This window comes from Rhinoraja longicauda, chromosome 15 (assembly GCF_053455715.1).
Source record: "Rhinoraja longicauda isolate Sanriku21f chromosome 15, sRhiLon1.1, whole genome shotgun sequence".
NCBI classification, from domain to species: domain Eukaryota; kingdom Metazoa; phylum Chordata; class Chondrichthyes; order Rajiformes; family Arhynchobatidae; genus Rhinoraja; species Rhinoraja longicauda.
The window spans coordinates 23,770,785-23,914,963 of record NC_135967.1 but is presented as its reverse complement, the minus strand read 5'-3'; the positions used below and the strand labels follow the sequence as shown (position 1 = coordinate 23,914,963).

Below are 144,179 nucleotides of genomic sequence, written 5' to 3'. Positions count from 1 at the left end.
TGTTAAATACATTTAAGATAGAGACAGATTTGAAAGATTGAGGAACAGATGGTTATGGGGAACTGGCACAGAAAAGGAGTTAAGGCCAGTAGAGATCAGTCATGGTCAAATTGAATGGTGGAGTAGGCTTGGTGGCCTACTCCTGCTCCTATATTTTTTAGTTCTCTTGTTGCTTTTATCTATGGCTCCATTAGATGAATTGTTATACAGGGAGGAAATCAGCATTTGAGCCTCTGTCTGGCTGCAATAAAAAGAATAAATGGGAAAAAAGAGAACCTAAATGTGAACAAGGGCCAGTGAATTATAAGCCTGAACCTAAAGGAATTGGAAACTGAATAGCTGGGAACCACTTTCTTTTACACCTAAAAGTAGTCTGAAGTGAAATATTGTCAAACATAGTTTTAGTAGTAAAGCATCCAAACTTAAACAGCATTTGTTTTTTGCTTTCATGCTTAAAATATTGCAATTGAGCTTACATGCATAGGTATTTGGGAAGGGAGATTCAATTGTCATACATTTCTGTTCTCAATTACTTTCAAGATTCCATCACTTTGTTATAAAGACATAAGGAATAGGAGTAGAATTAGGCCATTCAGCCCATCAAGTCTACTCCACCATTTAATTATGCCTGATTTATCTCTCCCTCCTAACCCCATTCTCCTGCCTTCTCCCCATAACCTCTGATGCCTATACTAATCAAGAATCTTGATAATGTTCTGGATCTCTGCATCCAAAAAAAGTATTTTAATTCTTGCCATTTTTAATAAGTTGTTCCATTTTAGGAATTTTCTGATTTTCAGTAGTTCATGGCTGTTCATGTGGTTATCAACCAAAGATTGGTTCGTTTAGTATTTCAATATTGTCCATACCTGCTTTCCTGTAGAGTATACACTGGAATTTAGAAGGATGAGGGGGGATCTTATTGAAACATATAAGATAATTAGGGGATTGGACACTAGAGGCAGGAAACATGTTCCCAATGTTGGGGGAGTCCAGAACAAGGGGCCACAGTTTAAGAATAAGGGGTAGGCCATTTAGAATGGAGATGAGGAAGAACTTTTTCAGTCAGAGAGTGGTGAAGGTGTGGAATTCTCTGCCTCAGAAGGCAGTGGAGGCCAGTTCGTTGGATGCTTTCAAGAGAGAGCTGGATAAAGCTCTTAGGGATAGCGGAGTGAGGGGGTCTGGGGAGAAGGCAGGAACGGGGTACTGATTGAGAGTGATCAGCCATGATCGCATTGAATGGCGGTGCTGGCTCGAAGGGCCGAATGGCCTACTCCTGCACCTATTGTGTATTGTCTATAGTATAGTTGTTGTGTTGTGTTTTGGCGGATGTGATTCTTGTACTTAGTACTAAATGTTCATTGACCTTTCTGAATGCACACATGGACTGATACCTTTCTTAATTATAGTGTGCATATAAGTTGGAGTCACAGTTGATACAGCAATAAGAATATAATTCAAGTCCTGGCATGAGAAGTCACAAACTTCCATTCAACTATTCCTCTCATATTTTATGTCACTGTCCATGAGCTGAAAATGTATCATTCATTGATAGTTGACTACCTACTGCAGCCTCAGGGTTTCAAGGTCAGTTTGTTGTCAAATGTACCAATTAAGGTACAGTGAAATTTAAGTTACCATACAGCCATACTAAGTGAAAAGCAACAAGACACACAGCCACACAAAATAAAAGTTAACATAACCATCCACCACAGCGGCTCCCCATATTCCTCACAGTGATGGAAGGTAATAAAGTCCAATCTTTTCCCTCTTTATTCTCCTGCGGTTGGGGCTGTCGAACCATCCGCAGTCGGGGCGATCAAAGCTGCCGCAGCCTGTGATCTGAAGCCCTCGTGTCGGGGTGATCGAAACTCCCGCATTGGGACGGTTGAAACAAACCAAGGAACACCAAAACATACTCTTTAACACGTACTTAAAGTAACAAAGCAGAAGAAAGGACGGACAGACTGTTGGCAAGGCAGCCACTGCTGGCACCACCCTCCTTGTAAGTAAGTGAAGAATGGTTGCACCAAATGATCAAATTCTTTGCAGGTGATCTACATTGAGTAATTGTCTTGTAAAGTGTAGATTATTAAGATAGCAATAAACCACATTTAAAAAATATAAGATGAGAACAAATTAATTGTTGATTACATGGTAGAAGCATAAAAGTTTCCTATCTAAATAAATATGAATGGACAATTTCAATAAATGCTCTCTTGATTGTCAGTTTAAAGCACTTTCCAGCTACAGTAGAAAAAGGCTTTGAAAAAAACTGGGTTAGATGGCTTTGGCTGCGGATACTCCACTGACGCTGTCTACAGGTGAGCACTTATGACCTGTACTAACCTGACTCAGATGTAGGGCTCGTGCTGACCTGACCATCCCTAGCCGAGAATCCTTCCTCATGGTGAGATAGCCCACAAGGCAGTAGATCCTGGGGCCTTGCATGTAGAGAAACCTGACTTATTTCAACAGCTCATTTTCGACAGCTCACAATTAAAGACAGTGAAAAACTCTTAAAATGTACTTGACTTATTGAAATAATTAAAAAAATTATTAAGGTAATGCATTAAAAGTAGCCCTGATAAAGTGTCTGCAGTTACATTTTATTTGGATACTGTACTCAGTGGCATTGTCAGGTTGCTCTTGTTTTGCATTGTCAATGTTATAGACAATAGACAATCGGTGCAGGAGTAGGCCACTTGGCCCTACGAGCCAGCACCGTCATTCACCGTGATCATATCATTGGAGGAATAGCTGATTTTGATCCTGAGGTGAACAGCGTAGATTGTGATCAGAAACTACTCTGAATGGTTTTTCCAACAATAATTAATGAAAAGCTGAAACCCCAAATAAAATCACGAGTGCCTCATTACTTATTTGATTGTAGTCTATCATATTTCATCTGCCTGCTTGATGTTTAAGCAATAGCTTCACATGACCACTTCATGTGATATGACTAACAACTGTCTTAACTCTTGAAATAGAAACAACACAAACAGGTTTTAGCACAAGACAGTAAGACTAGTGGGAGAACTTGGAAGAGGGAGGGGATAGAGATGGAAAGCAAGGGCTATCTGTAGTTGGAGAAGTCAATGTTCATACCGCTGGGGTGTAACTACCCAAGCGAAATATGAGGTGCTTCTATCTTTGTCCCGCCCCCTCCCCTGACATCAGTCTGAAGAAGGGTCTCAACCCGAAACGTCCCACATTCCTTCTCTACCGAGATGCTGGCTGACCCGCTAATTTACTCCAGCATTTTGTGTCTACCTTTGATTTAAATCTGCAATTTTATTCTTACAGGTTTTAGCACATGATTGATGTAACAAAGCACTAATAACAGTTCACTATTCAGTCTTGTACAAATCACACACATGTTCTCAGACTCCCTACACTGCCATGGCTCATCTCTCTTTGGTAGTTGATGAAGTGGAGTTAAAACAGTTGGAAAGATAGATAGAGCCATCACATAGTATTGGTGATACTAGTGAATATAACAGTGAAACTAGCAGGAAACCTAGAGTGGGCAAGGGACGGAGAGAGTGGAAATGCAATGTTCACTTTAAAATAGAGAAATCAATATTCATACCCCCGAGTTCTAAGCTGCCCAAGCAAAATATGAGTCAGAGGGTGGTATCAGATTGTTTTTCAGAGGTCCATGAACAGCAGTGTACCACAGGGATCCAAGCCAGGTTCCCTTTTGTTTGTCATCCATATTTTACAATTTCCATCAGAATGTAGGTGGCATAGCTTCTAACTTTGTCGATTGCACCAAAACCAGTGGTGCAGTGGACAGTGATGAAGGTTATCTAAGATTACAGCAGGATCTAGATCAACTGGGAGGGTGGTCATATGTTCAGTTTGAAAGGGGAAAGATTTAAAGAGGAACTCTGGGGTAGGTTTTTCACCCAAAGGTGGGTACATGGAATGAGTAATTTGTGGAAATGATAGAGGCGGGTACTATTACAATGTTTAAAAGATGTTTCAACAGGTACATGGATAGGAAGGGGTTAATAGACAATAGACAATAGGTGTAGGAGTGGGCCATTCGGCCCTTTGAGCCAACACCACCAGTCAATGTGATCATGGCTGATCATTCTCAATCAGTACCCCATTCCTGTCTTCTCCCCAAACCCTCTGACTCCACTATCCTTAAGAGCTCTATCTAGCTCTCTCTTGAATGCATTCAGAGAATTGCCTCCACTGCCTTCTGAGGCAGTGAATTCCACAGATTTACAACTCTCTGACTGAAAAAGTTTTTCCTCATCTCCATTCTAAATGGCCTACCCCTTATTCTTAAACTGTGGCCCCTGGTTCTGGACTCCCCCAACATTGGGAACATGTTTCTTTCCTCTAACGTGTCCAACTCCTTAATAATCTTATATGTTTCGATAAGATCCCCTTTCATCCTTCTAAATTCCAGTGTATACAAGCCTAGTCGCTCCAGTCTTGCAACATACGACAGTCCCGCCATTCCGGGAATTAACCTAATAAACCTACCTGCACACCCTCAGTAGCAAGAATATCCTTCCTCAAATTTGGAGACCAAAACTGCACACAGTACTCCAGGTGCGGTCTCAATAGGGCCCTGTACAACTGCAGAAGGACCTCTTTGCTCCTATACTCAACTCCTCTTGTTATGAAGGCCAACATTCCATTGGCTTTCTTCACTGCCTGCTGTACCTGCATGCTTCCTTTCAGTGACTGATGCACTAGGACATCCAGATCTCGTTGTACGTCCCCTCTTCCTAACTTGACACCATTCAGATAATAATCTGCCTTCCTATTCTTACCACCAAAGTGGATAACCTCACACTTATCCACATTAAACTGCATCTGCCATGCATCCGCCCACTCACACAACCTGTCCAAGTCATCCTGCAACCTCACAGCATCTTCCTCACAGTTCACACTGCCACCCAGCTTTGTATCATCTGCAAATTTGCTAATGGTACTTTTAATCCCTTCATCCAAGTCATTAAGGTTAGTGGCATAAGAACCAAGCACAGGGAAATGGGAATAGCTGAGGTAAGTACCCTGGTTGGCATGGACAGGTTGGGCTGAAGAACCTGTTGCTGTGCTGTATAATGCTATGACTATGTTTTACATTTTGCAGCTACTGTCTTTCTTTGAAGTCTACAGTTCAGGTTTGCTGTGATTGATTGTGAGCTTCCCAGACTCACAGGTTCCTCCATAGCTTTTAATGATTGTAATTCTTCACCATTTCATCTTCATCTCCATTGCAATGTAAGTGTGCCCACTGAATTTGTAACCTCTACTAAAGCTCATTTGGGAGCATTGAGACTTAAACCCAAACACAAAGAGTCTACAGTTCATTCGAGGATTCTGCAGATAGTCTGAATCACGGCTCTGAAATGTCCTAATGCTGCAAAAATGGTCCTTATTTCAAGATTCTATTTAGCTTTCATTTGAACATAGAACATGAACAAGTATAGCACAAGAACAGGCCCTTCAACCAACAATGTCAGTGCCAAATATAATGCCAGGATCATTTAATCTCATCTGCCTACACATGATCCATATCTTTTCATTCCCTGCATATCTTCTTTAAAAATTCATACTCAACATAAAATTACTGCTGAGAAGTCCAGCATTTATTCTGCATCCTCAATTGCCTTCAGTGCAGGTGCTAATGAGCTGCTTTCTTAAAGCTCTGCAGTGTGTGCAAATACTTTTAATGATGGGAGGGGTATTATAGGACTTTGAGCAAGCATAATGAAGAGACAAGATAGACACAAAATGCTAGAGTAACTCAGTGGATCAGGCAGCATCTCTGGAGAAAAGGAATAGGTGACGTATTGGGTCGAGACCCTTCTTCTGACTGATATTTGTACTGAAGAACAGTATTTGTTCTTCTGCAATTGGTCATGCTCCCTTTTGTAGGAGTTGGTCATTGCCTGAAACCTACATGATGTGAATGTTAATTGCTACTTATAAAGCCTCTTGAGCTTATGGAGGAGAGAAGTCATTGAAGTAGCTGGAGATCATGGAGGCTCACATATATTGCCGAAGATGTCCTGCAATGGTGTGCTGGGAGCGAGATGCATGGACTCCAAATACAATAGTCAACTTCCTTTTGGCAGTCTCCTGTTGAGAGTTTGCCCTTTTAGGTTGAGATGAGGAAGAAATTCTTAGAAATAAAGAAACATAGAAAATAGGTGCAGGAGGAGGCCATTTAACCCTTCAGGCCAGCATCGCCATTCATTGTGATCATGGTTGATCATCCACAATCAGTAACCTGTGCCTGCCTTCTCCCCGTATCCCTTGATTCCACTAGCCCCTAGAGCTCCATCGAACTCGCTTTTAAATTCATCCAGTGAATTGGCACCACTGCCTTCTGTGGCAGAGAATTCCACAAATTCACAACTCTCTGGGTGAAAAAGTTTTTTTCTCAACTCAGTTTTAAATGGCCTCCCCTTTATTCTTAGACTGTTAAGAGTCCTGGTTCTGACCTCCCCCAACATTGGGAACATTTTTCCTGCATCTAGCTTGTCCAGTCCTTTCATAATGTTATATGTCTCTATAAGATCTCCTCTCATCCTTCTAAACTCCAGTGAATACAAGCCCAGTCTTTCCAATCTTGAATACAAGCCCAATATTTCCAATCTTCTCGCAGATTATTATGGGTCTTTTGAATATTTTACCTTGTAGAGTTGTGATTGTTGAGTCAGTGAGTATATTCATGATTGACATAGAGAGATCTTTTGGTCTGTAAGGGAATCAAGGTTATGAAGATTGTCATGACTCTGAATGAACTCCACGAGGCTGAAGCTGCAGATGTAAAAGCACGACAGCAAGCATTCTGAAGAACCTAACTCTCTGGAAACATTCTGCAGTACACTGTGGTTTTATACTTTTTAAATGCAAAAATAGTTAGAGGGTGGTGAATCTGTGGAGTTTATTGCCACAGGTGGCTCTGGAGGCCAGGTCAATGAATATGTTTGAGGCGTAGACGAACAGATTCTTGAACCATCAACCATCGAGAAAGTGCTCGTCGGGAAGGTTTTGGCACATCTAGACTAGACTAAATGAGAAACAGCTTGGAATTAACATGCTCTCAGATCACATCCTTAGGGAACCATCCATGCTATTCCAGGATATGTCTTGTCCTGCCTGCCTTCACACCAGAGGTGATATTAAGAAGAAAACAGGGTAGATGGGGCCATTCTTGACTCAATCTCCACAAAATCTCACTGCAACAATTCAAACATAAACAAGAAAACTCCTGCTGATTTCCACTGATTGCCTCCCAGCTAATGAATCAGTGGGTTTTTTTTCATTGATCTTTGCTTGAAAGAAGCTTTATGAAATCAGAATGGACTCAGAATGTATCTGCATGGTGATCTCCAATATTCATAATTGGTAATGACAGAGTTAAAGTTGTCAGACATAGCTGGTTGATAATCTAGCTGTCTGTAACAGGTTTGATAGAATTGATTACCTTCTAGTAAATCCGGCACTTTTAGAACTTTAGCAGGACAGGGCAAGCAGATTTTCCAGTCAATTGGCTTTTACATCTGTGTACACCCACCCAAACATATTTCACAATTTTTATATATTGCATGGAGGTATAATAAATGTTACCCTCTCCTCCACAGCTGCAGAAACCCTCATCCACGCCTTCATCACCTCCCATCTGGACTACTGCAACAGCCTCCTCTATGGCGCACCCTCAAAAATCATCAGTAAACTTCAATACATTCAAAACTCCGCTGCCCGTCTACTCACCCACACCCCGATCCGTGACCATATCACCCCCGTCCTTTATAAACTCCACTGGCTCCCCATCCCCCAGAGAATCCAGTACAAAATCCTCCTCATAACCTACAAAGCCCTCCATAACCTGGCCCCATCCTACCTGACCGACCTCCTCCACAGGCACACTCCCACCTGCACCCTCCGCTCTGCTGCTGCCAATCTCCTATCCCCCCACATCCGGACCAAACTCAGATCCTGGGGGGACAGGGCTTTCTCCATCGCTGCTCCCACCCTATGGAACTCACTACCTCAAACCGTCAGAGACTCCTCCACACTCACCACATTCAAAACATCGCTGAAGTCTCACCTGTTCAGTACTGCCTTCAACCACTGAAGGTCACCTCACCTTCTGTCTCCTTTCTCTGTTTGTTTATTTATTTACTTATTTATCTATTTATTAATTTCCCTATGTTCTCTAAATCTCTGTAAAGCGTCTTTGAGTATATGAAAAGCGCTATATAAATAAAATACATTATTATTATTATTATTATTACAGTGTCCAGGTGAAGTTAAAGGAAGCAGGAAATATACAAGTTTTATTCTGGCCACACACTTCTCTTGCACACTGAATTCCTAACTAAAATGCGAGCCAAATGCTGAACTAATAATATTTCTGAACAATCAAAGTCATTGTATTTAAAGTACCTTTACCAAAAATAGTTTTAATTTCAGATTTGTTTCTTTAATTGGCTTAGTTGCCATTCTGGTGTGATTTAAATTATGATTATTATTCAAAGTCTTTGGATCATTAATCCAGAAACATAACCTATTGTGCCTCTCTGTGGTGGCTTCTTTGTCATGATTATCATTTAATGTGTTCTTATCTTTCACAAAATTAATTTTGCTGAGGTGACATAAGTAAATACTTTGAAGGATTAACATTAAACGGTGTTGCATTTTGCTTCTTTTGTGCCATTAGCATACAATTGCTTAAGTGAAAAAAAATCTTATTAGTTCTGATGTCCCACGGAGCTTTAAAGTGAATGAAGTATGTTTAGAATTCATTCATTGCTGTAATGTAAGAAAGGTGACAGCCAATTTGCAAATTGGAAATGTTCCACTTGCAGCAAGGTGGTAATGACAACATTTTACAAATCTCCAGTCTTTTAGAGAACTTTTCCTATTCTTCACAATTTTGCACTTCATTTAAAATTCACTCCAGATCATGTAGCCCAGCTCAATGGGCGAAAAACCCCTTAAACTTAAATTCACAACTTTCTGTGTTACGTGTATAAGCCCTATAGAAAGTAACATATTTTATTTAAAGAAAAATACTTGTTGGGTTTCTCTTTCGGAGATAATTCTGCTTTAAATCTTTAAACTTATTGTGGTGAAATCACTGGACATTGATGATTTATGTGCAGCCTTTGTTCCTTGGTAGTGCACAGGCTGGTAAAACTGTAATCAGCCTGGGCTACAAGCCAAACCGTGTCCCGGCACTTTTGAGAATTAAATCATTTTTACATCAAGAAAATAAACCGTTACTTCCAAAAAATTATTTTCCCAAGGAAAAATCTTGTTACATTTTTGTTACATTTTGTTTCAAGCTTCAAATAACTTGGATATAAAAACAATCTTTGAAGTACAGAGAAATGTGTTAGTGAAAGTTTGAACTCTGCAATATCTGAGGACATAACTTATGAAAAGGTTTACAATCACTAATGTGCTGACATAAACAGGTGATCATGTCGAGCTGATGATTTTATCGCTGTTGCCAAAAGAAAATGACATGGAATCTGAAACAAAAGTGCCAAGTTCCTGGCCCAAATCATCATCTGCTCATTCACCTCCACAGGTCATAAGGTCATAAGTGATCGGAGTAGAATTAGGCCTTTCGCCCCATCAAATCTACTCTGCCATTCAATCATGGCTGATCTATCTCTTCCTCCTAACCCCATTCTCCTGCCTTTTTCCCATAACCTCTGACACCTGGACTAATCAAGAATCTATCTATATCTACCTTAAAAATATCCACTGATATTCACTGATGCTGCCTGGCCTGATGAGTTCCTCCAGTAGTTTGTTTTTTTAACCCAAGATTCGAGCAGCTACCTTCCTATGTCTATCAGGTTCTTGAAACTACCTGCACAACCCTAATTCTACCTCACCAACAGAACTCAATGGTCCATCTCTTGCACTACCATGGGATTATTTTTCTTCAATTATGTGTTTGTATGAATGTCTTGTTTGATGAGGGTGGTGGGAGCCTGAAACATTTTGCCAGGGTTGTGGTGGAGGCAGATATGATAGTGGCATTGAAGAGAATTTTATATAGGCACAAAGAAGTGCAGGGAATAGTGGAATATGGATTATCTTCAGGCAGATAAGATCAGTTCAACATTGTGGGCCAAAGGGCCCATTCCTGTGCTGTATTGTTCTACGTTCTGTGTTCCTTTTAGAAATGTTATGTGTAATTTATGTATAATTTGTTTATGTGTGTCTGTCTGAATCTATGCGCCTTTGATGCTGGGTAGTGAGAGTTTTAGGTGGGTGGGGGGAGGGGAGAAGCGGGGAGGGATATACTATAATTCAGTTTAATACACATTTATTTAAAATGTAAACCAAAGTTAAAACATCTCAAAAGCATTTATATAAAAAAACTATTTAAAAATTTAATCAATTAATTAATTAGAAAAATATATAAAATATTTAACACCGATCCTGGTGCTTTGCAGCTATTCTTTTAGATTTAAGTGAATCATGATGTTGTTCTTGTACTAGATTAACCTGGCAGAGCTTCTCACATGGATTGTCAGTTTAATGGCTGAGAAATTACTGCATTTTCAATCTCTGCCTCTGGGTTCATTGGTTGAGTTCATTTGGAAAAAGGCTGGTGAGGAGCAGCCAAAATGTTCACAACCTACCTACTGGGCCACTCACTGGAAGAAATCCCAAACTCTGTAGAACTTATCAAAATGCCATTTGTTCTGCACTGAACTGCCAGAATTTCCCAACAAAAAATAAATCTCAGGCCATAATCTATCCTGTCATTATGGAAGACATGAGCTTTAGGAAGAAATATTTAAAACCAAGGCTGTGAAGCAATAATGCTGGGGTGGGAGCTGCTTTCCGTCCTCATCGTCCACCCTGGGTAGTTCTACAGAACTGGCAACATTTGCAGCAAAGCTTCAACCACGGTACTCGGAAGCACCAATTGCCACTTTTGATTGTTGTAGTTGACATACGAAAGAAGAAAGAAGAAGCAATAATGCTTCAATTAACATCACTTCAAAAGATTTTCCGATCATTTGTTGGTGTATTGGAATCTTAAACCTGCAAATTATGTACAACATTTGGCTACATTTCCCTGGCTGTAAATATAGTCAATCTCCGATGGTCTGGATCCAGTTACACAGAAATCATGATTCTTCAGCATTTGGCTCACCAGAAACTCGCTTCCACTTACTTGACCCCAGTTCTGTTCTCCCCTCCAGTCACTGGGGCACTGGTTCTGCCAAGAACAAAGAGGGCCTTGTGGGGGGGGAGGGGGGGGGTGAGGGGCAATTGGGGTGTGGGGGTCAGAGAGATGTAGGAGGGAATATATTGAACAATTTTGGACATTGTCGATGCCCTATGCCTCTTTGCATACTTGTGTACACTTGGCAAAACAAAGAATTTCATTGTACCATGTACACATGACCATAAAGTATTAATCGATCAATCCTGCATTCTGTTCTGCTCATAGATAGACACAAAATGCTGGGGTAACTCAGTGGGACAGGCAGCATCTCTGGAGAGAAGAAATGGGTGATGTTTCGGGTCGAGACCCTTCTTCAGACCCTATTTTGCTCGCCCAGATGCTGATTCCACACTCATTTTCACACACAGGGCTCTCTGTTCTCACACTCACTTTCACACACAGGGCTCTCTGTTCCACACTCACTTTCACTCAGCAGAGCCTCCGTTCCCAAACTCCCCTTAAACTCGGGTGTTTATGATTGCCATGCTCCCTTGGAACACACTGGTGTCTTATTTTTCACACTCCATTTAAACTTAATGGGTTCACTGGAAAAGATATAAGTCTACTATGTAACATCTACAAAAAAAGTGAATTAAAAGTGAGTATTAATAGAATAACATCTGGTAGTCTAGAAAGTCTGCTGGTGTGGCACTACCAACGCCTCAAATGCCAGATTAACAGAGTTTTACAGTATGGGAAATTGTTACATAAAATATTTATTCTTCTGATATAATCGTTTATAGAGAGCTTGATTATGTTTTGTTGTTTTGTTGTTTTGAAATGTTTAACAGAATTATTTACTTGTGAATTAGACTGACTGTTGTGCTTGCTAATGTCACCATTTCAAGTCCCGACAACGAGCTCAGCCTGATACCACATCCTCTCCTTCAGAATGAACTTTAAAAGTTAATCACATTTTTTTGCATTGCTTGCCTCTATCACTATCTGCGCCCATCATGTCCTACCTGTTTCTAGACATGATCTCTCCAGAACTCTTCGGCAATCCTCCACCACCTAACCTAATTCGACATTCTGCACTTTGTCCCACATCGGGTGATGTATACTCATACTGACATACAATACATTCAACTCTTCCCTACCATCATAATCTTCACTCATTTGGTCCAAACCTTTGCTCATTCACTCATTCCTTATCAGCGATTGTGTTTTCAGCAAAACAGTTTTCACTCTTTCCAAATCACTCCTGAAACCCCTGCACTCTTAGGATACAATAATTTTACCAAACTATTTTTATAATGCTGCTTCTTTTCCTCCTTTTAGGCCAACATTAATTTTCCTACGCTCAGAAGCATGCCGTACATTACATAGATTCAGTAAATATTGGCGATCGCCAACATGTAGAGTTTCCATTGAGTCCTCTAGAATTAGGTTGGATGACTCATGATAAAGGTGGACATTGGCAGGTGAGAAGACGAGCTCCATCATAAAAAAGTAGCTATTAATATTCTGTTATTTGTCATTGGCATTCAATTTTGCAGTGAAAATGTCAAAAGAAGATAATGCTAATAGGAAAGCATAAATGAATAAGATTTAAAACAAAAAATCCTGGACTTTGTTGAAATATTAACGGAACTGTGCCAGATCAACGCAATTCTGAAAATGGTATATATGTTATCATATTACACCAATCACTCTCTTTCTACTCATTTCAAAGAATTTTACAACCAATGATATATTTATGACATATAGATTGTCCCATAAATGGTACTCATTTTGTAGATAACCTGCTCCCACTTGTAATGAAGGGATAACGGCTAGATAATTTGTTTTAAAATCATTTTGAAGGATAAATATTAGGCAAGAAAGTAGGCTCACAGCTCTTCTTTTTCCTTGTCTTTACTACCATTGGATCACGTACATCTACTTGATATAGCAAAGAAGAACTGGATTACTGCTTCATCTGAACGACAACATCTCTGACACAGCAGCACATACTCAGTACTGGAATGTCATCACAGGATTTCTTTGCAGTGGGATATGAACCTTCAGCTAACTGAGTCATGGGGAAAAGTATTGTTATCCTAATGAAAGGTTTACGTGATATATATTTCAAAGTCAAAGCAACATCCAAACCAACAATACTCAATAAATCATTTTTGGCAGTGAATATGGATGTTGGAGAAATGAAGTATACTTAGATTTTCCAAAAAAATTAACAGCAGGAAAATAATACATATATATATACATATATATATACATATATATACATATATATACATATATATATATATATATATATATATATGCGCAATATATGCATACAATTATGTCTCTTTGAGTAGACTCCACTGAGAATTTTCTTAATAAATATGATAAATAATCATGGCATGTGTTGGTGTCATTTTTAATATTTTTTAAATCATCTGTATAGATTTAACATAATGTGAACCATTTTAATTCCCCTTCCCATTCCCATACTGACCATATTGTCCTGGACCTAAGACAGACACAAAAAGCTGGAGTAACTCAGCGGGACAAGCAGCATCTTTGTTGAGAAGGAATGGGTGAAGTTTCGGGTCGAGACCCTTTCTCAGACTGGTTAGGGATAAGGGAAGCGAGAGATATAGACGGTGATGTGGAGAGAAAAAAGAACAATGAATGACAGGTGTGCAAAAAAGTAACAATGATAAAGGAAACGGGCCATTATAAGCTGTTTGTAGGGTGAAAATGAGAAGCTAGTGTGACTTGGTGGGGGAGGGATAAAGAGAAAGGGAATGCTGGGGCTACCTGAAGTGAGAGAAATCAATATTCATACCACTGGGCTGTAAACTGCCCAAGTAAAATATGAGATGCTGTTCCTCCAATTTGCGTTTAGCCTCACTCTGACAATTGAGGAGTTCGAGAACAGAAAGGTCTGTGTAGGAATGGGAAGGAGAATTAAAGTGTCCAGCAACCGGGAGATCAGTTTGGTTCACGTGGGCTGAACGAAGGTGTTCCGTGAAATAATCGCCCAGTCTGCGTTTGGTCTCGCCGATGTATAAGAGTCTACATCTTGAACAACGGATACAATAGATGAGGTTGCAGGATGTGTAAGTGAACCTCTGCCTAACCTGAAAGGACTGTCAGGGTCCCTGGACAGAGTCGAGGGAGGAAGTATAGCGACAGGTGTTGCATCTTCTGTGGTTGCTGGGGAAGTTACCTGGGGAGGGGATGGTTTGGGTGGGGTGGGATGAGTTAACCAGGGAGTTGCAGAGGGAATGGTCTCTGCAGAGGGCAGAAAGAGGTGGAGATGGGAAAATGTGGGCTAGTGGTGCGATCCCGTTGGAGGTAGCGGAAATTTCGGAGGATTATGGTTTGTATGAGATGGCTGACGGGGTGGAAGGCAAGGACTAGGGGGACTCTGTTTCTGTTGTGACGAGGGGGAGGGGGAGCAAGGGCGGAGCTGCGGGGTACCAAGGGGACACGAGTGAGAGCCTCATCTATGATGGGAGAGGGGAACCCCCATTCCATAAAGAATGAGGGCATCTCTGATGTTCCAGTATGGAACACCTCATCTTGGGCGCAGATGCGGTGTAGACGGAGGAGTGGGAGTAGGGGATAGAGTCTTTGCAGGGAGCAGGGTGGGAAGAAGTGTAGTCAAGATAGTTGTGAGAGTCAGTGGGTTTGTAATAGACGTCAGTCAATAGCCTATTTCTTGTGAAGGAGACTGAGATCAAGAAAGGGGAGGGAGGTGTTGGAGATGGTCCAAGTAAATTTGAGTGCAGGATGAAAATTGGTGGTGAAGTTGATGAAGTCCATGAGTTCTGCATGGGTGTCCAGGACCTCCTTCATTGCAGAGTGAAGTCACATGGAAAATTGAGGAACACCACCTCATATTCCACTTGGGTAGCTGACAACACATCAGATTGAGCATTGAATTTCCCAATTTTAGGTAATTAACAAACAAGCACTCCTCATCCTTTGGACCCTCACTTTTTCTCTTTCTCTCTTTCCTGTGCCCTACCCAGATGTGCACCCATATCTCCTTTTCCCTTTCCCTCGGCCTGTCCATGTTCTCCGGAGATGCTGCCTGACCCTCTGCGTTACTCCAGCACTTTGTGTCTTTTTTTAATCAATTTATGAAAACAGAGAGAGGTATTTGTATTTGTTCTTTTCAATATTTTTCCTAAGAATGTAACATAGCTACCTAATGAGCAAGCTTATTCATTGCCTTTTTGGTATATGCTTCAGATCATTTTTGCACTTCATGTTTTGACAGCCGATTATATAATGGTGCTTCTAAAGGTTTAATGCCATTGATAAATTGCATGCCCCAAATTTTGTGCCATGCTGAAAATTCAAATCGATAAAAGTCAAAACAAATGTGTGAAAATAAACATTGATTTACTTGTTCAAATTCTTCAAAAATGATAGATCGAATCCTGCCAAGCCTAGGTATATATCAGTAAATAATAAGAGAACAGTACTGGAAAGGATGAATCTGCCATTCATGCCTGGCCCACAGTTCAGTGCCACCGGGTGGCGCCACCAGCACTGGCTGCCTCGCCAACAGTCTGTCTGTCCTTTCCACTGTTTTGGTTATTTTAACTTTGTGTTAAAGTATGTTTTAGTGTTTCTTGGTTTGTTTTATGTGGGGGGTGGGGAGGGGGGAGAATTGGGGGAAACTTTTTTTCAATCTCCTATCTCGATGGATATGCCATTTTTCTCCGTATCGTATCTCCATCCCCACTGTGCCCTAACATCGTGGAGTGGTGCGGCCTTTCCTGGAGACCGGCCCGGCGCTTCAAACCGCGGTTGCGGCGTGGACTTTAAGATCGTGGCACTTGCGGTCCTTTGCCGAAGATCGACCGTGGAGAGCTCCAACCGCGGGGCCTGTGAACTTTAGCATCGTGAAGCCCGTGGTCTCTGGTAAGAAGAGGCCGACTCAGAAGCTCCAATGCCGTGGAGAGTGTTTCAATACGTCCCCATGCCGGAGTTTCGGTCACCCCGACGCGAGAGCCTCGAACATCGCACTGTCGGCAGCAGCGACTGCAGATGGTTCAACAGCTCCAACCGCGGGTGAAGAAAGAAAGATGATTGAACTTTATTACCTTCCATCACAGTCAGGAATGTGGAATCCGCTGTGGTGGATGTTTATGTTAAATTTTATTTTATGTGGCTGTGTGTCTTGTTGCGATTTAGTTAGTATGGCTGTATGGTAACTCAAATTTCACTGTACCTTAATTGGTACATGTGACAATAAATTGAATCTTGAATCTTGACAGATGATCTAACTAGGTCTATTTTCCAGAATTATTCTATGTCCATTGATTAGTATCCAAAAACCTTCTATTTTCAATCTGAGTATTCTCTCTGATTGAGTATTCACAGCTCCCGTAGACAGAGAATTGCACAGATGTACATTCCTTTGATCCTTTATTCTGAGACCCTATTTCCCTACCTCTTTGCCAGGCAAAAAGTGTTCCCACAACTCTCCTGTCAAACATCAGAATTTTATGTATTCTGCTGAGCTTTTGTCTCATTCTTTCAAATTCATGCCATTATACGCATGATGATTTAACATTATAGAACATATCTACCACACACCAGACACGTTGAATTGGAAAGAAAACAAAACATAACCTGTAGAAATTGAAATTAATGCATTTGATAGGCACTCCAGGTATTTTCAATCTGTAAACGTCCTAGTAATTCAACACTTTGGAATATTTTAATTAAACATTCTTTGTCCTGCAGACAAATAAATTGTTAGTTTCTTGCACAGCACCATTACCTAGTAAAGACACTGGTTCCTCAATCTAAAAAAAGCACTGATTTGTCACCTGCTGATTTCCCGGCTGTTATGTGATTAAATGACAATTCTCTGCCAATTTGTCTAGACATTAATTAGCCAATGTCACAGAGGGGTTTTGCCGGCGATATCTGACAAGTTAAGCTGAAGTTATAAGGTAATTTTACTCAAAACTAGCCTCAAACTATAACTTGTGTGAACAGAGAATAGTTTATCAAATCTAGCATGTTACACTTTCCACAGGGTCTTGCTTGTACTGAAGTATGCTAGAGTAAGTATATGGTTGTTATGATGTTATGTTGTTTTTGCCTGCATAGAAAGACAATATGAATACAGAAACACTATTATTTTGCTCTTCAATTGCCTGCATTGTCTAAAGCAGGATATTTTGTGACCAGCCAGTCATCAAGTTACAAATAATGTACTCTATATGTACACTCAGTGGTTGCACTCCAAACCAGTGTTGATTACATCGTCAGTGGATGTGACTTACAATAAATATCCTTCCTCTGCTGATAATCAAGATACAAGGAGAGACACTGGTCAATGTGGATCATTTCCAAATCTTGGGAACCACCTCGCGGTAGGGGAAATAAAATCAACAACACAATCTCCAAACCACCTTCAGCTGCCTGAAGAGGAAGACCAAGACTGTGGGTGACGAAATTTCGTCCAAAAAACTTGTTTTTTGGATGACAAATAAAGATATCTTGAATCTTGAATCTTGAAGACCTTAACATTGACATCAAGCTCCTGGTCTCTTGATCAGTAGTGATCCCCACTGGTCTTTATGTTTCTGAAACATGGATACCTTACTTTTGATAACCCAAATCATGAGAAGAACCACTCAAGATATTACCATAAAATATTTCAAATCCATCTGTAGGATAAGTGAATGTCTGTATCCTCCCCCAGGCCAACATTCCCAGCAATGTCTGTGCTCAACCTGCTTCAGTGGATGATGGGAGGCCTCTTAGGTGACACCAAATGTTGGCAGCAAACACTCTCTACTGAACTCCATAAAGCCAAACAATTTTCAGGAGGCTAGACTTCAAGGATGTCCTCATAACTACCTATAAAGAAATTTCACTTGCTTACCTACTCAATGAATCAGAGTCATGCACTCAATCAGGCCCTTCGGCCCAAACCATCTATATCGACCAAAATGTCCCACCTAACATAGTCTCATTTACTCATGTTTGCCCAAATCCTTTCAACATTTCCTATCCGTGTACTTGTCCAAATGTCTTAAATGTTGTTAGTGTACATATCACAATTACTTCATTTGGCAGGTCTTTCTATGTTACCACTATCCTCTGTGTGTCAACATTGCCCCTCAGGTTCTTGTTAAATGTTGCCTCTCTCACCTTACACCTATGTCCTCTGGTTCTTGATTCCTCTCCCCTGGATAAAAGATTCTGTGAATTTACTATCTATTCCCATCATGATTTTATACACATTTATAAAATCACTCCTCAACCTCCTATGCTCCTTAAAACAAGACGGCGCCTAAAAAGTGGCAATTCGTGTTCTGACTCAGTGTGGTCTACTATCTTATACTCAGTGGGGTGCCGCAAGGCTCGGTGCTGGGGCCCAGTTATTTATAATATATATTAACGATTTAGACGAGGGAATTAAATGTGACATCTCTAAGTTTGCGGATGACATAAAGCTGGGTGGCAGTGTGAGCTGCGATGAGGATGCTATGAGGCTGCAGGGTGACTTGGATAGGTTGGGTGAGTGGGCAGGTGCATGGCAGATGCAGTATAATGTGGATAAATGTGAGGTTACCCACTTTGGTGGCAAGAACAGGAAGGCAGATTATTATCTGAATGGTGTCAGATTAGGAAAAGGGGAGGTACAATGAGACCTGGGTGTGCTTGTATATCAGTCATTGAAAGTAAGCATGCTGGTACAGCAGGCAGTGAAGAAAGCTAATGGCATGCTGGCCTTCATTGTTAGAGGATTTGAGTTTAGGAGCAATGAGGTCCTACAGGGTCCTGGTGAGACCGCACCTGGAGTATTGTGTGCAATTTTGGTCTCCTAATTTGAGGAACAGTATATAACAGTATAACAGAGCTTTATTTGTCATTCGGTACCGAAGTACCGAACGAAACTACATAGCAGTCATAGAAAAAAAGAACACAAGACACATAACCCCAACACAAACGTCCATCACAGTGACTCCAAACACCCCCTCACTGTGATGGAGGCAACAAAACTTCCACTCTCTTCCCCACGCCCACGGACAGACAGCTTGTCCCCGACCAACCCGCACAGTCCCCGCAAGGGGATGGAAGTCCCCCCGGCCGAATCGCACCGGGCGCTGAAACGTCCCGTGGCCGAGCCGGGCGATGAAAGGCCCCGCGACCAAGCCTTGCGCAGCTAAGTCCCGTGGTCGAGCCGCACCAGCGATGTAAAGTCCCGCAGCCGAGCCGCACCGGGCGATGTAAAGTCCCGTGGTCGAGCCGCACCAGCGATGTAAAGTCCCGCAGCCGAGCCGCACCGGGCGATGTTAAGTCCCGCAGCCGAGCCGCACCGGGCGATGTAAAGTCCCGTGGTCGAGCCGCACCAGCGATGTAAAGTCCCGCAGCCGAGCCGCACCGGGAGATGCCAAGTCCCGCAGCCGAGCCGCACCAGCGATGAAAAGTCCCGTGGGCGAGCCGCACCAGCGATGTAAAGTCCCGCAGCCGAGCCGCACCAGCGATGAAAAGTCCCGCGGCCGAGCTGCACCGGGCACTGTTAAGTCCAGCGGCCAAGCCGCACTTTATTGCTATTGAGAGAGTGCAGCGCAGGTTCACCAGGTTAATTCCAGGGATGGCAGGACTGACATAGGATGAAAGAATGGGTTGACTGGGCTTGTATTCACTGGAAATTAGAAGGATGAGAGGGAGTCTTATAGAAACATACAAAATTCTTAAAGGATTGGACAGGCTAGATGCAGGAAAAATGATCCTGATGTTGGGGGAGTCCGGAACCAGGGGTCACAGTTTAAGAATAAGGGGTAGGCCATTGAGGACTGAGATGAGGAAAAAACTTCTTCACCCAGAGAGTTGTGAATCTGTGGAATTCTCTGCCACAGAAGGTAGTGGAGCCCAATTCACTGGATGTTTTCAAGAGAGAGTTAGATTTAGCTCTTCGGACTAAAGGAATCAAGGGATAGGGGGCAAAGCAGAAACGGGGTACTGATTTCAGATGATCAGCCATGATCATATTGAATGGCGGTGCTGGCTTGGAGGGCCGAATGGCTTACTCCTGCACCTATTTTTCTATGTTTCTATGTTTCTATGGTTCTATGTATGATTGCACCTGGTGTACAGTGCAATTGTCACTGAACTGTATGCAAAAAATAATTTCATTGCACTTAGGTACACATGACAATAAAGTACCATTAAAGCATTGGAACCATTAGAATAAAGTCCTACCCTGCCCAACCTCTCCCTCTAGCTCAGAGCCTCATGTTCTGTCAGTATCCTTATAAATCATTGCTACATTCTTTTCAGCTCAATGTCAACTTTCCTATAGCATAGTGTCCAAAACTGGACATAATACTCCAAGTGTGGTTTTACCGTTGTCTTGTTTAAATGTAACATCACATCCCAACTTCTATACTCAGTACCCTGACTGATGAAGGCCAATGTACCAAAAACCTTCTTTATCGCCCTATCTACTTGTGACACCACATTCAAGGAACTATATATTTTTACTCCTAGATCCCGCTGTTCTACAAATACTCCCTAGGGCCCTACTCATGGGAACCCTTCTCCATGAAGGTTCCGTGAAGGCACTGAGAACTTTGTCTTCACCACAAGACATGTGGAGATCACATGAAAGAAGTGAAAGTAACATGCAAGAACCCAAATCCAACTTACTCACCTGCCTTGCCAAGACAAACACATCCTTCCTGAGACACTGTCTATGGATCCTGCACAGATCTCATCAAATATCACAGAACTTGCAGAATGGGGCGGAAGCAAGGAATGGCCGAGTAAAGTTTAAAAGAAAATGGTCTAGAAACTGATCATTGTATTTGATTATTTCTTCAGTGCTCACATGCATACAGATATATTTGCTAGAAAATATTTTAGAGAGGCCTTTGGCACTAGTCCTTTGATAAAATAAATCTGCTAACAGCAAATCAGCAAAAAACAAGGAGTGAACTGTCCGTCTGACAAATTGACAAGTATATTTTCTCCCACCAATACACTCAAAACAATTATTAATCACTGTTATTTTTCACTGAAATATTAATCTCATTTTTCTACATTATATCTGATTACATCCTGAAAGTACACATTGGCAAAGGCATTGGCAATGAAGCCCTGCAAAATATCCTGAGGTTGTGTATTATATTATATATATATATATATATATATATATATATAATATATTACACAACCCATATATATTCACACACACACGTACGTTCAGGTAGGTAAACCTAATCAGATAGGTTTAACCAAACCTACACTATCTGCATAAACCGACATAAACCTAGACCTGTAGGAAAATAACTGCAGATGCTGGTACATTTCGAGACCCGAAACATCATCCATTCCCTCTCTCCCAGATGCTGCCTGACTTGCTGAGTTAAACCTTGACCTGTGTAAACCTATGTAAACCGAAACATTTAGTTTTAACCTAACCTGTGCTGCACACACACACACATGAAGCCCTTTATTTGTATATATATATATATTTATATATATATACACACACACACACATATACACACATGTATATATATAATTACATTATATATATATATGTGTGTGTATAAGTGTATATATATATATGTATGTATTTATGCAATACATTGTTTTAGTGTACAAGTAGTGAGGAGCATAATCTCATAGTATTTTGCATTTAATTAAATAATAATATTACAAAGCTATGAATCAAATAATAATTGCTATTGTAATTATCCAATCTGATTCATGTTCTCGTGGTTTAAGTACTGACTTCACAGGCAGTACATGAGTTGTGTTGCCAGTCATCTGCCATAAGCTTTGGAGAAGTTATTTGGTCATCACAGTCCCTCACCATCTGCTGTTGAATGTGCAATTAAATGTTGAAGAAAGGAGGGAACTTAAAAGATGTAACTAAAACTGCCAGAAATTAAACAGAAAGAATGGATGCAGCCAAAGATTTAGTTTTTGATTTAAAAAATCAAGCACAATGTAACTTGATTTTATTTGTGAGCCTGACAAAGGCACTACCTTCTTTAGCTTGCTTCTGCATTTTAAAACTGATAGTGAGATTCCCGGAACAGATTTTGTATTAGCATAATGCAGGGCATAGTTCATGTATCTTCTGTGTAACATAATGACTGATTTTGCTGCATGTCATCACTAACAGAGACTTTGTCCAATAAGTAATACCAGAGGTGCAAATAATACCTGAATAATGAGAGCCTGTAACCTGAGAACTTGTCATTTACTGATGATGTAAATATTACATTCTTTGAAATGGGTTAATATTCTGAAGAACAAACTTCAGAATGGAGCTAGATAGACAAAACCTCAACCAAAACCTGGAAGGATTAGTAACAGCCAAAAAGTAATATGTCAAGCAGCAACAGCAAAAAATGTAATATGTTAAGTAGTATGTAAAATACAGAAACACGAGGAACTGCAGATGCTGGAATCCTGAGCAAAATACAGTGCTGGAGTAATTCAATGGGTATGGCAGCGTCCATGGAGGGTATGGATAGGCAACATTTTAGGTTGGAGTCCTCCTTCAGAATATGAAGAAGTGTTTTCTTGGCTGTAGCATGAATGTGAACCAGGACAAATTATTGGTGATTTTTACATCTGCAAACTTGTAAATGGAGTCAGAGCAGAATTTGGCCACACTGTTGTGAGTGTACATGGAGTATTGTAAGGGGCTGAAAGCTGCCTTGTAGAGCACTGATTCATAGAGTCAATAGAGTCATAGAGTTAAACAGCGTGGAAACAGGCCCTTCAGCCCAACTTGCCCATACCAAACACTGGTGTTGCAAATGATAGTGCAGTATGTGCTGTCTTCTCTCCTTAGTGATTGTGGTCCACGGGTCAGAAAGTCAAAGATCCAGTTGCTGAGACTAAAGAGGAGTATAGCTATGTGTGTTATTATGGATTTGAAGGAGTTATAGCCATAAATAGGAGTCTGATATGGATATCATTGTTATTTAGATGTTCCAAGGATAAATGTAGGGCCAGAAAAGATTGTGTTTGCCATGAACCTATTGTGACAGTAAACAAATTGCAGTGGATCTTGACTATCTGGGAGTCGTAGCACTCATGATCTAGTATTTATTGCAGAATTAATGCAAATAAATCACTTGGTAGCATCATTTTACAAAATGTATCAAGCTGCTGAGGTTAAGACGGTGGTACATGCAATATTTCCAAATAGACCCTGCACAATGAAAGTTATATGAAGTAGAGGGAAAACTTCATATTTACACCATTTGGGCTACAAAACCCATTGTGACATTTTGAACGTTGACATCTTTCTAGTGCAATTATTTTCATTGTACCTTTGAGTGATATTGTTTATTACAAATTCTAAGTCATTTTATGCTGTTAACTGCTTGGTAATTGGTAGAACTTCTGTGAATACATTTCCTGGTGCAACTATCAGCTTCAATCATTTACTACTTGGTTGACTCTAAACTCAAGGCCCATGAACCCAGTTCCCTGGTTTGCAATGCATGAATTTCCATTTTAAGATAACTGGTTGGAAATTCATACGCAGCATACAAGCCTCTCTGATGGGCAATGTTCGCAGTGAGCAGCATGAGTTGGAACAATCTCTACATTCTGCCTAATCACAGCAGCATCGAGCACTCCTTACCTTGCAATCATCTCTGTGCAGTCACTTCAGCATTATTATGAATAACAAAAGTCAGCTGTAAAAAAATTGGCAATCATCGTTCTATATGTAGAAAAACAGGTATAATGATAGAACTAATATTAAAACGTGTTTTTGGATTGTTGCATTCCAATTAGCTATTTTATAGGTGATTTTCGGGTTTCTATTAAGCATATGGTGGGTGCAGTGGAGGTATAAGATGAATAAAGGAAATACAATTATGGTATATTAACCTCAGAAATACAGATACCTAAAAAAATGTAATTTTCAGCCATTTTAATCTTGCAGCCGAGTATATATTAATGTCATGTAGTAATTCATGCAGTGCAAGTTAAATAAAGTGTTCAGATTAATCCATTTCTCCATTTTCCTCCTTATTAATATGGTAACATATACTTTTAGTTATATTAATTGTTATAATAATTTCTAAGCACAGTGTGTAATGAAGGTGCAATAAAATTGGTTTGAGCCACTTTACATTTGTGATCCATTCAGAAATAAATCAAATCCTCATTCTACCCTTCAATTTAATCTCTTTTTATGCATATACTAATTAAAAATATATTAAATTGAAAGCAAGAGAAGAACTAAAATTAAATGAAACTATATGACTACTGTGATAAATTAATTGTCATAGTCTGCAGTGAGACTGGAGTCAGCAATTATAGGCAAATTGCTGTTGTGTAGATTGGGGAATTTAACAAAACAGCTGTAATTACATAAAATACGATGCTTGATAATTACCTTTATGCTTATACTTAATATTAATTAGTCTTGTGAATCTTAATTAATTTACTTTAAAACAATAGTGCTCATTAGAAGTGGAAGAGCTGAAAATCTAGCATGCAATCAGTAAAAACACCTTTGTCTCTAAACACTCTTGATGCAAGGATATAAACAGGACTGCTATTCTATCAAGAGATTTGTAAAATAACATTTCCCCGTGGCCACATTTAATTGCCCTTCAATTAAGCATTGACTGTAGAAGAGCTGTGTAGTTCAAACTGAGGATTTTCTTTGAAATTTTTGTCTTTTGTGTATTAGTTGGAGATACATTTTGAAGCTAAAGTGCCGCTTTACCAAAAAAGACACCTAGTGTTGGAGTCACTCAGCAGGGCCAGCAGCATCTCTGGAGAACATGGATAGGCAATGTTTCAGAATAGTGGTGTCTTTAATCTACCTAATAAAGATGCTCTCGTTTATTTGGTCTTTTCAGCTAATAGTTTATGATAGCTAGAAAATATCACTGACCTACTTTTCATAATTATTCTCATGTTAATCGGCCACAGAAAACGTTTCTGAGAGCTTTTCTAGGTTTCTCAGACTGCAATACTGAGTGCATTTTTTTCAGTAAATTGCATATCTATTTAACAATCAGGCTTTTTATGCAATTATCATCTCCTTTCACACATCTTACACCAAATAATTGGCACATTATTCATTAGTGTCACTAGATGGCTCTAGTTTGCTGTTAGAAATCCCCCTCCCCCCTTTCACAAAAGGAAATATTGTCAGAGATCTTGAATTATTTTGCTGAAAAACCTAGTTCAACTATTTAGTCTTCTTAAGCATAATTCTACTGAGTTTACAAACTGCAAATGAACTGCTCTCACTGGAAAACTTAACATTTCAAGTATTCTGACCAAGTTTCATTAATCCCAGACATTCATTAATCCCAGAGAAGGGTAGCATTGTTCAAAAGAGTTAATCGCCTGAGTGAGCAGTCATTTTAAGGAGCATCTCATGAATGAAGATAATCTCCTGCCATCCAATCTTCAAAGACAGCTGCCTATTGTAATGTTAAATAAAATTAGTTTTTTTTTTAACTTAGAAGGGATTTTGCCACTTTACAATATCAATAATTTGAGTTAAGACAATTAGATGGTTGAATTGCCCAGCTCACTGCATAGTTTTGCATGTCACACTACATTTAAAATATTGCAGAACAATTTAAACATCATGTACCAACTGAACTTCATTGCATTGATAGTTTGCATTCATTGTTAAGCAGATGATGTAATTGTCATTGATTGAACTTCAAGGATGGGCTAAATGTTGTAGATCAGCTTGTCAAGACACAGTTCAGGGATGCATTTACATCTCCAATTTAAATGTAGCTCTATTTCCCAAATGTAGATTTCTCAAACCTGCAAAATTCTGTACATGTCTATCGCTATTAATTTTGGTTTCTCTACAGTCGATATCTGAAACAATGAAAGCAATAGGTGGGGGTCCACATTTCCAGTGAATTTTCAGGTGGCTGAGACACACCAAGCTGAGAGGTACACATGTGCAGTCTAGATGAGAGAAGATTATTATGAGAGAAGGAATGGGTGACGTTTCAGGTCGAGACCCTTCTTCAATCTGAAGAACTGAAGAAGAGTCTCAACCTGAAACATTACCCATTCCTTCTATCCAGAGATGCTGCCTGGCCCGCTGAGTTACTCCAGCTTTTTGTGTCTATCTTCGGTTTAAACCAGCATCTGCAGTTCCTTCCTACAAAGATTATTATCACAGTTCGGGGATTGTAAGTGACAGACAAGGTCACAGATTTTATTTTATGATAGAAGGTGGAGGAGGAATTGGTTGCTCCCAATGCTTACAATGCTTCAAATAAAATAAAGCAGATATCTGAGTCATAACTGGCCTTATACTACATTGTGCCTTCCAGTTCATGTTCTGAAAATAAATGATAACGCATATGAAAACAGAAGCTCGATCATGGTGCAAAGACCACACGATAAGAGGAATAAAATTCAACTTCAGTGATTGCGCATAATGTGTGGAAATTATTTGACAGGTTGTTCAGAACAGCCAATTCACCACAGTCTACTTTGAGCATTCACAAGTTGAATTTCATCCCTGAGGCAATTATTAATGATTCCTAGGTCATACTATAATTGACGGTAGAGGTATATTGTGAGCCATACAACAGCCATATACTTTTGATACCGAACCCCTGGAGACCATCTAGAGCATATCCATTAATTTGTAACTGTCACTGTGCTAAAGTTAGTCATTAATGTATCTTAAGTTTGCAACCAAAAAAGCCAATTGGGAATGGGGAGACCAAAAAAAATGAAATTTCTGTGTTCTGTTCATCCTATATCAGGAATTTAACAGAAGACTACTTATAGATGCAAACACCTAAATACACTAATCTAAACTAAACTAAATACACCTGTTATTAAACATGTTCTATTTAAATAACGGTTTATGTAAAAAAAAAAGAAGAGTATAAATTTGGACTTGTTGGGTGAAGCAGACTGTTGTGAGAAACTTCAATGCCACCTTGGATTAAATTTGATTAAAAGCCTGAGACTGAAGCCAGATGTTCAAATTTGTACCGAATAATGTGAGGCTGACTGTGAAACTTGTTGACTTGAACACATTTTATAAACATCTCGACCACTTTGTAAGGCATAAAAATAGTTCTGCTCAGTGTGTGATGCAAATGAACAAGCTGAGCATGCTAGCAACTGAAGCTAAGCTAAAAATAATAAAAAGCTCTTGAATTCATTCATCTGAGCAAACAAATGGCATGTCAAAATCCTCTTTAGCATTCCTGAAGCTCGATACGTTTTCTATCAGAAGGGACTTCCACAGGAGTCTGTTTCCTTTTAATCACACTTTTCTGAAGGGCCTCAGGCACCAATAATTCAGAAACCAGGGCAGATTCGCAGCAGCTTTCGTTTCAAGTGCGGATGGTATGGACATTTCATGTCAATTGATATTGTTGATTTCAACATGTGGACCCACGACAGAAATGGGAGTGATCATGACCCACCCATCAGATAAAGTGAATGGTATGATCCTCGACATTTAAGGCATTTAATTATCTTCCCAGTGTTATATTCAATCTAGATTCCCCCATAGGTCCTCAAATAGAAGAGGCTCTTGAACATAAATGTCTTATTATCTTCTTCTGACAGGCGTATCTAAAGGGGCTGTTCGCAAGTTGCAGCTCGTCCAAAACGCCACTGCTAGAGTCTTAACAAAAGCGAAAAAATTTGAACACATTACAGCAATTCTCAGATCTCCACACTGGCTACCAGTCAGTCAAAGAATCGAATTCAAAGTACTCCTAATTGTCTACAAATCATTAAATGGTCTTGGACCAAAATACACATCAGACCTTCTCTCACCTTACATTCCAGCTAGACCCCTTAGGTCAGCTGGGACCAGTTTATTAAACACTCCAAGAGTAAGAACAAAACACGGTGAAGCAGCTTTTAGTCACTCTGCTTCGTGCATCTGGAATAAACTCCCCGAAGGCTCAAACTCTAAATATATTCAAAACTAGGCTTAAAACCTTCATGTTCTGCAGTGTCTATGACTAGCACTTTGATTCTTGCTACTCTCTTACTTTTGGTCTATTCTTATTACTTTTTATATTTTATTACTTTTTGTCTAATTTTATTACTCTATCGTTTGCTCGTGCGTCAGGCGACGTTAGCTTGTTGTTAGCTTCTGTCGTCGTCCAACATGTTGACAGAATTGGTCGCCCGAAGCGTCACAGAGTGCATCGTGCCGTCTTTTCCAGCGGATCGCCACGAGGAGGCTTCTGTCATGATCCCCCATTACTTTATTAATCTTACTGATAACTTTTATTTATTTATCTTATTACTCTTATTATTTGTATTTTCCTACCTTTTCTCCTTGTTCTGTATTTTTATGCTCTGTGTAAAGCACTTTGAATTGCCATTGCTGTATGAAATGTGCTATATAAATAAACTTGCCTTGCCTTGCCTTGCCTTGCCTTATTACCACCGGGTGGCGTCGTCAGCGATGGCAGCCTTGCCAATGGTCTGTCTTTTCGTCTTTTCGTCTTTTTTGTTATTTTTAGTGTGTTTTAAAAGTTTGTGTTAATGTTCTCTAGTTTGTTTTATGTAGGGGGCGAGGGTCGGGGGAAACTTTATTTCATCTCTTACCTTGCTGGAGATGTAATTGTTTTCCGGATCGTATCTCCGGTCGCTCTGCAGCCTAACATCATGGAACTGGTGGCTTTGCTCATGACTGACTTTGAGCCCCACTGCGTGGCCGTCGACTTACCATCAGAACCTGCGATCCCTTGCCTGGGATCAATGCTCCAACCGAGGCCTGAGGATTTCAACATCGAGGAGCTCGCAGTCTCGGGGAGAGACTGATGTCGGGAAGTTTCAAAGTCGCAGGAAGTTAAACCAGCCCCAACCCGGGGTCCAATCGCCCAGCACGGGGAAGCTGAGATTCCCCCCCGATGCAGGAGCTTGATCGCCCCGACACGGAGGGCTCGATCGCCGGCTACGAGAGCCAAGATCATCCTGTCAACAAAAGGCTCGAGGACCCCGATCTCGGGAGGGCAAAGAAGGGAAAAGATTGAACTTTCTTTTCACCTTCCATCACAGTGAGGAATGTGGAGGAGTCACTGTGGTGGATGTTTATGTTAAAGTGTATTTTGTGTGTTTTGGTGCTTTTTATTGTTATGACTGTATGGCAAGTCAACTTCCTCGTATTTTGCAAAACATACTTGGCTAATAAAGTATGATTGTAATGCGATTCTGATGATCAGTAAGACTTGTTCTTCCTGCCAATGCTCATGCAGTTTCTGAGGCACATATGCTTGCTTAAATGTTGCACCAATGAGATTAGCCTTGACGTCACTGTTACACATTTGACAGTCTCCATGAACCAAGGACAATCACGGTAAGCTTCTCTTTGTAGGATTTGCAAAAACCTCAAGCATAGCATGAAATAAAGATACACCACTCAATGGAATTTCTGAAGAAGGGTCCCAACCTGTTACCTATGCATGTCGTCCAGAGATGCTGCCTGGTGCATTGAGTTACCCCAGCATTTTTTTTTGATAGTGAGTCTGAAATAAGATCCAGACCCAAAATGTTGCCTATCCATGTCCTCTGGAGATGCTCCCTGAACCATTCCAGCACTTTGTGTTTCTTTTGGTAAATCAGCATCTGTTGCTCCTCGTGTCTCCAGTGGAATTTCTGGCTAAGCAGAATTCGAAGTGTTATTGTACATTATGTCATCGAGTATTTGGGACAGGCTCAAACCCACAGAGGCAACACTACTATTATTGAGGCCAAGCTAACAATTTAGATCAGAAGTCAATTTCGGAATTATGGAATCATATAAGTGTATAGCACAGAAATGTCGGGACAGAAAATTTTGGCGAACAAAATCTATACTAGCAGTATGTATATTTGCCCAAAGCTTCTGTACGAAAGTGGGGAAAGGAACAAATTAAATACTGTCCGAAGGATGGAGAGCACACATCGAGAATTGAAGACCAGTAATCCTTCATTTGATAACCTTCTCCACCACTGTGGTCCAAGTATGCTTGGTTGTCATACATTTTATTTTTAATTGCCAACCAACTGAGATTAAATACAGAATGAGTGAGGATCACACTAAAAGTCTGGGCTTTGCAGTCAAGCATGTTAGGATCAAATTATTCACTGAAGGAGTTAAATTGCAGTCCAAACTGCAGTGATTTTAAGATTAAACCTGCAGGAGATTTATATTAGGTGTATTCTATATTCTATGAATCTGAAACAATGTCAGGTAAGAAAATAAGGTGATTAGATGCAAATTTTACTCTGGAAGTAAGTGGAAAGGAATAACTCCCTACTTTTCACGGTAAGAAAGGCGCTGTGAAATGGGAAGCCGATGAACAAAAATAAGGACAACAGGGGATATTGTTCCCCTCTCTGCAGAGGGTTCACAGAGGATTGCAATCAGAGAAATATGCAAGGATGCAAGCAGTGACACTGTAAGGTCATCCTATTCAGAATGGCAAAAAACTAATATACATTTCTAAACATAATGGAAAAGTATTGACATTGAAGACAAGCTGAATGATATGATTTGCATCTATTTCTATACAAACAGTCCCTGTAGCTAACATAACAGGTTTGAGAAGAGTTTTTGATGAATGCTGCTCCAGGAACCTAGCGTGTATGGCAACTCCCTGCTGTGACACTTCCACCACAACACATCCTGCTCCCCCTGCACTGCTATCTCCCGCCACCTTTTTCACACTTTCTATTAATACCATTGGAAACCAAGGATTTGCAACTCTTCCCTAAAGTACGGATAATCAAACAGTAATTGTATACTCATGTATAACTGCTGTCATATGTGAGAGACAGCAAAGGAAATAGTTTGACCTACATTTTTGAAAATATCATTACCATGAATTTAAAAGTAAAGGATTTGATTGCATCCTGTTTCTTTTTAATAATTAATCAAGAAAATCTTGTATTCTAAGAGTTCAGTATAAACTATTATTTGCACTGACAATGTATGCCTACCATTACCTGTACATTACCTATTTCATACAAATGCTTTTTAAACAGCATTTGGTGCTAAAGTTATTTCTGCTTTATTAAGTGATGGTTCATAATTCCATTTTAAATTTACCTAGAAACCAGTGTGATAATTTATTCTGCTTTTGATTGAAGTATCTTTTCAGACAATCAAAAGCAGTTAAACAGTAAGAGTCTTTGTCTTCACCTCCACTTATACACTAATGAATACAATCTTTTTTTTTGCAGAGCGTTTATTTTTCCAATCATCCTGCAAAATTTTCCACTCCTTATCTAAATTAGAGATACTAGGAAATGTCCTCAAAACTATACATTGAAACAGTCCTGCTGAGAAATGCAACAAAAGGGATTGATCATTTCCATCTTCGCAACTGTGTCTTGGGCATAAATTGATGGGTTCAGACCGACATTCATATTTAAATTGCAATTGGTACGACAATAAATAGACATCTGCCAAAATATAAGCACCAACTTATTTTCTCTCCATTATTTTTGTCATTTCACTAATTTGGACATGTTTAAATAGCCTCCACGATATAGGAATTCCATGTTCCTTCAGACTTTCCATATTTCTAACGGTATATCCAAAGCAACTTCTGCACACTGTTCAGTAATTTCTCATGCTCCATTTTATTGTTAGAATGATTCTTCTTGTTTTCCTTAATCACTTCTTCATTCATGAACAATGTCTCAGGTTTGTCTTTAATCATTACAGTCATAAAATTTGAGTTTGAACATTATAGCAAGGCAACAGGCTCACCATGCCCATGCTGATCGCCTAAAACTTTTGCAGCCTAACCAGAGTTTTATAAAGTTGCACCTGTTTTTGTATAATATGCACTGGCAAAACAACAAGTATTTTTTAATGAATTCTTTTCATCACATTTTTTAATGAATTCTTTTCATCACATGCTGCCACCTTCAAGGATCCGTGGACTTGTACACCAAAATTATTGTACACCAAAGTTCCTCAGCACCCCGAGAGCATGAACTTTCAATGTACATGTTCATCCTATTAGTCCTTCCAATACACCTCAGTCCTCATAAATCAGTGTTCAATTCTTTCTGCCATTGCTCTGCCCATCTTATGAGCTTTCTCACTTTATCCTCACTTTTAACACAGCACCAATATTCATGACATCTGTGAATTTATACTTAGACCACCAACATTCTTATCAAACATCATTGACATTTGTAAGGAATGGCAAGGCTACTGTGATACACCAGTCAACAATTTCTAAAAACACTCTGCCAATCTTGCTCATTTGCAATTCTTAATTTCTCATTTGTTCCTCTTTTGTCATGAACCTTCAGTAAAAGTTTTCCTTTGCAATGGCTTTGACATTAGCAGTCCTTTTTGCTCTCTTCCTCTTCACTTTGAATGCTTCAAGCCAAATATTCAATTTTTCAGTGTTTTTTACAGGAGCGGGGGATTTAAAAAATGGTCAGGACCAGCCTACAACAGATACCTTCAAGGTCAGCAGAGGAGCGGCAGGTGAAGGAGTGACTGTGGGGATTGGCTGAGCTGGTAATCTCTCTAACTTTTTCAGTGTTTTTTTGTAGGAGCGGGGGATTTAAAAACCAGCTGGGACCAGCCTACAACACATACCTTCAAGGTCGGCAAAGGAGCGGCAGGTGAAGGAGTGAGTGCTGGCATTGGCTGAGCAATTAAATGAGCAAATTGTTAAGTTAGCTAATTAGTCAATTAGTCAATTTAACAGCTAATATAAGGAAAGCTTGCTCCATGGGAGTGGCCTTGTAGAGAAAAGTGCCTTGTAGAGAAAAGTGCCTTGTAGAGAAAAGTGCCTTGTAGAGAAAAGTGCCTTGTAGAGAAAAGTGCCTTGTAGAGAAAAGTGCCTTGTAGAGAAAAGTGCCTTGTAGAGAAAAGTGCCTTGGAGAGAAAAGTGCCTTGGAGAGAAAAGTGCCTTGGAGAGAAAAGTGCCTTGGAGAGAAAAGTGCCTTGGAGAGAAAAGTGCCTTGGAGAGAAAAGTGCCTTGGAGAGAAAAGTGCCTTGGAGAGAAAAGTGCCTTGGAGAGAAAAGTGCCTTGGAGAGAAAAGTGCCTTGGAGAGAAAAGTGCCTTGGAGAGAAAAGTGCCTTGGAGAGAAAAGTGCCTTGGAGAGAAAAGTGCCTTGGAGAGAAAAGTGCCTTGGAGAGAAAAGTGCCTTGGAGAGAAAAGTGCCTTGGAGAGAAAAGTGCCTTGGAGAGAAAAGTGCAAGTCTTTGGTGAGGAGGCTGAGGGAGGAGACTACGCCAAAAGTTGGAGGTGAGACGCTGTAAGGAAATGACAGTTAAGCTGCGTCAGTGAGATGTTTGCAGGATGTGGGAGGTCAGGGACACTGCTGGTGCCTCTGGCTGCTACAAATGTGGAAAATGTGTGCAGGTTCAGCTCCTGAAGGACCGTGTTGGGGACCTGGAAAGGCAACTGGATGACTTCAGGATCATCCGAGAAAACGAGATGTTCCTGGACAAGACCTACACTGAGATTGTTACACCGAAGGTACCGGAAGAGAGAAGGTGGGTGACGGTGAGGAAGGAAAGGAAGCTTGGAATACAAGAGACCCTGGGGGTTGTACCTCTTGAAAACAGGTTCACCAGCTTGGAAGCTGTCCGGACAGGACACTGCTACTCTGAGCAGTGGACGTCTGCGAGGCAAAATGTGGCGCTGAGGCTAAGCCGAAGAGACCGACGTCAGGCAGAGCCCATGGTAGTAGGGGACACCATCATGAGAGGTACAGACAGGGGTTTCTGTGGCAACAGGTAAGGATTCAAAGAAGGTGTGTTGCCTCCCTGGTGCCAGGGTCCAGGATGTCATGGACCGAGTTCAGACCATCCTCAAGGGTGAAGGTGAGCAGCTGGAAGTGGTAATGCATGTCGGCACAAACATCGTTGGGAAGAAGAGGAAAGATATTCTGCAGCATGACTTTAGAGATCTCAGAAGAAGGCTGAAAAGCAGGACCTCCAGGGTGGTTATCTCCAGTTTGCTTCCAGTTCCTCGTGCTGGTGAGTGCAGGAACAGGGAGATTGGGGATCTGAATGTGTGGCTGAGGAGGTGGGGCAGGGATTTAGATTCTTAGACCACTGGGCTCTGTTTTGGGGTAAGGATGAATTGTATAAAAGGGATGGGTTGCACCTCAACAGGCAGGGGACCAGCATTCTGGCAGGCAGGTTTGTCACTGCTACACGGGTGGTTTTAAACTAAATAGTGGGGGGGTTTGTCAAATAGGATAGACAACGATGGAGTTAAAGGGAAAGAGAGTATTGGAAAAGTTAAGAAAGACCCCAGAATTAATGGGACAGAAAGCTCACGAAGGTGATAGGAGAGTATGGCCAAGTGCAATAGGAATCGATGTGAAAGGTGAGATGAGTAATGGATTAAAAGTATTATAAATGAATGCACGGAGTGTAAGAAGTAAACTGTATGAGCTGGAGGCGCAGTTAGAGATTGGTAGATATGACATTGTCAGGATTACAGAGACGTGGCTGCAGGAGGATCGGGGCTGGGAGCTGAATATTCAGGGTCATACGTCCTATAGAAAGGACAGGCAGGTAGGCAGAAGAGGTGGGTAGCTCTGTTGGCGAGGGATGAAATTCAGTCCCTTGCAAAGGGTGTCATAGGGACTGACAAGGTAGTCACTGTGGATAGAGTTGAGGAATTGTAAACGTAAGAAGACACTAATGGGAGTTGTGTAAAGGCCCCCAAAACAGTAGCCTGGATATAGGGTGCAAGTTGCAGCAGGAGTTAAAACTGGCATGTAACAAAGATAATGCCATTGTAGTTATGGGTGATTTCAATATGCAGGTAGACTGGGAAAATCAGGCTGGTTCTGGACCCCAAGAAAGGGAGTTTGTAGAGTGCCTCTGAGATGGATTCTTAGAGCAGCGTGTACTGGAGCCTATCAGAAAAAAGACAATTCTGGATTTAGTGTTGTCCAATGAACCAGATTTAATAAGGGAACTCGAGGTAAAGGAGGTAGTGACCAAATATGATTAGTTTAAATCTGAAATTTGAGAGGGAGAAGGTTAAATCAGAAGTGTCAGTGTTGCAGTTGAACAAAGGCGACTATGAAGGCATGAGGGAGGAGCTGGCTAAGGTTGACTGGAAAAGGAATGATGGTGGAACAGCAATGGCAGGAATTTCCTGGCATTATCCGGAAGATGCAGGATCATTTCATTCCAAAGAGAAAGAAAGATTCTAAGGGGAGTAAGAGGCAACCATGGCTGACAAGGGAAGTTAGGGATGGAATAATACTAAAAGAAAAAATGTATAACATAGCAAAGAGTACCGGGAAGCCAGAGGATTGGAAACTTTTGAAAGATAACAGAAGGTAACAAAAAGGGCAATACGGGCTGAAAAGATGAAGTACGACGGGAAGCTGGCCAAGAATATAAAGAAGGACAGTAAAAGCTTCTTTAAGTATGTAAAGAGAAAAATACGAGTGAAGACAAATGTGCGTCTCTTGAAGGCAGAAAAGGGTGAAATTATTAAGGGTAACAAGGAAATGGCAGAAGCTTTGAACAGGTACGTCGGATCTGTCTTCACTAAGGAAGCCACAAACAATCTCTTAGATGTACTAGAGGACAGGATCTAGGGAGACAGAGAAACTTAAAGAAATTTGCATTAGGCGAGAAATAGTATTGGGTAGACTGATGGGACTGAAAGCTGATAAATCCCCAGGGCCTGATGGTCTGCATCCCAGGGTACTCAAGAAATCATGGACGTATTGGTGATCATTTCCCAATGTTCAATAGATTCAGGATCAGTTCCTGTGAATTGGAGGGTAGCTAATGTTATCCCACTTTTCAAGAAAGGAGCGAGAGAGAAAACAAGGAATTATAGACCAGTTAGCCTGACATCGGTGGTGGGGAAGATGCTGGAGTCAATTATTAAAGAGGTAAGAACGGCACATTTGGAAAGCAGTAAAAGGATTTGTCGAAGTCAGCATGGATTTATGAAGGGGAAATCCTGCTTGACTAATCTTCTGGAGTTTTTTGAGGATGTGACAAGTAAAATGGATGAAGGAGAGCCAGTGGATGTAGTGTATCTAGACTTTCAGAAAGCTTTTGTTAAGGTCCCACACGGGAGATTGGTGAACAAAATTAGAGCACATGGTATTGGTGGTACGGTATTGACATGGATAGAGAATTGGTTGACAGACAGGAAACAAAGAGTAATAAATGGGTCCTTTTCAGAATGGCAGGCAGTAGAGAGTGGAGTGCCGCAAGACTCGGTGCTGGGGCCGCACCTATTTAAAATATATATTAATGATTTGGATGATGGAATTAGAAGTAACACTAGCAAGTTTGCGGATGACACAAAGCTTGGTGGCAGTGTGAACTGCGAAGAGGATGTTAGGAGGTTGCATGATGACTTGAACAGATTGAGTGAGTGGGCAGATGTATGGCAGATGCAGTATAATTCAGATAAATGTGAGGTTATCCACTGGCGGCAAAAATAAGGAGGCAGGAGTCAATTATTAAAGAGGTAAGAATGGCACATTTGATTATTATCTCAATGGTGTCAGATTAGGTAAAGAGGAAGTGCAACGAGACCTTGGTGTCCTTGTACACCAGTCTCTGGAAGTAAGTGTGCAGGTACAGCAGGCAGTGAAGAAAACTAATGGCATGTTGGCCTTCATAACGAGAGGATTTGAGTACAGGAGCAAAGAGGTCCTTCTGCAGTTATATAGGGCCCTGGTGAGACCACATCTGGAGTATTGTGTGCAGTTTTGGTCTAATTTGGGGAAGGACATCCTTGCTAGTGAGGCAGTGCACCGTGGGTTCACAAGGTTAATCCATGGGATGGCGGGACTGTCATATGAGGAAAGATTGGAAAGACTGGGCTTGTATTCACTGGAGTTTTGAAGGTTGAGAGGAGATCTTATAGAGACGTATAAAATTATAAAAGGACTGGTTAGATGCAGGAAAAATGTTCCCAATGTTGCGGAAGTCCAGAGCCAGGGGCCACATTCTAAGAATAAAGGGCGGGGCATTTAAAACTGTGGTTAGAAGAAACCTTTTCTCCCAGAGAGTTGTGAATTTGTGGAATTCTCTGCCACAGAGGGCAGTGGAGGCCATTCACTGGATGAATTTAAAAGGGAGTTATATAGAGCTCTAGGGACTAGTGGAATTGAGGGATATGGGGAGAAGGCAGGCAGAGGTTACTGATTGTGGATGATCAGCCATGATCACAATGAATGGCGGTGCTAGCTCAAAGGGCCAAATGGCCGCCTCCTGCACCTATTTAATATTTCTGTCTCTTTAAATTTTTTCCCTGGATCCATTTGTTTCACCAACATATTGGCTTCTTGATGAGTATCCTGCCAGAAGACAAATATCCTTTCTATTTTTCTGAAAGTCATCCACACGTATGGATTCAGGTGAGACTGTTACCTACTGATCCACAAAAGTCAGAATTGGGCTCTGATCATTGGCAAGAAGCAGATATATACTCATTTCCTACATATCATTGATGCTTCCCAGTGTCTGCTCTGACCATCAAAGTCACACGAACAACCTCATGAATTGAATTTCAAAAGGTGATGATATGGGAATAGGGTTGCTGATTATCAATAGCATTATTAACCACATCAATCTGAAAATACTGAACAGGTCAGATTAAGAATTAGGTGCAATTAAAGAAGTAAAGCACTGAACGGAATATTTTTCCAGTGTTCTCTACGAACTAGCTGACATACTCAGCAATAGGTTTGACTTATATCCAAATTATTAGCTGCTTGAAGTCTCATCTGATATTGCAGTGTTATATTTTATCAGATTGATTAACAAATGTTACAATTGAGGCCTGATCTTTGCCCTGAGTGAGCCAATACAAATATGTAAAATCCTAATGTTAGTTGTTGAGCCTTAACGTATCAATTGGATAGAAGCTATATATAAGACTAAACTAGAGTGCACAAAGAATCAATTTGTCATTCCAATGTTATGGACAAAGGTGAAATTTATTACATATGCCAGCAGGTTTTTTCTTTTTACTGGAGAACAGGGACAAATATATTTTAATTAAAATATTTAAGTTTGAAATAATGTGAATTGGACAGAATTCAAGCGAAACTGAGAAGGCATAATCTCTAACCTTTCTTTTAAAGAGGCTTTTTGTCACTGATTTTTACACATGCCATAAGAACAAATGTGTTCAATCAGAAACACTGTCACTGCACAGTTCTTCCATTAGCATATGCTAAAAGCAATATATATATAGTGTCAGAGTTACTTTCACAACCCCCCATCTCACGCAACAGCCAAAATGGACAAAACCGCAGGTTCCAATATCACTGGCATTTTACTTGTGTGTAGGATGACATTATATATATATGATTTCATAGTTGCCACATTCCTTGCCTTATATACCACTCTCACGTTCTTATTAGTTGAAATAAGCATGAAAAACATTGACCACAAATGTGAGATAATAGTGCATATTAAACTTGTACTGGAGCCTACCAGGGAGAAGGCAATTCTGGATTTAGTGTTGTGTAATGATCCTGATCTGATAAGGGGACTAGAGGTAAAAGAGCCATTAGGAGGCAGTGATCACAACATGATAAGTTTTACTCTGCAAATGGAAAGGCAGAAGGGAAAATCGGAAGTGTCGGTATTACAGTATAGCAAAGGGGATTACAGAGGCATGAGGCGGGAGCTGGCCAAAATTGATTGGAAGGAGGCCCTAGCAGGGAAGACGGTAGAACAGCAATGGCAGGTATTCCTGGGAATAATGCAGAGGTTGCAGGATCAATTTATTCCAAAGAGGTGGAAAGACTCTAAGGGGAGTAAGAGACACCTGTGGCTGACAAGGGAAGTCAGGGACAGCATAAAAATTAAGGAGAGGAAGTATAACATAGCAAAGAAGAGTGGGAAGACAGAGGATTGGGACTCTTTTAAAGAGCAACAAAAGTTAACTAAAAAGGCAATACGAGGAGAAAAGATGAGGTACGAGGGTAAACTAGCCAATAATATAAAGGAGGATAGCAAAAGTTTTTTTAGGTACGTGAAGAGGAAAAAAATAGTCAAGGCAAATGTGGGTCCCTTGAAGACAGAAGCAGGGGAATTTATTATGGGGAACAAAGAAATGGCAGACGAGTTAAACCGTTACTTTGGATCTGTCTTCACTGAGGAAGATACACACAATCTCCCAAATGTTCTAGGGGCTGGAGAACCTAGGGTGATGGAGGAACTGAAGGAAATCCACATTAGGCAGGAAATGGTTTTGGGTAGACTGATGGGACTGAAGGCTGATAAATCCCCAGGGCCTGATGGTCTGCATCCCAGAGTACTTAAGGAGGTGGCTCTAGAAATAGTGGAAGCATTGGAGATCATTTTTCAATGTTCTATAGATTCAGGATCAGTTCCTGTGGATTGGAGATAGCAAATGTTATCCCACTTTTTAAGAAAGGAGGGAGAGAGAAAACGGGTAATTATAGACCAGTTAGTCTGACATCAGTGGTGGGGAAAATGCTGGAGTCAATTATAAAAGACGAAATTGCTGAGCATTTGGATAGCAGTAACGGGATCGTTCCGAGTCAGCATGGATTTACGAAGGGGAAATCATGCTTGACAAATCTACTGGAATTTTTTGAGGATGTAACTAGGAAAATTGACAAGGGAGAGTCAGTGGATGTGGTGTACCTCGACTTTCAGAAAGCCTTCGACAAGGTCCCACATAGGAGATTAGTGGGCAAAATTAGGGCACATGGTATTGGGGGTAGGGTACTGACATGGATAGAAAATTGGTTAACAGACAGAAAGCAAAGAGTGGGGATAAATGGGTCCCTTTCGGAATGGCAGGCAGTGACCAGTGGGGTACCGCAAGGTTCGGTGCTGGGACCCCAGCTATTTACGATATACATTAATGACTTAGACGAAGGGATTAAAAGTACCATTAGCAAATTTGCAGATGATACTAAGTTGGGGGGTAGTGTGAATTGTGAGGAAGATGCAATAAGGCTGCAGGGTGACCTGGACAGGTTGTGTGAGTGGGCGGATACATGGCAGATGCAGTTTAATGTAGATAAGTGTGAGGTTATTCACTTTGGAAGTAAGAATAGAAAGGCAGATTATTATCTGAATGGTGTCAAGTTAGGAGGAGGGGGAGTTCAACGAGATCTGGGTGTCCTAGTGCATCAGTCAATGAAAGGAAGCATGCAGGTTCAGCAGGCAGTGAAGAAAGCCAATGGAATGTTGGCCTTCGTAACAAGAGGAGTTGAGTATAGGAGCAAAGAGGTCCTTCTACAGTTGTACCGGGCCCTGGTGAGACCGCACCTGGAGTACTGTGTGCAGTTTTGGTCTCCAAATTTGAGGAAGGATATTCTTGCTATGGAGGGCGTGCAGCGTAGGTTCACTAGATTAATTCCCGGAATGGCGGGACTGTCGTATGTTGAAAGGCTGGAGCGATTGGGCTTGTATACACTGGAATTTAGAAGGATGAGGGGGGATCTTATTGAAACATATAAGATAATTAGGGGATTGGACACATTAGAGGCAGATAACATGTTCCCAATGTTGGGGGAGTCCAGAACAAGGGGCCACAGTTTGAGAATAAGGGGTAGGCCATTTAGAACGGAGATGAGGAAGAACTTTTTCAGTCAGAGGGTGGTGAAGGTGTGGAATTCTCTGCCTCAGAAGGCAGTGGAGGCCAGTTCGTTGGATGCTTTCAAGAGAGAGCTGGATAGAGCTCTTAAGGATAGCGGAGTGAGGGGGTATGGGGAGAAGGCAGGAACGGGGTACTGATTGATAGTGATCAGCCATGATCGCATTGAATGGCGGTGCTGGCTCGAAGGGCTGAATGGCCTACTCCTGCACCTATTGTCTATTGTCTATTGTCTATTGTATGCATCAATACTGTCAATTATGTACAAATACATAAAAAGTTCAAGTCAGGTCAGATACAGGATTAATTGGGGAAATTAGAGAGATGTGTAATAACTTTATGCTGCAACGAGAACTACCCTGAGTGTCCTTGTCTAACCTTGTAACTGAAATTCCTTATCCACAACTCCAAACTAATAAATATTTTCTGTGGTCTGACAAGAACATTCACGTTTTCCTTGGATGACCAGTATTGGAAGCAATTCTCCAATCACGGCCAAACCAGACTTTTATACAGGTTTAATATAATCTTTGTACTCTCTGCCTCTATTTATGAAACGCAAGATCACATCTGCTTTATGAACTGATCTTTCATCATGATAGGCACGGTGGCGCAGTGGTAGTTACTGCCTTGTAACGGGTTACAAGGACCTGGGTTCTCTGACTACAGGTGCTGTCTGTACGGAGTATGTATGTTCAACCATTGCCTGCATGGGTTTTCTCTGATATCTATGGTTTCCTCCCACTCTCCAAAGATGTACAAGTTTGTAGGTTAATTGGCTTGGTATAAATGTAAATTGCCTCTAGTGTGTGTAGGATAGTGTTAATGTGCAGGGATCACTGGTCGGTGCGGATTCAGTGGGCCGAAGGTTCTGTTTCCGCACTGTATCTCTAAACTAAACTAAACTTTCAAATAACTATCCAAATATAAACCTGGTCCTTCTGTTCCTGCACACCCATTACAACAGTGCTATTTTGTTGACATTTTCTTCTCTCATTCTTTCTGCCCAAGTGCACAAATTTGCACTTTATTGTATTATATTTCAATTGCCATGACTGCCCATTTATGTACTTGCAGTTTATTACTATCCTCCCAATTCCTAAAATCATGGAATTTGGCCTCGCAGATCTTTTTCTGCGTGATTAAAACAAACTAAAACTCTAGTGGTCTGATCACAGATTCCTCGGGGAATATCATTATTATTGCTTTGTCTGAAAACAAAACAATAATTTACACTCTCCTCTGCAGCATTTCATACCCATGCTGCTGCATATCCTGTTATTCAATTAGCCTCAATTTTACTAACCTGACTTTTACGTGGGTCTTTGTTAAATAAATTAAACTTTCTACACAGAGCTAGATCAAGTGAAAGTTCACTTTACCAAAATAGTCAGAGTCAATGACTGTCAGTCGCATTGTCCAGTGTAGCTCAGTTTAGTTTAGAGATACAGTGTGGAAACAGGCCCTTTGGCCCACTGAGTCCATGCCGACTAATAATCACCCCATACACTAGATCTATCTTACACTCTAGGGAGAATTTACAGAAGCCAATTAACCTGCAAACCCGCCTGTCTTTGAAGCATGGGAAGAAACCGGAGCACCAGGAAAAAACTCACAGGGAGAAAGTGCAAACTCCGTACAGACAGCATCCGTAGTCAGGATCGAACGAGGGTCTCTGGCACTATAAGGCAACAACTATACCGCTGTGCCACTGTGCCGCCTTCTAATACGGATATTAAAATGTAACAATTGCAACCAGCATTATTTTACTTGATTCAGGGGATGAGTGAAGCGGAAGGTGAACATGGGGGAAATAGAAATTTGTCTTTGGTTGCTTGGTCTCAATAGACCAAAATTCAATTAAATAAAAGCTAATGAAAGTCACATCCTACTGCATTGCCAATTCAACATTGGTGACCAAGGTCAAATTGTCCAAACCAATATAAAAACTTTTCTTTCCTTACTTTTATTCCTCTTCCTCAGCCTGATTTGACATTGAATTCATGAATCTAACTTATGAACATTTATGTCTCAGTCTTTGCACTGTCGGTTTCTGAATCTTTCAATTGTAAAGCAAGATACTGGTTGCTTGGCCAGTGCACTTTCATTCCAGTTGATGTAACAAGTGTCCAGAGATGTGGAGCAATCAGTCTGAAGAAGTGTCTCGACCCGAAACGTCACCCATTCCTTCTCTCCTGGGATGCTGCCTGACCTGTTGAGTTACTCCAGCATTAGCATTATTAACCACATCAATCTGAAAATACTGAACAGGTCAGATTAAGAATTAGGTGCAATTAAAGAAGTCAAGCACTGAACGGAATATTTTTCCAGTGTTCTCTACGAACTAGCTGACATACTCAGCAACAGGTTTGACTTGTATCCAAATTATTAGCTGCTTGAAGTCTCATCTGATATTGCAGTGTTATATTTTATCAGACTGATTAACAAATGTTACAATCGAGGCCTTGATCTTTGCCCTGAGTGAGCCAATACAAATATGTAAAATCCTAATGTTAGTTGTTGAGCCTTAACGTATCAATTGGATAGAAGCTATATATAAGACTAAACTAGAGTGCACAAAGAATCAATTTGTCATTCCAATGTTATGGACAAAGGTGAAATTCATTACATATGCCAGCAGGTTTTTTCTTTTTACTGGAGAACAGGGACAAATATATTTTAATTAAAATATTTAAGTTTGAAATAATGTGAATTGGACAGAATTCAAGCGAAACTGAGAAGGCATAATCTCTAACCTTTCTTGTAAAGAGGCTTTTTGTCACTGATTTTTACACATGCCATAAGAACAAATGTGTTCAATCAGAAACACTGTCACTGCACAGTTCTTCCATTAGCATATGCTAAAAGCAATATATATATATAGTGTCAGAGTTACTTTCACAACCCCCCATCTCACGCAACAGCCAAAATGGACAAAACCGCAGGTTCCAATATCACTGGCATTTTACTTGTGTGTAGGATGACATCATATATATATGATTTCATAGTTGCCACATTCCTTGCCTTATATACCACTCTCACGTTCTTATTAGTTGACATAAGCATGAAAAACATTGACCACAAATGTGAGATAATAGTGCATATTAAATGTATGCATCAATACTGTCAATTATGTACAAATACATAAAAAGTTCAAGTCAGATACAGGATTAATTGGGGAAATTAGAGAGATGTGTAACTTTATGCTGCAACGAGAACTACCCCAAGTGTCCTTGTCTAACCTTGTAACTGCAATTCCTTATCCACAACTCCAAACTAATAAATATTTTCTGTGGTCTGACAAGAACATTCACATTTTCCTTGGATGACCAGTATTGGAAGCAATTCTCCAATCACGGCCAAACCAGACTTTTATACTGGTTTAATATAATCTTTGTACACTCTGCCTCTATTTATGAAACGCAAGATCACATCTGCTTTATGAACTGATCTTTCATCATGATAGGCACGGTGGCGCAGTGGTAGTTACTGCCTTGTAACGGGTTACAAGGACCTGGGTTCTCTGACTACAGGTGCTGTCTGTACGGAGTATGTATGTTCAACCATTGCCTGCATGGGTTTTCTCTGATATCTATGGTTTCCTCCCACTCTCCAAAGATGTACAAGTTTGTAGGTTAATTGGCTTGGTATAAATGTAAATTGCCTCTAGTGTGTGTAGGATAGTGTTAATGTGCAGGGATCACTGGTCGGTGCGGATTCAGTGGGCCGAAGGTTCTGTTTCCGCACTGTATCTCTAAACTAAACTAAACTTTCAAATAACTATCCAAATATAAACCTGGTCCTTCTGTTCCTGCACACCCATTACAACAGTGCTATTTTGTTGACATTTTCTTCTCTCATTCTTTCTGCCCAAGTGCACAAATTTGCACTTTATTGTATTATATTTCAATTGCCATGACTGCCCATTTATGTACTTGCAGTTTATTACTATCCTCCCAATTCCTAAAATCATGGAATTTGGCCTCGCAGATCTTTTTCTGCGTGATTAAAGCAAACTAAAACTCTAGTGGTCTGATCACAGATTCCTCGGGGAATATCATTATTATTGCTTTGTCTGAAAACAAAACAATAATTTACACTCTCCTCTGCAGCATTTCATACCCATGCTGCTGCATATCCTGTTATTCAATTAGCCTCAATTTTACTAACCTGACTTTTACGTGGGTCTTTGTTAAATAAATTAAACTTTCTACACAGAGCTAGATCAAGTGAAAGTTCACTTTACCAAAATAGTCAGAGTCAATGACTGTCAGTCGCATTGTCCAGTGTAGCTCAGTTTAGTTTAGAGATACAGTGTGGAAACAGGCCCTTTGGCCCACTGAGTCCATGCCGACTAATAATCACCCCATACACTAGATCTATCTTACACTCTAGGGAGAATTTACAGAAGCCAATTAACCTGCAAACCCGCCTGTCTTTGAAGCATGGGAAGAAACCGGAGCACCAGGAAAAAACTCACAGGGAGAAAGTGCAAACTCCGTACAGACAGCATCCGTAGTCAGGATCGAACGAGGGTCTCTGGCACTATAAGGCAACAACTATACCGCTGTGCCACTGTGCCGCCTTCTAATACGGATATTAAAATGTAACAATTGCAACCAGCATTATTTTACTTGATTCAGGGGATGAGTGAAGCGGAAGGTGAACATGGGGGAAATAGAAATTTGTCTTTGGTTGCTTGGTCTCAATAGACCAAAATTCAATTAAATAAAAGCTAATGAAAGTCACATTCTACTGCATTGCCAATTCAACATTGGTGACCAAGGTCAAATTGTCCAAATCAATATAAAAACTTTTCTTTCCTTACTTTTATTCCTCTTCCTCAGCCTGATTTGACATTGAATTCATGAATCTAACTTATGAACATTTATGTCTCAGTCTTTGCACTGTCGGTTTCTGAATCTTTCAATTGTAAAGCAAGATACTGGTTGCTTGGCCAGTGCACTTTCATTCCAGTTGATGTAACAAGTGTCCAGAGATGTGGAGCAATCAGTCTGAAGAAGGGTCTCGACCCGAAACGTCACCCATTCCTTCTCTCCTGAGATGCTGCCTGACCTGTTGAGTTACTCCAGCATTTTGTGTCTATCTTCGGTGTAAACCAGCATCTGCAGTTCCTTCCTACACATGATGTGTGCTGTGCCATTTCATTTTCCCATTTATTGCATTTGCTCTGGAAAATCTTAAAAAATAAATGAGCAAATGCTAATCCAACAAATAGTTCATCTAACCAATTGGCACAAAATAGTCTGGGATATTAATTTATCTAATTATTGATATGTGGTTATTTAATTTGCATTCTGTCGCATGTTTTGAGGGATTAATGATTAATTTACCTCAATCTGACAATTTATTTCTATCTTCATATTTTTCTCTCTCTTTTCCTCCTACTTCTCTTTAAACATTTTACTTCGTTTTAAAATAACGATGAAATATTACCTTTTAAATTTATGATTTATAAAGTGAATCTAATGCACTGGAATCGCAAAATGTCACGAGAAAGTTATTCAGAGGCTCAAAAAACATTCAACTCTAAATGTATTTGTAATCTCATGGAAGTAATAGCGTGAGATTTAAAAATCAAAAAATTATTATTAATACATTCAAATATATTCATGAATTTTTGCGCGAGGCAGGCAATTCATGAATAGCACAACATTTATAGAAGATGAATTATTTTAAGTTTATTGTGCTTTGTAAGCTTGATTGCATTATTATATTGCTAAATCATAGAATCTCACATGAAGTATTTATCAATGCAGCTTAGTTGTTTATCTAAAAACCACAAAAATGCAAATCAGTACAAATAATGTTCATGGTAACATTTTTATATATCTTTGTAGCAACATTATTATTCTCTTTTCTACTGTTGATGGGTAGATGCATGGCTCCAAATAGGAAAGTTTAATATAAGTTCATGCTAAATTGAATTCATACTGCTTTGAATTTGACAAAATACTTGGATGAAAGATGATTTTTCTTGTTTACATCCAATTTTCACCCTATATTTTTCAAAGGCAGCTAAACCAGGAATAACTTACAAATGCCGACAACGGTACATTTTGAGAATATTTACTAGCTGTGTCCATTTTACTGAGGAAATGCACTTTTATTTCTCACCTTGAACCTAAGCCAAGTATCGTGGCTCAGGAATACAGAGCCAAGTATGCACGAAACAAGTGGTTGAGAAGACATGGTCAAGTTGTTAGCATTTGGAGGGTGCTGACTAATGTAAATCCTCTGTATAAATGGATTTGTAAGAATGTATAAGCCACCATAAAATAAAATGCAATAATTGGGCATTAGACCTTTCATTAAATGCCTGATGAAAATTGAACATGTAAAATTCTAACATTGTTGTCTCAGAGGCTGATGCATTGCTTGTATTCCTGTTATCCAGTTTCATTTTCTTCTCTACAATTAAAGGAAGCTAGTTTTAAAGGAATTATCAAGCTATTTTGAATTTTATCCCTTCAGCATTTTATCATATTTGACCTTCCTTCCCCCATTTCCCCCTTTGAAGATTTTTTTAATTAGTCTTTAGACTTTAGAGACAAAGCACGGAAGCTGGCCCTTCGGCTAACCGAGTCCATGCCGACCAGCGATCACAATAGCGCTATCCAACACACTAGGAACAATTTACAAATTTTCTGTTTTTTTACCAAAGCCAATTAACCTACAAACCTGTACATCTTTGAAATGTGGGAGGAAACCGGAGCACCCGTCGAAAATCCACGCGGTCACAGGGAAAATGTATAAACTCCGCACAGACAGAGCCCGTAGTCAGGATCGAACCCAGATCTGTAAGGCGGCAACTCTACAACTGTGCCACTATGCCGCCAAATTAGATTAGTTTCATAAACGTCAAACATTTTACAGCATCTCAAAGGGCATTCTTAATGTGCATCTCAGCATTGGAGTAATCTTTGCTGAGCTACACAAAGTTTCGTTCGAAAGTCAATTAATGCGACTTCTACGTGGGAAGTTGGTGAGTTATCCCCCGCCTGTTCAGTGTCATGGATGCCAGTAATAACATTCCTAAGGCTGAGTATTAAAAGCAGAAATCTTTAGGGGATATAAAATCTGGAAATGATCTTAACTCATAAAGGTTTTTGGAGGAAATCTCTGAGTTTATTACTAACAAAAACAAAATCTGATCTACTGTATATGAGGCAAGGGTTACAAATATAATGTTACATGTAACAAACTAATAAACATATATCCAAAATACTTTCTTAATTTCAATTTACAATTAAGGAAATTTCCATCTGAGAAATCATTGCAACTTTTGTACATCTTGTCTTACTTTAAACCTTAGCAACCTTTTGCAGTGTTGGAATGTCCAATTGGAGGAATAGCACCTCATATTTTGCATGGGCAATTTACAACCCAGCAATATGAATATTAACTTCTCTAACTCCAAGTAACCCTTGCTTTCCCTCTGTCTCCATCCCTCCCCCATCCTAGTTCTCTGATCAGTGTGACTGTCCTCCGATTAAATTTTACCTTTGTATGCCTCATTATCACCTTCCCCTGGTTAACAATGATCTAGCGGTCATGGTGGCGGAGTGGTAGAGTTGCTGGCTTAGAGCATATAGAGCGCCGGAGATCCAGGTTTGATCCCGACTATGGGAGCTGTCTGAATGGAGTTTGTACATTCTCCCCATGACCATGTGGGTTTTCTCTGAGATCTTCCTCCCACACTCCAAAGACGTGCAGGTATGTAGGTTAATTGGCTTGGTGTATGTGTAAAATTGTCCCCCTTGTTTGTAGGATAGTGTTAATGTGCTGGTCAGTGAAGACTTGGTGGGCCGAAGGGCCTGTTTCCACGCTATATCACTGAACTAAACCTGCGTGGGTTTTCTCAAAGATCTTTGGTTTCCTCCCTCGTTCCAAAGACATACAGGTTTGTAGGTTAATTGACTTGGTAAATGTAAAAATTGTTCCTAGTAGGATAGTGTATATGTGTGGGAATTGCTTGTCGGCGAGAACCCGATGGGCCGAAAGGCCTGTTTCCGTGCTGTATCTCTAAACTATTCTACTTTTTCCTTCAGCTTCGTCCCCTTTGATCTTTTGTTTTTACATTTTATCCATCCATGTCTCTGTGTCTCCCTCTTCCCTGACTCTCAGTCTGAAGGTGGGTCTTAACCCAAAACGTCACCCATTCCTTCTATCCGGAGATGCTGCCTGTCCCGCAGAGGTACTCCAGCATTTTGCGTCTATCTTAGGCACAATCTTTAGTTTAGTTTAGAGCTGCATCGGGGAAACAGACCCTTTAGCCCACTGAGTCCACGTCGACCAGCAATCCCATTGCACTAGCATTATCCTACGCACGAGACAATTTGCAATTTTTACTGAAGCCAATTAAACTACAAATTTGTATGTCTAATTTTATTTTCTATAACTAAGAATAAATGTATTTTAATATTTTTTATTAGAAGGTGATTAAAGCTATGCGGTAAGTTTAGTGGATGTTGGATATCTTCAGGTACCTCAACGAAAAAAATGAGGCCATATTATGTAACTGAATGAAGGTGAAGTTTATCTGCAAACCCTGAGCTCTGAGGATTAATAGAGCTTGATGATTGATCTTTTTACCATCCACTTCTAAGTTCTGAACTGGTGAGGTTAATTGAATGTAGCCTGGTCTTTAAACCTCAGGTCTTCTCACTATATAGGGTTTTGTAGATGGGTAGTGATATAAAATTACTTTTGCATTTTAAGTTCTGTCTGCTATTCTGTGATATCATAAGCAAGTGCTCCTACATTTTATATATTTCTGCTTCATCTACAAACTTTTAACCCTATAGCGTTTTAAAAGCTAGGATTAGATAGTGGTACGGTAGGCAAAGCGAAGAAAATGAAGTAACCCAGTCCAGAATAAGCGAGTTCAGTATTTCGACTGAGCATGTGCAGGTCATAGGTCGCAGGGGCAAAACATTCACGCCGGCTGATCTGCTGCGTGTAAACAAACCTTCGTCTCATCCATGTTTTCCAGTTTTGCTTCCTGGAGGTAAGAAAATACTGCTTTCAAAACTGTTAATTAGGTGTGTATATGGTTAATTAGTACAAAACTGCGATGATTTTGTAGTTTATACTTGAGCAAGATAGTGACTGAATAACAAGCATTTTTTTGTTCTTTGTTTTGGAGGGGGTGGTGGAGAATGAAATGAAATGTATGATTTCTATAACTATCAAGAGACTTTTGAATGAGTCACAGTTCATCTGAGGCGAGAATATTTGTCGTGGTTAAAGTTTGATGCAAGTTAAGGACAGCGTTTTCTATTTCAACCTGTTTCAGTGCTGCACCGAACATGTTCTCATACCCTATGGCAGACATGCTTTTTGTCTGAAATATAGAAATTAACGGACATGTTGCCGTTCATTCGCACTTCAAGGCAAGGCAAGTTTATTTATATAGCACATTTTAGAAACAAGGCAATTCAAAGTGCTTAACATAAAACATTAAAGAGCAATTAAAAGCAATTAAAAACAGTCATTAAAGGGAATAGAAAATAAAAATGGAAGCTAAAATGGAATGACAGGTATAAAATACAAGAATAAAAGTCATGGTGCAGTGTAATAAATAAATAATTATTTGATTTAATAAAAGGCAGCGTTAAACAGAAAAGTCTTCAGCCTCGATTTAAAAGAACTGAGAGTTGCAGTGAACCTGCAGTTTTCTGGGAGTTTGTTCCATATATGTGGTGCATAAAAACTAAACACTGCTTCTCCATGTTTAGTTCTGACTCTGGGGACAGAAAGCAGATCTGTCCCAGACGACCTGAGAGGTCTGGATGGTTCATAATGTAACAGATGATCAGATATGTATTCTGGCCCTAAACCATTCAGTGTTGTATAAACCAACAGTAGTATTTTAGACAATAGACAATAGGTGCAGGAGTAGGCCATTCGACCCTTCGAGCCAGCACCGCCATTCAATGTGATCAAGGCATTTTGAAATCAATTATTTGACAGACTGGAAGCTAGTGTAAAGACCTCAGAACTGGAGTGATGTGATCCACTTTCTTGGTCTTAGTGAGGACTCAAGCAGCAGTGTTCTGAATCAGCTGCAGTTGTCTAATTGATTTTTTAGGGAGACCCGTAAAGACAGCATTACAGTAGTCAAGTCTACTGAAGATAAATGCATGGACAAGTTTTTCCAAATCCTGCTGAGCCTTTAACCGTTGATATATTCTTACGGTGATAATAGGCTGACTTTGTAATTGTCTTAATGTGACTGTTGAAATTCAGGTCTGAGCCCATGACTACACCAAGATTTCTGCCTTTGTTCGTGGTTTTTAACATTACCGATCGAAGCTGATCGCTGACTTTTAATCGTTCCTATTTGGCTCCAAAAACAACTACTTCAGTTTTGTCTTCGTTTAATTGAAGAAAGTTTTGGCACATCCAATCGTTGATTTGTTCGATGCACTTACTCAGTGTTTGTATTGGACCATAGTCCCCTGATGATATGGTTATGTAAATTTGTGTGTCGTCTGCATAATTATGGTAATTTCTTTTGTTGTTTTCCATAATCTGAGCCAGTGGAAGCATGTAGATGTTAAACAGAAGAGGCCCCAGAATTCAGAATTAAGTTGGGGAGCAGGGCGATCCTGTGACGTGGATATGTTTTCATTTTTCGCCGGAGGGGCAAGGAAATCCGGCGAAGTGCTCGGACCCACAAACTCAATGACATCAGTCTGAGCCGCCCGCCCCTTTAACACACTTTCTGACACAATGTTCGCATCTGCACATTCACAACTAATGCGCCTTCCCCAAGCCGCTCAGAGTCCAGCGGCATCGGCGCAGCAACATGGTCTGGCCCCTCGAGGACCGTCAATGGGAGAGCCGCTGCTGTCTATCCACCGCACTGATCATCCCTACACTGGGACGGGACAGGACTCTTTCCCCCCCACCCCCGCTCCACCAATGACGGATGCCTGGACCGGGAGGCGGGTTGCTAAGCAACCACCGTTAGGCGGCGTCCAGGCCTACAGCCCCCTCCCAGGCCTAATACGGGACATGGGCGGTCCTGTACTGGACAAGCCAATTCAGCCCAAAATAGGGATGTCCTGGCTAATATGGGACAGTTGGCAACCCTAATTCTGACTACGGGTGATGTCTGTACATTCTCCCTGTGACTGCGTGGGTTTTCTCTGGATGCTCTGGTTTCCTCCCTCATTCCGCAGATGTACAGGTTTGCAGGTTAATTGACCTGTAAATTGGCCCTAGTGTGTAGGATGGAGCAAGTGTACGGGTGATCTCTGGTTGGCGTGGACTCGGTAGGCCAAAGGCCTGTTTCCACTCTGTATCTCTAAACCAAACTAAAGTTGTAAGGTTGTTTTCTTCTTATTGCCAATGTAATGAACAACAAAAGAAAGAAATTGGATGGGAGAGGAGCAGCAGAAGATATACTGAGGGTTATTTTGGTGAATTAGTGAATACAGTTGCTAAATAGATGAGCTCATTAGACTTGAATATTTGAAAGTTTGGTTTTGTTAGAAAAGCTTCTATGTTAATTACTGAATGTCATTATATTAAACTTGTCTGGAGGTGCTAAAGGTTTAATACTAAATTACTTATGAGAAACAATTTTTGAAGAATCAAATGCATAACCTCTATTGAAGCATGTTCAAGGAAGAGGATCAGCATATCTTCCAAAGAAAAAAAGAGAGGCCTCTGAGGAGGGAATCTGCCTTGGCCTCCTTTCCGACAGTACAGGTTGTACATTGTGGCCATCTTGCCATCCTCACTACAGTGTAAAGGTTGTAATTGGGGGAAGCTGTAACCCCAGTAAGATGCCCAGTCCAAGGCACTCCTTTTTTCTTGGAGACCATGGAAGGAGTTCAATAAGATAGTTACTCAATACTAACTCATTTTAAGGTGAATGAATGAATGAATGAATGAATGAATGAATAAGTTTATTGGCCAAGTATGTGCATATACAAGGAATGTGCCTTGGTGCTCCACTCACAAATGACAACACAAACATACAGTTAATAATTAAGAATAAAGCATAAACACATCAAAACGATAAGGATACAACATTACTGTCTAAACATGTGGGTGAAAATAAACCAGAGCAAAAAAGAGACTACAGACTTTGGTTATTGAGTAGAACTACTATTCATGGAAAAAAGCTGCTTTGACAGTCTGGAATCGCCTTTCAGACGGAAGTGCTTCAAAGATTTTGTGGCCAGGGTGAGAGGGGTCAGAGATGATCTTGCCCGCTCACTTCCTGGCCCTTGCAGTGTACAGTTCATCAATGGGGGGGGAGGTTGCAGCCAACAACCTTCTCAGCTGATCAAACGATTCATTGCAGCCTCCGGATGTCATGCTTGAGCCAAACCAGACCATGATGGAGAAAGTGAGGCCGGACTCAATGGTAGCAGTATAGAATTTGACCATCATGCCTGTGGCAGATTGTGTTTCCTCAGTTGCCGCAGGAAGTACATCCTTTGTTGGGCCTTTTTGACTGTGGAGTCGATGGTGGCCCCCTATTTAAGGTCCTTGGAGATGATGGTTTTAAGGTCCTTGGAGATGATGGTTCCAAGGAACTTTAATGACTCCACAGATGTGACTGTGGTGTTGTTGATAGTGAGGTCCTAATGAGGTTGATAGTTTGTTGTTGAAAAAAGTCAATATGTTTCATGTAGTCTTTCAAAAGTCCTCTTCAGATGAATTTTATTCAATTGGTTTCATGCTTCTTCTATTTGCTAATCTGTTGAAAAATAGATTAACAGACACCTGTGCTATTCTTCAGGCCTGCATGAGACCAAGCATCAAGACCCATTGCGGCAGCTGTCTGAACTTGTTTTATAGCAGCCTGAGCATCCACTACCACATTGTGCTAAGATGATAAGATAATCTGTGTAGCAGAACTCGCGTCAAGATTGTTTAATTGTCATATGTACCGAAAACAGAACAATAAAATTCTTAGTTGTGAGTCAATTAATTCATCAGATAGTTATGTACTCATGAGTGAAGTAATCCTCCAGACTATTGGGACATGGGCCTCTGGCCAGGTAAATGTTGTGTCTGAGTCCTATTTTATAGATGAGTAGGAAGGAACTGCAGATGCTGGTTTACACCAAAGATAGACACAAAATGATGGAGTATCTGAACAGGTCATGCAGCATCTCTGATGAAAAGGAACAGGCGATGCTTCAGGTCAAGACCCTTCTTCAGACCGAGAGTCAGGGCAAAGGAAAAATAGAGGTATGAAAAAGTACAGAACCTTGGAGATTGTAGAGATTGTTAGTCAGTGAGCTGCAAGGATAAAGAGTGAGCAATGATTGTAGTGAGGCTAGTTGTGGGAGAAAGAATATTGAGATACATTGACTGACTCAGATTACACAGATAATGTCATTGAACTTCCTCTACATTATATACATGGTACTTGGCTCCTTGCATCCACCTTGTTTTCTGCTTTTCACTCTCAATTCAATGCAAACATGGAGGACTTCTTGGTTCTTTACAAATGCAGGAATTCCTTCCTCCCCTTTGTCTCAGCTCCAAAGACATCCAGTATTACATTGTAAGGTCTGGCTCTCAGTTCTCTCCTGTGATCTGACAGCGCCAAATACACAGTGAATGAAGCCAACCCATAACTTTGGCCATAATGCAATTCTTTGAACCAAAACATTTTTTGGGTTTAATCAGCAAGAGCTAACTTGAACTGGTTATCACTTAATGGTCATTGAAATCACATCAACAGGGGAGCAGCCTGAATTCTGTAGACAGCCTGAGACGAGTCAAAAGTGTATGGGTTAAAATGCTTTGCTTTCAAACACTTGGTTTGCACTGCTGCTCAATTTATCTCTTAAAAAGTGTTCACTTTATAATCTTGCATCTTGTCAGTTATATGGCACCTCATTATTAATGCACACATGCAATTTTGCAGCCAGTGTCCTGTTGATTTATCTTCAGTCAGTGCAGTAGCTGTATCTCAAAGCCCTGACCTCTCCATGAGTAATTTGTAAGTGTCAATTGTTCTTTAGCAGTTTCCTCACACATTTTCAAAATACTGCTTATTATACAGCAGCTGGAACTGTTGATGGGTTTCATTCTGCAACAATTCATATTGATTTTCCTGCAAGATATTAATGTTCTTTGCTATTAAATATAAATCGGATATCCAATTTGCATGAATGGTGAAATTCTCTCAGCCCTTGTCTATTGCAGTCATAGTGCAGTGATACTTTCTTGGTATCTTATTTTCAGTGGCTCTAGACAATTACAGGAATGTTGTGTCTAATTCCATCAGCTGACCTATGATTTATTTGTCTTTCACCATGCTAATTCTTCTTTCAAACATTTCTCCTTGTAACATGTTCTCAAATTGTACCATTGTTCAATGTAGGCCATGTTGCATCACGATAAAAAATGTGGATAGATTTAAGTGTCAAATATTTGTTAAGTTATAATTAAGTATTCCAAAAATCCAACTTTAATTGAAAGAAGGAAAAAATAGACCAGAAAAAAAACCTTATTGCAACTAGAAGATAGACACAAAAAGCCAGAGTAACTCAGCGGGACAGGTAGCATCTCTGGAGTGAAGGCATGGGTAACGTTTCGGGTTGAGTCCCTTCTTCCTGTCTGAAGAAGGGTCTTGACCCGAAACGTCACCCATTCCTTCTCTCCTGAGATGCTGCCTGACCTGCTGAGTTACTCCAGCATTTTGTGAATAAATGCCTTTGATTTGTACCAGCATCTGCAGTTATTTTCTTACACCCGCTTTAAACCAGCATCTGCAGTTCGTTCCTACACTTATTGTAACAAGAGTCATTTCTTTTCGGGTATTATTTTGTGGGACTCTGTCACTGCATTGTAATTACAGAGTAAGAACATTGTAATGTGATTTTATCTTTCCATTTGACACTTCATTTAATGTCCTGGATCATCCCAAGATTGCGAAGCCTGAATCTAAGGAATATACATTCATAGTGTGATATCATGAGAGGTAGAGTCATAGAGGGGAGATACATTTCCTCCCGGTGGATGCAACAAGGACTACAAACCATCATGGCTGCCAGCAAAAGACTACAAAAGCCATAGTCAGCAGGGCTGCCTGCCCTGCCGACACTGATTGCTGCCGACACTGATTGCTGCCGACACTGATTGCTGCCGACACTGATTGCTGCCGACACTGATTGCTGCCGACACTGATTGCTGCCGACACTGATTGCTGCCGACACTGATTGCTGCCGACACTGATTGCTGCCGACACTGATTGCTGCCGACACTGATTGCTGCCGACACTGATTGCTGCCGACACTGATTGCTGCCGACACTGATTGCTGCCGACACTGATTGCTGCCGACACTGATTGCTGCTGACACTGATTGCTACCCAGCTGAACCAGATGAGCTGATTGCCTCAGTGAGAGAGCTAAAAGGGAAGGGAAGCAGTGTATTTAAAGAGAGAGACAACGACTGGAGCAGAGAGGGTGAGAAGCAGTGTTTGAGCTATATTTTGTAAGAAGGTAGCAAGCTACATTTTTGATTTAACTACCTGTTTTGGTTTTGTGTACCTGTCTGCAAACAATCAAGTTTACCTGTTTTTGGAAAAGACTAAATATATGGAATTTAAGTTTGAAAACAAGAACTTTTCTGTCTTCATTTCCGGCACCCACACCTCCCAACCTTCAAGAGAAAAGCTCCCGACCTCTCAAGACATCAAATTAGTTACAAAGGAAATGTATTTTCAATTTTGCCTTGAATTAATACACATAATATTTATTTTGTATTTACACTGAATTGCCTAAATTATCAGTAAGTTGTGTGATCTAATTTGCCATATTTGAGTTTGGAGAGCCACATGGTTAAACAATGGTTAAACAATCAACTTCTACCACAAATGTTCCAGATTATGCACAAAGTTGTTGAGAGCATGGTGTAAAGGACAATATATGGGGTTACAAAAGATCAGAGGTTGGTTAAGTAGGTCGTCAAAGATCTGGAAATAAAGCATAATTTAAAACATTTAGTAGTTGTTTATTTTGTCAATGATTTTTTTTTAAAGCAACTAGCTGAAGAATGAACTGAATTCTTGGATACATCGAGAATGGGGTGTCAGAGTGCATGATGTGCAAAAGACTAGTAGGTAAATACTGCAAGTAATTTGAAATGCCCAAAGGATTGCTGTGGTACTTTGCAAGAGGAACTGAAAACAAAAGTGGGAAAGTTATGCTCCTGTGATATAAAGGAATGGCGAGAGCATGTATGGTCTTGTATGTGGTCTCACCAATGCACTGTATAACAGGGGCATAACCTTCCCACTTTTGTTTTGAAGAAAGATATGAATATTTTGGAAGCAGTTCAGAGAACTAGACTGATATCGGGAATGGATGGGTTGTCTTGCAAGAAAAGATTTCCACTAAAGGGCACAAAGTGCTGGAGTAACTCAGTGGGTCAGGCAGTATCCCTGGGAAACTTGGATAGGTGACATTTTGGTTTGAGTATCCTTCTGCAGACTGATTTTATGGGAGGAGAAGAAAACTGGCAAAGGGGAGAGATAGGGCAGAGGATGACAGATAACAGATTGATATTGGCAAGGGAGGGTTGATAGGCAGATGGTTGGAACAAAGGCCAGAAATAAGAAAGGAAGGAGTAAGACAGGTTTGAAGAGATGTGAATTATAAAGCCAGAGGGAGGAAAGTGGTGAGGTTGGGAGAGTGGAGGGGAGGAATAAGTGGGTCCAGGTGGGGCACAGGGGAGGAAAGGGTAATGCTATCATATCCTTAAGGTAAGGAGACCAAAACTCCAAACATTGTTGCCGAGTGAGGTCTCGACGACACCCTGCACAAGTACAACAAAACCTCCCTATTTTTTTAATACTTACCACTCTGCAATTAAAATTAAATTTCCAGCTTTATCCAATTAATTGACTCAAACACCCAGATCCCTCCGAACTGTCCTCGGTCTGGAAAAGGGTCCCGGCCTGAAACGTCACATATCCATGTTCTCCAGAGCTACTGCCTGACCCGCTGAGTTACTCTAGCATTTTGTGTCTATTTTAATAAACCAGCATCTGCAGTTCCTTGTGTCTCCTTCACTTTCAGTCTCTCTCCATTTAGATAATAATCTGCTTTTTTGATTTCTCTTGCAACCTCACACTTCCCCATATTAAATTCCGTCTCTTAGTCTTCTGCCCACTCACTCAATCCATTTATATTGCATTTCAGAATCACAATGTTCTCATCACAGCATGATATTCCACCTATTTTTGTTATGCTCAGCAAATTTGGAAACCGTACATATTGTCCCTTCCTCCAGATCATTAATGTAAATAGTGAATACAAGCTAAGAACCCATCCCCGCTGTAATCCACATTACCTCCATCCAGTTTGAAAGAGACCCATTTATTCCAGCTCTCTGTTCTATGAGATAGCCACTTTTCAATACACTCTGACACATTTCAATTTCATAAGCTTATAATTTATAACCAGCCTCTTTTGTGGCACCTTGAAAAATCACTTTTGGAAATCTAAATACACCACATTTACAGCCCCTCTATCAATTTCCATTCTTACATCCTCACAGAATTTCAGCAAATTTGTCAAATCTGATTCATCTTCCATCAAACTATGTTTGCTATGTTTAATTTTGTTCAACTTTCCTAAATAATTAGTGGGTTTTTTATTTCTTTAATTATTGACCCTAACATTTTTGATAATAACATCTGTTAAACAGACTGGCCTATATTTCCTTGCCTTCTGTCTTCGGATTTTAGCTGCCTGAGTTTCACCAATAATTTATCCCTTGTAATTGGAATTTTTGTACGTTTCACTGTGTTATTTCAAGTTAGCCTATCTGATAATTTTGGTGTATTAGCAATGTCTTTGATGTGAAGAACAAGGCAAAAAATCTGTTCAACAGATCTGCCATGTCTTTGTTTCATTAGCCTCATTCTCTAAATTTACCTTACCTGCCCTCTTTCCATTAATACATCCAGAGAAACATTTTTTGTTCCATTCCTTCTCTCCAGAGATGATGCCTGTCCCGCTGAGTTACATATCATATCATATCATATATAATACAGCCGGAAACAGGCCTTTTCGGCCCTCCAAGTCCGTGCCGCCCAGCGATCCCCGTACATTAACACTATCCTACACAATTTTAGGGACAATTTTTACATTTACCCAGTCAATTAACCTACATACCTGTACTTCTTTGGAGTGTGGGAGGAAACCGAAGATCTCGGAGAAAACCCACGCAGGTCATGGGGAGAACGTACAAACTCCTTACAGTGCAGCACCCGTAGTAATTACTCCAGCATTTTGTGTCTATCTTTGGTGAAAACCAAAACCTGAAGTTCCTTCCTACACATCTATTGTTTTTACGTGAGGTGCAGGTTTTCTCAAAATTCACTTTCTCCTTTCTTTTGAGCTTTTCATTCCTCTGCTGCCGCAACTTGATACTTTTATTGTCTTCTGGTCTGCCACTCACCCTTGCCCTGTAGATACACTACTTTTTAATTCAACATTATCCTTTACCTCCTCTGTTAACTATGGATTGTACCTCTTTCTCATGGAATCCCCTCTTTCTGATCGGGGTGAAACACACTGATCATGATAGACCAGCTGTTTGAACATCTGTTACTGTTCGTCTACTGCTCTAACTTGTAGATGAACAGTGGCAGATGTTTAAACAGCTCTTGGCTTGTTTACCCATCTAACTTAAACAGCTCCACCCTCATACCATTTATAATTGTCCTTATTTAAACTGAAGACTGGTTGTGAACCTGTCGTGTTCATCCTCAAAATGAATTTCTTTCATATTGTGGTCACTATCCCTTAAGAAATTTTAGCCACAAGCCCCTTCTTAATTCTTCCTCACTACACAAGATTCTTGATTAGTAAGGGTGTCAGGGGTTATGGGGAGAAGGCAGGAGAATGGAGTTTAGAGGGAAAGATAGATAGATCAACCAAGATTGAATGGCAGAGTAAAATGGTCAAATGGTCTAATTCTGCTCCTATAACCTATGAACTCATGAAGAATGAGCCCAATTCCTGGGAAGACTACATAGTCTACTGTTACAAAAATAAATCCATGACCAGTTCCAGAAATTCTTTATGATACTCTTTTCAGTTTAGTTCCTCCAATCAACATTTATATTAAAAACTCACATGATAATTACATTTCCTTCAAACATTCTCTGTAAAATACTGTGAGATGACAAATTGGGGCTTTATAGACTACTGCCACCTGCAGTATATTTTCTTTCCCTGCTTTTCAATATTTCAACCTAAACTGATTGCTATTGAGGGCGTGCAGCGTAGGTTCACTAGGTTGATTCCCGGAATGGCGGGACTGTCGTATGTTGAAAGGCTGGAGCAATTAGGCTTGTATACACTGGAATTTAGAAGGATGAGGGGGGATCTTCATCATCATCATCATATCATCATCATCATATATATACAGCCGGAAACAGGCCTTTTCGGCCCTCCAAGTCCGTGCCGCCCAGTGATCCCCGTACATTAACACTATCCTACACCCACTAGGGACAATTCCCGGAATGGCGGGACTGTCATATGTTGAAAGACTGGAGCGACTAGGCTTGTATACACTGGGATTTAGAAGGATGAGAGGGGATCTTATCGAAACGTATAAGATTATTAAGGGGTTGGACACGTTAGAGGCAGGAAACATGTTCCCAATGTTGGGGGAGTCCAGAACAAGGGGCCACAGTTTTAGAATAAGGGGTAGGCCATTTAGAACTGAGATGAGGAAAAACTTTTTCAGTCAGAGTTGTGAATCTGTGGAATTCTCTGCCTCAGAAGGCAGTGGAGGCCAATTCTCTGAATGCATTCAAGAGAGAGCTGGATAGAGCTCTTAAGGATAGCGGAGTCAGGGGGTATGGGGAGAAGGCAGGAACGGGGTACTGATTGAGAATGATCAGCCATGATCACATTGAATGGCGGTGCTGGCCCGAAGGGCCGAATGGCCTCCTCCTGCACCTATTGTCTATTGTCTAAGTCCATTCTACTCTGTCTGAGGAAAGCATTAAAACAGACATCGCGACCTCCTCAATTCACTGTCGCACCGAACACCACAGCCCCACTCGGCTTGGACCTGCCCCGCAAAGAGTGGGTCGCCCTGAACCGGCTCCGCACAGGGGTCGGCCGGTTCAAAATGCATAGTTGGGGGTTGCGTTCATCAGCAGCCTGCGTGTGTGGAGCAGACCAGCAAACAGCGCAGCACATCATTTTCGACTTCACTGTCCTCCATCCCCCTGGTGGAGGCGTAGATCTCACGGCCCTCAACAACAGCACATTGCACTGGCTACAGCGCCTGGAGGGCGTTACATAATTTCTGCTGCCACAAACGCAAGAAGAAGAGGAAGATTAAAACCATGTGCAGTATTAGATGTCCTCTTGATCGCAGACCGGGCTAAAATAGATTTTATTATTCGATCATTGACCAGTGAAAGATTAAAGGACACACAAATGTGTCAAATGGGATAGACAAAGATGGAGTTAAAGGGAAAGAGAGTATAGGAAAAGTTAAGAAAAACCCCAGAATTAACGGGACAGAAAGCTCACGAAGGGATGGCCAAGTGTAATAGGAATCGATGTGAAAAGTGAGATGAGCAATGGATTAAAAGTATTATATATGAATACGCGAAGTATAAGAAGTAAATTGAATGAGCTTGAGGTTCAGTTAAAGATTGGTAGACATAACATTGTGGGGATTATAGAGATGTGGCAACAGGAGGATCAGGACTGGGAACTGAATATTCAGGGTTATACGTCCTATTGAAAGGACAGGCAGGTGGGCAGAGGAGGTGGGGTAGTTCCGTTGGTGAGGGATAAAATTCAGTCCTTTGTGAGGGGTGACATTGGGACTGATGATGTAGAGTCACTGTGGATAGAGACGAGGAATTGTAAAGTTAGGAAGACACTAATGGAAGTTATCTACAGGCTCCCAAACAGTAGCCCGGATATAGGGTATAAGTTACAGCAGGAGTTAAAACTGGCATGTAACAAAGGTAATGCCACTGTGGTTATGGGGATTTCATTATGCAGGTAGAATGGGAAAATCAGGTTGGTTCTGGACCCCAAGTAAGGGAGTTTGGAGAGTGCCTCCAAGATGGATTATTAGATCAGCATGCACTGGAGCCGAACAGAGAGAAGGTAATTCTGGATTTAGTGTTGTCCAATGAACCAGATTTAATAAGGAACTCAAGGTACAGGAGCCACTTGGTGGTAATGACCATAATATAATTAGTTTTGATCTGCAATTTGAGAGGGAGAAGGTTAAATCAGAAGTGTCAGTTTTGCAGTTGAACAAAGGGAACTATGAAGGCATGAGAGAGGAGCTCGCCAATGTTGACTGGAAAAGGATCCTAGCAGGAATGATGGTGGAACAGCAATGGCAGGAATTTCTGAACATAATCCAGAAGATGCAGGATAATTTCATTCCAAAGAGAAAGAAAGATTCTAAGGGGAGTAAGAGACAACCTTGGCTGACAAGGGAAGTTAGGGATGGACTAAAACTAAAAGAAAAGATGTATAACATAGCAAAGAGTAGCGGGAGGGTTCGGTAACTTTCAAAGGACAACAGAAGATAACAAAACGGGCAATATGGGCTGAAAAGATGAAGTACGAGGAGAAGCTGGCCAAGAAGATAAAGAAGGATAGTAAAAGCTTCTTTAGAGATGTTAAGAGAAAAAGATTAGTAAAGACAAATGTGGGTCCCTTGAGGGCAGAAACAGGTGAAATTATTATGGGTAACAAGGAAATGGCAGAAGAGTTGAACAGGTACTTCAGATCTGTCTTCACTAAGGAAGACACAAACAATCTCCCAGATGTACTAGATGACAGAGGATCTAAGGAGACAGAGGAACTGAAATAAATTTGCATTAGGCGAGAAATAGTCTTGGGTAGACTGAAGGCTAATGAATTCCCAGGGTCTGATGGTATGCATCCCAGGGTACTCAAGGAGGTGGCTCTAGAAATCGTGGACGCATTAGTGATCATTTTCCGATGTTCAATAGATTCAGGATCAGTTCCTGTTGATTGGAGGGTAGTTAATGGTATCCCACAAAGGAGCGAGAGAGAAAACGGGGAATTATAGGCCAGTTAGCCTGACATCGGTGGTGAGGAAGATGCTGGAGTCAATTATTAAAGAGGTAAGAATGGCACATTTGGATAGTAGTAAAAGGATTGGTCCAAGTCAGCATGGATTTATGATGGGGAAATCCTGCTTGACTAATCTTCTGGAATTTTTGAGGATGTGACAAGTAAAATGGATGAAAGAGAACCAGTGAAAGTAGTGTATCTAGACTTTCAGAAAGCCTTTGATAAGGTCCGGCATGGGGGATTGGTGAGCAAAATTAGAGCACGTGGTATTGGGGGTAGGGTATTGACATGGATAGAGAATTGGTTGGCAGACAGGAAGCAAAGAGTAGGAATAAACGGGTCCTTTTCAGAATGTCAGGCAGTGGTGAGTGGAGTGCTGCAAGGCTCGGTGCTGGGGCCACAACTATTTACAATATATATTAATGATTTGGATGATGAAATTAGAAGTAACACTCGCAAGTTTGCAGATGGCACAAAGCTGGGTGGCAGTGTGAACTGCGAAGAGGATGTTAGGCGGTTGCAAGCTGACTTGGACAGGTTGAGTGAGTGGGCAAATGCATGGCAGATGAAGTATAATGTAGATAAATGTGAGGTTATCCATTTTGGCAGCAAATACAAAGAGGCAGATTATTATCTCAATGGTATCAGATTACGTAAAAGGGAAGTGCAACGAGACCTGGGTGTCCTTGTACACCAGTCACTGAAAGTAAGCGTGCAGGTACAGCAAGCTGCGAAGAAAGCCAATGGCTCTTTGAGTATAGGAGCAAAGAGGTCCTTCTGCAGTTGCATAGGGCCCAGGTGAGACCACATCTGGAGTATTATGTGCAGTTTTGTTCTCCTAATTTGAAGGACGTCCTTGCTATTGAGGCAGTGCAGCATAGGTTCATGAGGTTAATCCCTGGGACAGCGGGACTGTTATGAGAGAAGATTGAAAAGACTGGGCTTGTATTCACTGGAGTTTAAAAGGATGAGAGATGATCTTATAGAGACGTATAAAATTATAAAAGAATTAGACAGGCTGGATGTAGGAAAGATGTTCCTAATGTTGGGGGAGTCCAGACCTAGGGGCCACAGTCTAAGAATAAAGGGGAGGCCCTTTAAAACTGAGGTGAGAAGACACTTTTTCACCCAGAGAGTTGTGAATTTGTGGAATTCTCTGCCACAGAAGGCAGTGACGGCCAATTCACAGGATTTAAAAGAGAGTTAGATAGAGCTCTAGGGACTAGTGGAATCAAAGGATATGGGGAGAAGGCAGGCACAGGTTACTGATTGTGGACGATCATTGTACCCTTCTGTCCCACAATGAATGGCGGTGCTGGCTCGAAGGGCCTAATGGCCTCCTCCTGCACTTATTTCCTATGTTTCTATGTTAACCTCCGAGATAACTAAATTTAAACTACAGAATTAGTAAATGTTCAGGAATAAAGATATAGGAAATTATTAGGTCAAGCAAGGATACATCACCAAACCCAGAAGGTACAGCACTGAATGCTTAAGCAGAATGTGTTGAATACATGCATGGTGGCACAGCGGTAGGACTTGCTGCCTTTCAACACTTGCAGCACTGGAGACCCGGGTTTGATCCTGACTACAGATATTGTCTGTCCGAAGTTTGTATGTTCTCCCCATGACCGCATGGGTTTTCTTTGAGATCTTCGGTTTCCTCCCACACTCCAAAGAAATACAGGTTTATAGGTTAATTGGCTTGGTACAAGTGTAAATTGTTCCCAGTGTGTGTGTGTGTGGGATAGCGTTAATGTGCGGGGATCGCTGGTGAGTGCGGACTCGGTAGGGCGAAGGGCCTATTTCTGCGCTGTATCTCTAAACTAAACTAAACTAAACATACTTATAAAAAGTGTCAGGTGTTTAGTGGCAGCACTCTAGACTTCATGTCAGAATAGTATAGTTTTGAACCCTTTTCAAGATTTCTGAAAGGTTAGTTAAGTCCAACAATAGGTGAATGGTGTTTTGGTGGTATTGTCGTTTGGTTGAGTTATTATACTAGGGCTCCATGTGGCCTCTCGAGTGGTTGCAAATGCTCTCATTCACCTTTCAAGGACAAAAGCCTGTATTCCCAATGGGCAAAGTTTATCCCACAGCTTGTATGACTAAAATAAATTAATTTGTCAATGTCACATGGGCTCCTGTGGAACCTTGATATGTTCAAATTAGTTGGTACATTTCCTCTGTATTAAAAATAACTTACTTAGCTTACTTGCACTTTGGAACATTTCAAAATAACTTATTTGGTCATAAGGTGCTTTGGACCACATCTCTCTTTATATACATCTATCTCAATGCTGCAGCAAGTGAATAGCATCAAACAGTTAGCCATGCACAAATTCACTGTGTTTGGCTGGCAGTAAAAAAAAATAATGATTTTGAATATAACATTTAATTCCCAGCGGGGAGTTACGCAGAATAGACTGGCAGAATTTAATTGTCATAGAACTATATAGCACAGAAATAGATGCTTTGGCCCAACTCATTCATGCTGACTAAATTGCCAAACTGAGCTAATCCCATTTGTCTACAATTGGGCCATTTCCCAGCAAACCAGCTGTGTACCTGTCCATAGCTTATAAAAGTCTTAATTGTACCCTTCTGTCCCACTTCCACTAGCAGCTCATTCTCTGTACACACGGCCCTCTGTGTAATAAAGATTGCCCTCATGTCCCTTTTAAATCTTTCCCCTCAAAATATTTCCCTTCAAATGCCTTTAAATGACATTTGAACCTCAGAATGCCAGCTTGTTTTGGGGAGCACAATATTATAAACCTCATGAACTCATTACTGAGATTGTAATCTCTCAATGGTTCAATAGTTCAATGGCTCTTTATTGTCACGTATGCACAGCACAGTGAAATTCATTTGCACATCTGTAAATCCAACATCGCCAAAATGGCACCATTTATATTAAAAAAATTTAAAAAGCACAACAGTCCAAAGTCCAGTCCACATATTGGAAGTCTTGGAATGGCCCTGATCCAAGCAAGTCGCTAGTAAGCCTGACCTGACATCCCTCTCCTCTGCCGACCGCCTCTGTATCCTGGTGAGCGCCTCCTGCAGCCAACCTTGAAGACGCTGGATGCGATACCTGGGTCCCTCTACTAGCGGTCTGCTCCTCGTATCCGTCGCCGCCAGCGGCTTCCTCCTCGACTCTCCAGTCTTCGGGGCTGCAAGCTTCCACCGCACGTGGCCGTTTGTGTCTTCGTTCTCGTCGGTCCACGGGCCCGTCCTTGTTCCTTGTTCTCGGCAGTCCTTGTCCGGCCCATCCTCTTGTTTGTTTGTGGCGGCCATGGCCAGGTCTAGTATTGAACAGCTCTGCGGTGGCCACTGGCTGGCTCCGGTTGGCCGGCTCCGGTCTCGCATGGCTCTGTGCTGGCGGCCAGGCCCGCTCCACCACGGCTGCATAGCGCTCCACAGGTCCACTCCAGCACGGCTCCACAGCGCTCTCCTCCACTCTATTTAAAAGACATTTGGACAGGTACATGGATAGGAAATGCATAGAGAAAAATGGGCCGAATGGGGGCAGGTGGAACTAGTGTAGATGGGGCATCTTGGTTGGCATGAGCAAGTTGGGTCAAAGGACTTGTTTCCATATTGTTTGACTCTGTGACTCTAGAACCTGTTCCATCCACACAAAGACCAAACCAATTTATGGTCCTTTCCACTGTGGGAACCTCAGTTTGATTTTTTATAGAGTTCTGGATCTGCTGAATTAAGGGACCAATTCAACCCGGGATTAAGAACAAGTCTAAATTGTACTCATCTATCACTTGTAGTGCAGAGAGGTTAGACACAACAGTGTCAATAAAATAACGTATTTCCTCTATTTAGAATCCATATCCTCAGCCTAAGCTTTTAAGTCTCTTTTACTCTTTTAACATCTTTTTTTGTTGGTAATAGAGAGTCACAAGTGGCATGTCAAGTGTCAGCTATCTAGTTAAGTTTCTGCAGAGTGTGTTGGAACCAGACACTTTCATGTACACAAGACCTCAAAGGTTATAACTCATTTAAAACAATGTAAAAATTAGTTAGCTCACAATGTTAGCACCCAATATATTATTTTAATTGGTGCAATTATCTAATTGTCCAGATAGATGCCAACACTTAACTCACATGCCAACACAACTCACATCTGTGTGGAAAGTACCTTGAAGCAATCTCAGGCTTGTGTTGTACTTTATAAGTGAATATTATTCTTTCTTTCAGTTGCATGGGGCACATAATATATACTACCAAAGTCCCAAGGGTATTGGATTATCAGAAATCCAAGTTATCTATTGATGGAGGAAAATGTAATTTTATTAAGAAAGCGAAATTATAAAATTCAATGCAGAAGACAAAATTGTACAAATATGGCACATAACATACCAGGTGAGAAGAGAGTGCTGCTTTTCAAAGTTTAGACTTTCTGAACTATTGGACATGACTCACATTATTATGCAAATACACATTTCTTTCTTTTTTTTTACATGCTGCACAGTAGAATAATACATTTTCCACTGATCCTGGTGATCTAAAAAGAAGTGGGAAGTGTACCAGCATCTAGACCCTGGTACCTGCCGCAAATCTATCCTTCTTGTGCCCTGGACATCCAGGTCCAATCTCAGCTATGGCCACGCCCATTGCCCACAGATTGGACCATGGCTCTAGCCACACTGAAGACCACCAGCTCGGACCACACACCCTGCCTGCACTCTGGACTCCCATTCCAGATGCTAGACCGTCTACATTTCCAAATAATCGGATGCCAGATTATTAGAGTTAGTGTAATTCACAGAACACTATATAAGATATATCCAGAAATTAAGGTGTCACGTGAAGATTTTCCAATACTTTGTCCATTTTCCACAATATTCCTTCTTTTATTTTTTCCTTTTTCTTTCTTATTTGTTCAAGAGGCTTTAGGAAAAGGCAGATAGATAAGCAGGAAATAGAGGGATGTGGATCATGTGCAGGCGGCTGAGATTAATTTATCTTGGCATTATGTTCAGCAAAGATGTTATGGGCCGAAGGGGCCTGTTCCTGTGCTGTACATTTCTAAGTTCTTTGTTCTTTTGCTTCATCGCTTATTGTTCTCTCCAGTCTGTCCGACAGAGAACTGGTAGCTCATGTTTGCTTTACTCTTGCGTACTACTCTTAATAGTCACTTATTTTTTCCACTTTCCTGGGTGTTTGACCAATATATAAAATCAATGGTCCATGAGAAAACGGAGGGGGTTTTTTTCCACAATGCACAGAGAATAATTAAGTGCTGCTATAATTACAAAAACTTTCCTAGTGTTGCCTGAGGTTGTCACTGCCACAGTGCATTGGATTTTTGCCTACTAAAATTATAGAATTGATTCCATTGAACAACTAGAGACATACAATTTTGCCTGTGGACAGTTGTTTTAAAATAAAGTGTTGTTATTTTCCTTCTGGTCAACATCACTTCCACATGAGTGAAGAGCTGCGTGCCATGTAAAGGACTATGAGGTCAAATTAACAATGTTCATTTAGCAGGGAATGCTCAGCCATTTAACTGTCAATTATCTTATTCAAGTCCTGCATGTATGGATAATTTTTCAATCAGACAATAATTTGTTTCTCCTGTGCAGGGGTTGACTAAAAATAGATCACAGTTGCAGAGTTCGTCAAGTCAAGTCAAGTTAGTTTATTGCCATAAGCACCAGTGCAGTATGATGAAAATTTCACTTGCAACAACATAGGCATGCAGATTCAGGCAACACACATATGCATGCATTATATAGAAGGTACACATAAATTTTGCAAGAGTGATAAGACTGTGCAAAAACAAAACCAAGGCATTAGTGCAAAACTACAATTACTGCAAAAGGTAGTCCATGGTGTTCCATTGTGAGGTAGGATTAGGGTTGTACAGGTCGGTTCAAGAACCTAATGATTGTAGGCAAGTAACTGTTCCTAAAACTGGTGATGTGGGACTTCAAACTTCAGTAACGCCTGACCGATGATAGCAGCAAGAAGACGGTTTCCTTGATGATATATACCCCTTTTTGAATCCTTGATTGTATTTACCCCTATTTGAAAGCTGAAAAGGCTTTTAATGGTCGGGAGAGGTGTTCCTGTGATAAACTGGAATGAGTCCACCACCCTCTGCAGCCTTTTGTGCTCGTGTGCATTGGAATTGCCATACCAGGCCATAATGCAACCAATCAGGAACCAGTTTGGTTCAAATTCCAATGCTCGATTTATTGTAGACTATTATTGAAAAGGATATTTATAGATAAATGCACCACTGGACGTCAACTGATCACAAGTTGTGTCTCAAACTCTTTTTATGTCAACCCATTTGGGGATTCCATACAAATGACATAGCTGATGCTGTTCACTGTCTATGAAGCCCACTCTCAGTGACCACAAATTCTGGTCCTTTCAGGTTTCATACTGTATCCAGAGAGAGTATGTTTTTATTTATTTAGAACAGAAACGGGCATCTGTAATATCTGCTTGCTTTTTTCTTATTACAATATCCTGCTTCAGTCATATCTGTATCAGCAAGTATATTCTGAATGAATCATCATATTTTGCCAGTTTAACAAACAACTGTCTTAAAGCAGTCTTTATAAGATGCTAGAGATAAATCTGTCGCTTCACCCTGGTTTTGGATCCTCCGCCACAGGCAGTGAAGCCTTCATGTGCCTAAGCCTAAAATTCTGCAATACCCCTAACTAACCTTCTCGCCTCAACCTCTAGTTCATGCTTTAAAAATCTCTTTTGAACTTACTTACCTGACCAAACACTTGGACCTGTCTCCAAAAGCAAATCTATATTTGGCTTGTTACTCAATGCTACTGGATAATTGCCCCTGTGAAGTCCCACAGTGCTAGAAGTCCAAATAACTGAAGGTTGTGCTTTATGTCAACTCTCTAGGAGTCCTTTTTTTTAACGTACAGCTCTGTCAGTAAAGTTTAGACCATTGCATTATATGGTCTCTTTGGCGAACTTAATTAATTATATATAACAGTTAGGCTGATGAGTTCCTCCCTCAGTATTGTGATTGGCTATGTTTCTGCCTGATTATGTTATACTGGTTACATGTAATATATGTTACCAATTTTATACATATTTGTTTAAATTTTACACAAATATGAAGACCAAAATGATTTCTGTGTTGGCTAATTTGAATTGTAACTCCAAAAATTAAAATTATTTATCCAAAAATTGAATTGTTTTGCCGCTATGCCTTTTTGTGAAGAGTTAAGAATGTCCTTTAATGAAGGGCAATTCATTAAACAATACATATTGGCTTCCATTAAGGTAAAGAATATTCTCTCTGCAAGTCCATAACCATTCCATCAAACAAATTAGAAACTGAGCATTAAAATTTGCGTTCGAGGTTTGCGCGAAGTGAATTTTCACCTGCCCCGCAATTAAATGTCCCTACATAGGGATATTTCAAAATATGTCAAAAAAATGAATTTTAATTTGTTAATGGATAAAACAGGATTACTTACTGGCTAGCTGTTAATAATACATAATGTGCTGAGAACTTTGAATCTCTTTATCAAGAATACACAGAAGTCCAGGAAAAAGACAAAAGTAATGCACCACCTGCTCTTTTAAGAACCTCCTGCTCTACTTCTGGCAGGGTCTCAGATCTTCCAAAGGGTTTGTCAGCCACCTCGGGACCCACAGTATGCGTACAAAGGCAAGCCATCCTCAAACCCAAATGATTTCCAAATAATATTTGTTTAGCAATTGATGTAAAGAAATGACTTTGCACTTCCAAGTGCCTAGTCTAACACTTAAAATAATATTTATACTTGATAGTATAAATAGAATAAGAGTATAATAATAAAACAAATAGCATAATTGTCCAGACAGATGATTACATGAAAAATGTACCTCCACAATGTTTATTTTCTAATTTGCTACTCATTTTTTCTCCTCTAGTTCTGATCAATATGATTCACAACAAGGATAGTTCTATAGCATACTGTGTTCTCCATTATGAGATTTGAAGTCAATTTTTCACACATGTGCCAACACAGAAAAAAAGACCATCCGTGGCACTCTTCACAGCCCTGAGAACAAATAACATATTACAAGCTGTAAGGTAAGACAAAGCAGCAGTAAAATTGGGGACAGTACGGTCCCACAAACGACAATACAGTAAGCAATCTAATGATCTGTTTTTGTGAAGTATAAATATTGACAGCCTTGTCGATGAATGGCAGTAGATTAGTTCAACCTCAGGGCTGTCAACTCAAAAGTTAATCCTTTTTCAATCCTATGTCACTAGGTAGTTGGAGACTGGAAACAATGGCTATGTTTCACTGCGTCCCTCTCTCCAGTGTAGCATTTACAACCTATAATCTCTGCCAATTGCACTATAAAATGATGGGGATTTCTAGGTCATTTTGGGGTTTTAGCTGGATTTTAATCTTGATATAATTATTGACAATCTCCAACAGACTGAAATGGGACTATTTGAGATGTTAAATGTTCACGCATGTCAGAAGTATATATCCCTCAGGTGACGACTCTTGCAATGAAGAGTGTTCAGCATATTTTATGCAGGAATAACGAATCTTATGCTGATTGAAACACTTGGCTACACTTTGTACTTTAACTAACTCCCTGTCCTCCAATTCCCAAATAACATGTGCTGAAATGCAGATTAGTAAACAAGAAAATGGAGAAAAAACAATTCAGATTCTAAAGCTGAGCACTCAAAAACATTTATATAACATATAACATATAACAACTACAGCATGGAAACAGGCCTGTCCGGCCCTACCAGTCCACGCCGACCATTCTCCCTGACCTAGTCTCATCTACCTGCACTCAGACCATAACCCTCCAATCCCCTCCTATCCATATAACTATCCAATTTACTCTTAAACAATAAAATCGAGCCAGCCTCCACCACTTCCACCGGAAGCCCATTCCATACAGCCCAACCCTCTGAGTAAAGAAGTTCCCCCTCATGTTACCTCTAAACCTTTGTCCCTCAATTCTGAAGCTATGTCCCCTTGTTGGAATCTTCCCCACTCTCAAAGGGAAAAGCCTACCCATGTCAACTCTGTCCGTCCCTCTCATAATTTAAAAAACCTCTATCAAGTCCCCCCTCAACCTTCTACGCTCCAAAGAATAAAGACCCAACCTGTTCAACCTCTCTCTGTAGCCTAAGTGCTGAAACCCAGGCAACATTCTAGTAAATCTCCTCTGTACCCTCTCCATTTTGTCGACATCCTTCCTATAATTTGGCGACCAGAACTGCACACCATACTCCAGATTCGGCCTCACCAATGCCCTGTACAATTTCAACATTACATCCCAACTTCTATACTCGATGCTCTGATTTATAAAGGCAAGCATACCAAACGCCTTCTTTACCACCCTATCCACATGAGATTCCACCTTCAGGGAACAATGCACAGTTATTCCCAGATCCCTCTGTTCCACTGCATTCCTCAATTCCCTACCATTTACCCTGTACGTCCTATTTTGATTTGTCCTACCAAAATGCAGCACCTCACACTTATCAGCATTAAACTCCATCTGCCATCTTTCAGCCCACCCTTCCAAAAGGCCCAAGTCTCTCTGTAGACTTTGAAAATCTACCTCACTATCAACTAGGGCGGCACGGTAGCGCAGCGGTAGAGTTGCTGCTTTACAGCGAAAGCAGCACCGGAGACTCAGGTTCGATCCTGACTACGGGTGCTGCACTGTAAGGAGTTTGTACGTTCTCCCCGTGACCTGCGTGGGTTTTCTCCGAGATCTTCGGTTTCCTCCCACACTCCAAAGACGTACAGGTATGTAGGTTAATTGGCTGGGTAAAATGTAAAAATTGTCCCTAGTGTGTGTAGGATGGTGTTAATGTGCGGGGATCGCTGGGCGGCATGGACTTGGAGGGCCGAAAAGGCCTGTTTCCGGCTGTATATATATGATATGATATGATACTCCACCTATCTTAGTATCATCTGCATATTTACTAATCCAATTTGCCACACCATCATCCAGATCATTAATGTAAATGACAAACAACAGTGGACCCAACACAGATCCTTGGGGCACTCCACTAGACACTGGCCTCCAACCTGACATACAATTGTCAACCGTTACCCTCTGGTATCTCCCATTCAGCCATTGTTGAATCCATCTTGCAACCTCACTATTAATACCCAACGATTTAACCTTCTTAATCAACCTTCCATGTGGAACCTTGTCAAATGCCTTACTGAAGTCCATATAGACAACATCCACAGCCTTGCCCTTATCAATTTCCCTGGTAACCTCTTCAAAAAATTCAAGAAGATTAGTCAAACAGTTATTCCCAGATCCCTCTGTTCCACTGCATTCCTCAATTCCCTACCATTTACCCTGTACGTCCTATTTTGATTTGTCTTATGCAAATTATCAACCCAAGCTTTGATTAGGCAATAATGGCATTAGATTTTTAAAAATCTGTCACTCCAAAGCTTATTCCGAAAAAGAAACCAGGTCTGGATTTGTGTAGGAAGGAACTGTAGATGCTGGTTTAAACCGAAGATAGGCACAAAAAGCTGGAGTAACTCAGCGGGACAGGCAGCATCTTTGGAGGGAAGGAATGGGCGATGTTTCGGGTCGAGACCCTTCGACAGACAGGTCTGAAGTAGGGTCGCGACCCCGAAACATCACCCATTCCTTCTCTCCAGAGATGCTGCCTGTCCCGCTGAATGACTCCATCTTTTGTGTCTATCACAGGTCTGGGATTTTTTGCTTCTCGAACCGCCTACTATGCTACCTCTTGTTCTGGGCTGGTTACAAAAAATGAAAGTGTTCCATTTGACTCAAGTGATAACTAAATTCAGATTATTGAACAGCAAACTGCAAATGATAGGAACAATATTTAAGTAGTTGTGTATCTTGCTTAAACCTGAAATGTGCATGAGGCTTCAAGATAAAGTGAGGATTGTAAATTCTGGCTGATCAGTTGGGTGGAGAAAAACTGAGAACAGCCTATGCAAATGAAAGGCTTTGTGCCTTCATATGCTAATTTAGACGGGGATGATTGTATGATTGTCCTCCTCGTTCCTAGATTGAGGAGAGAAAATAATTAATGAATATTCTCTTTGTTGTCCAGAAATCTTGCTGAGATTTGGAAGACTGTGGGCGACAAGTAAAAACTGCACTCTTTATTTTAAAGTCTATCGTCCTGCCAAATTTTTCTATCTAACTCTGTGTATATCATATCATATCATATCATATACATACAGCCGGAAACAGGCCTTTTCGGCCCTCCAAGTCCGTGCCGCCCAGTGATCCCCGTACATTAACACTATCCTACACCCACTAGGGACAATTTTTACATTTACCCAGCCAATTAACCTACATACCTGTACGTCTTTGGAGTGTGGGAGGAAACCGAAGATCTCGGAGTAAACCCACGCAGGTCACGGGGAGAACGTACAAACTCCTTACAGTGCAGCACCCGTAGTCAGGATCGAACCTGAGTCTCCGGCGCTGCATTCGCTGTAAAGCAGCAACTCTACCGCTGCGCTACCGTGCCGCCCGATTGCCACTTTGGTGAGGTGGCAAAGAGGTCCCGATCGACATAAAACCTTAACAAGAGCAGAGGGTTAAAAATGTAATGAAAATTCCATTGCCTTTTACATATTTTATTTTGAAGCAAAGAATCACTGAGCCTTATACTTGCTTTGAGATGTCGTTTGTATTTCTATTAATACTTCAAAGATTAAGATATGCCATTATTATTTGACTATTTCAGGTGCAAGGAATTAATTTAATCTTGAATTTACAGTCAAAGGAACTATTATAAGAACATAAAACTTATTAGTATTACCACAGTCTTGCATTGCCTGAAATCTGAAATATAATTGGATAATATAATCTTATATGTGCCCGATATTTTATTCTCCCCATTTGATATGTATCATCCATCTTTCTGATTTTATGGAGTTTCATAAGACTTAATTGACAAGTTACACACAATCTGTCTTTGCTTTTGATTTTCCTAATTTACTGGTCAAACGTGAAAGCAAAGAACCGTATCAATGTTGGAAAATCTGCTGTAATCCAATCAAGATATGTCAAGGCATTGAACGTGGGTTAGCCATTACCTTAATGTTCAATGATAATCCAAATTGGGAGCATTTGATATATCTTCCCTTCTTAATACCTTCATATTATTTCTCATACACTAATCTCATTTTCTTGTAGGTTTTCATTTAATTAGCCTTGCTTTTACTTTCCTTATAAAATATCTCCAGCCAGTGTTCTAAAATCTCCTGGATAAAACCAAAAAGCCCAAGCAGATCACAAGAAGTGTTTTTTTAGCCAGTTTAGAAATCTCACACAGCTGTTTTCATCAATTCAAATTTAATAGTTAGATGTGCATGGCCAATATAGTCTGACATACATTTTTCTTATTCTAAGCTTCTTTTGAACTTAATGGAGATAGAAATCAACACATGGGTTCGGTGGTGTTATTACCAAGCATTTAAAATACTAAATATTGGATATGAAATTCTCAATGCCTGAAGGCAGCCATTGCTTGTTTTGTATGTATGTTCTGAAGGTTTAAAGAATCATCATGTTTGAGGCTAAGGTGTCATATACAATATCATCGGCCTCTTGCATGCCAAAGAGCTTGAAAACTTTTCTGACTGTTGCAGATGGTGGAGACAAAGGTGCTTTAAACAATATAATCCATGAGGAAAAGGCACAAAACTTGCTGACTAAAACAAAGGGAACCTGTGTGGGTGATGAGGGGTTCCTGCAAAGATGTTCAGTAACTGAGGAAATGGTCATGAAAGGGAGTAGAGAGTTGATAGTTGTTGTGAAAACATCAATAATGGTGGCACGTCTCCTGACTCTTAGTCTGAAGAACGATCTTGACCTGAAACGCCACATATTCCTTCTCTCCAGAGATGCTGCCTGAGCCGCTGAATTATTTGTGTCTATCTTCACTGTAAACCAGCATCTGTAATTCCTTCCTGCACATGGTGTTGGAGTATTCACCCAGCTAAACATTTTTTACGATCTTTACGATGATCAGTACCTTAGTCACCCCAATATACATCCTGGGGTATTTTTGAAACCTATGACTAACAAGAGACCAACCTACAAACTTTCAGTTAAGACGTGGTTTCCACATTCAACACTCAAGCCATCCACAGGCCTTGCATGCACAGTGTAATGTAGGTAACATCAGTCAAACTTCATGATACATTCCCAGTAGTTGCGGGGTGTATGTACGCCACTCACATTCGGAAGCTGATTGAATATCTAGAAATTCACTGCACTAACTCCCATTGCTTTGCGAGTTTGGCTCAATGGGCAATTCAAGAGAATTTCTATTTATACATTTTAGGACCTATTCCTTCACCAGCCAAATTGTAAATTTTATTTGGGTTTTTTTTGTAGCCAGTTACAGGGAATTTTAAATTCAGCAATAAAATTTATAATCCAAACTCTAAGAGGAATTAGCAATCTCAATTAAAGTCTATTGCCAATAAATTAGCATAAATTAGGCAACACATCTGTTACATGCACTTGAAGATGGAGGTCTAGAAATTACTTGAAATTGCATTTCAGGCCTTGTGTACAAAATAGTGTGATTTTATAGATGCTGCTGCACAAATGTATTTCCTATAGTAGGAGTGCAGTGAATGTTACAAGATTACTTCCAGAGATGGCAAGTTTCCAGCATGAGAGAATGATGGAAGCTAAGATATTTTAAATGGCTGATGGGGACCAGAGGGCATGGATCAACAAAAAGGGATAGACCATTTAGGACAGATATAAAATTAATTTCTTCACTCAAAGCTTGGTGAGCCTTTCGAATGCTCTACCGCAGAGATCTGTGAAGGCTCCGTTTTTGTGTGCATTCAAAATAGAGATGAACAGATTTCTGGACATTGGAGAAATCAGGGGATACTGGGATGTCCTGGAAAATGGTGGTGCGATGGAAGATGAATCATGATTTTGATAAATGGTAGGCAGTGCAGACTTGAAAGGCCAGGTTACCTATTCCTGTTTTTTCCCTCTCTTGTGTTCTTGGATACCAACTAGCCATTTTGTTTTAGCTGAGCAATCGGAGAATGGTCACAGTCAATGTACAAACTCCGTACAGACAGCACCCATATTCAGGATCGAACCCAGGTCTCTGGTACCGCAAGCGCTGTAAGGCAGCAACTCTACCGCTGTGCCCCTGTGCCGCCCTTAAAGGAGATGTGCAGGGCAAATTGTAATGCAGAGTATGGTGGTTGCCTGGAACATACTGCCAGGAGTGCTGGTGAAGGCAGGCATGATAGTGGCTTTTAAGAGGCATTTAGATAGGCACATGTATATGCAAGGAATGGAGGGATATGGATCACATGGAGACAGGTGACATTAGTTTAACCTGGCATCATGTCTGGGACAGACATTGTGGGCTGAAACACATGTCCCTGTGCTGTACTATTCTATGTATTGCAAAGTTAAAAGAATAAGGACGGGTTGAGCAGTGAGCATTTCATAAATATTTCACATGTAAAACCACTTCATACCCTTCATTGCTCTCCAATGGGATATAGATAGCAAGATGACCTTTGTTGTGCAACTCAAAAGGCAGAGTCAAGCAATTTGGACTGCTACTTTTTTGCTAATCATTTAAACATAGATCTACTCATTGCCTGAAGTTGTTGTACCATTAGCACAGCAAGAAATTCAGCAAATGTCATTCGACTCATCATTATTTTGCATTAGAAGATGATCCAATAGTTTTGCAGTGCAGCAGATGAAAGCTCAGTGGCTGGGGAATGAGAATTGTCCAGCTATCCTGACTAAGGGCAGAGTTATTCAGCTTGTTAGCAGAATCTGACAGATTTTGTTTTCCCCTTTTTTGTAGTTTGGTTTGGAATGAACAAAATTATTCTGCAGTTATCTTTCAGAATTGATGCTGTGGCTAAACCTTGCATTGTTCTAATTGAGAATTCAATTGAGCAGGAATATTTATTACACCATTTTGTTTGTCAATGTATCTTTTAGCTTTATTCATCTGATCTCATGATTACAGGTTATCTTTTAGATGCTTCAATAACCAGCATTACAGATTAACAATCTGTTAATGGCAATATACTCTTAATATCAATAGAATCCAGCAATTCAAGTCAAAACATTTGTAATCGTGTTTGCAAATTATAGAAGTAATATCATTAATACTTCAGGGAAACATTAAGGAAGGGTTGTTCGTGTTTTTAACCTGTAATCTTTCTGTGTAACTTGGCTTAGAAACCTTAGGCTTCAATGTAAAGCAAACTTCAGGTACTGTGGGTGTAATGAGGCATTAATTTGCTGGAGTGAATAAGAATAGATTTTACAGTGGGGTTACAGCTTTGCTGATTGTGTATTGTCCTCATGCACTCATGCTAGAGAGTATTATGTTCTAGCTGTGCCCTGTGTCAGCTTCTGCCCTCTGTGTTGTCCTTGATATCCTCTACACCACCATCGTTGTTTAAATGCAATAAACAGCCAAATAGCAGGAAGCAATAATCTAGGGCACACTGCAAAGTGTAGAAGTTCAGCGAGTGTTTGCTTTCTAAAATACCCTTGGACTGACTTCAGCAATCTATTGAGCTTCATAGTGTCAGTGAATGCTCCTTTACTTTTAAAGGATCATCTATAATTTTGACATTGTAATTTTGCATGCCTTATAGAGCGGAATTGTAAATCATCTTCATATGTTTAAACTACTGTTGATTTGTCTTTCTACGTTGAAATGATGCAATTAAACAGATCTTTTTGTTTTGTGAGGGCAGGACCTTTACAAACTTTTTTTATTATGATCTAATTAAAATTAGTAGACATGACATTTTGGTATCCTGCATCTCCCACATTGAATTATAGTCTTCAAATACCAGCAGGTTTCTCATTAACTACCTCCTGTTTGCAAAGAAAGATATGGTTATAGTTGCAATTTTAATATTTTCTCTACATCATCCTTGCACTTGCATTTCAACTGGCTTGCAGTTATTTTAGATCCATTATTTTATTCATATGAAGCCAAGTTTGGACCTATAAACAGACAAGTGTGTAAATCGCCTCGTACAAGAAGTTGGTATTGTGTAACTTAAACCAAAGTCACTCTGATTTTTTGAACTAGTTTAATATCCCAAGAGAGTTAGAGAATAATCTCCCATAGTTGTTTTTCCCGATTTGGCTCCAGTATATTTTTTGGTTTGCTTCTCAGGAGATTACATTGATCAATGGATACGGATTAGCTTTCTGAAATTAGAAACTGATGGGAAGGGGTAGAAGCACGCTTGTGCAGCAATTGGTGCTGTCTCTGCGCAGCTTCAGGGAACTGGTTCAAACCTGACCTCGGTTGCTGTGTGAAGTTTGCACTCTCACCCTGTGCGACTGCATGGATTTTCTGTGTTGCTCAGGTTCCTTCTCAGAAATGAAACATGTACTGGTAGGTTAATTGGCTCCAGTAAATTGCCCTTTTAACTAGGTTTGTCAAAACAATCAAATGGACATTGATGGCCATGCATGGATGAGATTGAATAGCAAGAGTACAGGAAAATGAGAGAAATGGGAATGGAGCAATTGTCATGGGAGCCAGAGCTAATTAATGGCCTCTTCCTGTGTCATTGTAGATGTAACTGCGTGAAATTGGCTGAATAGGCAAGCTGATAATCAATTCTCAAATAGTCATATATTACTTGATTTTGAGTCAGTAGATTTGTTTCTTAAAATAAAGTGAATCTTTCCTTAAATCCTGCATTATATGAAAAAAAATAGTAGTGTAGTGTGACCTTTAGATTGTCATTCACGTGAAATAAAGCAGGAGTCATTCCCACAGTAGGAATGTGCATGTCGTGACCCTAGGAATGTACCTGACTGCCAGCTCTGACTCGCATTCTACAAGTAAATCAATCCCATTGTGTCAATTAGTGGAGAGATCCATGACTTTCCTGGCTGGATGTGAGAGGAAAGAAATTCCTACAGCAGCTCTGTTCAGAAATACAGTCCTGAGGAGTAATTATCAGTAGATTGTAGTCCTTAGTTCAAGCTTGGCAGGAACATAATACAGAGATACCCTGTAGGTGCCAAAAGTCCAAGGTCAACAACATGTACAGGATTGAGTGTGAATGATTCTGAGCTGGATCTGGAGGTATTTAGGATAAACTGTTGGATCAATTGAAGGATATTCTCAATTGAGTGAAGCAATTGAAGGGTATTCTTCTTCATCTTACCAGGCCAGGACCAAATCATTTAAGATCTATTCACCATAATATTGAGACTAATTGTAAGACAAGATTTATTAACCCGACTGCACACTGGGGTAAAGAATACATAGATGGATATTGGAAAACAAGGGGACAATAGATAATAGGTGCAGGAGTAGGCCATTCGGCCCTTCGAGCCAGCACCACCATTCAATGTGGATGTGGAGAGGATGTTTCCACTAGTGGGAGAGTCTAGGACTAGAGGTCATAGCCTCAGAATTAAAGGAAATTCCTTTAGGAAGGAGACGAGCGGGATTTTATTTAGTCAGAGGGTGGTGAATCTGTGGAATTGTTTTGTCAGAAGGCTGTGGAGGCCAAGTCAATGAATATCTTTAAGGCAGAGATAGATAGATTCCTGATTAGTACAGGTGTCAGGGGTTATGGGGAGAAGGCAGCTGAATGGGGTTAGGACAGAGAGATAGTTCAGCCATAATTGAATGGCGGAGCAGACTTGATGGGCCGAATGGCCTAATTCTGCTCCTATCACATGACCTTCTGACCTAAAAAAACCCAGAAGAGGGATTTTGCACCAATACTTCACATGAGGCTTCTCCTGCAAAGATTTCACAGTAACGGATTATAAAAATCTGCCATTTCAACGCCAGGTGAGTAAACATAATCATAGGAAGTTTATAAAGTTCCACTTTCAATGACGTGAGCGTGTGTCACAAAATCCAAACATAAAGCCCTATTAACACAAAGGATTCAGAAATCAAAATTCAAACTATATTTGTCCTATATTCAAATGTATTTTTGGTACTGACATACAGTGCATTCAGAAAGTATTCAGACCCCTTCACTTTTTCCACATTTTGTTACGTTACAGCCTTATTTTAAACGGATTAAATTCTTTTTTTTTAATCATCAATCTGCACACAATACCCCATAATAAAAAAGCAAAAACAGGTGTTTAGAAATTTTTGCAAAGTAATTGAAATGAAATAACTGAAATATCACATTTACATAAGTAATCAGACCCTTTACTCAGTACTTCGTTGAGGCACCTTTAGCAGTGATTACAGCCTCAAGTCTTCTTGGGTATGATGCTACAAGCTTGGCACACCTGTATTTGGGTAATTTCTCCCATTCTTCTCTGCAGATCCTCTCAAGCTCTGTCAGGCTGGATGGGGAGCGTCGATGCACAGCTATTTTCAGTTCCCTCCAGAGATGTTCGATCGGGTTCATGTCCAGGCTCTGGCTGGGCCACTTAAGGACATTCACAGACTTGTCACAAAGCCACTACTGCATTGTCTTGGCTGTGTTTTTAGGGTTGTTGTCCTGTTGGAAGGTGAACCTCCGCCCCAGTCTAAGGTCCAGAATGCTCTGGAGCAGGTGTTCATCAAGGATCTCTCTGTACTTTGCTCCATTCATCTTTCCCTCGATCCTGACTAGTCTCCCAGTTCCTGCCGCTGAAAAACATCCTCACAGCATGATGCTGCCACCACCATGCTTCACCATAGGTATGGTATTGGCCAGGTTAGGCCAGGTGCAGCTTGGCATTCAGGCTAAAGAGTTCAATGTTGGTTTCATCAGACAAGAGAATCTTGTTTCTCATGGTCTGAGAGTTCTTTACGTGCCTTTTGGCAAACTCCAAGCGGTCTGTCATGTGCCTTTTACTGAAGAGTGGCTTCCGTCTGGCCACTCTACCATAAAGGCCTGATTGGTGGAGTGCTGCAGATATAGTTGTCCTTCTGGAAGGTTATCCCATCTTCACAGAGGAACTCTGGAGCTCTGTCAGAGTGACCATCAGGTTCTTGGTCACCTCCCTGACCAAGGCCCTTCGTCCCCCATTTACTCAATTTGGCCAGCTCTATGGTGGTTCCAAAGTTCTTCCATTGAAGAATGACGGAGGCCACTGTGCTCTTCGGGACCTGCAATGCTGCAGAAATTGTTTTATACCCTTCCCCAGATCTGTGTCTCGACACAATCCTGTCTCGGAGATCTACGGACAATTCCTTTGTCTTCGTGGTTTTTGCTTTGACATGCACTGTCAACTGTGGGACCTTATGTAGACAGGTGTGTGCCTTTCCAAATCATGTCCAATCAATTTAATTGACCCGATGGTCACTCTGACAGAGCTCCAGAAACATCTCAAGGATAATCATTGGAAACAGGATGAACACAAGCTAAATTTTGAGTGTCATAGCAAAGGGTCTGAATACTTATGTAAATGTGATATTTCAGTTATTTCTTTTTGATTACTTTGCAAAATTTTCTAAACAACTGTTTTCACTTCTTCATTCTGGGGTATTGTGTGTAGATTGATGATAAAAAATAAAAATAAATCCATTTTAAAATAAGGCTGTAACGTAACAAAATGTGGAAATAGTGAAGGGGTCTGAATACTTTCTGAGTACACTGTATAGCAAGGAGATATCACTTATTTTAACTGCAACAGGATTTATCTTTAACCCACAATGACACATCATAACAGAAATGGATTTTATAATAAAATAAAATATGCCATGCAAACGCCTCAGTCATATTTTAAATATTTTCTAAAAATCGAATGAAGATCTTTTTTGTAACAATGATCAGTGTCATATTTCAAAATTTTAAGTGGTTTTCCAATTGGAGATTCTCTCTTTTCAATATAATATGAATACGTTGTTGAAATCTGTTGGCCCCTGAACTGTAAGTACCTAAACTGTTGGGTTATTTTTTAATTGATAAACTCCCTGCACCCATTGTGCTGAGGAATCATTGTTCCATTATTACCACGAAAAGTGGGAGATGTTTAGCAATTTGTCAGCGATGGAGAAACTGACAGTAATTGGATTTCAAATAAGAAAACTACAAGTTGAAAGTTTGGCCAATCTGTGGAGGAAAATGGCAAGAGTCAAGAGTCAAGTGCATTTTATTGTCATTTGTCCAGAAATGGAACAATGCAACAATAAACAAAAAGTTCAGTATATATCTAAATAAACAATAATACTGCAAAGACAAACAATGCTCCCCAAGTCTATGAAGTTTGGAGCTTAGTTGGAAGTTGTAGCTTTTAATAACCTGATGGTTGTTGGTAGGAAGCTGTTCCTGAACCTGGGTATTCCAGTTTTCAGGCTCCTCTACCTTCTTCCTGATGGCAGGAATGAAATGAAAGCGTGGGCAGGGTGGCATGGTTTGATGATGTCTGCCTTTTGAGGTAGCGTCTCCTTCGATGGTGGGGTGGTCCGGGGGAAGCATTAGAGGTTTAACTAAACTAAGATGACTGACTGATGTGAGGAAAACTGGCGGGTTTAATTATTATCCTGTTGCAAATCTAATTAGGAGCCTTGCTATTTATGTTTGCTTTCTAAGATATGGAGCAGTTTAATGACTCAGATCAAATGTTCTTGGTCTGCTTTGAAGTGTTGGAAGAGATGTTTGCAAAAGCATCAAATATCACATTTAGATTGTAAGGGTATATTGCTCTCATACCTGTAGGTTATGCACTCATAGCATATTTTGAAGCTACAGAATACTATGCAGAAGCCGCTAATACCTGTGCATTTGCTGCAAGATCCTAAACCTGTGACAATATGCTATTTATATTATGTTCAAGCAGGAGAGCGGTGAAAGCATTTACAATGAAAATTCTGTAACAAATTATTATGAATTCAAAAAAGGTAGTGAGGTATCATGTTTCTGTTGTGTTGGGCATTGGTGAGATTACATATAGAACACTCTGCACAGTATTGGTCTCCTTGTTTAAGGAAATATGTGAATTATTTGGAAGCAGTCCCGATATGATTTACTGGATTGATGCCATGAGTTGTGAGATGTCTTATGGGGAAAAAATTCCCATAAGCTGCTCCACCTGGAAATGAAAGCGCTGGGCTGAAAAATATAAGATTCTGTGGGATCTTGACAAGGTGTTTCTGCTTGAAGAAGGCTCTTTATGTAGAGGGCCCCTGTTTAAAGGTAAGTATTCCAAGACAACACATTTCCCTGAGGTTCACAAATCACTGGAATTCTACTTACACAGCTTTTGATTAAGAGTACTTTGAATATTTCCAAGGCAACGGTAGATAGATTTCTGATAAGCAAGGGGGTTAAAAGTTATTAGGAATAGGTGGGATTGTTCTACATAGATCAACCATGATTTTATTGAACAGTGGAGCAGCTTTCAGGAATTGAGTGGCAGCCTCTCCCTCTTCCTAATTCATATAATTGTATGTTTAATTATAGTGATAGCTTATTGGATTACAACTTCGGTACAATGAAACCCAAATCACTTCAGGGCAAATTTAAACCATAAGCATAAAATATTGGAGACACTCAGCAGGTAAGTCATAAGGGCTAAGAGTAGAATTAGGCCATTCGGCCCATCAAGTCTACTCCGCCATTCAATCATGGCTGATCTATCTCTCCCTCCTAACCCCATTCTCCTGCCTTCTCCCCATAACAAGGGGACACCTGTAGTAATCAAGAATCTATCTATGTCTGCCTTAAAAATATCCACTGACTGCCTCCACAGCTCTCTGTGGCAAAGAATTCCACAGATTCACCACCCTCTGACTAAAGAAATTTCTCCTCATCTCCTTCCGAAAGGAACGTCCTTTAATTCTGAGACTACGACCTCTTGTCCTAGACTCTCCCACTGGTGGAAACATCCTCTCCACATCCACTCTATCCAAGCCTTTCACTATTCAGTAAGTTTCAATAAGGTCCCGCCTCATCCTTCTCAACTCCAGTTTTATGAAAACGCATGATTCACAATTCTACAATGGTGCAATAATTTCCAGTCTATTCATGTGAATCATATCCAGGGAGCAAAAAGATAAAATGAATAGACTTTTAACAATGGACCAGTATTGTAATACAGCATAATTATAGAAAAAATACATCCCTGCATGCACTTCCTAGTACCAGCAGCCACAACACAAGCGACCTCTTCACCAAATTTCTGGATAAAATTAGAGATTTATCATGTCCATATGTTTTGTAGCCAAAATGGATTATGAGCTAATATTCTAAAGCAAAAAAAATAAACCACATGATAAGTACATTGCATTCAAATATTACAATAGATTATAATGCAAAGTTATTGAGCTGAAGCATTTTCTTTGTTGCTCTCTCTGAAGATGTCATTTAATTTGCTTATTCTCTTCAACATTTTCTGCTTTTGTTGAGAGTACTTTGCATAATTTAGTCCATTCTTCAATACGCACTTAAGGTAATCTTGAATTGATTACAATAAACTAGGAACAGATCACTTATATAATCTGTAGGGATGGAAGCACAATGTTTTCTTGTTCATACAAATATAAAGTGTGGAGCGAGAATTAAAGTTATTATTTCATATCGATGGCTTTGAATATTCTACTGCCACTGCTGTTGTTTGTCTTTTCTCACCCTTTTTTTTAGTTTAAGTATAAAGTATAGATGTGGCCATTGCAAAATACTACATGCCACGGGAGTTATGATGTTAGAACTTGAATTAAAATGACAAAAATTTAGTTTATACTAGACCAAGTGGACCCGTTGGGCCCAAACCTCTCCTACAAAGGTGCAGCACCCACTCCCCATCCCCCTCCCCCTCCCCTCCCCATTCCCTCCCCTCCCCCCTCCCTTCCCCCTCCCTTCCCCCTCCCCTCCCCTCCCCCTTTCTCTCCCTCTCCCCCGCTCCCTCCCCTCCCCCCTCCGTCCCCTCCCGTCTCCCCCGCCATTCTACCTCCCTCCCCTCCCCTCCCCCTCTCCCTCCCCTCCCCTCCCCCTCTCCCTCCCCTCCCTCACCCCCTTCCCTCCCCACCTCCCCTCTCCCCCTCCCTCCCAACCCCCTCCCTCTCCCCTCCTCACTCTTCCCTCCTCCCCCTCCCCTCTCCCTCCTCCCCTCCCCCTCCTCCCCTCCCCCTCCTCCCCTCCCCTCCTCCCTTCCCCCTCCTCCCTTCCCCCTCCTCCCCTCCCCCTCCTCCCTTCCCCCTCCTCCCTTCCCCCTCCTCCCCTCCCCCTCCTCCCTCCCCCCTCCCTCCTCCCTCCCCTCTTACCCTCCCCCTTCCCCCCCACTCCATCCCCCTCAACCCCCCTTATCCTCCCTCCTTCCCCCCCCATCCCCCCTCCCTCCCTAGGAGATAGATTTAAACTTTAAAATGTGATTAACTTTAAAAATATAACGCCGATTTCAATAAAACTTCTTCCATTAGCACCAAAGCGATGATGGTGAGTAAGGTGGGCCTCAAATTGTCATGCTATCCTGTACCGTTTTGGCTGTAGTTCAAGAACAAACAAACGAGAGTTTTAGTGTATAGATTTAACTGTCAGATATCAACGAGGAGTTTAATACAGATCGGTTTATTACACTGGTGGGCAATATGGTGGTGCAGAGGTCGAGTTGCTGCCTTACAGTGCTTGCAGCACCAGAGACCCGGGTTTGGTCCCGAGTACGGGTGCTGTCTGTACAAAGTTTGTATGTTCTCCCGTGTGGGTTTTCTCCAAGATCTTCAGTTTTCTCCCACACTCCAAAGACGTACAGGTCAATTGGCTTGGTATAAATGTAAATTGTCCCTAATGTGTGTAGGATAATGTTGATATGCGGGAATTGCTGATGGGACAGACTCGGTGGGCCAAAGGGGCTGTTTCCACCTACACTAAACCAGCTCGAACATTGATATCATGTGAAGATTGCAAAAACATTTTTACTTTAAACATCCTTTACACATTCAAATCAAAAAGTAGTTCTAATCTTTTTTCAAGCAATGGTGATATATTGGAAGTTCCTGGAAGGTCGATTAAAATTTGTATTTGTATTTGTCTCTTCTGAAAATGATCAAGCATGGCAGAAGACCTATTTCCAAGTGTTAGATTGCTCATCAGAGAAATAGTACAACACAATAGTGACCCACACATTTATTTTAGAATTCTGGAAATAATATAGCCAGAATTTAGTTTATAGTTTTTTTTCTTACTGGGAGTTGTGTTTGTTTTGTAGAGTGTAGTGGACGGGGAGGTCTGAAATGGCAATAAAGTAGTGCAGACAACTTGACAGCAGTGGACCAATGATGTAATATGTTGGTAATTGAAGTGGTTGATGAACGGACAAGAATTTAACAGCAATATTTCATGTTGGTTTCTTAAAACAGATTGTGGAAAGACTGCTGCAGGGGAAATTGAAAAGAAAAATTAAAGCACACATTCTGGTAGCAACTTGGAAAGTGATAGGTGGGCAGGCTAAGTATTAATAAATTATATATGATGTATACTTTTTATATGAGATAGTCTATGGAGACTCTTATCCACTTATAAGGATCGTAAAATAAACCACCGTTAAACAGAATATAAAATAAAGGTATAAACCTCTGACAAGCTAAATTTCTAATGTTTATTTTCTAAGACTATCTATAAACTGATTTAGAAAAAAAAACATTGGTAGCACACAAACAGGTGATCACAGTTTGAATTCTGAAGCTAATTTGTACTATTATAAGATGACAGGTTCAGGGTGGAAGGGAAGCAATAATGAAACCCCGCAATGTGTGATGACAGAGTGGTGATATTGGCAACCGTCTAATACCATTTGCCTGATGGTCATTGGTTTCTGCACAAGAGAAATGAAAATAAGGTTCAACACATTATTATTGTTCTTGGTGAAACAGTGACAATATTCATTCCCCAATACGAGCATGGGCTATATAGTTCAGAGTTTCGGACACTGCCTGATAATATAATGTGTGGGCAGATGTTCACAGTTCTCCCTCAATTATTTCTTGTTAAGATGAGATTCATTCCATTTTCAAATGTCCACCGATTGTGACAGATTGAGGAGAATAATAGCATAAACATTATCAGAAAAACAACTGAAGAGAGATTGATAACCTGATTGAATGCCAGATCAACAATATCGCTCTCAACATTAGCAATACAAATGATCTGATTGTTAATTTTAGGAAGGGCGGCACGGGTGGCGCAGGGGTAGAGATGCTGCATTACACTACCAGAGACCCGGGATTGATCATGACTACAGGTGCTTGTCTGTACGGAGTTTGTGCGTTCTCCCCATGACCTCCATGGGTTTTCTCCGGGATCTCTGGTTTCCTCTCGCACTCCAAAGACATACAGGTTTGTAGGCAAATTGGCTTTGTATAACTGTAAGTTGTCCCTAGTGTGTGTAGGATAGTGTTAGTGTGTGAGGATCGTTGGTCAGCATTGACTCGGTCGGCCAAAGGGCCTGTTTCTGCACTGTATGTCTAAACTAAACTAAAGAGAAAGTCAGGGATCCACAAACTGGTCTTTATCGACAAGATGGCAGTGGAATCAACGACTTCAAGTTCATGGACATGCATACCTCTGAAGATCTGGCCTGGGGTCAACACGTTGATGCAATCACAAAGAAAGCTCATTAACTCGGTGTAGAAAAGAACGGCAGTTGCTGGTTTAAATCAAAGGTCGACACAAAATCCTGGAGTAACTTAGCGGGTCAAGCAACATCCCGGGAGAGAATGAATGGGTGACGTTTTGGGTCGAGATCCTTCTTCAGATTGATGTCAGGGGAGGGGGCGGGACAAAGATAGAATGTAGTTGGAGACAGTAAGGCTAGTGGGAGAACTGGGAAGGGGAGGGGCTAGAGAGGGAAAGCAAGTGCTATCTGAAGTTAGAGAAGTCAATGTTCATACCACTGGGGTGTAAACTACCTAAGCAAAATATGAGGTGCTTTTCCTCCAATTTGCACTGGGCCTCATACTGACAATAGAGGAGGCCCAGGACAGATAGGTCAGTTTGGGAATGGTAGGGGGAGTTCGTGCTGAGTCACCAAGTAGTTTAAGACGGACTGAGCTGAGGTGTTCAGCGAAACGATCGCCGAGCCTGCGCTTGGTCTGCGCTGCGCTACTCCAGCATTTTGTGTCTACCTTCATTAATTCCTCTACTTCCTAAGAAGATTAAATAGTTTTGGTATATTTCGATGAATATTCTATCGAACTTCGACAAGTGTTCGTTACAGAGCACACTGACTGGCTTTCATCATGGCATGATTCAGTAACTCAAATGCCCAGAAATGCAGAGGATGGAGGACATTATCTGGTCCATCATGGACACTGACCATCCAACCATCGAAGGGATGTACCTCAAAATGGTAGCCAATTTCATCAAACACCACCCTGGCCACCCTTTCACCTCATTAACACCATGGGGAAGGCGTAACAGGAGCCTGAAAAACATGGCCATCAGGTTCAAGAACAGTTTCTTCCCATATCCATCAGGTTCTTTCATGCTGCACAACATGAACCACGACCTCAGCTATTATGATTTTCTATGGATTTCGCTTTTGGTTGTGCTACGTACTGTTTAACACTATTATGGTCTGGTTATCTGATATTATTAATTATTATTTTATTGTATTATTCACTACTGTGTATTTATTTGTGTGGTATTGCATGAATGGGCCTGTTAAGCTATAGCAGGAAAAATAAATAGTTCTATTGCCAGAACATATGACAATTAAACATTCTTGACTCTTGATTTTGAAAATATAGAAATAATACATAGGATATATTTGGCAAAGTGTAAGGAACATACTCTGCTTTCCTTCGAGTTACACTGCTTTGTGCCTTTTTAAGTTTGACCTCACTTGAGACACGGGATTTTGTGGGGAAATGTTATATCTAATATCATTTTCTTGCTAACAGTCTTCAGGATTTCCGTTTCACTGTGGTTACAGATAATTGACCTGGGAAGTTCTGACTTTGCCTTCTCATGAGGTTCAACTTGATGAGCACAAGTTTGCAAAACTTCTGCAGCTCTTCTGGCAAGGAATGCACTCAAATCAAATCTGATGCTGATCAGCTTTTCCATTCATTCCAGTCAAGAAGGCGAAATTTGAGCAATTTTAAGTTGTTTGAATTTTTATAACAACTCTCACTGTTGTAAAGCGGATGCATTATGTGATTCACTTGTCCACTATGTACATTGTGCAGAATAAATGTTGACAATATATGGAAATATCCTATGCTGCTCAACTCTGATAGATTTTACAAGATGTTGAATCTGCAATGCATAAAACTTGCATCATGACTTTTGTTTTAAAAGCAGTTTCCTTTTCAATGCACCCAGGGATCACAAACCGCATTTTCAAGAAAGTAATTAAAATGGGAACACTGCTCACTTTGTTATTTGCCTCACGACACTGCCTTGTGGAAAAGCCTCTGAAAATTAGTAATTGAAACAATTGTCAGAAACACTACCTTGATTCCAAAGTGAGAGAAGATTTTAAGTGAATGATTATGTTCGAATTATGAATCCTCCTCACAAATTGGGTGCATTCATATGGAAAATTGTAACTACTTGACTGTTTATGATTCCAAATGCTGCTCTCTTTGTATGTTACAAAAATGCTAAATTACATTCTGTTTTAAGTCAACTTATTATCTCCATAGATCATTCAGCACAGATATTTGAACGTAGGACATAGCACAATATAGCAAAGAAAGGGCCTTTCAGCTCATGATGCCAAGTTAAACGGATCTCATCTGCCTGTACAGGATCCATATCCATCTGTTCCTTGCACTTCCATGTGCCTATCTAAAAGGCTGTTAAACACCACTTTTGTATCTGCCTCCATTCACCACCACCCCTGGCAATGTGTTCCAGGCCCCCATTACTCTTCGTGTAAAAAAAAAAAAAGAAACAAAGTACAGTGCATTCTGAAAGTATTCAGATCCCTTCACTTTTTCCACATTTTGCTCTGTTACAGCCTTATTTTTTTTAATGGGTTTAATTCTTTTGTTTTATCATCAATCTACACACAATACCCCATAATAAAAAAGTGAAAACAGGTGTATAGAAATTTTTGCGAAGTAATTAAAAAGAAATAACTGAAATATCACATTTACATAAGTATTCAGACCCTTTGCTTTGACACTCAAAATTGAGCTTAGGTTCATCCTGTTTCCATGATTATCTTTGAGATGTTTCTACAACTTGATTGGAGTACACCAGTGGTAAATTAAATTGATTGGACATGATTTGGAAAGGCACACACCTGTCTATATAAGGTCCCACAGTTGACAGTGCATGTCAGAGCAAAAACCATGAAGACAAAGGGTCCGTAGATTTCCGAGACAGGATTGTGTCGAGACACAGATCTGGGGAAGGGTATAAAACAATTTCTGTAGCATTGCAGGTCCCGAAGAGCACAGTGGCCTCCGTCATTCTTAAATGGAAGAACTTTGGAACCACCAGGATTCTTCATAGATCTGGCAGCTAAACTGAGCAATCAGGGGAGAAGGGCCTTGGTCAGGGAGGTGACCAAGAACCCGATGGTCACTCTGACAGAGCTCCAGAGTTCCTCTGTGAAGATGGGAGAACCTTCCTGAAGGACAACTATATCTGCAGCACTCGACCAATCAGGCCTTTGTGGTAGAGTGGCCAGACAGAAGCCACTCTTCAATAAAAGGCTCATGACAGCCTGCTTGGATTTTGCCAAAAGGCACCTAAAGGACTCTCAGATCATGAGAAACAAGATTCTCTAGTCCGATTAAACCAAGATTGAACACTTTGGCCTGAATGCCAAGCGGCACCATTCATCACATGGCCAATACCATACCTACGGTGAAGCATGGTGGTGGTAGCATCATGCTGTGGGGATGTTTTTCAGTGGCAGGAACTGGTAGACTACTCAGGATCAAGAGAAAGATGAACGGAGCAAAGTACAGAGAGATCCTGGAAAAACCCTGCTCCAGAGCGTTCTGGACCTCAGACTGGGGCAGAGGTTCACCTTCCAGCAGGACAATGACCCTAAGCACACAGCCAAGACAACGCAAGAGTGGCTTTGTGACAAGTCTGTGAATGTCCTTAAGTGGCCCAGCCAGAGCCTGGACATGAACCCGATCGAACATCTGTGGAGGGACCTGAAAGTAGCTGTGCATCGACGCTCCCCATCCAACCTGACAGAGCTTGAGAGGATCTGCAGAGAAGAATGGGAGAAATTATCCAAATACAGGTGTGCCAAGCTTGTAGCGTCATACCCAAGAAGACTTGAGGCTGTAATCGCTGCCAAAGGTGCCTCAACAAAGTACTGAGTAAAGGGTCTAAATACTTATGTAAATGTGATATTTCAGTTATTTCTTTTTAATTACTGCAAAATTTTCTAAACACCTGTTTTCAATTTTTTATTATGGGGTATTGTGTGTAGATTGTTGATTTAAAAAAATGTATTTAATTCATTTTAAAATAAGGCTGTAACGTAGTAAAATGTGGAAAAAGTGAAGGGGTCTGAATACTTTCTGAATGCACTGTACATATTCAGGATTACCATGAATATTCTCATTTGAATGAGTTGCTGTGTCTTCACTGATGAATCTGGTTTTATTGTTGTTAAATGCTTGGGTGGTTGTGGTGGTATTGTGGATGCTGTTGTCGGCAGTGGAACACAATCTGACATGAAGCAAGCATTATGATAATTCAGGTTAGTCGTGTACATCTGCTTGATAGGACCCTATGATCCATGTATGCATTTCTAATTTTTGTAAGCAATCTGAATGAAACAATATTTGGAACCGCGAAGAGTAAAAAGAGTTAAAATTTCTCATGTGACTGCACCCAATTTAATTCAGACATGATCATTCACCTAAGTACATCTCTCTTTGGAATTAGACTTGAAGTAATGTTTCTGACAATTGTTTCAGTTCCACTTTGTCAATGAGATTTGGTTGCACTAAACTCAACCTCATTCGCAATCACCTTTTCATGACAGCTTTAGCTGGTGTGTGCCACATGATGCAAAAAGGAGTCATTCTATATTTCAATAGGAAAATTGCCAAATAATAATTCATCCTTCCAGGACTTGCTTTTTTAACCATCTTTAACTATTCTGACAGATTATTTGCCTGCTCCAGTGGGTGTCGTTTTTAGGGGGGAAAGCAAGATATGTTTGATACCATTTTGTTTTTCCTCAAAAAATAATTAAATTTTCACAAATGAACTTGCAATCCATTGTCAGAGATCATTTCCTCCAGTAGGCATAACAGGCAAATAATATTTTTGGTTCCTTTTAAGTATGTTCCATGATTGCATAAGTTCCCATGGGTTTTATTTTCTACCACTTGGAATAACATGTACATTTTAATTTAAATATATATGCACTAATTGAAAGGACTTTTTCAACCATGTTCATAGTTGTGATTATGTTTGCACAGCATAACTTTACACTGTGTGTAGCTAGTACCTTGGCCTGCCAGTTCCTCTCAATCTAAACTCCCCCTTCCATTCCCACACTGACCTTACTGTGCTGGGTTTCCCTATTGTCAGAGTGATGCCCAGCGCAAACTGGAGGAATAGCACCTCATATTTTGCTTGGGCAGCTTACACCACAGAATGAACATTGACTTCTCTAACTGCAAGTAACCCTTGCTTTCCCTCTCCATCCCTCCCCATTCCCAGTTCTCCGACCAGTCTTACTGTCTCCGACTACATTTTATCTCTATTTGTTTTGTTGTTATCTTCTCCCAGCTAACAATGATCTATTCTACATTTTCCTTGATCTCCATTCCTTTTGCCCTGTTTTCATACCTTCACACTTCCTTATCGATGTATCTCCCTGACATCAGTCTGAGAAGGGTCTTGACCCAATACATCACCCATTTCTTCTCTCCAGAGATGCTGCCTGTCCCGTTGAGTTACCCCAGCATTTTTTGTCCATCTCAATCCAAAACTGGCCATTGTACAAACTAATGTGCTTTGTTGGTAATTTGGTCAAAATCTTTGGTCCAATTTCAGATAAAAAGATTACTATTTTCAATTGTCTTGTAATGTTAGCATTTTCTTACATTTATTGTAAAGTATCATGGGCCATGTAAAACCTCTCCATACATTAAATACATGAGCTTCTTAATGAAACCTACTGTATTTCCAAAACAAAGAAGCAACTCGGAACTCATTGGCATAAAAAATAATTACCATCACATGTGCAGAAAATATTGTGGCCACTGTCAGTGCACCATTTGACCTTTTGCATCACATACTATTTGAATCGCACACACAACTTAAACCATGTGTAACAGAAGGGTGTTGGGAGCCTGGTAAATGCTTTTCTACCATAGACAGACACCCCAAGCAAAAATTGTGCTGCTACCCTTCCACATGTCGCTGACTGTTTTGGTACAAAGGTCCTTGCAGTGCCATTGCTGTTGCCTTACATAGTTCCCCTGAAGCTCCTACAAGAATGTGAACTTCCCTACTCTACCAATATTACTGAGCATTCGAGGTCACCAAGATTTAACTGTTAAGTTCCTGCACACACTAATTATTTTCTCTGCCTTGTAGTTCATGCCATCCTTGTGGCCAACTATCATGTTTTCTATTTTGGAGTGTGAGGAAATGGGACAAGCTTTGATGGGCACTTGGTCAGCATAATCAATTGGGCTGAAGGCTCTGTATCTCTGCTGTATGACTCTATGACTCTACGACATGTGGGTCCAATAGATGTCAAAGAGTAATAGTGGGGCTGACTCTTAGCAGCGAAACTATATCAATATTGCTCCTGGCTGACTGACGATTCCATTTACACTTACTGTTCCACAGTAAATGCATCACACAATTCCCTTATTCAATAATTGTGTCCATATGTGGCAATATGTGAGAGATACTCACAAATGAGCCAAATGTGCTGAGTTGCATGGAAACCTGTACAGTCTTTAAATATACCTAAACATGCAGCCTGAGGGATTGCCAAAGAAGAGGAAAACCAGCTTCATTTGCATCTAAATTACAACCTCAGTTATATATCGTCTGAAGAAGTCTCAACCCGAAACATCACCTATTGCTTTTCTCCAGGGATGCTGCCTGTCCTGCTGAGTTACTCCAGCATTTTGTGTCTATCTTTGGTGTAAGCCAGCATCTGTTGTTCCTTCTAATTCCTACACATATATGTGTGTGTCTGCAGGATGGATATATGCAGTATATATGTATGTATATGTGTGTGCATATATGTATATAGATATATAGCATTTTATGAAGAATAGTAGCAATAGGGCAAGAGGTCAGTGCTGTATGAATGCATCGCCAAATGTTTGACAGACAGAATGAGGAGTTAAAGATCAAAAACCAATCTTAAAATAGGTTTATTTCACCACAATAACTAATACAGCAACTTTGTGGGGTTCTTTTATTTCTCCTACAATGTGAGCTATAACAACATTAAGCTCACTGCTGCATTGCACATTTTTGCTTATTCATTTTGGTTCTGCTTCAGGCTGGGAAAACACACTTCCCTCATCTTAATTCCCAGTTTGTGCTTGGGCCCAGCTGCTCGTAGCCTTGGTTTGACCTGTCTAATAAAAAATGTTTCGTCTTGTTAGCACTGTTCTCAGAAGGATGAATCTCACCAGACAATCATGGTAATTGCTTGAGTTAGGTCAGCTCAATCTCGATATCATGAATGATCAGAGAAATAGTCAAACCAACTTGCACAAAATGTGCCAGTCTTCAGCATCCAGCTTGGATATTCCTCAATATCTCAGTGCTCTGCTTTATAACAAATATTATGCAAAGGTTGTGCTCTGATGGCATAGTCTGAAATTCTAAACTTTAACACAACGTCACCTGAAGATAAGCAGAATAGTGGTTGTTATTGAATTGACACAAAAATGTAAGGACTATTGATTAAAAAAACATGGCAGCTGCTGAATTTCAATTCAATTAATTAAATAAATCTGGAATCTAAAAGTAAAGATGGTCTCAGTAGTTGTAATGGTAACTATGAAGATATCAGGCAGTTTTAAAACCCATCTTTGTCATTAAAGGGAAGATGTTACAAATATGGGTGGCATTGCAGATAGTGAAGATGGGTGTGAAAATTGCATCAGTTGGCCAGATGGGCAGAGGATTGGTTGATGGAATTTAATACAGAGAAATGTGAGGTGTTGCATTTTCAGAAGTCTAACATGGACAGGACCTACACAATGAATGGTAGAGTTCTGGGGAGCATTATAGAGCAGAGGGATATAGCAGTACAGGTACATAGTTCCTTAAAGTTAGAGTCACAGGTCGATAGGGTGATCAAAAAGGCTTTTGGCACATTGGCCTTCATCAGTCAGAGTATTGAGTATAGAAGTTGGGAGGTCATGTTGCAGTTATATAAGAAATTAGTGAAGCTGCATTTAGAGCATTACGTTCAGTTCTGGGCACCGTTATACGAAAAATGTTGTCAAGCTGGACAGGGTACAGAGAATAGACACAAAAAGCTGGAGTAACTCAGCGGATCAGACAGCATCTCAGGAGAAAAGGAATAGGTGATGTTTTGGATTGAGACCCTTCTTCAGATCAGTCTGAAGAAGGGTCTCGTCCCAAGACTCCATCTATTCCTTTTCTTCAAAGACGCTGTCCGACCTGCTGAGTTACTCCAGCTTTTTGTGTCTATCTTCGGTTTAAACCAGCATCTGCAGTTCCTTCCTGCACAAGGGTACAGAGAGGATGTACAAGGATGTTGCCAGGACTTGAGGGTCTGAGCTATAGGGAGAGGTTGAGGAGGCAGGGACTCTCAGGAAGATGAGAGGTGATCTTACAGAGGTGTATAAAATCACGAGAGGAATTTTGTCCTACTATCCTACTGCAGTTGACAGGGCCCTGGTGAGACCGCACTTGGAGTATTGTGTGCAGTTTTGGTCTCCTAATTTGAGGAAGGACATTCTTGCTATTGTGGGAGTGCAGCGTAGGTTCACCAGGTTAATTCCCGGGATGGGGGGACTAACATATGATGAAAGAATGGATCAACTGAACTTATATTCACTGGAATTTAGGAGGTTGAGAGGGGATCTTATGGAAACATGTAAAATTCTTAAGGGATTAGACAGGCTCGATGCAGGAAAAATGTTTCCGATGTTGGGGGAGTCCAGAACTGGGGGTCCCAGTTTAAGAATAAGGGGTAGGCCATTTAGCAGTGAGATGCAGAAAAACATTTTTCAGCAAGAGAGTTGACAATCTGTGGAATTCTCTGCCACAGAAGGCAATGGAGGCCAATTCACTGGATGTATCCAAGAGAGTTAGATGTAGTTCTTTGGCTAACAGATTCAATGGAGATGGGGAGACAGCAGGAAAAGGGTACTGATTCTGGATGATCAACCATTATCATATTGAAGAGCGATGCTGGCTCAAATGGCCGAATGGCCTACTCCTGCACCTACTTTCCATGTTTCTATGTTTTTATGAATAGATCAGGTAGACGCACAGAGTCTCTTGTCCAGCATGGGGGAATCAAGGACCAGAGGACATAGGTTTTAGGTGAAGGGGTGAAGATTTAATAGGAATCTGAGGGGTAACTTTCTCATGCAAAGGGTGGTGGGTGTAAGGCACGAGATGCCAGAAGAAGTAGTTGAGGCAGGGATTATCACAATGTCTAAGAAACAATTAGACAAGTACATGGATAGGACAGGTTTAGAGGGATATGGGCCAAACTGGGACATGTTAGCCGGTGTGCGCAAGTTGGGCTGAAGGGCATGTTTCCACGCTCTATGACTATGAAATCTACCATTCTTTCTCAGTCTAGCTTTGCATAATTCTTAACTGCCTCCACAATTCGGGTGCAATTAGGATGAACTATACATGTCAGTTACATCCCATAATGTATACATTTTTAAAAGTGGCATTATGCATTATTGCCTACGGCTGATATAAAGTGTAACTTTGAGCACCATATAATGCATGAAGTTGAGGATCATGATATTACCCTTCTTCCTTGATCTGTGACACATGTACCCCTGGGCTTTGACTGAACTGCAGTTCAAGGATGCTTTGATTTAAATAAAATGATAAAAGCTACAATAAGATGGCAGGGTTATTCTATCATTCATAAAGTTTATTAAAAGAGATTTGATAACCCACATTACATGCATGAGTAGGAGTTCTTGGCATGCCTCAACCCATGCCTTTGTATTTTGCAGGTGCAAAAGCTGTCCGAATTAACATTTAAAATGTAATGCAAATCCATTCTGAGTGATTGCCTTCACAGGGCCAGGGTATTATTGAACTTTCTATGTATGTGTTTGTATTCTGGAATCAAATTGACTGTGATCCAGCACATCCAGTTTTACAATGACACAGAGCATGGGTGGACAAGGAGCTACAGTGGAAAAGGATATCAAGACCATTAAAAACTATGAAATCCTTAACCTTTCCATCGTAATAGCTGGCAAATATCTGTCTTTGAAAGGCGCACTATTGAGAATGAGGAAACTAAAATAACATGAAATCCCACGATTGCAAACAAGGACTATGTTATTATTCTGACTTATCTTTTTAATTTGGTTTGTTCTGAATTGCCGTTGTTTACTGGAGGAAAAATGCTGATATAAAATATAACCTCGATAATTGAATAACTACATATGGCAAATAAAACAAAGTGAAAGGAGTGAAGCACTGTACATCAACCAAATATATGAGATCTCAACAAGTTACATCATTCAGAAGGCACTAGCAGTGACATAGGGAATGCTGAGTAGGTCTATTTAAATTGATATAGCTTTTGTGCACCATAATTTACAGCATAGTGTTGGTCGGTTTGCCAGTACTTGCAAACACCAACAAATATTCCATCCCACAACCTGCCCACACAGCACCCTCCCTCCAAAGGGCCTTAGCTAGTTTGGGACTCTTGCATGAACACAGAAGTGGCAAATTTGAGGCTGAAGATTTCCTGGGTGTACTCTGACACCTACTCCCTGTGAAGTCAAGCAGCAGAGCACAAACTAGCTGAACAGCTCAGTACTTGCACGGGAGAATCGACCTGCAGAACCTGTGGTGGGAACAAAGAGAGCAACAGGTGTAACATAGAAGGGGAAATATAAGGTAATTTGACTTATTAAGTTGTGTAGGAAAAAAACCTGCAGATGCTGGTTTAAATCGAAGGTAGACTCAAAATGTTGGAGCAATTCAGCGGGTCAGGCGGCATCTCGGGAGAGAGGGAGTGGGTGACGTTTCGGGTCGAGACCCTTCTTCAGTCTCGACCTGAAAAGTCACCCATTCCTTCTCTCCTGAGATGCTGCCTGACCTGCTGAGTTACTCCAGCATTTTGTGTCTACCTTATTTAGTTAGTCAGTTTGTGATAATGTTTTTCATTGTCAGAACTTCCCCCAATGTGTTCTCCTAATCACTTGATGAATTTTGATGTACAGATGCCATTCTCATTCAGGTGAGTCTTACAAACCAGTCTCAGATTCTAAAAATGTTAAACCTTCGTTGTGCTTCATAAAACTACAATGCTATTCAAACAAATCATGTAGTTACTTAAATGGCTTTTAATGAATTAATTGAAAATTTTGCTCAGTCCTGAAGTGTGCACTTGCATGATAGTAAGTAATTGAAAATCATTTAAAATAGACAAGATAAGATCTATTCCTCTTGCTCAATAACTGTCCCTACAAGTTGAACACATGGCATTACATTGCTGAGTTTCATTTTGACAGCCCAAGTATTTAATCAGCATTGCTAACTGATTTATGCTGTAATCTGCTGTCTTATTGCTGTTATGTTATGGTAGGTAACATAATTTGATCTGCAAATGTGGATGCATGCTAAATTAGACACAAATCATTGTGTATAGTGCCCAAATAATAGGTATTATACAGCTACATTGTGCAATGGTCAAAAGGGGAAACATTTCCAAATGCTTCTCCCAATTTTCCACAGTTGAATCTCGCTGGATTTACAAAGTTTTATCAAGGGTTCTGATAATCATTTGCCAATTGTACAGCAGAAGACTGAAAGCCCACTGAGATTTCCTCAGAAGAAGTTAAATAAGCATATCAGCAGAAGATATGTATGGGGAGAAACAATACAAGCAGTTTCACAGTAACCTCTTCACTTTCAAGAGTTAGCAATAGCTGAGGTCAACAACTTAAATGGTTGAAATTGAATGATTCTATGACTCAGCCACTAGGATTTATTTCCACGCTACTCTCTATTTCATTGAAGGGATCTACAGGGGGCCCTGCCTCAAAAAGGCCGCCAGCACCATCAAGGACACACACCTCCTTGGCCACACTCTCATTTCACTCCTGCCATCGGGAAGAAGGTACGAAGCCTGAAAACTGTAATGTCCAGATTCAAGAATAGTTTCTTCCAAATAATCATCAGGCTATTGTATCCTACAAACTCCAAACTAAACTCTGAACTACAAACTGCCTTGGTTGCACTAGGGACTTTGGGCTTTGTTTTTGTTTTCCCACTATACTGGTGTTTTTTTTAATGTATAAAACTTCCTGTTGTATATTATGGTATCTACTGAGCACTATGTTTACATACTTGTTGTATTGCTGCAAGTAGGAATTCCATTGTTCCGCTTCGGGACTTATGGCAATAAAACAGTCTTGAATCTTGACTCTTATTTAGCAGGAACAACACTGTGGGCAGAATAATTCACTTCATTCCCTGTCTCCTTTCGTTACCTGTCTTCCTTGCGTCCCAGCTGGATGCGCATCCATTTCTCTCTTTCCCCATCCCTTTTCACATATTCCTTCCTCTTGCAACATATTGCACAGCTTTTCTATCCTTATTTCCTTATCTCACGCTTTTTTGTCTTTTCAGCTCTGGCCTTTGTCCAACCATCTGTCAATCAAACCGTAACTGTGTCCACCGATCCCTTGCCAAATTTGTCCCGCCCCCACCTCTCTTCCAATTTTCTCTCCTCCTAATACACTGTCTGAAAAATAGTCCTGATCTGAAATGACACCCTTCAGTGTTCTCCAGAGATGCCGCCAGACCCATTAAGTTACTCCAACACCTTGTATCTTTTTTTTGGTCAATTGTTTCCATGCAATCCACTGCAAGGCTTGGTGCTGGAACCGCAGCTATTTACAATATACATTAATGATTTAGATGAAGGGATTAAAAGTAATATTAGCAAATTTGCAGATGACACAAAGCTGGGTGGCAGTGTGAACTGTGAGGAGGATGCTTTGAGGATGCAGGGTGACTTGGACAAGTTGTGTGAGTGGGCAGATGCATGGCAGATGCAGTTTAATGTGGATAAATGTGAGGCTATCCACTTTGGTGGTAAGAACAGGAAGGCAGATTATTAATGGTGTCAAGTTAGGAAAAGGGGAAGTACAAAGAGATCTGGGTGCAAAGGAGCAAAGAGGTCCTTCTGCATTTGTACAGTGCCCTGGAGAGACCACACCTGGAGTACTGTGTGCAGTTTTGGTCTCCAAATTTGAGGAAGGACATTCTTGCTATTGATGGAGTGCAAAGTAGGTTCACTAGGTTAATTCCCGGATTGGCGGGACTGTCGTACTTTGAAAGACTGGAGCGACTGGGCTTGTATACGCTGGAATTTAGAAGGATGAGAGGGGACCTTATTGAAACATATGATTATTAAGGTATTGGACACGCTAGAGGCAGGAAACATGTTCCCAATGTTGGGGGAGTCCAGAACCAGGGGCCACAGTTTAAGAATAAGGGGTAGGCCATTTAGAATGGAGATGAGGAAAAGCTTTTTCACTCAGAGAGTTGTAAATCTGTTGAATTATCTGCCTCAGAAGGCAGTGGGGGCCAATTCTCTGGATGCTTTCAAGAGAGAGTTAGATAGAGCTCTTAATGATAGCGGAGTCAGGGGGGATGGGGAGACGGCAGGAACGGGGTACTGATTGTGGATGATCAGCCATGATCACATTGATGCTGGCTCGAAGGGCTGAATGGCCTACTCCTGCACCTATTGACTATTGTCTATTTTCTATAATTTCCAAATGTGTCAGATTCCCTAACAACTTAGAAGTCTTCCTCCTCTCTACATATCGCTGAAGCACAAATTACTATTGGAACCATTCATTTTAAGAAGGCAGCTATTACCTCAATAGACCATAACCCAAGCTCCATTCAAATGTTATTCATATACAATGGTATCTTGTTTCTCTGCAATCACATGAACTGGTATAAATTTCCATGGGAATCGGGATATATTTTTTTGCATCAAAAACTGAAATGCAATTTATGATTCATAATTGAATTTTTCACAGACTCTTGATTTCTTGATCCACTCGGATAAGTTATCTTTATGTGAATATATGTTGTTCAGTAGAATTTGCCGCTTATGCTGTTTTAATGTTTAACTTCCTTTAAGAAGGTCAGCTGGTTACTTACTGCCAGCATTATTAAAAGGAAGATAAAATGTGCTCCCAATTGCTTTGTGTTTGCTTTGAGATCGCTGGCTAACATGATGGACGAGCTAGCTGCACTAGTGAGGACTCAGAGGGAGTACTGTGAGAGCAGTTTGATGTGTTTCACAGCGACATGGCTCTACGAGAACTTCCCTGAATTCAACGCGAATGTCGACAGCTTTCAGACTGTTCGGGTGGACAGGGACTGCAGTGAGAGTGGCACGTGCAAATAGACAATAGACAATAGGTGCAGGAGTAGGCCATTCAGCCCTTCGAGCCAGCACCGCCATTCAATGCAATCATGGCTGATCACTCTCAATCAGTACCCCGTTCCTGCCTTCTCCCCATACCCCCTCACTCCGCTATCCTTAAGAGCTCTATCCAGCTCTCTCTTGAAAGCATCCAACGAACTGGCCTCCACTGCCTTCTGAGGCAGAGAATTCCACACCTTCACCACTCTCTGACTGAAAAAGTTCTTCCTCATCTCCGTTCTAAATGGCCTACCCCTTATTCTTAAACTGTGGCCCCTTGTTCTGGACTCCCCCAACATTGGGAACATGTTTCCTGCCTCTAATGTGTCCAATCCCCTAATTATCTTATATGTTTCAATAAGATTCCCCCTCATCCTTCTAAATTCCAGTTTATACAAGCGGGGGGATTTGTAATTCTCGTTAACAACAAATGGTGCAACCCATGACATATCACAGTTAAGGAGCGTGTGAGTAGCCCGGATATTGAACTGATGGCTGTGGGTCTCTGTCCATACTATCGCCCAGGGAATTTTCACATGCCATTCTGGCTGTTTACATTCCTCCGTTTGCCAACCTACTGCGCGCGAGTGATGTCATCCGCAAAGTAACTGCGAGACTCCTGACACAGCACCCAAGTGCTTTCATTGCAAACTCAGGGGATTTCAACCACGTGACTTTGGATGCTACCCTGCCCACTTTCACTCAGTTTGTTGACTGTACCACCAGGGATATGAGAACACTAGACCTACAGTGTGCCAATGTTAAAGAGCATACAGCTCCATAACCATTCTGCCACTGGGAATATCCGACTACAATCTGGTTCACGTCCTACCCAGGTATAAGCCAATGGTCCAGAGGCTGCCCGTGACCACAAGGTCAGTGAGGAGTTGATCACAGGAGACCTTTGACACTCCACAGGGCTGTTTTGTGGTCACAGACTGGGATGCACTCTGTCATCCCCATTATCCACATAAAGTTCTGTGTGGATAACATTGTCCCTAAGGAGACTGTGAACTGTTTCCCCAACACCAAGCCCATGGTCACCAGACATAAAAGCCCTTCTCAACCGGAAGAAGAAGGCCTTCAGGAATGGTGACAGGGAGGAGGTGAATCGGGAGCAGAAAGGCCTGAAGGGCAAGGATGAGTACAGGATGGAGCTGGAGCGGAATCTTCAGCAGAACAACATGAGGGATGTGTCGAGTGGTATGAAGAGCATTATAGGCTACAAGAAGACCAGTGGCCTGGGGAGGGAAAGCAATCAGAACTGGGCCAACGAGCTAAATATGTTTCTTAATAGATTTGATGGTGGGGCCTTTGCCCACCCTTCCCCATGCTCCCTGACAGACTCAACCCCTCAATCGCCCTGGTACACTTCTTTTGTCCTTTCTTTGTTGCATCTGACCATCAAGGCTGAGCAGGCAAGGCAGGAGCTGAGCAGACTCCACCCAGGCAAAGCCCTGGGTCCCAATGGTGTCAACCTTAGGGTACTCAAGGCGTGTGCCAGCCAGTTGTGTGGAGTACCCCAGCATATCCTCAACCTGAGCCTGGATGTGGAAGTCATCCTGACTGGTCCCTGTACCAAAGAGGACGTGCCCCAGCTCCTCCAATGACTACAGATGGTGGTGCTGATTTCACACATCACGAAGTGCCTGGAGAGGCTGGTGCTCACTCACCTGCGACCCCTGGTTAAACCCTACCTGGATCCCCTGGAGTTTGCTTACCACACAAAGATGGGGGTTGAGGACGCCATCATCCACATGCTCCATCATTCCTATGTTCACCTGGATAAGCTGGGAAGCACTGTGAGAGTCATGTTTTCTGACTTCTCCAGTGCTTCTATCACCATCTGGCCTGCACTGTGAGGGAGCAAACTGATGAAGATGCGGAAGGAAGCTCCATTGGTGTCATGGATCACTAACTACCAGACTGGATGACCACAATATGTCAGGCTACAGAAATGTGTCTATGATATGGTAGTGAGCAACACAGGGGACGGTCCTCTCTCTCTTCCTGTTTACCATCTACACCTCGGACTTCAGATGTAACTTGGACTCCTGCCACCTGCAGAAGTTTTCAGATGACTTTGCAATTGTGTGCTGCATCAGTGAGGGGAGGGAAGCTGAAGACAGAGGTGTAGTCAATGACTGTTGAGTGGTGTGGGGGCTGAATCACCTGCAGCTCAACACCGACAAGACTAAGGAGTTAATGGTGGACTTTAGGAGAAGAGGAACACCACTGTCCCCTGTCTCCATCAATGGTGTGGATGTGCAGTTTACCAGGGAGTACAAATACCTGGCAGTATTCCTGGGCAGTAAACTGGACTGGTCCAGGAACGCCAAGGCCCTGTACAAGAAGGGACAGAGCCGGCTGTACTCTTTGAGATGGTTCCGTTCCTTCAATGTCTGCAGCATGATGCTGCAGATGTTCTACCAATCAGTAGTAGCCAGTGCCATCTTCTTCACCGCCATGTGTGGGGGCAGCAGGATGAAGGCCGTGGACGGCATTAGGATCAACAAACTCATCAGGAAGGCTGGCTCCATCCTGGGAGTGGAGTTGGATTCATGGGAGGTGGTCTTGGAGGGGAGGATGTTCCTCAAACTGTGGAGCAACTTGGACAATACAGCTCACGCTCCCCATGACACACTGGTCAACCAGAAGAGCACCTTCAGCCACAGACTGGTTCCACCAAGTTGCAGGACAGAACGTCACAGGAGATCCTTCTTCCCTGCGGCTATCAAACTGTACAACTCCTCCCCCTTCTTTCGTGGGGTAGACTAAGGCAGACTCTTCCCCTCCCCCCCCCCCCCCCCCCCGCAATCTTTGCACATCCCCAATCCTTTCCACTTGTCACTTTAATTTCATGTTTCATGTATTTTGTGTTGGCAGATCAATTTCCCTCCTGGGATAAATATAGTTCTATTGTGTCGTATCGTTTCTTATGGGTTTATGTAAGTTTAAAGTAAATGAAAGAAAATTGAATTTCTTGAAATTGTCTCGTATTATTTCCCCTCCACATCCTCACAAAATATTAAATTGCTTTGAGCACTAGACTCATCGCAGAGTAGACTCAATGGACTAAATGGCCTAGTGACTTACTAGGCCCTATGACATGACCTACATTGTCAACTTCAGTGATCACTTGAAACAAACAGGATTTTATAGTCATAGAGTCATAGAGTGATACAGCACGTTAACAGGCCATTCGGCCCAACTTGCCTACACTAGCCAACATGTCCCAGCTACACTAGTCCCATCTTCCTGCGTTTGACCCATATCCCGCCAAACCTGTCCTATCCATGTACCTAACTGGTTCTTAAACATTGGGATAGTCCCTGCCTCAACTGCCTCCTCTGGCAGCTCATTCCATATACCCACCACACTTTGTGTAATTAAGTTACCCCTCAGGTTCCTATTAAATCTTTTCCCCTGCACCTTAAACTTATGTCTTCTGGGCCTCAATTCACCTCATCTGGGCAAAAGGCTCTGTGCATCTACCGATCTATTCCTCTCATCATTTTATGCACCTCTATAAGATCAGTATAATCTGCATTTAAATCAGGTGGAATTGTTATCAAGTGAAAATCGGAATTCGCCACCTGCCTGCTGAGGGCTATCTTGGCATTTATAGCTAATCTAAGTCGTAACTCCATTTCACCTTTTTGTCCATATCCTTATCTATTAATCACACTTAAAATTAACGAGAGCGAGTCTCAATTGTCTTTTTCTGACGGAAATTCTAAATTTCTGCCACATGTCATTTTTTCTGCCACATGTCACGTGTCCTAGCTTCACTCCCAAAACGTTATAATGTATTGAACACTCTGATCAAATTACTCTTCAACCTTTAAATGCCTGTAATTGTTTCTCCACACCAGCCTAACCCTTGGAGTCCAGTTATTATCTTGCAATGCCCTAAGCTCAGCGCATCATTCCTAAACTGTGCTGCCTGGAATAGCTCACAGTTCTTCATGTGTGATTTAACCAGGAGTTTGTCATGCTGCAGTTTACATTTGCCCTCAAGTTCTCTAATTACACAAAGGCCAACATACCACTAGGCTTTCAATTATCTTTTATGTACATCAATGACATTTTAATGATCTAAATTTATGGATCCCCAAGTCTCTTTGGATTGCCACTGTTTTCAATTTTTTTTACCATTTACAGAATGCTCTGTTCTAATGCTTTTTAAATCCAAGGTGAATGACCTCACATTTGGCCACATTGAAATCCATTTGCCACTTTTCATTTAATCAATTGCTATTTTGTAATTTAATGCTCCCATCTACAATACTTAAAAACTATTAGCAGCTTGTCATTAAGATCTGTAATCCATAACCTTATTGGTTGCTGCAAACAAGACCAGCAAACAACAGGAACACTTATTTTCATTTGCAGAGGTGACAATCGGTCACTTTGTCAATGTCACCTGCAGCGACTGTGGGTAACATGCAATAGTTCACAGAACACCTAGGGTGGTGGGTGTATAGAACGAGCAGCCAGAGGAGGTAGTTGAAGCAGGGTCCAATGTAACGTTTAAGAAACAATTAGGCAGGTACATGGATAGGACAGGTTTGAAGCAATGTGGGCCAAACGCAGGCAGGTGGGACTCGTGTAGATGTGACATGTTGGTTGCTGTGGGCAAGTTGGGCCGAAGGGCCTGTTTCCACCCTGTATGACTCTATGACTAACTACACAATTGCAAATTCCTGGAATAAAATAATCCTTACTTATTGGCCACAGTTTGTATAAGTGTCAAAGGTTGGAGCATAGGTCACAGATGGCAGGAGTTGGCCAGTAAGTCACCACAAAGATTCACCTGGTTCTGGGCTCTTGATCCTGCTTCTGCCATTAAGAGTTAATTGTAAGGATGCAGCCACTTCAACACATGCTTCACTTCAATGTATTGATCATTTCAACAGAAAATCAGGCAAAGTGTGAGGACCACCAGCCGAAACAAAGTAATCAATTGATGTTCCTGATGAAATAGGGAAGGTTGATTGGCAGTGCCCATTTTAGTGTCAGGCCTATGAAGCACCTGGAATGCACTTGCTTATATTGGATTCATGCCTCACCAATTATTTATAAAGCTCAGACAGCACAGTGGCACAGTTGGTTTATAAAGTTCAGACAGCACAATGGCACAGTTGGTTGCCTCACAGTGCCAGAGACTTGGGTTCAATCCCGACCTCGGGTACTGCCTGGATGGAGTTTGCATGTTCTTCCTATGACCACATGGGTTTCCTCCGAGTGCTCCAGTTTCCTCCCATATCCCAAAGGCGTGATGGTTTGTAGGTTAATTAGCCTCTGTAAATTGTGTCAGGGGGTGGATGTAAAAGTGGGATAATATTGAACTGTTGTGAATGGGTTGTGAATGGTTGACGTGGACTTGGTGGGCTGATGGGCCTGTTTCAATCATTCAAACCAAAAATTATAAATCACGAACTGCCTCAACCTGCAACCATGCCTAATGTATTACTTTATTACTATGTTATCTGAGCCATTTATGAATTGTATAATATTACATACAAAAAATAGATAAAGGATTTCAGCCCCAATATTGATCTTAAGAAGGCTCAGGTCTCATCTCCAAACTTGTGGAACTTGGAGTCAGCACTCACCTCTGCAACAGATTCCTTGACTTCCTGACCAACAGACCATAATCAGTGAAGATAGGTAACAAATCATCCACTGTAATAACCCTCAGCACTGCTGTCCACAAGGATCTTTGGACCCTTCTATACTCCTTTTAAACTCATGACTGTGCAGCCAAATACCTAATCTAACTCAATTTACAAATTTACGGACATCATCACCGTAATGGGCCGAATATCAAATGATGAAGAGCTGGAGTACAGGAAGGAGATTGAGATTTGTAACCTGGTGTCAAGACACCAACCTCTCCCTCAATGTCAGCAAGACAAAGGAGACTGTGATTGATATTCCAGAGCCCTGGCCGTAGGTAGTAAATTCGACCTGCAGATCGGACAAGGAAGTCCCAATGTGGTCGGGATCAGCCACCTCACCTGACCTAGGCGCAATTCACAAAATGCTGGAGTAACTCAGCGGGTCAGGCAGCATCTCAGGCGAGAAGGAATGGGTGGCGTTTCGGGTCGAGACCCTTCTTCAGACTGAGGTCAGTCTGAAGAAGGGTCTCGACCCGAAACGTCACCCATTGCTTCTCTCCTGAGATGCTGCCTGACCTGCTGAGTTACTCCAGCATTTTGTGAATAAATACCTTCGATTTGTACCAGCATCTGCAGTTATTTTCTTACACTGACCTAGGCGCTACATATTTGAGGGGACTTCTGGGGTGGTGGATGGATTTTATCCAGATTACCAGTTGCCAGAAAATCGATGTTGGACCTGTACCTCGCTCGGTGCATGTGACAATAGTAAATTAAACATTAGCTTCAGAGTTTTTCAATGTGAATTCTTCCTACTTGTCTTTAAATAGTTGAGTGAAGTGCACTCTTTTCCAATCTAAAAGACCAGGTTGAAACAGGTAACTTAAAAATATATATATAGTTACAGGAGCAATATATTACAGACTAACACAAAAATACTAAAATGACAACAATTTATCCCGGTGGCTTACCAGTGTTTCATTACATTATATTTATTTTTAATGTTGATTCACATATACATGGTGAATTTCCTGCTTCTGCAGCTCAAATATTTGTTTCCTTATTTTCCACTATAAATTTCCTCTCCATTGATCAATACAGTATTTTGCTTTTTGGTGTGTTTTTTCTGTCAATTCTTTTTGATTTTCCCAACCTCTTAAGTTGTCCATTGTTTTTGCAAGGGCAGCTGAGATTGTTCTTCTTCGTGATAAACCTGTTCTATTGAGTGCAGTCTAAAGACCAGATTTGGTGTATATTGCTAGAATCTATCAGCAAATTCAAAGCTTCATTGTTTGAGCACACAAATTCTGGTTCTGTCTTTACAAAGAAAAAATACATTTCGCAGCTAGATCTGGCCCAATATGTTTTTCTAGAAGAAGTCAAAGCTTCTGAGACACTACAGGAAAGATTTTCAGAGGGATACTCAGGATGAGGGAACATTGTTCCAAGAGAAGCTCAAGAAGCTAAGAATGTTTTGACATTTGATAAAGTTGTTCAAAATTATGAATGGGGTTGACAAGTTAAGTAAAGGGAATTGTCTTGCTATGCAGAAGCTTTAAAGTAGAAAATGAGAAAGAAAATGCTGTGAATGAAGCCACAGGATAATGTAGGTATTTAAGTGAAGTTGGCAAAATGACTTGCCTCATTGGGCAATTAATGTCGCATGTAATTAATAGAACACCACAAATTCAAGAGCCATCCGAGGTTGTGGAGAGTTATATGTTAAAACCCGTGATCAAAGATAGAAACATAGAAAATAGATGCAGGCGTAAGCCATTCGGTCCTTTGAGCCACCACTGCCATTCAATATGATCATGGCTGATCATCTAAAATTAGTACCCCGTTCCTGCTTTCCCCCATATCCTTTGATTCCATTAGCCATAAGAGCTAAACATAACCCTCTCTTGAAAACATCCAGTGAATTGGCCTCCACTGCCTTCTCTGTTAGAGAATTTCACAGATTCACAACTCTCTGGGTGAAAAAGTTTTTCCTCATCTCAGTCCTAAATGGCCTACCCCTTATTCTTAAACTGTGACACCTGGTTCTGGACTCCCCCAACATGGGGAACATTTTTCCTGCATCCACCCTGGACATCCAGGAAACCGTGGAAGTATATGGTTCAGATAGTTTTTCATGAAGATTAGTGAGAGATCCTGGAGAGTCCGTGTAGACCACTTTTCCCTTGTATACAGTATAATGCCTAGGAAAATAGTAAATAAAAACCCAGTGTTCAAGGCTGACCTAGATCCCACAAATGTCCAAGAGGAAACAACAGATTAAATTTATAATTAGAGTCAATATAAAAGAACATTATTGAATCCAGAGATAGAAAATACTCTAGTGTTTTGTACATTCTCCCTGCGACCGCATGGGTTTTCTCCGGGTGCTCCGGTTTCCACGCACATTCCAGTTTTGTAGGTTAATTGGCTACTTTAAATTGTCCCTGGTGTGTAGGATAGAACTAATGTACAGGTGATCACTTGTCAGCATGGACAGTGGGCCAAAGGGCCTGTTTCCACACTGTATCTCTAAACTAAACAAGAGTACAAAAAATAAAATGTAATAGAATTTTTTTTCCTCATCTCAGTTCTAAATGGCCTACCCCTTATTCTTAAACAGTGGCCCCTGGTTCTGGACTCCCCCAACATTGGGAACATGTTTCCTGCCTCTAACGTGTCCAACCCCTTAATAATCTTATATGTTTCGATAGGATCCCCTCTCATCCGTCTAAATTCCAGTGTATACAAGCCTAGTCGCTCCAGTCTTTCAACATATGACAGTCCCGCCATTCTGGGAATTAATCTAGTAAACCTACGCTGCACGCTCTCAATAGCAAGATCTCCAAGATCTTCGGTTTCCTCCCACACTCCAAAGACGTACAGGTATGTAGGTTAATTGACTGGGTAATATGTAAAAATTGTCCCTAGTGTGTGTAGGTAGTGTTGGTGTGCGGGGATCTCTGGGCGGCGCGGACTCAATGTATCTCTAAATCTAAAAAATCTAAAATCTAAATATCCTTCCTCAAATTTGGAGACCAAAACTGCACACAGTACTCCAGGTGTGGTCTCACTAGAGCCCTGTACAACTGCAGAAGGACCTCTTTGCTCCTATACTCAACTGCTCTTGTTATGAAGGTCAACATTCCATTGGCTTTCTTCACTGCCTGTTGTACCTGCATGCTTCCTTTCAGTGACTGATGCACCAGGACACCCAGATCTCATTGTACGTCCCCCCTTCCTAACTTGACACCATTCAGATAATAAACTGCCTTCCTATTCTTACCATCAAAGTGGATAACCTCACACTTATCCACATTAAACTGCATCTGCCATGCATCCGCCCACTTACACAACCTGTCCAAGTCACCCTGCAACCTCATAGCATCTTCCTCACAGTTCGCACTACCACCCAGCTTTGTATCATCTGCAAATTTGCTAATGGTACTTTTAATCCCTTCATCTAAGTCATTAATATATATTGTAAATAGCTGCGGACCCAGCACCGAGCCTTGCGATACCCCACTAGTCACTGCCTGCCATTCTAAAAGGGACCCATTTATCCACACTCTTTGCTTTCTGTCTGTCAACCAATTTTCTATTCATGTCAGTACGCTACCTCTAATACCATGCGCTCTAATTTTGCCCACTAATCTCCTATGTGGGACCTTGTCGAAGGCTTTCTGAAAGTCGAGGTACACCACATCCACTGGCTCTCCACTGGCTCTCCCCTGTCAATTTTCTTAGTTACATCCTCAAAGAATTCCAGAAGATTAGTCAAGCATGATTTCCCCTTTGTAAATCCATGCTGACTTGGAATGATCCTGTTACGACTATCCAAATGCTCCGCAATTTTGTCTTTTATAATTGACCAGCATCTTCCCCACCACTGATGTCAGACTAACTGGTCTATAATTTCCCGTTTTCTCTCTCCCTCCTTTCTTAAAAAGTGGAACAACATTAGCTACCCTCCAATCCACAGGAACTGATCCTGAATCTATAGAACATTGGAAAATGATCACCAATGCGTCCACAATTTCTAGCGCCACCTCCTCAAGTACCCTGGCAGCCAGAACAAGAATCGTTGAAACAAGCTTGGGGACTTTTTTAAGCATGTGAATTGTTTATTCTTGACGGAATTCTGAAAATAAAATGAAAAACTACAGGAGGAGCTGCCGTAACAATCACATTGTTGGTGAAACTTTAAACTGCCCGACAGTTAAAACCACTGATCCATGGGTGATAGTTGACTTTACATGGCAATGTTACAAAGCAGCCTTTAACCCAGCTTCATTAGTGTGTGAATGACATGGAGATTACAAGCCATCACACAAGCAGTACTCTCCATGACCATTTTATAACTCAGTTCATCGACCATCCTTTTATTTATTAAGCAAAACTAAAAAAAAAATCAGAAAATAATTTTAGTTCCAAGAGCTATCCTCACAGGCCAAAGGTTATCACCACGGTTTGTGTGATCTTTTTCAAAGAATGATCATTTTACGAATGTTGGAGTTTTACTACTGTTTACTAAGCATGGATTGTTGCATTGGTTCCAAGTGCACAAGTTGTTGATGTCAACAATGGTGTCTGTTTCTGAACAAAACATGCTAAAAAAAAATTTGCATGATTTATGCAATCCAACAAAGTGGTAAGAATGTTCATATGTATATTCCAAACAAATTCTGATGTCAGTCGTGGTCAAACATTGTTTTGATATTGATGTTGCAAACAGGACCACAGTGATCCAGCTGAATTTGTGTGGTAAATACACATATAAAACTTGGTATCCGGTATCAAGAAGATTTCCCCAAATGGACTATGTAATGACCGATAGATTTGTTGGTGACAGATTGAACAGTTGATTGTGGAGCTTGGCACTGTTAGTTTCTTTGACATTATTGGGGTTATATTAAACTACAAAGTTTGATGTGACATTGGAGTTCTATGTCATTCTAATGGATGATGATGCCTCCAGAATTTCATTTTGAAAGAAAGAGGAGGAGGAGGCCCACAGAATAGTTTAAAGTTATCCACCATTGAAGGGAGAAGATGGATGGAAAGTGGAAGGAAGGCCCAGTCTAGCGTAGAAATCTGAGAGCACATCCACATTAATTTAACTGAGCAGCAAGGATTGAGTAAACACTATGACTATAAAGAGCTTCTGATCAATACCGTCCACATTCTGTAGACATGAACAGGGGCAGCACTGCCTTGCCAATGATAGCAGGAGTCACTCACTGAATTACTACATCATCGGAAGCATCAAGTGCAGCTTGAAACATTAATGACACGCAGCAATTTGGAAAACTCTGCGTATTTAGGTATTAACAGTTGTCAACTCTACTCAAAGACAATCTAATTCAAATGCTTTTGCAGAAACAAGGAACTGCAGATACTGGTTAATACACAAAAAGGACACAAAGTGTTGGAGTAAATCTGGAGAACAAGGATAGGTGATGTTTCGGGTCAATTCTGAAGAAGGGTCTTGACCTGAAACTTCACCTACGCATGATCTCCAGAGATGCTGCCGGATCTGCTGAGTTACTCCAGCACTCTTTCTCCTTTTCAATTGCTTCTCGTTGTTAGCCTGCTGGAGGCAGGGTGATGGCAGGGACCTCCCGAGATGGCAGAGCACCCAATAGTGGTAGAAGCCTTTTGAGTGCATTTACATTGCATCTACATTGCATGGTGAATTTCATACCAAAATGATGAGGTAAGCATGAATGAAAAAGTCCTACAATCAGTGACCAAGGCCAGGATATAATGAAAACAAGCACCATTTTGACCAGGTGACCTTTCAATCCAACAGTTCAGCTGTTCCTCCTGCACCTCAGTCTTGCATTTGTGCTGGGGACAAGAGATGTCTGCTCAACATGCACCCATGAAGAGAACATACATACAGCAGCCACATTCTCATCAGACAGTTAGACCAGATAACTAAGGACTTCAAACAATGCTTCCACTTTCTCGACTACATGGGACATACACTGCAAAATAGGGCAAGATTAAGTGTATTTTTTGTTTGTATTCTATTACATCCTTCCCATTTTGACATTAATGCAGCCTTAGCATGTAATCAACAGTTGAACTAGAGAACATTGCACACCAGTAGGATGAAGAGAAAAGATGGAGGAGGATGAGGAGGGGTGGATAAAGAACAGCACATGGAGAATGAAAGAGAAAGAGGTAACATCAAGATTTGTTTTCTGATCTAACAATCAGAAAGACAATGATCATATTATTTTTTAATATACAGTAGAAGAGGATGGATCAAATCACTACTCCTCAGAAGCATGAAACACTCTGTGAGCAAGACTGAACACATGGACGGATAAGTGAGTAAGTAATCATGAAAGGTACACACTACACATTGCTTTAACGTAAGGAATACCAAGATTTTAAACCAGTGACAATGAAGAAGCACAGATACCTTTCCAGGGAGCCTGGATACCATGCATAAGTGGCTGTTCACATCATCTGCACACCGGGAAAGTGAAAACACTTTTGATTGTCGTACTGCTGTTGATGAGATTCGTCCATAAAATTTCATGCTGCAATTAATAGGTTGTCCAAGCCCCGACAATGCTGTGTGCTGATTTCTTGAAAGGGAGAACAAATGATTTCAGATCTTCTTGAAACACCTTCAAAGGCTTCTTTTGCAACACCAGATGGCAAATTGAGATGCTTTGCAGATAACCCGTGTGCATCAAAGTTGACAGCAGCCAATCCCTTGACAACCACTGGAACATTGGTGCTTGGAAAGTTCTGTAACTGCAGTTACAGATGTAACATGCGGCATTTTTCAATGCAGCCCACTTGGTTAAATGAAGGCACCTTGCAAGTTAAAGTTCCTTGATCTTGTTGATTTTGGAGATGCAAGTGTTAAAAGACTCCCTTCTTCCTCCAAGCAGCCTGCGAGCTCTACATACTTTCCGAACTGTCATCCTGCAGTGCGATGGGATGAAAAAGCAAAAGCAAAAGCAAGCTGTGTCTGGCAGCAAGGGATCATCGTGGAAAGATTTGAATTCAATCCTCAGCTCCTAGCATAATATTGTCTTTAGGTTTTATAAACTTCTAAGAACTCAGAAGCATCAAAGACGAGTTGAATCAAAGAAATCCTCAGTAGAAATTGGTTAGCAAGCATTCTGCAAACTATTGATGAAGCCTTTAAAAAACTGAGCTAAAATGAGTCCTTCCTGTTGCTAAAGGTATGATGTGTGCTTAGCACATGGTGTTAGCTGTAATATGGAGGTCCAAGTTGGCCGATCTGGTGTTAAACCAGTGTTTGGCAGATTGAGGCGATATTTTTATACCTTCAGTAGGCACTAACATGGTATCAAACTTGGAGAACTGGATCTCTTCTTATCCCTATGTACTTGGATCTTCAATATCCTCATCGGCAGATCATAATCAATAAGAATTGGCAACAACACCTCCTCCTTGTTAATTATCAACACAGGTGCACCTCGAGTCTGTGTGCTCAATCCCCTGCTCTACTCTTTCCATATCCATGACTGTGTAGCCAGGTACAGCTCCAATGACAACTTTAAATTCGTTGATGATACCACTGCTATTGGACGATTAACAGGTAACGATGAGTTAGAGTATAGGCGAGAGATTCATAAACTGATTGAATGGTACCAAAGCTTTTGATGGCTCATTCCTATAATTTTGGAAAGTACTGCATTTGTTTACCAATGACTCATTGTCATTCAACACGACGGTAATTGCACGACCATGCAATTATTTTCAAATTAAGTATTCCCATGTTCATTATGTTGTTCACCCAATTTCTTTTCCTCTCAAAATGGAAAGTCTTATCAGTCTAACATTATACTTGATGCAACGCTGCTCATCTGACAATTGTCGTGACAAATTTGGAAACATTTCTCTCCTCCTTTGCACACTGATCTAATTCTGTCCATCCTTTCAAATATTGCGCCTAGATCCTTTACAACTGAGTTTTTCTGGATCAAAATGAAACTGCAGATGCTGGAAATATAAAATGAAAACACAAAATGTGTAAGAACGAATAGCAGGTGCTGGTTTATACAGAACATAGACACTAAATGCTGGAGTTACACAGCGGGTCAGGTAACATCTCTGGAGAAAAGGAAAAGGAAAAGGTAACGTTTCGAGTTGGAACCCTTCTTCAGACTGAAAGATAAAGCCACAAAGATAGTGAAAATACAAAATGTTGGAAGCACAGAGAAGTCAAATAGCATCCTTGGAGAGAGTAATAGAGTTAATTTTTCAAGTCAAGGAGACTTCATCAGAACTGGAAAAGTGAGAAACAAGTATATTTTAAGCTGCAGAGAGGGCAAGAATGATGAAAAGCGAGGGAATGCTATAGGGTGCATGTTATAGTTATCAAGATATTACTTACTTTAAAAAGGCAGCAAAAAGCACAAAAGGAAAAAAATGAAACAACTTGTAGTGTAGAAGCAAGGAATTGCAGATGCTGGTTTACAAAAAAGGACACAAAATGCTGAAGTAACCCAACGGGTCAGGCAGCATCTCTGGAGAACATGGATAGTAGACGTTTTTGGTCTTCAAACTGAAGAAGGGTCCCGACCCGAAACTTCACCTATTTACATTCTCCAGAGATGATGCCTGACTCACTGAGTTACTCTGGCATATTAAGGGTTGTTTTTTTAGAAAATCAGGGCAGATTGACTGAAATTGGTGAGGGAGGAGAGGGGAGGGGGGAGTGGGGGCAGGGGGGAGTGGGGGAGGAGAGGGTGCTGCACGAATGCAGGAGGAGCAGTCCTAGGGGGGAGGGAGGTAGGGGGGGGGAGAGGGGAGGGGGGAGAGGGGGAGGGGGGAGTACATGTTAACACTCTTGTGTGTACCTATAGAAAATATGAAACAAATTTTAGATAAATTGGGAAGCATGGATTTTAATAGATTCAGTCTGAAAATAATGGATCACCAATGTGAATTGCCATAGAATATAATAAGCTGGAAATATCTTGACCTATAGATACATTAAACTTCAGCATATGACGAGTATCCTCAACAAAAACTGATACATCTGTGAATAACCAAAAGCATGGTGAAGTCTCATAGGATAACCACCAATAAGTGAAATGTCCATATAACAATCACAACAAATATTCTGGCACATCTACTATAGTTGTTTGATTCCATTGCTCTTCACTGCAGTCGACTAGGGCAGGGCTTTTGACTTATTAGATGGAGACATCCAAAGTTTCAGATTTTGTTGTCTGGATCAATGAGGAACTTGTAGATTCTGGGACAGGTCTTATACCTTTTGACTCCACTAATCCTGTTCTTCCAGAATTCTGATTTTGATCTATATTCCAGCATCTGCAATCTCTTTTGACTTTGTCTTTGTCTTTGTTTAGGAAATGTCCTGTTATGCTTGGAGAGAAGAGGTCTGAAGTCTGAAGAGGGGTCCCGGCCCAAATCCTCACCTATCCATGTTCTCCAGAGATGCTACCTAACCTGTTGAGTTACTCCAGCTTTTCTCTAGATGTGTTTCTTGTTTAACTGACATGTCAGTGATTAAATAAATGCAACTTCGGCATGATATTCTGCTACTGTATGATTATATGAAGGAAAACTCAAGTCAACTCTCAATATGAGGGGTGTCAGGAGAAAAAAAAATTCCTACACCTCGAATGGAATCTTTACATTATTTGTAGATCATTTCCATATTATTCATGAATCGCTCTCTGCAGTTGTATTACACAACTCAAAGACAAGGTACACATTTGTGTCATGAAAGGGGGACAGTGAGAGTAATCACTTAAATGAGTGGATATTTCCTATATTCGCCTATACCATCAACTTATGCATTGAGCAGTGTGTCACATTGAAGAGTGGGAAAGGATGCCAGAAGATTCAAGGATTAGGTTGAGCAATGTCCCCTTTCCAGAAGTATGCCTGCCTGTATTGCCTGCAGCAAGCAGTGAGTGGTGAAAAATAAATAGAAAGTGGGGATTATGTCATTATTAAAAGATTTTGTTCCTGAATAAAAAAATCTGCTCTGGAGTGGATAAGATCAACAGACACTTATTGCCATAGTAACCAGATGCTAAGCACCTGATCCCTGCACAATGGACACAGTGGTTTATTTCTAATGCAACACAAAAATGTGTGTGTGATTCCAAACTACCTTTCTGAATGTAACGTTATAAATGTGTTTCTGCCCCTTCTGACTTGCCTCCTTGTTTTTAATTTCTGGTAAACCATAAAGCGCTTGGTGCTGCCCCCAAAATCTATGACACTGTTATATAGTTACCGTATTAGTGCTATGGAAACAACTTCTTCATGATCATTATATTCACTGGAATTTAGAAGGATGAGAGGAGATATTTTTGAAACATATAGAATTCCTAAGAGATTGGACAGACTAGATGCAGGATAAATGTTCCCGACGTTGGGGGATGATTACTCAGACAAATTTGTGGCACATCGTAGCAAAAAGATAGTGAAAATGACAACAATAATTTCTTGAGTGTATTTTGAACACCTCAAAATGTTCTGTTGTGTTGTTGGTAATGAGCTATATATGTATTTATAAGGTGCCTCATTCTGTGGAAACTGCCCTGTTTATACCAAGGGGTAAAAAAAACACCAACTTGCTATTTTATTTACCTGCTCTTTGCAACTCATCCATGAGGTGGGAAAATTGTACATAAATAGCACAGTTAAAAAAAAACACACATGTAGCTGGCCTTTTTAAGCCAGTCATCCTAATGGCAGTCAGAACAAAACATCTTTGTGGCAAAACTTACATTGTCAGTGAGGAACAGTGTTGTCTTTGCCTCCAGGAACACTGGAAAACCCAATCTCTCAAAGTGTTTGCTGAAGTCTCCAACAACAAGTGTCACCTTGTTTCCAGCATTGTCACTGGGTGATGATGATGCTATTTGGAAGCTGTGGGGCAAAGGAAGTAGGATAAGTTAAATCAGTACCAGACATTTTTGTCCCCTTTCTTCAACCTTACTCAGAAGTGGATAAATTCACAGGGTGCTTAAAAGTCAGATAGGTGAAAACAGCACTCCGTTCCATGGCCATGAACACTTTCAGATCAGCTCTGCTTCTTCCTGCACACAGACTGAGACTGAAGTTGAAGAGAGTCAAATCGAGTTTATTGGCATATGAACAAATAGAGTGAAGTACAGGCACAATTAAAATCATAAAGCAGCACCACAGGCACTTAGACCCAGACAATACATACAAACTTAAATAATATTTTAATTACACATAAATTCTACAAGACAGTGAAAAGAAAAAAGTTTGTGCAAAAAACACTGCAAAAATACGCATTTGGAAAAACAAGTCTAGACTCATGCTAGATGTGGTCTGTGGTGTTCTATTGCCAAGACAAGATTAGAGTTATGCTAGATGTGGTCTGTGGTGTTCTGTGGCCAAGGAAAGATTAGAGTTAAGCAAGTCAATTCAGGATAGTTGTGAGAAAATAATTGTTTCTAATTCCAGTGACGTGCGTGGGGCTTCAAGGTTCTTTACTTCCTGCCCAATGGCTGCAATGAGAAGAGGGCATGACCTGGATGGTCGTGATCCTTGATGAAAGATGCCACTTTCTTGACTCAGCACCTCATGTAGATGCTTTTGATTTTGGGGAGTGCTGTGTGTTTGATGGACCGGGTTGAGTCCACCATTTTAATAATAATAATAATAATACATTTTATTTATATAGCGCTTTTCATATACTCAAAGACGCTTTACAGAGATTTTGAGAACATAGGGAAATTAATAAATAGATAAATAAGTAAATAAATAAATGAACAGAGAAAGGAGACAGTAGGTGAGGTGACCTTCAGTGGTTGAAGGCAGTGCTGAACAGGTGAGACTTCAGCGATGTTTTGAATGTGGTGAGTGTGGGGGAGTCTCTAACGGTTTGGGGTAGTGAGTTCCATAGGGTGGGAGCAGCGATGGAGAAAGCCCTGTCCCCCCAGGATCTGAGTTTAGTCCGGATGTGGGGGGATAGGAGATTGGCAGCGGCAGAGCGGAGGGTGCAGGTGGGAGTGTGCCTGTGGAGGAGGTCGGTCAGGTAGGATGGGGCCAGGTTATGGAGGGCTTTGTAGGTTATGAGGAGGATTTTGTACTGGATTCTCTGGGGGATGGGGAGCCAGTGGAGTTTATAAAGGACGGGGGTGATATGGTCACGGATCGAGGTGTGTGTGAGTAGACGGGCAGTGGAGTTTTGAATGTATTGAAGTTTATTGATGATTTTTGAGGGTGCGCCATAGAGGAGGCTGTTGCAGTAGTCCAGACGGGAGGTGATGAAGGCGTGGATGAGGGTTTCTGCAGCTGTGGAGGAGAGGGATGGACGGAGACGGGCAATGTTTTTGAGGTGGAAGAAGGCTGTCTTTGTGATGTGTTTGATGTGTTTGTCGAAGGAGAGGGTTTGATCAAGGATGATTCCAAGATTCCGGATGTGAGGTGAGGTGGATACTGGGAGACCATCAATGTTGAGGATGAAGTTTTGGGTGGATTTGGTGAGCATTTTTGGACCAATGATGATGATTTCAGATTTGTTGCAATTGAGTTTGAGGAAGTTTGATTGAAGCCAAGATTTTATTTCAGTAATGCAGTTTGTCAGTGTAGAGTGTGTGGTGGAGGAGATTGACTTGGTGGAGATGAGGAGCTGGATATCATCGGCGAAGCAGTGGAAGTTGAGACCATGACGGCGGATTAATTGACCAAGGGGGAACAGGTAGAGGATGAAGAGGAGGGGGCCAAGGACTGAGCCTTGGGGGACACCTTGGGGGAGGGGAGCGGTGGGGGATTTACAGTTGTTAATGGAGATGAACTGGTGACTGTCAGAGAGGTAAGATTTAAACCAGGATAGGGCTGTGCCGGTGATGTTAAGGGAGATTTCAAGTCGGGTGAGGAGAATGGAGTGATTTATGGTGTCAAAGGCGGCGCTGAGGTCAAGTAGGATGAGGATGTTGAGGTTGCCAGCGTCGGAGGAGAGGAGAATGTCGTTTGTGATTTTGAGGAGTGCAGTTTCAGTACAGTGGTTTGAGCGGAATCCAGATTGGAAAGTTTCATACAGGTTATTGGTAGAGAGGTGGTATTTTAGTTGGGAAGCTACAGCACGTTCCAACACTTTGGACAGAAAGGGTAGGTTGGAGATTGGTCTGAAGTTGTTTGGGGTGTCAGGGTTTAGACCAGGTTTTTTCAGAATGGGGGTGACAGCAGCGATTTTGAGGGATGGCGGGACGATGCCAGTGGACAGGGAGGAGTTTATTGTTGCAGTGATAAGTGGAGAGAGAGCAGGAAGGCAGGCCTTGACAAAGCTGGAGGGGATGGGGTCCAGAGAGCAGGTGGCAGTTTTTATTCCTGTGAAGAGGTCAGAGAGGTCGGTGGTGGAGATTGGGGAGAACTGAGGCAGGGGCTGACAGGATAAGGGGGGGCAGGTGGTTTGAGGGGGAGCAGGTGCGTTGGTGGTTAAGGTGCTGTAGATGTTGTCTATTTTGCTTTGGAAGAATGAAAGGAAAGTGGTGCATTGGTCAACTGTGAATGATTGGGAGATGGTGTCCAGGGGGCTGAGGAGTTTGTTTATTGTAGAGAAGAGTGTTTTGGGGTTTCCGGAGCCAGAGTGAATTATTTGAGAGTAGTAGGTGGAGTGGGCATGGGAGAGGGCATCTTTATAGTGCTGTATGTGGTCTTTGTAGGCTTGGGAGTGAATTGTGAGACCTGTTTTGTTGCGGAGTCTTTCAAGTTGACGGGCATGAGTTTTCATCACGCGGAGTTCAGGGGTAAACCAGGGAGCAGAGTGGGTGAAGGAAACTGTTTTGGTTTTTATAGGTGCAAGCTGGTCGAGGCAGGAAGAGAGAGTGCGGTTGTAGTAGTCAGTGAGGTCAGAGGGGCTGTGGAGGTCAACGAAGGGAGAGGCGGACATTATTTCAGAGAGGGAGGATGAGAGCGAGGTAGGTGAAACAGAGTTCAGCTTGCGGAAGTTTATTTTGCGTTTTTGCTTTGGAGCTGGGGTGGGAATGTTGACGGACATGGTGATGGCTAAGTGATCAGAGAGGGTGGGGTCGGAGCCAGAGAGGTGATGTAGATTTAGTCCAGTGGAGCAGACAAGGTCCAGAATGTGCCCACGGTTATGGGTGGGAAAATTTACATGTTGAGTGAGGTTAAAGCAGTTGAGTATTTCAGTGAAGTCAGCGGTTATTGTGGAGTCAGTGGAGTCCATGTGGATGTTGAAATCACCGAGGAGGAGGATTGAGGGGGAGAGAGAACAGAACTGGGTCAGAAAGTCAGAGAAGTCAGAAAGGAATGATGGGTGTGGTTTGGGAGGGCGGTAGACAACTGCCATGACTAATTTTGTGTGGCCAGAGAGTTTGAAAGCCAGGTGTTCAAATGACGGAGCAGATGAGATGGAGATGAGGTTGATCTTGAAGTCCTGTCGGTGAATTACGGCAATCCCACCACCTCGGCCTTCCGAGCGTGGTTTATTGATGTAGGAGTATCCGTTGGGTGTAGTGAGGTTGAGTGAGAGGTAATCCAGAGGTTGTTGCCAGGTTTCTGTCAGACAGAGGAAGTCCAGTTTATTTTCCAGGATGAAGTCATTTAGAATGAGGCTTTTATTGTTGAGGGACCGGATGTTGAGCAGAGTGAGCTTCATGTTGCTTTGTATGGTGTGGATGGACACGGGTGATTTAGCCAGGGCTTGTAGACAGGGGGCACGCTCGTGTGCGTTGTTGTGATGATGTAATGGACGAGTGGAAGTCCGATCAGCTGACCAGAGTGTAGGGATGGAGTGACCGGTCTGGGAGTAGACAAACTTGTGACCGGAGCCTCTGTGGATGTATTTGGGTCGTCGTAGAAGTCCGTGGTTGATGATGGCAGAGATGCATGGCGGAGTGGAGTGGTTGTTGAGCTGGAGCAGCCTCGCAGCAAAGTAATTCAGTGCCATGCCAGGCAGGAGCGAAGGAGCATAGAGCCCAGAGAGATCAAAAGGTCACAGCAGGCACAATAGGCTGATCCAGAGCAAGGCCTATGAGGATCGAGGAAGCTGAGCAGCCTGAGGGTTAATACTGAGCTGAGGATGTGCAGGCAGAGGAGGTAGCCAGGCAAGCAGGCAAGCAAGTAGGCAGCCAGGCAGCTGTTAGCGTTAGCGGTAGCGTTAGCGTTAGCGATTTGATGACGTCAGCGCTAGCTGTCAGGTAACCCACAGGGGAGCAGTCCAAGCCAGCAGAGACAGGAGCACAGACAGGAGTGAGAGGTCCAAGGGCGCGGAGTCCAAGGGTGCGGAGGCAGCAGTGGAAGAGCTGGGCAGATGATACCAGGTCAAGCAGAAGGATTAGTTTAAGTAAAGGGATTTTTTCAAATCTGAGAAATCTTTTTAAAAACGGCAAAATTAATCCAAAAATAGAAGTGGTGAGAAGCGGCGAACAAACAACGCCAGCGTCCTCTCACGTCACTTCCGGAACAAATGAGTATACAGCCTCTTGCATTTCTGTGCATTGAAACCACCATACCAGTATGATAATTTCTACAGTGCATCTGTAGTGGTTTGTTGCAGCATTTGGTGACCTGTCTAATTTTCTTAAACTTCTAATTGCACCTTCATGGTGACCACATCAATTTGCTGAGCCCAGGACAGGCCATCTGGGATGTTTACCCCAAGGAGTTTGAAGCAGCTAACGTTCTCCATTGCCAACCCACAAATGTAAAATGGACTATGGTCTCCTGAATTCTCCTTTCTGAAGTCAAAAATTGGTTTTGTCAACAATGAGCGAAAGGGTATTGTGGCACACTCAAAAAGTTGTTCTATATTTCTCCTGAATGCTGACTCATTGCCATCTGTGATTCAGCAAAAAAACATTGGTGTCATATGTGAATTTATAGATGGCATTGGAGCTGTGCTTAGCTACACATTTGTGGATGTAAAGAGAGCAGAGCAGGGAATGCAGCCCTGCGGTCCACCTGTGTCGATGGTCAGTGAGCAAGAGACGTTGTTACCGATCCGCACTGATTGAGGCCTTCCGATGTGGAAGTCAAGGATCCAGTTCCAAAGGGCAGCACAGATGTCAAATCTAGTGTGTAGGATATTGCTACTGTACTGGATAATTGCTGGTGGTTGCAAACTTAGTCTGCTGAAGGGCCTGTTACCATGCTGTATTTTGGGTCAGCACTGTGGTGTAGCAGTAGAGCTGCTGCCTTACAGCGCCAGAGGATGGTGAGGGGGCATGGGGTGGTGAAAAATAAACCTGCTGGATCTCACTACTCAGGCATGGAGCCAAGATGTGCCTCCAACTCTGCCACTCACAACCTTCTCTCTCAGCAGCCAATTTAAGTGTGAAGTAAAAAGCAAAAGCTTCTACATTATCCTGCTCCATCAGTTTGATGAGAAGCCCTTAGGCTGTAAGTATGCTCCAAACTTCATCCCTTGGGTGCGCGCCTTCACTGGCATAAAGCAGCAGTGGCTGTTACCCAAGCAAAGTTGTGGGTCAACTCTTAGGTTGCCCTCTGTTGTTCTAGGAAGACTCATTTTTGTTTGATGCAGGTTTCCAATAAATGCCAGATCAGTTCCTCCATTGTGAGTAGACAGTATACTCATGCCCATATTCTCCACCAGTGTGACATCTGCAATGACAGCACTGGCACATGTAGTAGGATGAACTCACACAACAGGCTTTATTTCCAATGTCAAACAATAGCATCTATAAGGTCCAGCTCTGTGCAAGGACAGTCCCTTGTCATCAGTGAGGAGACACAGGCAACTCAGATTCATCCCAGTGCTGACAGTGCTGACAGTCTCAGGACAGTCTCAGGTTTGTCCAGGTGGCTCAGTCTTCCTCCAAGCCTGGAAAAACAGAAGCACAGTTAGCAGATCAGCAATCCCTGGAGTCCCTTAGTTTATAAGTATTGATGCTAACAAAGTACAGCCGAGTTGGTCCAATAGCCACTAGATTGGACCCAGCTTTGGCTCATTTGGCTGTGGCCTCAGTTTGCTCCAGAGTGCCAGTGTTTTCCAGCAGCCATGCATTGTTTGTGGTGCTGATCATAGACTTCCTCTGGTCTGTCTGCCAATGATGGGGATCAGCCCTAAGGGAGGACATGTCGTCACAGTCCAGAATGTTAAATGTGATTAACATGTGCTAATGCGCAAAGATTAGATTGATTTTTTTTTTTGTGTGTAACAAAAATGATTTGTTTAATTACGATCACGATACAAAAGAAAACCATGGTAACACACCCACCACCATAGTACAAAATGACCAAATTATCTGGACACTAATTTTCAGACAACTATGTTACAATCCTTACAAATATATTTCATACTACTAAACAACTATGTCCCACTCTAACACCACCCAGGCGCGGATGTAACCACGGAAAAGGGGCAAGCATCCAGCTGGGGCAGAGCCCCCTGCCGCCTGGCACTGCCGAATGGCCAGCTTGGCCAGGACCAGGAGCAACCGAACCAGAACATCTTCGGCCCTACCCTCTCCCCTATGCACAGGGTGCCCAAAGATGAGGATGGTGGGTGAGAAATGCAGCCAGAAGGCAAGGAGCAGCCCCTTTAGATATTAAACAGGGCTGTAACCTCACACACTCCATGTGCACGTGGAACACAGACTCACACATTCCATGTACACGTGGTACACAGACTCACACACTCCATGTGCGAGTGGAACACAGACTCTTCCAGCCTGCAAAAGTGGCAGGCAGCTGGCGAGTCTTTGAACCGCGAGAGAAACAGGTTGCAGGGGACTCCTCGCTGCAGTACCCTCCACCCCAGGTCCCCCATGCAGGGGGGGAGAATCCCTGCGTAGAGCGACCTCCCCTCGTGACCAGAAGACAACACCGACCGCCACTTTTTTTTTCCAAATTCCAAACATTTTTATTTAATCAACTTATACATAAAATTATGTAAGAGACAAAATTGCTTAAACTGCATATAAACTTAATATTGGTGCTCTAGTAATGAAGCCACTCACACAAAAATGAAGTCAGTCCAGTTTAATTCTGCTTCTACAATCGCATTATTTCCATGAAGCGTCTGTGTTGCAAGATACAATAACTTGGAGGACAAGGGGAGGTTGGAGGAGTGACCTTTTGTTAAACTACTACAACCGTGTACTGAAACCCTCCTGAAAATCCCCAGCAAGAAGCAATATTGACCAAACACGTCGTCCCACCTGATCGCTTGGCAGCCACCGATCGCCACTTAGTGTCCGGACTGTATCACGTTGAAAATTAGAACGTCTTCTTCTTGACACTTGTTACTGAGCAGCCAAGGCCATCTGGAAGCAATCAGCACTGTGTAAAAAAAAGTTAGAACTGCAGGCCACTGCTGTATGGATAAGTACATGACTGAGTACACTTACACGATACGATACAATACGATAAAACTTTATCCCTCTCCGGAGGGAAATTGGTCTGCCGACAATCGCAACACACAAGGTACATAAAGACTTGAAATTAAACGTGAAAACAAAAAGAAAAAGACAAGCGACTGTTGGCTGGCTGCCATGTGCACGGCGCCTTCACTGGAACAAATGAACGAACAAACAAACAAACACAGACTCACCCTCTGGGCAGAGGATTGTAAACTAGAGTCCCCCCCCCACCCCCACCTCCCCCACATGAGTCCCCCTTTGTTTTCCCACCATCCCTCACAGTGGTCCCCCCATGCCGGGTCCTCCATTGTCTTCCCCTCCCCCCTCACGTTCATCGACCACGAGACCCCACCACCACCGAAGCTCCCGTTGCCACCGAGGCCCATGTTGCCACCAAGGTTCCCGTTACCGCAGAGGTTCCCGTTGCCGCCGAGGCCCACGTTGCCACCAAGGTTCCCGTTGCCACCGAGGCCCACGTTGCCACCGAGGCTCCCGTTGCCACCGAGGCCCACGTTGCCACCGAGGCCCACGTTGCCACCAAGGTTCCCATTGCCACCAAGGCCCACGTTGCCACCAAGGCTCCTGTTGCCACCGAGGCCCACGTTGCCACCGAGGCTCCCGTTGCCGCCGAGGCCCACGTTGCCACCAAGGTTCCCGTTGCCACCGAGGCCCACGTTGCCACCGAGGCTCCCGTTGCCACCGAGGCCCACGTTGCCACCGAGGCTCACGTTGCCACCAAGGTTCCCATTGCCACCGAGGCCCACGTTGCCACCAAGGCTCCCGTTGCCACCGAGGCCCACGTTGCCACCGAGGCTCCCGTTGCCGCCGAGGCCCACGTTGCCACCAAGGTTCCCATTGCCACCGAGGCCCACGTTGCCACCGAGGCTCCCATTGCCGCCGAGGCCCACGTTGCCACCAAGGTTCCCGTTGCCACCGAGGCCCACGTTGCCACCGAGGTTCCCGTTGCCGCAGAGGCCCACGTTGCCACCAAGGTTCCCGTTGCCACGGAGGCCCACATTGCCACCAAGGTTCCCGTTGCCGCAGAGGCCCACGTTGCCACCGAGGTTCCCATTGCCGCCGAGGTTCCCGTTGCCGCCGAGGCCCACATTGCCACCAAAACCCCTGCTGCTGCCAGAGCTCCGACTGCCGCCACTGAGGCTCCCATCGCAACCACCTCTGAGGCTCCTTCGGCCTAGACAGGCCTCACTGCCCAGCTTCACCGCAGTCCCCTGGGAGGCCTGTGGGGCGAGTCGGGCCTACCAGGACACGTTCCGGTCGTCGGTCCATCATTCTGGTTGTCGTCGCCGCAGTTGTTTGGGGGGTTGATCGGACCCGCACGGCTCCCCAGGACACCATCTATATCTTGTAAATTGGAGGAGATATCAGGATGAGGTCCAAGTGGATGTGAGCAAGCTGATTAGATACTGTATGAGCGTATCATCTTTGATGATCTCTGGCCACGGACATTCCAGCAGTCATTCCAGTGACTGACAGCACTTTCTCCTCCAGGCTGCTGAACCAAGGGGCAGAATAATGACTGCTTGCAGCTGCTAAAAGCAATTCTCCTGCAAGAGGGAAAGGTCTGTACAGCAGAGTCTCTCAGTGATGCTACTGTCACATAAATATCTGGCAGTGTGCAGAAGATCTGAACTGCGGGAGGATGTAATGGAGAGTGTGTGACAGTGTGTTGAGAGCAAAGCTTCCAGGGGTTTTATTTGAGGTTATTAAGTGATGTAAGTGAATGCCCTGAGAGATTATACTGCAAATTGGGTCAGGACAGTGGCGTAGCACTTCTTGTGTAGACCTGAAAAGTAACTTCTTCCAGCAGTTCATGGTAGATCTAAATATTTGCAAATAACGGTACCATCCCTTCCTCCCCACTTCATCCCATGACGTTAGATAACTGGGCTCCTGTGATAAACCCTGTTCAGCAGCGAACTTACTAAGTTTTCTGAAGAATAAGTTCCAATGCTGGTTGCAGACAACTAAGCATCTTTGCTTTAAATGTGAAAGCCTCACAGAATGATATTTCAATCACAATCAATCACAATCACAATCATACTTTTTTAGCCAAGTATGTTTTGCAACATACGAGGAATGTCATTTGCCATACAGTCATAACAATAAAAAGCAACAGGACACACAAAATGCATTCTAACATGAACATCCACCACAGTGACTCCTCCATATTCCTCACTGTGATAGAAGGCGAAAAAAAGTTCAATCTCTCCGTTCTTTGTCCTCCAGCGGTCGGGGGCCTCTAACCTTCCGTTGGCGGGACGATCTCGACTCCCGTAGCCGATGGTGGGCCTTCCTCGTCGGGGCGATCAAGCTCCTGCATCGGGGGCTGGGGGATTTCAGCTCCCCATGCCAGGCGATCTACCCCGGGTCGGGGCTTGTCAAACGTCGTGTAAGGTAAGAGATTGGAAAAAAGTTTCCCCTGCTCCCCTCCCCCCCCCCCCCCCCCCCCCCCACATAAAACAAACCAGAGAACATTTACACAAACTGTTAAAACTTACCAAAAATAACAAAAAAAGTTTGAAAAGGACAGACAGACAGACTGTAGGCGCCCCCTGGAAGAATTCCTCTCCTTGTTCAATTCTTTTGCACATCAGATCATGTCAACAATTTTGTGGAAAGAATGACGGGAGAAAGTTGGAAGGATGATAAAAGATGTTTGCACTTTCACAATTCGCACGTTATTCTCTTGTTGCGTGATTTCACAGCTGTTGTGTACGGAATCGTCTGCTGTGATATGATGTTCTGACTGGTAAGGCTAAAGGAAACGATGAATCACAGGAATGGGTTTCAGTGAATGACTCAGCAGCTTTCATAAAGGAACAGAGAACAGAATTAATTGAAGCACCAGGAGAAAAAACAGACTTCTGTTTCAGGATAAAGCCTTTTGGGTTATTCACTTTCCTGCCACAACATACAATTAATTCTACCTTCATTTATCATTCAGTTGGATCAATTCTAACATCATGACTTGTCAAACAATGTAGAGAAAGTATCACTGTTTATCAAATAGCATGTTTTAGTTATGACTACATGTTATATTTTATAATCTGAAGAAAGATTCCCATATCTTTTTGTTCCATCCTGAAAAGTAATTTTTTACTGCACTATGTATAGCCCAATATTTCTGTTGAAAGCACCATTTTTACGTTATAATTTGTGGGGTATTTTTGGAATTTGTGTCCCGTCTGCCACCATTCTTATACTTCTTCCAGTTAATAATTGGTGGGTTTAGAAGCTGGGCACAGAGAGTTCATTTTTTTTTCTCTGCTCCTATGTTGTTCCCTTAATAATTTAGAACATAGAGTGCAGTACGGACATCTTTACCACAACTAATGATTGCTGGCTACCCAATTATAAGCTTTTTTTTAGATTGACTCTTATCATGTGGGTGTGCAGTGTCTTTCAATTCCTCTGTGAGGAGGTTTAATAACAATGGTCCATTCCTCTGTGTCCTATGCAAAAGCAGACTGTTGCAAGGTGAGTTTAAACCTTTACTTTGTGACATACAGATCTTAATGAGACAAAAAAAATCCACATGGATGCAAATAGCATCTTGCTTAAAGCCCTCCAAGTTGACTGAAAGATTTGCAAACTTGCCATCTATCCATATATTACTAAAACTCTCATCATGTTTGTTTGTCAGTTTGTGTGTACCCGAAATACAGCCAAAACGGTACATGTTAGCGCAACAATTTTAGGCCCACCTTACTCGCCATTGGCCTGCAGTTCAAATGGTTGTTATATTTTTTAAGTTATTCACTTTTTAAACTTTAAAAATCACTTTAAAAACTTTAATAAATCCCTTTTCCACTTGCCCTGCCCACCAGCCGCGCCTGTGCAGCTATACCTCCGTGTTCGACGTCACAATGGGAACCCAGCGGGTCCGCACCTGTGCAGTTGGGGCCCGTTGATCTAATACAGATGCTCCCCGACTCACGATGCTTCGACTTACGATATTTCCACTTTACGATGGTGCAAATGGCAGCGACCCGTAGCTCGCTTCACGGCATGGCTGCCGGATTTTCGCGTGCACAGTTGGGGGAGGGGGAGCAGGGGGAGGGGAGGAGAGGGGGATGAGGGGGGTTGAGGGGGAATGGAGTGGGTGAGTGGGTGGGGGGAATTTGAGGAGGGGGGATAAGGGGGGTTGAGGGGGGATGGTATGGGTGAGTGGGGGGGGGAGGGGGGGAGGGGGGGAGGGGGGAGGGAGGGAGGGAGGGAGGGAGGGAGGGAGGGAGGGAGGGAGGGAGGGAGGGAGGGAGGGAGGGAGGGAGGGAGGGAGGGAGGGAGGGAGGGAGGGAGGGAGGGGGGGGAGGGGGGAGGGGGGGGAGGGTGCTACACCAATGCAGGAAAGGTTTGGACCCAACGGGTCCACAGCAGCTAGTATTTTATAAATATGTGGTAATACATTGTGCACAGAAATGTGCAAATCCAATTAAGCATCTCTTTTACAGAAATAAAGGGATATCTCATGAAAATTTGTGGGTTTCCTCATTTTCTCCAGAGATTCAGGAAGTGCAAATTACTATTTATCTGTGAAGCCAAAATTGAATGAAATTATTACAATGACTGCCAGTGCTGATTAATGATGGCAGACATATATTTACTGCTGTAATACTTTTATCATGAATTTGTAACCTTGTTTTAATGCTTATCGCACTTAATAAATTAGTGCATCACATATAGTTTCATACAATTACTTTGAAATAGGTTTGTAGCCAAAACTACCAAATTATTCCACCTTTATTTATCTTGTCTTAACCTCCAGAGAGTAAACCTCTTCAGCTTTGCAGACCTTATCTAAACTAATCGCTCCCTGACAATTACTCATGTTCTCTCGCAGACATTAGCAATACAAGTAATGTTATTTAGTAGGTGTCAAACAGAACCGTTGGGACCAGTTTTGAGATACAGTTTGTTATTTTGTTATGATTTTGTTATGATGTTCTGTGCAAGTAAGAATTATTATTGTGGTTTGATTTTTTAAAGGAGACAGAATTATCTTTTTCTTACTTCATTGAAGCCTTTAATGTGTGATATTACTCTATGTGTTTGAGACAGGAAACGACGTGGCAGCAAAAATGGTTACTTTGTTGTCTTTCAGTGAGTGCCTCAGCATTGGTCTCTGATGACAGCCCCTGCTCTGTGCTCACCATTCCTCTCTCTCGGCAACTTGTCCGTCAAATAACAAAATTATGTACCATTTCTGGAACAGAGGCTCATGTGAAGTAAATTCATCTCATTGCAGCATTTACATTGAACACTGCTAAAACATGCCATTGAAAATGAGCTCAAATCAACCTGGCAATCTGTCATGATGGCATCCAACTGTAAAATGTTTTGTTAAGAAAGGAAGACTTTTATTTATATTGGGCCTTTCACAGCCCTTTCGAGATAACCCAATTTTTTTAACAGTGAATGAATTACTTGTGAAATGTTCTTACAGTTATTCTGTGATAAATATGGCAGCTAATTTGCATACTGTAAGCTGCCACAGGTAGAAATATAGGACTAATCAGATAATGGTCTGAACTTTGATGGATTTTGCATGCCATTTCAATGGAGATATTGAAATACACCTTCAATAGTGTAAGAAAATAACTGCAGATGCTGGTACAAATTGAAGGTATTTATTCACAAAATGCTGGAGTAACTCAGCAGGTCAGGCAGCATCTCAGGAGAGAAGGAATGGGCAACGTTTCGGGTCGAGACCCTTCTTCCACCTTCAATAGGGTCAGCAACTGTGGGGCTCCCTCGCAGTAACCTAAAATCTACTGATTGCCAATTGTCCAGTCATGCTCCACAGCATGTGTTTGCTGGGATTTAGTTTAGTTTACTTTAGACATAGAGCGTGGAAACAGTCCCTTCAGCCCACCGAGTCCACGCTGACCAGTGATCCCTGAACACTAGCACTATCCTACACACTAGGGACAATTTAGAATTTTTACTGAAAACAAATAGCTTACAAGCCTATAAGTGGAGTGTGGGAGGAAACTGGATGGCCCATTGAAAACCCACGCATGTCATGGAGAAAACATACAAACTCCTTACAGGCAGCACCCTTAATCAGGATTCAAACTGGGTCTCTGACGCTGCAAGGCAGCAACTCTACCGCAACACCACAGTGCCGTCCAATATTCTTCAACTCCGGGGATCTGCACACAATTAATATATCAAATTAAAACTTGGCACTGCATCCCTGAGGCCATTCACCTAAATGGAGATCTGACAGCTGCAAGGAAGTTTGTTCTGACACACCCACTCACTTCAATTACATTACTGAAGGCCGACTCAGCACTTGGGGTCTCATTGCAATCTTTACTGGACAATTTTACTGGATGCAGATGAATCAGACATGTGATATCAAGGGACTTTAGCTTGCAAAAGAAAAGAAGAAGCAAGCAAGCAAGTTTTCAAAAAGTAATTGTACAAGATGGTTTAATCCAACCCCAAGTTGAGCCAACTAAATGCACAGCCTGGCCTGATCAAGTCAGCGATGTTTTAATGAGTTTAGCTTTTTGACCTGATAGCATATTCATCTCTTAATATAATTATGAAAATGACAGCCTAGTTAAGCATTGCAGGTAATAGAATGTGAAAAACTGTTAAAGTGTATGTAATCATAAAATTGTGAAAAGGAAATTCAGCTCTGGTTATTTAGATAATTATACCCTGCAGTCAGGTAATGTTGTTCTCAGTTTATTTTATTTCACCCTTTTCTCCCGATGGGAACAAAAGTCAATATTCTTTCTAATTTGAGTATTATATAAAGTCAGAGTGTAAATGCTTTCTTGAAGTTTGCCTCTAGTATGTATGTGTAATGAAACAGTAAAAGGATTATTACAACAACCATCAAGCCATCTTTGCACAATATATGGGATATATGGGAGAAAATGGGGGTAGGGTAAAAATTCAGAGTAATCGAATCCAGCAGATTTTTTGATCAATTTATTAAACATGTCATGGACAGTGTGTATTATACACACACAAGCTCACTCACTCTGTTTTGCTCTTTTTTTTTTACAATCTTAGATTACACCTAATATGAGAGATTTATTCTCCATGGCATCTGGACCCATTCAACAGGAAAGATAGCTGATCAAATTGTTCCAAGAAATAAGCTTGGTTTTCTGTTGAATTGGATGGCTATTGTTTCTTGATTGTTGATGCGCCTTCCCAGACTGAAGAGTTCTCATTTTTAAATTTGGATTGGGAGCTTCAGAACTATTACCCAAGTGTTTTTCAAAAGACTCAAATTTCCAAGGTAAAGTAAATGTTACAGTAATTATAAAGTAAGAATTACCTGTTTTTTGTTTTTTAAACTTATTCTTTATATTTTTACGTGAGGTGACTGAATCAAAACTATTCTGAGTACATTGACAGCACTTTATAGTTTAAATCCACTCTATAGCCTAAGTCATCCAGTCTCCATCTGGCCATTCCTGAAATTTTCATATTATTTGCGTGTCTTTTCATTTACAAGACCGCATGTCTATTTTAGTCACACGTGATCAAGAATGCAGGTTGTTCCAAATTGGACCGGAGGCAACAAACCTATTCCTTGTGCTTTTTGAAGTTGCCTCAAATTCTAGACTAGAGTAAGTTCTGCGAGTGTTATTGAGTAAGCAGCATCTATTTATTGCTTTCAAATTTTCCACTCTTCATATTTTTATATTACTCTACAGTCTTGTTGAAAGCCATTTTTAGATAGATATGACAGAGGTTTCATAGATGATCAAAGGGCATAGTTAAAAGCTCTTGCTCACCACATTTAAATGGTAGATTATCTCACCAAGACTATTGTTCAGATTAATTGCCCAATACTTTACACAGGGAAAGCTGATGATGCTCTTTCAGAAACATAAATTATATGAAAATAAAATGTGTTATTTATTCATCAACCAGAACAGGGTGGACCCGTTGGGCCCAAAGCTCCCCTGCATTGGTGTAGCACCTTCCCCTCCCCCACTATCCCCTCCCCCTCCACTTACCCACTCACCCACTCCACCCCCCCTTAATCCCCCTTTTCCCCCCCTCCTCCCCCCCCCCCCGACCCACTTCACCTCCCATCAACCCCCCTTTCCACCTCCTCCCCTCATACCACCCTCCCCCACTCTTAGGGGCTCTCCGGCACTTTTCCCCTCCCCCCCAACTTGATGGCTTAGCAGCAACGACATCTCGACGGTCAGCAGCAGCGGCACCTCAATGGCTCAGCTGCAGCGACAGCTTGACGGCGACGGCCGTTGCTTTGAGCGGGAAGATGGGCACCGCCCCCCCCCCCCCTCGTTAGCTGCCACTCCCGTCACTTGGGCGGGTCCCAATGTGAAGTCAAACATGGCTGACGGGCAGGGTAGGTGTAAAAGGGAGGGGTCCCCCCCCTCATTGGCTGCCACTCCCATCACTCGGGAGGGTCCCATTGTGACGTAGAACAAGGCTGATGGGCAGGGAGGTGGAAAAGGGTTTTTATTAAAGTTTAAAAAGGTGATTTTTAAAGTTTAAAAAGTGAAAAATTAAAAATATATAACAACGATTTGAACCGCAGGATAATGTTGAGTAAGGTGGTGCTAAAATTGTTGCGCTTTCGTGTACCATTGTGGCTGTATTTCTGGAACAGACAAATATGCAATGAAATGTATATATATATATGTACACACAAACACACAAGATGAGAGTTTTAGTAATATACTAGTAAAGGGTGCACCCGTTGGGCCCATACCTCGTTGGGGTCCCATTGTGACATGGGAAAATCGGGTTTTTCTTTAAAATAAATGGCTTTTGTTTTTGCATTGCTCTAGCACCCTCTCCTCCCCTACTCAATGCCCTTCAACCCCCTCATCCCCCCACCTCCCCTCACCCCCACCCAAAAAAAGACACACAATTTTAATATAGAGATATTATTGAGTGGTCAAGCTATAACTTGAAGAAAATTTGAGCATTTACCTCAGGAGTCATCGGTCAACGAAGCACACGTCTAATGACAACATTCTTGGTTGATTTCCCATTCATCAAAAAACTTTGACATTTTCCTTAACCTTTCCTCAGCTAAGAGCCACATACAGTTGTCCATGCTGAAATACCTGTTTCTCGCGGTATCAACACATTCTCCATGGTTTGTCCTTGCACTTTATGGATCGTCATAGCAAAACTTGACTGAATCGGGAAATGTCTCCGCTTAAGGGGAATGTCATTGCCTTCTGTCAAAGTGAGTGTTATCCTAGGAATCATAACAATGTTATCTTTGAAGGCTCCAATGTTGATTTTTGCAATGATCAGATTATCGTGTAGCTCTTCCACAATCATCCTTTTTCCGTTGCATAGCCTTGACTGTTCCAAGTTTCTCATTAAAATGATTGGAGATCCTTTTTTCAACTCCAATTTGTGTTGTGGTAATCCAGAGATCTCTACTGAATCGAGGAATTCTGTTGGGAAGTGAGTAGCATTAGTTCCCTCAGTCACAGCATTGAAAGAAAAGTACTCCTTCATGATTCCAGGGAGCGTCTGATACATGTAGAATTGATGCTTCTCATCATATCATTGAACAGAACCAAGATACAATTATTGGAGAATAATTCGGCAGGATTGTCAATGGCGGGATAGATAAAATCAATGCAATCCTCCAATGTTCTTGCTGATAGAACCATGTCTTTTGGGATTTCAATTTCATTGTTATCATTTTTTGAAATCCTGTCTTCATATGGCCAGACAAACAAGATGAGAGTTTTAGCAGACAGACAGACAGACAGACAGACAGACAGACAGACAGACAGACAGACGGACGGACGGACGGACGGACGGACGGACGGACGGACGGACAGACAGACAGACAGACATAAATAATCATACTAATTATACTAAGGAAAGACTGGATGGACTGGGCTTGTACTCGCTGGAATTTAGAAGACTGAGGGGGGATCTTATAGAAACATATAAAATTCTTAAGGGGTTGGAGAGGCTAGATGCGGGAAGATTGTTCCCGATGTTGGGGGAGTCCAGAACCAGGGGTCACAGCTTAAGGATAAGGGGGAAGTCTTTTAGGACCGAGATGAGAAAACATTTCTTCACACAGAGAGTGGTGAGTCTGTGGAATTCTCTGCCACAGAAGGTAGTTGAGGCCAGTTCATTGGCTATATTTAAGAGGGAGTTAGATGTGGCCCTTTTTGCTAAAGGGATCAGGAGGTATGGAGAGAAGGCAGGTACAGGCTACTGAGCTGGATGATCAGCCATGATCATATTGAATGGCGGTGCAGGCTCGAAGGGCCGAATGGCCTACTCCTGCACCTATTTTCTATGTTTCTATGTTTCTATGTTTCTATAGGTGGAGTAAGAGACAAAGGCAAGAGGTGAACAGGAGACAAAATGATGTCAGATAAACAGAGAAGAGTCAGGGGGTATGGGGTGAAAGCAGGAACGGGGTACTGATTGAGAATGATCAGCCATGATCACATTGAATGGCGGTGCTGGCTCGAAGGGCCGAATGGCCTACTCCTGCACCTATTGTCTATTGTCTATTGTCTATTGTCTATTGTCTATTGTCTATTGTCTATTCCCAGACTCTTCTATTATTAATTATTTTTTGGAAATAAATTACTAAGTGATTTCAAATGCATGAAGTGCTGACATATCTTGATAAAGACAGGAAGACTTAACCATCTAAAAAACATAGCACAAAAAGTAAGGAAATTTGTGTTTGGTAGATTATTTCTTTGTTGTAACAATGCTTCTTGGCAATAAATCTTATACCGTTGGAAAGCCTGTTTATTTCCCTTTTAAATGGTGCCACATTTGTAAGGAACATGCATTTGTGGGATGAGCAGCAGAGCTGAGTATGTGGGTTGCGCCCATGAAAAATCTGCCAAATCTTCTCTGCCAATGCCAAACAGCTTATTCTGCCATTGACTCTTGTTCGGTGTTGTTTGGTGGATTGGATGATTGAAGTCTGAAGAAACAAGACATATTGGCAATTTAACAATTTATTCATTTAATAAACAGGAGCCTCAGTAGCGTGTGGAAGAACCATACACAGCCACAACAGCCTAGCACCTCCTCCTCATGCTGGTCACTAGCCTGGTCACACACTGTTGTGGGATGGCATCCCATTCTTCAACCAGCATTTGTCGCAAGTCAGCCAACGTGGTTGTGTTGGTCACTCTGGCACGAACAGCACGCCCAAGCTGATCCCACAAGTGTTCAATGGGGTTGAGGTCAGGACTGCTGGCAGGCCATTCCATCCTCTCCACTCCCAAATTCTGGAGGTAGTCTCTGAGAAACCCTGCTCTGTGGGGGCGAGCATTGTCATCTTGGAGGATAGAGTTCGGTCCCAGACTGTGGAGATATGGGATTGCCACTGGTTGCAGAATCTCATCTCGATATCTCTCTGCATTGAGATTGCCTCCAATGATGACAAGCCTCGTTTTTCCAGTGAGGGAGATGCCGCCCCACACCATCACACTGCCTCCACCAAAAGATGTTACTCTATCGGTGCAGCAATCAGCATAGCGTGATCCGCGTCTTCTCCACACTTTGACCCTATGATCCAACCGCCGTAGGCAGAATCTGGACTCATCGCTGAACATAACGTTCCTCCACATGTTCATGTTCCAGTGCACGTGTTGCCGACACCAGCGCAAACAGGCCTGACGGTGAAGGGCAGTCATGGCAAGCCTCCTGGCAGCCCTATGAGACCGGAGATCGGCTGCGTGCAGTCTGTTCCGAATTGTCTGGGCAGAGAGCCGGCGGCCATATCATCCTGCAAACCTTGACTGCAAATCTGTAGAAGACAGCCTACGGTTCCTAAGTGCTGACAGGGTGAGGAAATGGTCTTCTTCGGGTGTCGTCTTCTTGGGACGCCCACTTCGCGGCCTGTCTCTGACATCCCCCGTTATATGGAACTTGGCTTTCACTTTGGAGATGGTACTAGGGCTCACTCCAAATAATGCCGCAACTTGGTTTTGCGGAACACCAGCTTGAAGTTGCCCTATCGCACGGGCCCTATCCAGATCAGTAAAACGTGGCATGCCGATTCTTGGAGCAGACACCTACTGACATTGAGTTTTCCCCCAATTATCTTTAAATCAATCATGAAAAAAAAACTAAACATTGAAACAATTTTTTTCATATTAATCATGCTTGGTGTTATATTTTACAATTTCAGTAATGTTTAGTAAAATATAAACAAGCATACAAGTGCAAACATCAATAAGTAGAGTTTTGAAAAATAAACATTGAATGTTACCAAGCTTAAGATTGTAGACAAACGCTTTGGTGTATTAGTTGGACTGGAATATGTGCAATTCCATTTCAACAATCAACCCTCAACACCTGTCTAACTGCATCCAAAACATCTGGAAAGCAGACTTATATACATAATTACCACAGTATCTAGATTAAATTGCATCTGCTATCAATAAGCAAGTTTGGTATTTCAATTGAGCATGCGCCGGTCAAAGGACGCAAGGGCTAAACATTCTCGCCGGCTGATCTGCTTAATGTATACAGACCTGCGTTTCATCCGTATTTTCCATTTTTGCTTCCCATAGGTAAGAAAATACTGCTTTAAAAATATTAATTAGGTGTATTTATGGTTAATTTGTACCCAGGTAGACACAAAATGCTGGAGTAACTTACCGGGACAGGCAGCATCTCTGGAGAGAAGGAATGGCTGATGTTTCACGTCAAGACCCTACAGGAAGGGTCTCGACCTGAAACGTCAGCCATTCCTTCTCGGTGTAAACCAGCGCCTACTGCTCTCAAAGTTGTTCTTTCAAAAGCCTTGTGTGAAACTAGTTTAAAAAAGCCACTGTGGTCTATCCAATGTATTTCCAAATATGCATTAATTTTCTTAAGGATTTTAAAATTTTGCTCACAACTAACATAAAACATATCATTTATCTCTCTTCTCATTAAATGGGCAAAATTAATAAAATAAAACATTAATAGGAACACTTACTTTGCTCTTTATGAACAATTAATTTATAAATAGTTGGCATTTGCTAATGGACAGATTTTATAAGATTTGCCATTCTGAGATCCAAGAAGTGAACCAGGCAAGAATATCAGCAACATCATTTGACGTTACATCAAATAAATTAAATCATCAAGGAACAAGGTCATGTACAAGGAAACTTGTGCTGCACTATATTTTCCAATTTATAGGCAATTTGATTAGAAACAAAGAGCATTCTCTTAAAATTACATGGTTCAGATCAATTAAAAAAATTTAAATACATTTTCTTCTGAAACGTGGTTTTTGATTTCTTTTCAGTGTAGTGGATGAAATTGTTTAATGTCAGAAGAATACGGGAGTTGTAATAGTTTGGCATTCATTGTAAGGAGGGCATTTCATTCCTGATGTTTGTAATCACTGCATGTCATTGAGGAATATTTTTCGACACAAGAATGATGAAAGTATTATATTGATTTAATTTTTTTCCATAACTAAAGGAAATTTCAGGTATTTGAAGTACACGCAGTAATGTTGGAAATCAGTATTTGTTTAAAAATATTAAAGTAAACAAATTTAGTCTGGAAACTCTACAATGCCAAGAGCATTCCTTGCCTTGGTGGTAAGGTGGATGATAACCATATAACCATATAACCATATAACAACTACAGCACGGAAACAGGCCCGTTCGGCCCTACCAGTCCACGCCGACCACTCTCCCTGACCTAGTCTCATCTACCTGCACTCAGACCATAACCCTCTAATCCCCTCTTATCCATATACCTATCCAATTTACTCTTAAATAATAAAATCGAGCCTGCCTCCACCACTTCCACCGGAAGCCCATTCCATACAGCCACCACCCTCTGAGTAGAGAAGTTACCCCTCATGTTACCCCTAAACTTTTGTCCCTTAATTCTGAAGCTATGTCCCCTTGTTGGAATCTTCCCCACTCTCAAAGGGAAAAGCCTACCCACGTCAACTCTGTCCGTCCCTCTCAAAATTTTAAAAACCTCTATCAAGTCCCCCCTCAACTTTCTACGCTCCAAAGAATAAAGACCCAACCTGTTCAACCTCTCTCTGTAGCTTAAGTGCTGAAACCCAGGCAACATTCTAGTAAATCTCCTCTGTACCCTCTCCATTTTGTCAACATCCTTCCTATAATTTGGCGACCAGAACTGCACACCATACTCCAGATTCGGCCTCACCAATGCCCTGTACAATTTTAACATTACATCCCAACTTCTATACTCGATGCTCTGATTTATAAAGGCAAGCATACCAAATGCCTTCTTCACCACCCTATCCACTTGAGATTCCACCTTCAGGGAACAATGCACAGTTATTCCCAGATCCCTCTGTTCCACTGCATTCCTCAATTCCCTACCATTTACCCTCTACGTCCTATTTTGATTTGTCCTACCAAAATGCAGCACCTCACACTTATCAGCATTAAACTCCATCTGCCATCTTTCAGCCCACCTTTCCAAAAGGCCCAAGTCTCTCTGTAGACTTTGAAACTCTACTTCATTATTAACTACACCACCTATCTTAGTATCATCTGCATATTTACTAATCCAATTTGCCACACCATCATCCAGATCATTAATGTAAATGACAAACAACAGTGGACCCAACACAGATCCTTGGGGTACTCCACTAGACACTGGCCTCCAACCTGACATACAATTGTCAACCATTACCCTCTGGTATCTCCCATTCAGCCATTGTTGAATCCATCTTGCAACCTCACTATTAATACCCAACAATTTAACCTTCTTAATCAACCTTCCATGTGGAACCTTGTCAAATGCCTTACTGAAGTCCATATAGACAACATCCACAGCCTTGCCCTTATCAATTTCCTTGGTAACCTCTTCAAAAAATTCAAGAAGATTAGTCAAACATGACCTTCCAGGCACAAATCCATGTTGACTGTTTCTAATCAGGCCTTGTTTATCCAAATAATTATATATATTGTCCCTAAGTATCTTTTCCATTAATTTTCCCACCACAGACGTCAAACTAACAGGTCTATAATTGCTAGGTTTACTTTTAGAACCTTTTTTAAACAAAGGCACAACATGCGCAATGCGCCAATCTTCCGGCACCATCCCCGTTTCTAATGACGTTTGAAATATATCCGTCATTGCCCCTGCTATTTCTGCACTAACTTCCCTCAATGTCCTAGGGAATATCCTATCAGGACCTGGAGACTTATCCACTTTTATATTTTTCAAAAGTGTCCGTACCTCCTCTTCTTTAATCCTCATAATTTCCATCACTACTCTACTTGTTTCGCTTACCTCACATAATTCAATATCCTTCTCCTCGGTGAATACCGAAGAAAAGAAATTGTTTAATATCTCCCCCATTTCTTCCGGCTCAGCACATAGCTGTCCACTCTGACTCTCTAATGGACCAATTTTATCCCTCGCTATCCTTTTGCTATTGACATATCTGTAGAACCCCTTGGGGTTTACTTTTACATTACTTGCCAAAGCAGCCTCATATCTTTTTTTCGCTTTTCTAATTTCCTTCTTAAGATTCCTTTTACATTCTTTATATTCCTCAAGAACCTCATTTACTCCCTGCCGCTTATATTTATTGTATATCTCCCTCTTTTTCCGAACCAGGTGTCCAATTTCCCTGGAAAACCACGGCTCTTTCAAATTATTATTCTTTCCTTTCCACCGAACAGGGACATAAAGACTATGTACTCTCAAAATTTCACCTTTAAATATCCTCCATTTCTCTATTATATCCTTTTCATAAAACAAAAAGTTCCATTTCACTCCTTTTAAATCCTTTCTCATCTCCTCAAAATTAGCCTGTCTCCAATCCAAAATCTCAACCCTTGGTCCAGATTTGACCTTCTCCATAATTATATTGAAACTAATGGCATTGTGATCACTAGACCCAAAGTGCTCCTCAACACATACCTCCGTCACCTGACCCGTCTCATTTCCTAACAGGAGATCCAACACTGCCCCTTCTCTGGTAGGTACCTCTACGTATTGCTGCAAAAAACTATCCTGCACACATTTTACAAACTCCAAACCATCCAGCCCTGTAACAGAATGTGATTCCCAGTCTATATAGGGAAAATTGAAATCACCCACAATCACTACTCTGTGCTTACTATTAATATCTGCTATCTCCTTACATATTTGCTCTTCCAATTCTCGTTCCCTATTTGGCGGTCTATAATACACCCCTCTAAGTGTTGCTAAACCTTTCTCATTTCTGAGTTCCACCCAAACAGCCTCCCTAATCGAGCCTTCTAGTCTGTCCTGCCAAAGCACTGCTGTGATATCCTCCCTGACAAGCAATGCAACACCCCCACCTCTTGCCCCTCCGATTCTATCACATCTGAAACAATGAAATCCTGGAATATTTAATTGCCAATCGCAACCCTCCTGCAACCATGTTTCACTGATCGCCACAACATCATACTTCCAGATGTCAATCCAGGCTCTAAGCTCATCCACCTTTCTTACAATGCTCCCAGCATTAAAATATACACATTTAAGGGACCCATCATTTCTTATTCTCAGTTTATTTCTTTTCACTTCTTTCTCTCCTACATATTGGGTCTGAGTGTTTCCCTTTTCTGCCTCCTGCCTCACACAATGCCTATTAGCTATCTGTGTTTGAGTCCCTCCCCCCAACCGTACTAGTTTAAAGTCTCCGCAATTACCTTAGCAAATCTCCCCGCCAGGATATTGGTTCCTCTCAGGTTCAGATGCAACCCGTCCTTTTTGTACAGGTCATACTTCCCCCAGAAGAGGTCCCAATGATCCAGAAACTTGAATCCCTGCTCCCTGCACCAGTTCCTCAGCCACGTATTTATCCTCCACCTCACTCCATTCCTATTCTCACTATCGCGTGGCACAGGCAGTAAGCCTGAGATTATTGCTTTGGAAGTCCTTTTTTTTAACTCTCATCCGAGCCCCCTAAATTCTCCTTTCAGGACCTCTTCCCTTATCCTACCTATATTGTTGGTACCTATATGTACCACGACCTCTGGCTCCTCTCCCTCCCCTTTCAGGATATCCTGGACACGCTCAGACACATCCCGGACACCGGCACCAGGGAGGCAAACCACCATCCGGGTCTCCCGACTGCGTCCACAGAATCGCCTATCTGACCCCCTCACTATAGAGTCCCCTATTACTATCGCTCTCCTCTTCCTTTCCCTACCCTTCTGAGCAACAGGGCCGGCCTCCTTGCCAGAGGCCCGGGCACCGTCGCTGCCCCCAGGTAGGCTGTTCCCCCCAACAGTACTTAAACAGGAGTACTTATTTCCAAGGGGTACAGCCACCGGGGTACTCTCTAGTCCCTGCCTCTGCTCCTTGCCCCCCGCTAACCGTGACCCACTTGTCTACCTCCCGTGGTCTTGGAGTGACCACCTCTCTGTAACTCCTATCTATAACCTCCTCACTCTCCCTGACCAGACGGAGGTCATCAATCTGCCGCTCCAGGTTCCTAATACGGTCCCTTAGGAGCCCCATCTCGTCGCACCTGGCGCAGATGTGGATGTCTGGAAGACTATCAGACTCCCAGATTCCCCACATCCGACACCCAGAACAATAAACTGCCCTGGCACTCATACTCCCCAAACAAAGCCCCGTGCTCGGTTACTAAACCTACCGCCCGGCCGCTGCTCCAACCGCTCCAACCGCCCACCCAAAAGAACTGAGTGATCTCCTGGGAGAGGCGAGATGATACCAACTGACTGATGATACCAACATATAGACTGTAGTCTCTTCCACTGATAGGGCAGGTTGTGACTGAAAGAGCAGGCAG

General features: G+C 41.6%; 1 long non-coding RNA gene across 1 annotated transcript; it reads left to right on the top strand.

Moving 5' to 3' along the window:
* The first annotated feature begins 49,747 nt into the window (after positions 1-49,747).
* On the top strand, positions 49,748-118,107 carry LOC144600365 (uncharacterized). The gene is made up of 3 exons (XR_013548128.1): positions 49,748-49,806; positions 70,804-70,966; positions 117,428-118,107. It is a non-coding gene; the product is annotated as an uncharacterized LOC144600365 (long non-coding RNA).
* Positions 118,108-144,179: the final 26,072 nt, after the last annotated feature.